Consider the following 143374-nt stretch of genomic DNA (forward strand, 5'->3'; position numbering starts at 1 on the left):
ATTTTACAAATTTTGAGAATTTTGGAATGGAACGAAATATTTAATTTTAGAATTTTCTTTCAATGATATGTGAGACCTATATAGTAGAGAAAAAAAATAACCAAAATTTCAATGAAATTTTACAAATTTCAATCTTTTCACTGGTGAAGAAAATAAATTATAAAACAAAATCGAAATCCTTTGCCCCGGAGCTCCCCGACACCGACGCGAGAGAGCGACCGCCGATTAAAAAAAAGAGCTGACGTTGTAGCGGCTGGAGAATTCAGCTTCAGCTGAGAAGCCAGCAAGCGATCCAACAAGTTAGCCTGTCACACCTCACGCTGCTGTCTACTCCACACTGAGATGAGTCGTTGGTCTTTTGTTTCGTGAACCAAAACAGATGGCACGCATCGATCTAGCCTAGGATTTGGCCGAGGCATGCAGAGACTGACGGACCCGATTCAGATGACAATTTTTGCATCACGGCATGTGGACTGCAGCTTTGTTTAGTACCGAAGTGAAACAAAAGATTTTTATTTTTTTTTATAAAAAAAAGTGAAACAAAAGATGGAAAAAAAAAGATGAAAGGGAAAGGGAAAACATGAAGCAGCAAGCACATATTCTCAATGTTCTGGCCGACCGGAACATAGATGCGGGAGATCCATGCAACCAGGTCCGCTCCAACAACGAAATCTGCGTCAAAAGAATGGAAGATCTGAATAACATGGACTGAAGCGGTGAAGCCTCAAGGAGATGCTGGAACAGCGGTGAAGAGATCGAAGCCGGACTGACAGCGAGTTCTCTTTGGATGCCAGGGGCGCACGCAGGTGGGGGTTGGGTGGTGGTGCTCACCTCAGGATGCAACAACGGCATGTGATTCCGTATGCTGTGCCCGGCTGCCTGCTTAGCCCCCTGCATCATTGCATGCAAACAAGTTGCCTCTCACAGGCGTGACATGTTTGGTCCTGACAGCAAGGACTTGCTACGGATTTTCTGTTCGTTGATGTTGAAAAATCTAAAATTAGATAATATATATTAGTGTAGGTGCTGAAATAGATAATATATTGTCTTATTTACAATTTTAGTATTCGTATTCGACACATCATTTATCGAAAATAGAATTTCGGTACGCCAAAAATCACGGACCCTGTCATATTCGGGACACCGTGTGCCTAATATCAACCGTATTCGACACACCGTGTGCCGAATACGGGCTACAGTACTATATTCAGCACACAGTGTATCGAATATAACATTTGCCTGTCGTGCGGTTACTAATTCAGCACAAAGTCATATTCGCCACACGGTGTGCTGAATATTGGTTTTCCGGCGTACGGTGTACTGAAAATCTATTTTCGGTAAATAATACGCTGAATACGGATGCTAAATTTATAAATACGACAACATATTATTTATTTTGGTAAATACGTTTATGTATATTATTTAATTTTAAATTTTTGTCTGCTCCTTCCTCTTTTGTTTTGTTTTCTGTTTCAGCTCAACACAAATACTTTACCATGAAAACTGCACCTAGGTCCGATTTAGCAAGGCTTCAACTTCTAACTTCACCTGCAGTCGACCACACAAAGTTGCAGGCATTCACACGCAACACTCAGGTTTCAAACAGTACGGCGGCCCAAGTCATCCCATACTATTTAACTACAGTCTCCTAGCATTTGGCGCCGTGTCATCCAACCCACGTCTTACGTGGTATATCACGACGCCAAAGATCAAAGTGTCATACAGTGGACAACAACACTATAGATGGTCTTGTGAGAAGGGTTTATTTCTAGACATTTTTTCTTCGAGAATATATTTGTAAAATAAGTTTTAAAAAAGGACTAAAACTAAAAAATTCCACTGAGCGAAGATTTGCCAAACACTCCAACTCTAAGTTTTTTTTAAGCAACCAACCAACTTCGTAAAGTTGAGAATATAATGGTGCGATTTTGTATTAATGCTCCACTGTGGTTTTATAGAGCTCTACCAAATAAAGCTCTAGTGACAAATATTTAGATGCATATGTATGCTCTTGGACTAGCAATGCGATGACTCGATGAACGATATGTTCTATTTGCTGGAATTAATAGCACTTTAGTAGTTATTTTAATTCCTACCAAGAATATACCATCAAGTATACTAGATCTAGACATCAGAACTAATACTAAGGTAAACAACAAAGATATAGACACTAGACCTATCGTATATGTAAACCATGGTACCAACATATATATGATAACATAGAACACCATATCTATAGCATGTGTAATCAAAACTAAATTCATATAAATAATAGACAAAGCTAACGTGCATGTAATCATTATATGAATTACCTAACCAGATGTAGACAATCTACTAGCATACATCTACTGGACTTACAGGGAAGCGCTCCAGTGACTTTTGGTGAGAGTCTGGTACGTCGACGAGAACAAGAAAACGTCAAAGAATACTATAACAACTGACTTAGTTCACTGTTTGTTTGTCTCTGCATTTTGTGCCAAAAGACAGAGGATACGGGTCCGCTTCAACTAGATGAGACAAACTTCACTACTTAAATTGGTCTCTACCTAGCTTAGCAATATAGGTCTAAAGCTTTTTTCCACCATACTATGCATAAATTGGCTATTGGGATTTAGTGAATTTTCCATTTAGGCCAAATCCAAACTAACACTTATGAGACAGCATCCAAAAGCATAGGGGGTATTGGTTTATTATGGTGACCAACAAATTAATAGTATTGAGTTTGCCACGTTGGCTTTGCCACTTTGTGCACTGCTTGCTGATGTGGGCAGTAACAGCTGGCTGTTGTCATTCGCGTATTCACCTTGGCCCAATCCAACACGTGATATTTTCCCTCCAACCCATCACCTCAACTCCTCTCTCCACTCCTGTTGTGGGACAGCAATCCTCTGCAGCCGAGAAGGACAATATATTTTACTGTAGCAGGTGGAAGAGTAAATGTGAGTACATAAACAGTGGGATGCAATGGTACTGTGGACAAATACTGTAGCAACAGTATTTCGGTATACTGTAGTGATGCTTCTACTGTCCATTGGTTACTGTAGCATATGATCCGATCAACGTGGCTGAGGAAGAGTCATAATGCATTTCACTGTAGCCCCTCTGTAGTTAGTTGTAACTGCAGAGGATCCCGATCGTTTGGAGTAGCCTCAGCAACTAACTAGCTAGCATTATCTCTAGCACCAACAAGCAGAGGGGAAGCCAGACTTGTATGATTACTATTTAAAAATTACTGTTTATTTATTGTTCAGCGTAATTATATTTAGTAATAATTTTGGATGGGAGGATGATTTCTATGCACCTGCCTCCCATAATATGGCCACACCACTGCCAACAAGCTTGTCCTCGTGCAGTCCTATTATTTCCTCATCTCTGGCAGCCAGTGGCCGCCCAACACTTTAATATTAGGTGTGTATAACTAAGAAAATTTATTAACAAAGGTATGTTGCACATTTAAACCATCAAAAGCTAAAGGTGAATGCGGAACAAATAGTTTCTAATTTACTCCATGCAAATACAGATACGAAATATGGTAAGTCTTTTTAGATATCCGTGTAAATGCCGATGTGGATATAGATAATTTCATACGGATACATATACATGTATGATATTGCAAAAAATCTGACAGTTACAAATTATCTGGTTTTTACATCAAATTATCTGCATTTTAGTTGGCTCATGGCATCCTATCGAGACCAATACTAAGGTACTATCTATGTAATATAATATTTTCAATTATACTACTAGCTAGTACCTACTATATTATGCTAGTTTGATAAAATATGTGCTATTTCTATGTATTAGTGGGCATACCTCTTAGTTTACAAGGAAAGAATAGAAATAACCATCGGTTTCTTTTCCTTTTAACCAACCATTTGATATGCATATCTTGCTTTCTTAATCTATTTGTCTATATATGCTTACACTTCTTTAGACCTTCATCGCTTTTTGAAAAAGTGGTGGCGACCGGTGACAATACTTTAAATGAGATTTTAGCTATACATGTGAATTTAGATACTCACTAAAATTTATCCCAGTGAAGATGATAGATGGCTTTGAAATAAAGACGAAACTCACACAGCCCTAACACTAACAAGCATGATAGACTGTTGCTTGCATAACCTTGCGTCCGACTCCACTCCATTTCCGATTCTGACTCTGAAACAATTTGTATTCGAGTCCATATCTGCAATATCCAATCCGATTCTAAATCCTACAGAAAGAAATTGATACAGATATGGTAAGAACATTATCCACTCGAATTCATCCATTTTCACCCTATAAGGAGCTAAATGGGTTTTGAGATGAGATGTGTGATAGTGAGAAAAGGTACAAGATAATATGAATAGTTTGTAGAGTCAGAATACGGTATATAACTATGAAATTTTAACAACTACTAATATCTATATGTATTACATATTATATATAGTCAACATTTCGCAAAAAAATATAGGTGCACATGTACACTCATACCCCAAGTTGTGCCCGCCATTGCCGGTAGCTACTGCTTCCTTAGGGTGTATTTGGTTGCTCGAACATGTTTTATAGAGCTACATCATATAAGTAGACTGAGGGGAAACAGACTGAGTTGAGTCATATATATTGAAAAAAAAGAGTATATGGTTGATTGTATCTGTCTGGACAGACTGAACTGATTTTCTGTTTGGTTGACTGAATCTGAGACCGCATGAGCGGATACAAGAGTTGAGTTTGTGATTGTTTTATTCGTATGAAGATAATTTTGTGACACTGACAATTAGACCCGCTTGCATGAGCGGATGGCTCTGCATCCGCTCAGGCAGGATGATGAGTGAAGCTTAATCAAGATGAGGCCGTATCTTTGTATCTAATCATACAAACAAGAGCAATAGATACAAATAATCAAACACACTTCTTTCTAAGATTATATACATCTAATAAACCAGACCAAATTTAGAAATTCAGACAATCAAATACACACTTATCGCCTCCAAACCTCTACCATCCTAGTCTTCGTCACCCCTGTCTCGCCACTGCCCCAGATTCCCCCGGTACCCTAATGAGCTCACAGGGAATAAAGAAGGGCGACTGCCGGAGAAACCCACGTGTTTCACTCTGCAGTCAAAGCTGGCCTTGCCACAAAATTTGCTTTGCATTTTCTCTCTCTCACACATATATACACACACATGTATATATGTGTATATATATATATATATATATATATATACATGTGTGTGTGTATATATGTATGTATGTATATATGCTCTTTATTTTTCTAGAGAGGTTTGCTTTGCATTATTAACGGATGATCTTGATATAATATTAGTACATCATATTTAAGGCTCACACCAAGTGTGTAGAAGCTACGTATTCCATAAGAAGATAAGGAAGTCTTCCGATGGACAATCCTGCACTCTACCAAAGCCTACAGACAGCATCCACAACTACTTCTTTTAGGTGATCAACAATTGGATATCAGATACATCCACTGCTATACAAACCGCCATCAATGATGAGGTTTCTATGGGTACGAATAATGATGATATCATGAACTCTGTTATTTATATTAAAAATATAGAAGTAGATCGTCTTACTATTGCTGCTAAAAAACTTAATTCAAAAGGCAATGCTAAATCTCTTCCTTGCCTTGATAATATTAATGATCAGGATGATATGGATGCCCTTGATGCGCATCTTACTCACATATATCGTGATTTAACTGAGGTCCTCAATGATGAGGGTTTAGATCAAATATGTTATGATCTAAATGCTGTACCAAGGAATAAAAAGTCTAATTCTATAAAAAGGCAGGGCAAAATCAAACACCCTAGCAAAAAGCCAATCACCCCTTCGAAATTAGTTATCTAATGAAAGGAATATTCTGGAATAGCAGAAGTCTGGGAGACTTAGCTAAACATAATTTTATCTCAGATATGGTAAAAGAACACCATCTAAATTTTCTTGCCATTATGGAGACACGAAGAAGTGTTTTTCATGATTCAACACTTCGATACGTATGTGGTGGGCTTGAGCTCTTGTGGCATACCATGCCTCCATGAGGACGATCTGGTGGAATTCTCATCGGAGTCAATACATCTGTATTTGATATTGGCTCCATTGTTGAAGGAGATTTCTACTATAAATTCCTTCTAAAAAATAAAGAGGATGGCTTCACATGGGATCTATACGCAGTCTATGGACCAGCCCAATATGAGTTCAAATCTGAACTCTTAGCAGAAATGGCTAATGTTTGTAGCGCTGAAACCCACCCAATTTTGATCGAGGGGGATTTCAATATTATGCGCAGACCGGAGGATAAAAATAATGACAACTTTGATCCACGCTGGCCCCGTTTGTTCAATGCTGTAATTGAAACATTGGACTTACGAGAGATTGAGATGAAAGGGCGCCATTATACATGGGCTAATGATCTTGATCCTCCAACCTTCGAGAAACTTGATAGGGTACTGATTAGTACTGAGTGGGAAGGTAAATATCCGATGGTCTCCGTTGAGACTATGGATAGGGCAAGATCAGACCATACTCCGTTATTGCTCAATACAGGAGCTTCCTCTCAATTCGGAAGTCAACCTCCATTCAAATTCGAATTGGGATGGTTAATTAGAGAGGGTTTCTATGAGATGGTTGCTAATATTTGGCAGAAGGACCATCGAGAAAACAACTCCATTGAGATATGGCAAAATAAAATTAGAGCCCTCAGGCAATATTTGAGGGGTTGGGCTAAGCACACTTCTGGAATCTTGAAGAAAGAAAAGAAGCAGCTGGCCAATAAAATTGATGAACTCGATAAGAAGGCGGAAATAACACCCTTATCACCAAATGAGGTGGCTTTCAAACATTACCTCAATGAGAGGCTCGCACATCTACTGCGAGAAGAAGAGCTCAAATGGTATTAGCGTGCCAAAGTGAAAGAGCTTCTTGAGGGTGACAATAATACCAAATATTTCCAATTGGTTGAGAGTGGTAAGCACCGGAAACAACGGATATACAAATTAGAGGATGAGAATGGCTCCCATATCAGGGAACCTGAACTCAAAATGTATATCACCAAATACTACAAGGGTTTATTTGGTAAGCCAGAGCTTAATACTTTTGCTTTGGATGAATCAATTACAAATGACATACCCCAAGTGAGTGAGCAAGAAAATGCAATACTCACTGCACCCTTCACTAAAGACGAGGTGCGACGAGCAATCTTCCAAATGGAGCATAATAAAGCTCTTGGGCCAGATGGCTTCCCGGCTAAATTTTACCAAGTTTTCTGGGAGGTGATCAAGGGTGAACTCATGAATTTGTTCGCTGATTTCCATCAAGGGCGATTAGCTATTTACAGCCTTAATTTCGGTGTTATAACGCTAATCTCGAAAAAAGGGAAGCGCCGAAAACTCAAGAGTACCGACCTATTTGTCTGTTAAATGTCAGCTTTAAAATATTCACTAAAGTTGGCACTAACAGAATAGGTACTGTTGCGGAGAAAATTATAAGGCCCACACAGACCGCTTTTATGCTGGGTCGCAACATAATGGAGGGAGTAATAATTTTACATGAAACCGTCCATGAATTGCACCAAAAGAAGCAAAATGGCATAATATTGAAAATTGACTTCGAAAAAGCATATGATAAGGTTAAATGGTCATTCTTACAACAATCTCTACGAATGAAGGGTTTCTCGACACAATGGTGTGAATGGATCCAGAGTTTTGTTTCAGGGGGTCATGTTGGAATCAAGATAAATGATGACATTGGCCCCTATTTCCAAACAAATAAAGGACTAGGATAGGGAGATCCCCTTTCCCCTATCCTTTTTAGTATTATAGCAGATATGCTTGCAATATTAATATCAAGAGTCAAAAGTGATGACCAAACAACAGGAGTGGTTCAACATTTGGTAGATGATGGACTGTCAAATTTACAATATACAGATGACACTATCATTTTTATGGACCATAATATGGAACATGCAAAGAATATAAAACTGCTTCTATGTGTTTTCGAACAACTCTCGGGGTTGAAAATAAACTTCCATAAAAGTGAGTTGTTTTGTTATGGAGAAGCAAAGGAATGCGAAGAATAATATGCATAGTTATTTGGGTGTGATATTGGTACACATCCATTTAAATATCTTGGCATTCCAATGCATCATAGAAAGCTTCGAAATAGCGACCGGAAGGGGGTGGAGGAAAGGTTTGAGCGTAAATTGAGCAGTTGGAAATGGAAGATTATGTCAGCTGGGGACAGATTAGTCCTCCTTAATTCAGTTTTAAGCAGCCTTCTAGTGTTTATGATGTCTGTGAGGAACCGTCCAAATAGTATTCTAATTAATCATCAGGAGGATCATTATTCATAATCACAACCTCGACGATTAACCAGAATACCATTCCGGTAGTCCCGGCACGTGTTTTGTGCCCAGGATCGGAGCACATGCCTTCCAACTCAAATATCACAACACAGTTTAATAGATAGCAAATAATTAAACTGGATTACCATTATTAAACATGCAACTGCTTCCACAATTTACAACAAAAGAGGAACAACAACAACTATGCAGCGGAAGAAAAACCTATACAACAAAAGAGTATGGAGCCGTATGCCCTTAGGCTCCATACCAAAAGCGCCGGAGTTCGGAGTAGAAGGTGCTACTCCTGCCTGCCACCCTGATCGGCAGGCACAAAGTAGCCGAACACTGCCTCTTCCTCGCCAACCTGCGAACCTGAAAGCAACTTAAGGGCAGCACCCCTTAGTACGAAGGTACTAGCAAGACTTACACAGTATGAGTATATATATTCTCGACTCCAAGGATCATGCATTTGAAGCTGTAGCAAGGATTAAGACATGTTTAAGTTCATTAAGCGGTAAGCAACCTAGACTCTAGGTGTAAGCAACTGACTTAACCAACCACCGACTCAAACCCTGCCAACCAACTGATCAGAACAGATATATGAACACCAAGTGTATAAAAGCAAACCATTCCCACCAAACCACCAACCACATACCGACCAAACCAACCCAATCCAACCATGCCACAACCCACATCGAAACTCTACGACCAAAACATGGTCGCTCGGTGGAGATAAGCGATAGCGATGCTCATGACCGAGAGCGCGGCAGCTCGAACTGATTATACACCCTGCAGGGGGATACTCCTGGACCCACACGACACAGGGACCATACAGCTTGTGCCACCCTCTAAGATGCACACAAGGGGGTACCCGTGACAACCTTTCCCAACCAGGCCCAACCATGTGGATCAACCATAGCTCGGCACGGCGGTATTAGAACTACTCCCCGAGCAAACTAATACCGCTAAAAGCCCGGACTCAAACCGGACTCACACCGTCTATGACGAGGCCCACATGACCACGTCTGCTAAGGTAATCGGCTCGCCTACCATTATATCAGCATGTGGTGAGTAAGGTATGTGCTAAAGCCGACTACACCGACGGTCGGTGCTTAACCGGTGCAAGCGGTCTACGGTGTCCGGGTTCCCTCCCCGAACTGCCTGAGGACTCCTCGTGAGCAGATGACACCCTTAACACCGCCCACACCTCGTCTCAACTCACCACTCACCAAACCGACTCATCATCAATACAACCATAAGTGTGAACAAGTAATAAGCCCTAGGCTCGCGACAATGGTGGACGCCGTCGTCGACTTCTACCGGAAAGCCTAAGTACCACTAAGCATAGCAAACTAAAATTAGACCGCGACGACACCACTAGGCTCCTAGGAACAACACATGACACGTGACCGAAATGGGATAATGCATCGGCATAGGTTCTACCCAACTCGGTATCCGACACATGCAATGTATACATAAGTGTAGATAACATATTAAATTTTCAAGTAGACACGGTCCAATATGAACGATGCTTGCCTTGCTGCCCTGGATCAGAAAGGTGGGACGCCTCACGATCGCCCACGGCCTCCGGGATCGACGGATCGACGTTCACTATAAAGAGCAACGCGTGCAATGTAATGAGCATGTATGAAATGCGACCATATAAGAAAAATATGCTCCACAATACATGACAATATTTTTCCCAGATCACACTATGCAAAATAAGAGTTTTCCCAGTGGCCTCACGACTTTCGAACATGGCATTGACTATTTGTGCTTTAACTAAGCTGAAACACATTTAATCGATAAATAAATTCTCAGAACGTATTTAATGAGTTTCAACATTTTTAACATGTAGTTCATATTCCTACGAAGCCAACGCAATTGGTCTCATGAAGTTTGGAGTTCGTACGAATTAACTATGAATTTTACAAGCTACCAGCTTCCAGGAAAGCCTGATAACCGCCCTGCGACCACTGCTACAGTGCTCGGGATACCGGGGTGATCAGTGCTCGGGTACCCGGAATGAACCGTGCTCGGGTGCTCGGGGTGAACAGTACCCAGGGGAGTACTCGGGATGAACAGTGCTCAGGTGCTCGTGAACAGTCCTCCCGGGAGTGCTCAGGGTGAACCGTGCTCGGGTGCTCGGTGAACAGTATCCGGGAGTGCTCGGGGTGGCTGTGCTCGGGTGCTCGGGGTGAACAGTACCGGGTGATGGGGTGAACAGTACTCTGGCGCTACAGTAAATCAGCCTCGTGCAGCTTCAGAACAGCAGCCATTACGAAGGGAAAAACTGGGCTAAATTAACCTGGGAGTCTCTCTAAATCAAAAGTAAAAATACCTAGAAAGATGTACATGGTCTATACTTTGCTCAACCGACTAGCAACATGATTCCTAACTCAAATCCACATAAATCCTCATTTGTTCCCAGACTGAAGAACTTTAAGAACTTTGCCACCCTAGTTCCAGATTCAAGATCTATCCAACCAAAAATGAGCATACTTGCCATGGGAGCCTAGCAGACTCACCCAAGGTCCTTTGCTGAGGTTGGTGACCGCCAGTTGAAGGAGGAAACGACGGAAAGTGGCTCGGAGAAGAGAGGAAAAACTGCTGCTTCCTTGCTTCTCCCAAAGAACACCAAACAAGTTCAGAACCAGCTCGAATTCCTTCGGGGAAACTGAAAACGAATTGGATGGACGAGTAATCCTTGAGCTGGTGGTCACGTGAGTACCACATACGTACCTTGATCTTGCTCCCAGAGGTAGGGATCCAAAGGGGAAAAAGGGAGCCTAAGAGAGAGAGAGTGAGAGACAGCCAACTCCAACTTACTTCCTCAAAAAGCCTTACCTGGTGGAGTGGGTGAGTAGTACGTATGGGCAAGTTTTAGAAGGGGAGAGAGAGTGTTGTTGCCCACCTATAGAGAGATATTTTCCACCCAAGTGGGCCCCATTTACCTAGAGGAAAGTCCAGACTTGCTTCTAGCTCTTTTATTTCTCTTAGTTTTTCCTTCTCCCACCTCATTGATTCAAAGTGAGGTGCTCCAGTGACCCAAACTGGAACATGAAGCTGAAATTGCATGTTTTAGGATTAAAACACACAATTACGGATTTCAGGACGTGACAATGTCCTTCTTCGAGATCCCTCGTGGTGTCCTAAAGAGACTGGATTATTTACGATCTAGATTCTTTTGGTAAGGGGATAATCACAAAAAGAAATATTGATTAACTCGTTGGGACATACTCTGCCAACCAAAGGACCTAGGTGGTTTGGGAATTACTAACCTCTCGGTCAAGAATATTTGCCTCCTCAGCAAATGGCTATTCAAGCTCCTTAATGAGGACGGTTTATGGCACAAACTGCTCAGAAACAAGTTTCTTGGTTCCAGGACACTCTCACAAGCGCAAGGCAAACCAGATGATTCCTATTTCCAGTCTGGCCTTATGAAGATTAAAAATGAGTTCCTAAAATGGGGTTCTTTTCAGCAGACTCGGTTTTGGAATGATATCTGGCTGGGCAATAGTCCATTAAGCATGCAATTCCTAACTCTTTATAATGTTGTGCGGCATAAACAGGCCACAGTCGCGGAAGTAATGCGTAGCACACCGCTCAACTTATCTTTCCGACGACCAATTGTGGGTGATAAACTAATTGAATGGCAAATGTTAACCTTACAATTAGTCCACATGAACCTCTCTAATGAGAAAGATACATTCAGGTGGGCTCTTAATGGAAGTGGATTATTTACAGTCCAATCCATGTATAAGCATATGTTGCATCAACCCATTACGAACTCACACAAGTGGTTATGGCAGCTGAAACTCCCTTTAAAAATAAAGATTTTCCTATGGTATATAGGTCGTGGTGTTATTTTGACCAAAGATAATTTGGCAAAAAAGAAATTGGGAGGGTAGCCTAAAGTGCTGTTTTTGCAATCACAATGAAAATATACAACACCTTTTTTTGGAATGTCCCATAGCTAATACCGTTTGGCACATTGTCACAATAGCCTTGGGAATAAAAAAAACCAAGAAACATACATCATATTATGGGCAATTGGTTACAGGAGTTGGGATCTAAGATAAAGAAAAGAATCTTGGTCGGGGTTGCCGCTATTTTTTGGGCTATCTGGCTTTGTCGTAATGATATTGTGTTTAATAAAAAAACAAATATGTCATTCATGCAGGCTATATTTAGGGGAACCTACTGGCTAAGATTCTGGAGATTACTACAAAAGGAGGACCAAAGGGAAGATGTTTTGAAGGTGTGCCACACTCTGGAGGTGGTGGCAATGGACATCTTCACAAAGCATGGGTGGCGTTGTAGTTATAGAATTCATGCATGATGTAATTTACCATGCTTTGCTTTCATTTGGTTGTGGGCTTTTAGCCAAAACTTTGTAATAATGATGTTGGTTGTATGCATCACAAATGCAAAAGGCCGGAATGATTTCCATTTTCTAAAAATACAAACCGCCATCAATGCCGATTTTCAAACCGACAAATTGGCACTACACAATCAGTAGTTATAGTCTAGGATTGTCACCCCCGGTTCCACAACTAGCAGTGGCATTGTCAGGACCCGGATCTCAGGTTTCCATGTGCCTCCTGTATCAGTCACTGGATCAAGTAGCTGATATGCACAGAATTCTCTAGAATTATATCAAATACATACTTTGAATAAAACAAAAAAAATATTACCTGAAAGGAGGTAAAAATGGTCTTGTGGACAATGATCCACGGAAGACAAGCTAGGCAGAAGTGTCTACAGCGGAGCGGAGCGAAACAAGCGAAACAACCTAATGCCACAAGCAACTCCGGAGCAGACACGACTTAGACTTATTCTCTTTAACTTCATCTGAGTCGAGGTTGATCTTCATTTCAACAATATGAAAGTAGCAAGACTGCTTCAAGGGGTTAAGTAGATGCATAAGAAAGGTAACCAAGGATAAAAACCATAGGGCTTTAGTTTGGGCACAAATCTAATTTTATATGCAATGTGAATTAAGGTGTAGCACTTAGATTAAACTAGTTGAACAAAAGTCCAATTTGATTGATAAATGTTGTTGGTCCCGGGGGAAACCTATTAGTTCCCTGCAGTTTCCATCTTTTAGATGGTTGACGCCTAATCCAACCAGATTCAATGGTACACCACCGGCTTTCTCCAAAATACGGGCACACTGCCCACTCACACGTCAAGGGGTACACACCACAAAACTAACCATTGTGAGTTTGTAACTTTCGCATATCCATGACCATGGACATAGCTATTTGAATAAATGTACACTTTGTGGAGATTATACACTATACCCACAGCTCAGCCTCCAACCGTTGCAAGAGGAGGAGCGAATCATACCGAGATCGTGTACCCATCAAGCATGTTGCTACGTGATCCACCAACGAGAAAAACAAGGGGGTTGAGCATTGGATTAATCACGGCCCATATCCAGCATTACAATGTCACCAGTCGGATCTCGTACTGCGCTCAGTCACGAGACTTTTCCTGAGTCCCCGCTGCGTCCCCTGCACTTTAGGGTGGTTATCGGGATCAACTAATAGTGTGTGAGATCAAGTCCTGCCCATATAGGATGTATGGTTGCACGGGGTGGCTTAGCACGTTCATAATTGATTCGGTCCTTACATGGACAGGGCAAGCATATTCAACATTAGCAATAAGTAACACGTGGTATCTTAAGTCCCAAGAGCATCCTTCCATGTCGAGGGTTAATCCCTGACAGTGATTCCGGAGTATGTTAGACAATGGGTGCGCGAACGGTGTTTTGGGAACACAGGGAGTTGATAAGTTATGTGTGTGACGAACTTTAAGACACGAAGAGTTATACAGGTTCGGGCCTCTTAGAGAATAACAACCCTATATCCTGTGTGTTGTGTTTATGGAGGATCTGAGTGGGTTACAGAGGGTGTTCTAGCTGGTAGGGGGTGCGTTTCATCGTTTCAACAAGTTCAAAGAAAATCAATCAGCTACCCATGGCTGAATCCACGGCAACCGCAGAGTCCCGTTCCGAGGACCCTGGCCGCTGCGAGGTATTCGTCAGAGGGTACCATCCGGATGAACCCAGTGTGCTCCAAACATGGGACACTGAGCCAGAATCCGAGAGCTCTGAGACCCAACGTGAGGTTTGCATAGCAGAACATGTAGCAGGGGACGCTGGAGGCCCTTATATCCCGAACGTCGGTGGTGAACCCCCGGCTATACGCCCAGAGGGAAACTAGCCCGGTGCTGGATAGGCAGGCCCCTGAGGACAGCCCCCGCATCCCCAACGTCATCCTGAGGAGCCCCTGCACATAGCGCGGTCTACGGTGGCATCGTCGCCTAGACCATCACGTCGCCTAGACGCTGGGGGCTCCCCTCCCCGTGACTTATCACCGCTCCAGGCCCAGCGTCTCGACTAAGAGACCATGACACCGGTGCAAAACCTGCAGTTCATGTGAGTGCTCCTCAGCCACCCACCGGTACATGTACTGGAGGGCTTACTGGTGGCTCCATAGCTGCGTGATCTTGCCCTCCTGGCCGAGACCACTGTACCATCTAGGCCCTTAGTTAAGTGGTAAGTATTTTGGTGATTAATGATAGCCATATCAATGTTTCTGTTGCGTATGTTTTGAAGGAATTCAAATTCTTTAATTCACAATGCTTGAATGGTTTTCTTGGTCCCTCATGGAATTCTATTGATCGATCAAAGGACTTTTATGTCAAGATTAAGGACCTTCTAGTTCGAAGTGTCACAAGGTGATGAAGGACACTTGGAGTAGTTATAGGTCATTTCTTTTGTCTTTTGACTGTACTATAAAAGGGGGCTAAGCATTATACCTTGACCTAGTTGAGTCTAGAAATAGTTGGATGCACACTTACGAAAATTTAGCACTAGGTAGCTCAAAATAAATCCATGGGTGAGAAGTCGAGAAGTTAGAACTCAAAATTGATTGAATTAGATGAGTTTCAGGAAGATTGCTCTCACCGGATTGTCCGGTGTTAGAAGGATTTTTACTCACCGGACTATCTATCATTTATGAGAAAACATCAAATTGAACTCACCAGATTCTCCGGTGATGGAAGGAAATACACCAGAGCATTTAACAGAAGAATTTTTTTTAGAGAAAAGTGAAGTTATATGCGCTGGATTGTCTGGTGATCTGAATGGTTCAAACACCGGACTATTTAACAAAAGCTTGGTATTTTTGGAAAAAATCAGAGTTGAACTGACTGGATTGTCCGGTGACTTAAATGAATCATCACCGGACAATTTAACAGAAGCTTTGTATTTTTGATGAAATAGAATATAACGCACCGGACTATCCGGTGATGTTACACGGAAGAACACCGGAGCATTTTGCAACAGCTACTGACAACTGTCAAATCAGCAGTCTGAAAAAGTTAAATCACTGGATTGTTTGGTGTAATAGAGATGTGTGCACCACCATCCAGTGTTCACAGAAAAAGTGAGTGGCTGGCAACGGGTAGATTTGGACCTCTAGCCTATATATACCTCCTCACTTGGTTTCATTCGTCTCTCTTGCAATCCAGAAGCATTCATACATATTGTGTATCATCTAAAGGCAATGGAGAGCACTTGAAGTAATTTGCAAGTTCTTAATTGAAGATTTGGGACTCCATTAGTGCTGACATGATAAAGCTGAGTTGGTATCAGGAGTGGGACAGTATGTTGAGGACTAGGTGAGAGTATTCTATGCCATCGTCTGGATTGCACCTGAGAGGAACTTCTTTCAGTTTATGTTCCAGGGTGAGAGTTTCAGACTCTATCGAAACAACATCTTAGAGGTGTTGGGTCTTCATGAGAGCTCCCGTTGGTTACACGAGGTTGTTCATCCTCATGCTCAGGCACCCCGCCGTCCTCTCTTTGGTGGAATCTTCCCGACAGATGATGAGATCCGACCGATTTTCAGGCAACCTTTTGCTCCAGGATCACCCAGAGTGCCAGATATGCTGACTCCTGAGGCAAAGGCTTTACATATGACATTGAGACGTAGTCTTCTTCCAAGGATTGGATATGGAGAGGCGATCACCAGTTTGCAGTAGTGGCTAATACTCTCCATCCTCACTCACCAAAGATTTGATGTGGTTGACTTGTTTCTTTGTGAGATTGAGGATGTATTGTTGACGGGATGACCACAGCAGCCTTATGCACATTTCATATCCCACATGATTGCACACTCGGTCAGGTTCCCTCAGTACCTTCAGGCCTATGAGCAGTCGCCTATACACTATAATATGTATGCTCCCACAGCACCTTCTGATAGGCGACGAGGCCAACGTGTGATGTTTCATGCTCAGGAGCGGATGCCCGCTGACGTCAGAGAGAGAGAGAGCAGCCGCAGAGGATCAGACCCTTGCAGTGGCTGAGGCAAAGCTTCCACACGCTTTCTTCTTGAGTGACAGCGACTCAGATTCTTCAGATATTGAGTTCTTCCCACCAGTCGCTAGGTCACATGATGCTGAGGCTGGAGGGTCTTCTCAGGTTGTTCCTACTTCCACAGTACCTTCAGTACCTGAGACATCGACCTCCGTGTCCCTGCTGCACCTCCATCAGAGTTCATTCTTATCCTTCAGCAAATACAGCAGCAGCAGGCAGCCCAAGCAGAGCAGCAGGCAAAGCTATAGGCAGACATCCTTCGGCAGTAGGAGCAGCAGGTCATGATGATGCAGTCACTCCAGCAGCAGTAGCAAGTTACCTTAGCAGCCCTTTAGGCCAATCGAGAGAACAGTGATCGTATGTTCACTTTTATATTTGGATGTCTTGGGTCTCTCTTTCAAGCTTCAAGTCTTCAGCTGCCAGTTGCTCCTAGGGCACCAGACCCAGCTCCTAGTCCTCTCCCGGGCAGTGTCAGTGGTCTTTTGGGAACACCAGTGTCTGCTTTCCCTTTGTCACCCCTCTTCAGCACTGGTGTATTTTCTCATCCTGCCGGGACTACGATGAGGCCTGTTCTACCCTCTTTGTCTACCCTTATGACTGGCGCTCTTTGTTTTGAGGACTCTCCACAGCCGACTGTGCCTTCTCAGCAGCCATCTGTTTAGACTCCTCCAGTTGTTCAGTCTGTTTTCAATGAGCTCAATGCAGCACTTCAAGAGATGGCTACTTAGCGCACCTCTACTGCTACCAGCTCAGCCCCAGCCACAGTCTCAGAGGCACCGTCAGACACAGCTCAACCTCCTCAGCTAGCTGTTGCCCCCGCAATTGTTGAGCTATCGAATTCAGATACAGACTCAGGCTCACGGTTCGAGATACGACCGTCACCAGTAGCGCTGACTGCCTGCACTCCTCCGGATGTTTAGGAGTGTGCTTTTTTTGGTGCTTTGATGCCAAAGGGGGAGAGTCTAGGTGATAGGTGGAGTCTTTTGGAGAGAGGTAGACGAGTGACTAGTGAGTTTTTTAGTTCATAGTCTTGGAGGGAGCTTGGGTAGTATAGGGTCAGACTGTTGGATTTTCATGGATTTTGATGTAATGACAAGCTATTTGTTTCTTAATCAATGTGTTTTTCTTGTCATCGCATTGTGCTTCCTTTCGTGCTTTATTTTAATTCTTATTTAGATTGTTTTTATTCTAGGCTTTCTCTTGCTTATTTGCTATGCCGTTCTATGCCTAGTTTGATAGGGTGTTCTTTATTTTCATATCCTTATTCATTTGTGTTGTCATCAATCATCAAAAAGGGGGATATTGTAGCATCTAGGCCTCTAGGTAAGTGTCGGTGTATCTGGAATGGGAGGTCCCTGAGTCCCGAGGCCAGGCCAGCCGTCCGCCATGTGTTACCATCCCGCGAGGTCCCTCCTGCGAGGTAAGGAAAGTCCAAGTTCCGGGAGAAGGTGCTCAGGGCCACAGTCCCTGGTCCCCGAGCACCCCAGTTCCCCGATGATTCGCAGCCTACAGCCCTCCAGGATGCTTTCGAGCTGGTTCGGCGCTGCAGGGCGTGCCAGTTCCACGCAAGCCAGATTCACCAGCCAGCTCAGGCTCTTCACACCATCCCCCTGTCATGGCCTTTGGCGGTCTGGGGGTTGGACATTCTGGGTCCATTCCCTCGAGCAATCGGGGGCTATGAGTACCTCTACGTCGCCATCGACAAGTTCACCAAGTGGTCGGAGGCGGTCCCAGTCATCAAGGTGACTAAGAACACAGCGCTCCAGTTTATCCGCGGCGTCACCAGTCGCTTCGGTGTCCCGAACAGGATCATCACCGACAACGGCACCTAGTTCATGAGTGCCCTGTTCGGGGACTACTGCGAAGACCTCGGCATCAAGCTCTGCTTCGCCTCCGTCGCCCATCCTCGGAGTAACGGGCAAGTTAAGCGCGCCAACGCGGAGATACTGAAGGGCCTCAAAACCCGGACCTATGACGTGCTCGCAAAGCACGGGAAGGGATGGGTGGACGAGCTGCCCGCCGTGCTATGGGCTAATCGGACCACACCAAGCCGCGCCACCGGGGAGACTCCATTCTTCCTCGTGTACGGCGCTGAGGCGGTCCTCCCCTCCGAGCTCACTCTAGGCTCCCCTCGGGTGCATGCATACTCTGAGGGTGAGCAAGAGCAGCAGAGGCGCGATGATGTTGACTATTTGGAAGAGCGCCGGCGGTGCGCCGCCGTCCGAGCGGCTCGGTACCAGCAAAGTTTGCGGCGCTACCATCAGCGCCACGTCCGGGCACGGTCCTTTGAAGTGGGGGATCTAGTTCTCCGACGCGTCCAGTAGCGCGAAGGAAAGAATAAGTTGTCCCCTATGTGGGAGGGTCCCTTCACCGTGATCGGGGTCTCGCGAGAGGGTTCTTTCAGGTTGGCGGCAGAAGATGGGCAGCTGCTTCCCAACCCGTGGAACATCGAGCACCTGCGCAGGTTCTACCCGTAGATGGCTATGCTCGCGGCTCAGGTCAACCAGGCCGGGGGCTTCCCCCCCCCCCCCCCCCCGCCCAAGTTGACCGGGGGCTACCACTAGCTGGGTAAGTCACCCAACCTTGTAAAATTTGTCAATTCAGTGTAAATATTGATGTGCAATCATATGTCAATTTCGCTTTTCTGGATTTTGTATGTTTAATCTGTCTGGTGAGATGCTCGATTGTGCGAGAAAAGTTCGCTATCTCATTTTCCCCATTGATAAAAGAATCCCGATCGGTATGCGCACGGGTAGCTGCCACTGACTTACGTCCGATGTGGTAGGCTGTGGCGTTCGGTGTCGTGGCGGATCTCCGGGCACTACCGAGTCCTTGGGTGCTCTGGGTAATCTTATCGCTCGAGCCGCTCGAGTAGTCCGGAGCTCAGGCCCCAGGGGCGGGCTGATGGTGCTCGGTCTGGTCTGTCATACCCGGGCGCCACCGAACCATAGGACCTCTGGGTTATGCCTCTACCCGCTTTTGTCCGCCGGTCTGGGTATTCGAGAGGTCTCAGGTCGAAAACGAGAGCAGTCTATAACAAGTACCGCACTAACAGAGCGCACCAAACAAGGAGTTTTTCCTCTCTCTCTCTCTTAAGTCACAGATCGACAATCAAAGCAAGGCAGCTCGACCGCGAGGGCCTCGATGCCTAGGTCGCTGCTCGGCCCCAAGGGTCCACGGGTGTTCCTACCGCTTAAGCATGAGTGGTCGAGATCAACCGACCCCGGGCTCCTCGCGTGCCCCTTGATGCTCGGGCGCCCTGGCTGCGGGAACCAAGTCCCCGGCCACCTCGAGCTCGGAGCGCACGCCCCTCCTGGATCGGTTGGCCGGAAGGCCGACAAGCTGTCCGGTGAGTGGTTAAATTCAGACGAATTTACATTCAATAGTATTTCGTTCCCGAGTCGTCCTCGGGGGCCCTCGCATTCTAATCTGCCCGGTGAGATGGTCTCCTCGCGTGCAGAACCCTACCGTGTGTCCGCTTTTTCCTAGAACAACAGAACGGTCCGCAGAAAGGTGCACCGTGTGTGCGGTAATGTCTGATCGAAGTCTTTAATGGTGGTCGTGGTGTTCGGCCCGCTTTTAAGGTCCCCGAGCACTACCGAGTCCCTGGGTGCCCTGGGTAATCCTATCACTTGAGCCGCTCGAGTAGTCCGGAGCCTAGGCCTCAGGGGCGGGCTGTCGGTGCTCGGTTCGGTCCGCCTTAAGCCCGGGCACCACCGAACCATGGGGACTCTTGGTCGTATTTCCACCCGCACGTGTCTCCGGTCTGCTGACTGAGTGGTCGCAAGGTGAAAAAGTGTTCACCGGTCATGGCGTGCTCCGTGCTGGATCGACCTATCTCCCGAGCAAGGAAGTTCGTGTCTTTGTCTTTCAACTTAGACAGTGTGGACTTGCGAGGGCTCGGGGGCTGAACGCGTTGAGAAGGATGATCGGGACGACTTCGTTCTCGGGGACGGAAAGGTCGGGGTCGGACCGACTAAGTACTCCCCGGGGTATCAAGGCAAAACATCAGAAAAGGCACTAAGTACTCGAGAATATCGGAGTTGTGAGCCCCAAGAAAAGCTTCCATTATATTCACAAGGGGAATACAAGAATTTCTAAGGGATCACTCCCGTATTTACATCAAGACAAAAATAAAAAAGAAGAAACTACTACAAAAGCCTAATCGGAGGCAGAGTCGGCGTCGGAGTCGTCTTGGCCATCCCCGGGGGCTGGCGGCGGCGGCACTTCCCACCTGAAGCCGGCCGCCACCTCGGCAGTGGTGCTCCGAACCGCTTCCCGGGCGGCCTCTCCCTCGGCTTCGACTACTCCTTCCTGTGCTGGTTCCAGTGGTAAGTTCGAGTCTCGGCTCCGGTAGCAGGCCAGAACGTGCTCGTCCTCCGCATGGGCCAAGCCGCGTCCTTCCCGGGCGGCAAGTTCTTGGACAGCCCAGGGCAGCGCCTCGAGGCGCTCGCAGACTTGCTGAAGTCCCACGACATGTCGTCCGGGGGCATCGCTCTTCTCGTCCGCGACAAGTCGCCCAAGGCCGGCCCTCGCCACGGACCGCCGCATCCGCTGGAGTATGTCCTCCAACATCTGCTGCAGGTTGACCCGCGTGACAAAGTCAGCCTCGAGCTTCTTCTTCGTGGCCCGTAGCTGCTCCTCGAGACCCTGGCCCCCGGCCGCACCAGAAGCGCCGGCGCCGGGTGCGAGGCCGGCGGCTTGCTTCGCCTGCGCCACCAGTTCGGACAGAGCCCGCTCACGGGCGGTCAGCTCCACCTCGTGCTTAGCGTTCTGCTCCTCCTTGGCAGCGACGGCGGCTGCCGCCTCAGCAGCCTCACCCTCCCGGTGGGACAGCAAGTCCTCCCGGGCTTCCAGGTCCGCCGCCGTGATTTCGGCGTCGAACTCCCGGAGGGCAATGTCCTCCTCCCAGCGTCGGAGGTCTCCTTCGATGCTCTGAAGCTCCGCTGCCCAACGCTGGAGGTCGGCATGAGCCCGGTCGGTCTCGCCCTCCCAGTAGGTCAAGTCGGCCTCAAGGGCCTCCGCCGCCATCTCGTGGCTCGTGACCGCCTCCTCCCGCTCCTGCGCCCGCCTCTGCCTAGCAAGGGCCTCGGCAGCCTGCTGCCGCGATGCCTCAGCCAGGCGGGCGGCGTCTTCTCGTTCCCGCAAGTTCTCCGCGCGGGTATCCTCCAAAAGTTTCTGCTCCCGCGCGGCCGCCGCGCGGGCCTCTTCCACGGCGTTCTGCTCCTCCTCGTTCGCGGCGCGCTGCGCGGCGAGGCGGGATTCGAAGGCACGCCAGGCGGCTGCAAGCTGCGCCCTCTCCGAGTCTAGCCTGGCGTGCTCCGCTTCAAGCTGCTCCTCCTTCACGTCCACCGCCACGCCCAGCCGCTCGACCGCCACCTAGACGCCCGCGATCGCGGCCAGGAAGGGGTCGGCAGGCCGACCGTGCGTCGGTGGAGCACTGGTTTCCCCGCGACCCTCCTCCGAGGGGTTCGGGATCCCCGAAGGTTGCAAGGCCATCATCCGCCCCGGGCTCGGCACGCCCGGGGTAGGTTCCACCGGCGCTGAGGGCTCGGGCGACGGCTGTGTCCCCGCCTCGGCCGCCGTGTCCGTTGGCCCTGCCACGGCCGCCACGCCCGCCATCCCCGCCTCGATCGCCACGCCCGCTGGCCCCACCACGGCCGCCACGTCCGCTGGCCCCGCCACGTCCGCTGGCCCCGCCACGGCCGCCGCGTCCGCTGGCCCCACCACCATCGCCGCGTCTGCCTGCTTCGGCTTCACCGGCCGGCTTGGCTCGGGTGCTGGCGCTGGCCCCGGCGCTCCTTCAACCTCGGCGGCGCCCGTGGGCGGCCTGCATGAGACAGACGAAGATCTAAACCGAAGCTTAGTTCAGGCGAAGCACGCCCAAGAAAGAACGAAGAATGAGACTTACGCGGTCCTAGTCCCCCGGTATTGCCATTTGGCCGCTGGGAGTCTGAACTTCGGGCCCGTCAATGCCAGCCCGGAGTCCACCCTTCTTCTCTTCTGTCGAGGGCTCGACGGGGCCGCCGCGCGTTCTTCGGGGCGCCGGATTGGGCCCCATCCGAACGAGGCGCGACTCCAGCACCGGGAACGCCGCCGCCGCCGATGGCGACGACGGGGACTCCGGCACGGGAATGTACAACCGGGGGCGCTTCCCCCGGTCCTCCGGCGCCGCCACCGCTCCGTCGTCGGCGGTGCCCCCTCCTTCGACGCGGCGGCTGCTGCCTGCAGCGGCCCCGCCGCTGGCCCACGGCTCGCCCACCAATCTGCACCGGGATGCTCGCGGCCCCCTCGCTGGCCGCCTCATCTAGCCCGCGGAGCTCGGGGGAATCGAGGCTCCGGCTCCTCGGCCGGTCAACAAGCCCCTGGGCGTCGAACTCCGGCAACCCAGCCTGGATCACCGTGCGCTCGGGATTGGCGTAAAGCGCCATTTCCGGCCATGGGAGCTCCGCCCGGCTCGCATCCTCCACGCCGGTCACCACCCGGATCATTTCCCTCAGCTCCGCTGGGTCCAGGTCCCAGCTTGCGCCGATTTGGGTCCGGGTGATGTCTTCGGGCCCGGTGTAGAGCCAGCACGGCTGGGCCCGCTCCCGCAGAGGCGCCAGGCGGCGGCGCAGGAAGTCCGCCACCACCATCACTGAGGTCAGCCCAGCATCACGGAGGAATCTGATGCGCTCGAACACTGGCTCCAACCTCGCGTCCTCCGGCAGTGGCGCCTCCCACGTCGACTTCTGGGGCTCCGCCACCACTTCCGGTAGTGCAAGACGGTCATGGGGGTCGACGTCGACGAAGAACCAGTCCTGTCGCCACTCCTCCCACTTCCTTCGTAGCACCTGGGGGATGTACCGCTCCCCCATGCCATCTCGCAGCCAAAGATTGCAGCACCCCGCGACGTCCACCGTGGAGTACCCCATCTTCTTCCCAGCCGGTCGCAGGATGAAGAAATGTCGAAGAAGCGTCACCGAAGGCGCCACTCCCACGAACATCTCGCACAGGTGCGCGAACACCGCCAACACCACGACGGAGTTGGGGCTCAGGTGCACCAACTGGACGCCGTAAGTGTCGAGGACTTGGAGAAGAAACGTCAAGAACGGCGGCACCAGTCCCGCCGCCATGAAAGACGTGAACAAGACGATGCGCCCGGGGATGGTCGTCGCCGGCGGGAAGTTCGCCGGCGTCACCACCGAGGCCCCCTGCTGGCCCTCGGGGACCAGCAGCTTCCTGATTTTCTCCGCCGCCTCCTCGTTCTTCAGGCGAGACTCCGGCAACACGCTGTCCGGAGTCCTGTCACGGTGGCTTCCTCCGGCTCTCGGCATCTCGTCAGGAGGGGAGGTTATCTGGTGGTGGAGAGGAAGGAGGAGAAGCGCTCTGATCGCCCAAGGGGTTCTAGGGGCTCAGGAGCGCGAAGGAAACGAAAGCAAGATCGCAAGATGGCGTAAAGAGGGGGACGGATCGATCCCCTCCCCCTTTTATATCTCAGAATTCAAACGTCTCCTGCCAATGGTACGCTCGGTGGGACGGTTTCCTCGGTCGACGCAACCGTCAGGCGAATCTCCCACTGTCGTGCGGCGTCAGCGGCTGCCAGGCGTATTTTCCTCGATCTGCGTGGCAGCCGCGCGTGCCGCCCGTCCCGTTGTCAGGCCCTTCGGGAGTTGTGTGGACGCGCGTCCGCCTATCTCCCCGTTGGGCCGTACCAGAGGCTCGGATCTGAAGGGCCACCTCTTGAAGGCTTGCCATGTGGCGTCCGCGCCAACCTCGGCCTCGTTCGCGACGAAGGGCCCATCCGCAGTCTCCGTACCATCGCCTGCCAATGGGCCCGGGGGCTACTGTCGGTGTATCTGGAACCTGGGGTCCTTGAGTCCCGAGGCCAGGCCAGCCGTCCGCCACGTGTTACCATCCTGCGAGGTCCCTCCTGCGGGGTAAGGAAAGTCCAAGTTCCGGGTGAAGGTGCTCGGGGCCACAGTCCCTGGTCCCCGAGCACCCCAGTTCCCCGATGATTCGCAGTCTAAGTACCGGGAAGAAAGTGCTCGGGGAGGTGCCCGGTCACCCCCGAGCACCTTAGTCCTCCGACGATCAGAAGAGCTAAGTTCCGGGAGAGAGTGCTCGGGGGCTGCATGCGGTAGCCCCCGAGCGCCCGGTTCCCCGAGGGTCAGTGTGAAAGTGCTCGGGAGAGAGTGCTCGGGAAGGTAAACAGTGCCCCCGAGCACTCGGTTCCCCGAAGGTTCGTGCAAGAGTGCTCGGGAGAGAGTGCTCGGGGAGGTAAACAGTGCCCCCGAGCACTCAGTTGCCCGAAGGTTCGTGCGAGAGTACTCGGGAGAGAGTGCTCGGGGAGGTAAACAGTGCCCCCGAGCACCCGGTACCCCGAGGGCAAGGATAGGCATTCTCGGGAGAGAGTGCTCGGGGAGGTGAACAGTACCCCCGAGCACTGGGTGCCCCGACGACCCAGAAGGGCCCCCGAGGGGCCCGCCGATGATGTGTCAACCAGTCAGAGGTCCGAGGCCGCATTTAATGAGCGTGCGCGGCCTGACATCCCCAACTGCTCCCGCCGCAGTGTCAGTCCCTGCCATGCTTTGGCAGAGAGGCGTGGGGCCATTAATTGCACGGGTCCTGTCCCGTATCATCCGGTGTGTCTCAGGATAACATCGCCGGGATCAAGGCGTTTCGTCCGCCACCCTGCCGTGTTAGAGGAACAAGACAGGGTGGGCACGTTGGGTTGCTCTGTGGCTGCCCGGTGGGCCCTCTCTACGGCGCCCGTTGCCAGGGCGTTTATGGCGATAGGTGACCGGGCGTGCGTCGCCTTTTTTCCACCCCTCGATCACTTCACCCAGAAGGAATGATGACGCTTTTCCCAGTCATGGTGTCTTGGAACTTGTGCCCCCTCCTACCCGTTCGGGGCATGCCTCAGCCGAGGGGTGCATAAAAGAGTCGGCACACAGAAGAGAACATGACACACGAATCAACCGCGCCCGAATCAACAAAGAAAAGACCGCAAGTATCGAACACAGAGGCACCAAGAGCCGAATCATAGTCCCAGCCCAAGAACAAGGAGCCTCAAGCTCTTAGTTAGAGACAATATTCTTGTAACTAGCACACCCTTGAGGGACTTTCTCAGGGCAGTTATTACATCCACACAGGAGTAGGGTATTACGCCCCCGTGCGGCCCGAACCTGTCTAAATTTCCGGTGCATTTACTTCTTTTTGCACTAGGTCATCATCCCCATCCACCGGCCGTTGCATTTACTCTCATTCATTTCTCCGGCGAACTTATTCAGGATCATCCCCCCGGCCGAATCTCTAAAAAGGGGTCTCTCGGGATCCCTGCGATAGGAGTTAATCCTCCGACAGTAAGTGGTAAGTGGTTCGGTGATTAATGATAACCATATCATTGTGACTAATGCGTATGTTTTGAAGGAATTCAAACTCTTTAATTCACAATGATTAAATAGTTTTCTTGGTCCCTCATGGAATTCTATTGATCGATCAAAGGACTTTTATGTCAAGATTAAGGACCTTCTAGTTCTAAGTGTCACAAGGTGATGAAGAACACTTGGAGTAGTTATATGTCATTTATTTTGTCTTTTGACCGTACTATAAAGGGGGCTAAATGTTGTACCTTGACCTAGTTGAGTCTAGAAATAGTTGGATGCACACTTGCGAAAATCTAGCACTAGGTAGCTCAAAATAAATTCATGGGTGAGAAGTCATGAAGTTAGAACTCAAAGTCGATTGAATTAGACGAGTTCCAAGAAGATTGCTCTCACCGGATTGTTTGGTGTCATAAGTATTTTTACTCACCGGACTATCTATCATTTCTGAGAAAACGTCAAATTGAATTCACCGGATTGTCCGGTGATGGAAGGAAATACATGAGAGCATTTAATAGAAGAATTATTTTTTCAGAGAAAAGTGAAGTTATATGCGCCGGATTGTCCGGTGATCTGAAGGGTTCAAACACCAGACTTTTTAACAGAAGCTCGGTATTTTTGGAACAAATCAGAGTTGAACTGACCGGATTGTCTGGTGACTTAAAGGAATCATCACCAGACCATTTAACAGAAGCTTCGTATTTTCAACGAAATAGAATATAACGTGGTGTGATCTGAAGGGGTGTGAGATCAAGTTTTGCCCATATAGGACGTATGGTTGCACGGGGTGGCTTAGCACGTTCACAATTGATTTGGTCCTTACATGGACAGGGCAAGCATATTCAACATTGGCAATAAATAACATGTGGTATCTTAAGCCCCCAAGAGCATCCTTCCATGTTGAGGGTTAATCCCTGACAGTGATTCTGGAGTATGTTAGACAGTGGGTGCGTGAACGGTGTTTTGGGAACACAGGGAGTTGATGAGTTATGTGTGTGACGAACTTTAAGACACGAAGAGTTATACAGGTTCGGGACTCTTAGAGAATAACAACCCTATATCCTGTGTGTTGTGTTTATGGAGGATCTGAGTGGGTTACAGAGGGTGTTCTAGCTGGTAGGGGGTGCGTTTCATCGTTTCAACAAGTTCAAAGAAAATCAATCAGCCCGGTGCCGAACTGGTAGGGGCCTGAGGACAGCCTCCGCATCCCCAACGGCATCCTGAGGAGCCCCAGCACAGAGCGCGGTCTACGATGGCATCGTCGCCTAGACTATCACATCGCCTAGACGCTGGGGACTCCCCTCCTCGTGACTTATCACCGCTCCAGGCCCAACATATCATTGTGACTAATGCGTATGTTTTGAAGGAATTCAAATTCTTTAATTCACAATGCTTGAATTGTTTTCTTGGTCCCTCATGGAATTTTGTTGATCGATCAAAGGACTTTCGTGTCAAGATTAAGGACCTTCTAGTTCTAAGTGTCATAAGATGATGGACAATTAGAGTAGCTATAGGTCATTTCTTTTGTCTTTTGACCGTACTATAAAGGGCGGCTAAGTGTTATACCTTAATCTAGTTGAGTCTAGAAATAGTTGGATGCACACTTATGAAAATTTAGCACTAGGTAGCTCAAAATAAATCCATGGGTGAGAAGTCGAGAAGTTAGAACTCAAAATCGATTGAATTATATGAGTGGACCCCCGCTACGGGATAGGGTGTAACACTGTATCCACCTGGTTACGAGAGGTACACTGGCCGGACAAGTTCCGACCAGTCCTAGCCGAGAAGTACGACGGCTTGACCAACCCGAAGGAGTTCCTGCAGATCTACACCACCATGTGTAGGCTATGTGAGGCCATAAGAAGGTCATGGCCAACTACTTCCCTACCGCCTTGACCGATTCGACCCGGTCTTGGCTGATGAACCTCCCATGTGGGTCGGTTCGCTCCTGGGAAGACCTGTGCAACCAGTTCGTCACTAACTTCCAGAGGACCTACGCCCGACCAGGGGTCAAGGATGACCTATATCAAGTCCGGTAGCGATAAGGATAGTCGTTGCGAGACTTCATCCGACGTTTCACTAAGTGCCAGAACACCATCCCAAGAATCACGGGAGAATCTGTGATCATAGCCTTTAAATGAGGGGTCAAAGACCAGAAAATAGTCAAGAAACTGGTCACCCAAGTAATCCAAAGCACCACTGATCTCTTCGAGCTCGTGGACAAGTGCGCGCAGGTCGCCGAGGCCTGAGAGTGGTAAATCGACACCAGACCATGTCCTGCCTCCAACTTGCCCGCCTCTTTCAAAGGGGTTGACCAGAAGGACAGGAAAAGCGTGGGCAAGGCTGGACCCCCCGAGGTCCTAATGGTCGTGCAGACCGGCCCGAAGCGCCGTCGCTTTGAAAAGAAAGAAGGGAAAAAGGGTCGGGGCTACTGCCCGATCCACCAAACAAATGCCCATGACCTGACCGAGTGCAAAGTCGTGCGAGACATCATCGACCGGGAGCTCGAGGAGCGCAAGCACAAGCGTGACAATGACGATGAGGACAAGGTGTTGTACTGGGCATTGCACGAGGCATCATCTCCCATGTGATACTTCGAAATAATAAGAAAAGTGGCAGGAATCAACTGTGATACTCTCAGATTATTGGATCACTCATGTACCTAGCTGGTCCTATAAAGCCTGACATCTCATTTGATATGAGAAAATTGAGTAACTTTACTTCTAACCTGGGTGATGAACATTGGCGTGCGCTTGAGCGAGTCATACGCTATTTGCTTGGTACTATGAGTTATGGTCTTCACTATTTCAGGTACCTATCGATACTGGAGTTTTATAGTGATTCAAACTGGATATTTGATGCTGGTGAGATATACGCCACAAGTGGATATGTATTCACTCTAGGTGGTGCTGCTGTGTCATGGAGGTCTTGCAAACATACCATCTTGATGAGGTCAACTATGGAAGTAGAACTCACTGCATTAGACATAGCCACTGTTAATGCAGAATAACTGTGTGAGTTGTTGATGGACTTACCTGTGGTTGAGAAATCGGTACTAGCTATCCTTATGAACTGTGATATCATATGGTTATTATCAAAGTAAACAGTTCTAAGGATAATGACAAGTCCTCAAGGCACATAAATACACGATTGAAGTCTGTCAGGAAATTAAGAAACTCTGAAGTAATAACCTTGGATTAATCCAAACAGCTAAGAACTTGGTAGATCCCTTTACAAAGGGACTATCATAGAGTGTGATAGATAATGCATTGAACTAGATGGGTATGAGACTAGTGTGAGTTATACCATAGTGGTAACCCAACCTATGTGATCGGAGATCCCGTGAATTAGGACTTACGAAGAACAAGCTATTGGTCTAACTAGAGGAGAATACCTTTGTTGTTTGACCCACTCGAGTGAAGATGTAATACTCTCAGAGATCTGTAAGGCAGGTTGGCTATTGCATTAATGTGTTTTGTCGGTTTTAAATAGCAAAGATGCTGACCTATAGGGCATTCTTGAAAGAACACACCTATATGAGTCTGACTGTTGGTCGCAGTCTATGAGATTTGAGTGATCTCTAGTAAACTCATGAAAGGATCAAGAAGTAGGACTTATATGCTCCACCCATGGGGTAGCCTACTGGCAGCCAAGTATCAATTATGACTTTGAGGAATTTGTTTGCACAAAACTTACAATTCAAGGTATAGCCTATTGTTCAAATTGTGAATGAGTGTAGCTTGATGTTCTAGGTGGATGTTCAACTTAACAGTCTCCATTGAAACACTGGTATATCAAATAACAGTGAGAAACTGATAATTCTCTATAGGACTTTGAGATCTGGTGGAGGATTGTTAGAATTATTAGGGCTGGTCCATATAATAATTCCTAATAAATCTCAAAGGCCCATGTTATGGAGAGGTGGGCCATGTTGAGGCCCACCCTCTATTAGTTACATATTGCTAATGAAGCCAGATGCGTGAGGTTTCTCTCTATATATATGCAAAGATCCCACCTCATTAGTTACACGTATAATGTAGACTGCTAATTGAGAGTATCCATAAAATTGGGAACGCTCTTATTACATGAGTCTATATAAGAATTAGAGTTTTGCCTATTTCTCTCTCGATTATGCTGTCGCTGTACTCTATTCCATCCCGGCATCGGTGTGCCCCGACGAACGAGAGAGCAGATCTCCGAAACCCTTGCTCTTGAGATCTTGCACTGGGAGAGGGTGAATAAGATTTTTAGGAAGCGCTCTGCGTCATTGCTCAAGTTCTTCACCATAGCTTGTCTTCCTAGTCGCTTGGGCGTTGCTCGCTGTCATCGTCAACAAACTCGGTGCATCATCAACAGGATCGATCGTGCCATCAATACAGTGCAACTAGCATATTCAGCAACCTCCACAACACAGGATTAGTATGTAAAAACCGTGTTACTCATATTTTATTTCATGCGATTCTTAATTTTGAGTATAGTAAATCTAGTCATATGTTGTGTTTTCGTACAAATATCTAGATTATACTGTGATGATATGATCATATCAGTTTATCAGTTTCTGTTCATGAATTATTTATGGATTAAATTAAACTTAAATATACCTTATTTTACAACATTAGTCACACTTGTGGCTTGCCTAACTTTGTAGCAAAAATATTAAGTTTGGTTTTTAGCCAAGACTAAGGTTAGATGTGGCAAATTTTATATAGTAGCTGTTTGGATGACTACTATAAATGTTTGGCAAAAGTTTATGGTGGGTGTTTGATTTGCCACCAAAAATGGTTATTATGATCACATAATTCTATTGAATGGTGAGATTACCCTCTCTCGGTTTAACAAATGATTTGTCACATCCCAAAATTCATGTATATCTCATTGAGCTTCATGAGCATCATATTTAGTTTTGTAAGCAATTGTGGAACACTTGTTAAATTGAATTAAATTAATAATTGGACATTCACAAGAAATGGTAATAATAGTGTGAAATGAAATATTATAAAGGAACTCATAAATTCACCATATAACTTGGGGATAGAGTTAATTTTAGAAATTAGTACATGACTTGTGACGAATATTAGTAATTTTTCCCAGATTATAGGGAACTAAATTAATAGTTTAAAAATTGTTACAAGTTACGAAAATAGACAATTTAGGGAAATTTTAATTCAAATTCTCCGACTTTTTAGGCGAAATCACTTCAAATGGGATCCCTGTGAATTATAGGAGTTGTCCAGAAATGTTTATAATTTTTGGAGGCCTAGAACCCCACTGTTCTAGCAGAGAAGGAATGGGATGCATTATTGCTTCCGTTCACTGTTCACCATGGGCCCACTGGTCATTGTCTCCTTCAGTCGTATCTCTCCCCTTCCTCCCGTTCGGCTGCGACGAAGCTTGCACAGAGAAGCAATGCCATGTCTCCAACAAATGTCGCCCTCTCCCTGCTGTGGACGAGTATGGCTCGGCATTATCTCCCATGTTGAAAGCCCGGCGTCAAAAAAAAAAAAAAAACTGCCGGATCAAGTACCGAGGCAGACCGCTGCGCGTCCGCGTGCGTTTGCTGTTCCGAGGAGAAAAAGGAAAAAATAAGGTTGCCGAGATTCCCTGCTGGTGCGACACCAAGAAGAAATTGAGTGTTTTGCTAAGCGCACACAAGGAAAGCGTACCAGAGTTGGTGTTGAATTGTTCTTTTAGCTGATTTGCTACACGCACCCACATGGTTTTACTAGGATTTCAGAACTGCGCACTGTTTCCGGCTGATATTGCTTCGCGCATACGACCATGTCTTCTACTCACCAAATATGATATTCCGTTGTTACAGTGAGACACTATGTTTTCTCTATTGCAAATTAAGATGCATGTAGTTTTGTGTATATTGATCTGGATAATATATTTGATAATTTTGGAATAAGGATAAAGTCTTGGTCTAATGAAAAAAAAAAGATCGTAAGACTTTTTCTTAAATTCATCTTTATTTATCAAATAATATTTTTTTAAAGAAAATTGTTGCTGCTTTATTGCTAAAATTGAAATCAATTGCATGTCCAAAGATCTGACTAGCAAAATACAATTGAAGATAAAGTTATTCACACATAAATTACAAAAGAGTGATTCAGTGTTGAATCATCTTTCGTCTTTAAGAGAACATTATTGATCTATAATCCATCAAAGTAAAATATGATGATGATGAGGAGGACTTGAGTCTTGTTCTTCTGTACTTATTCTTTAGTATTTTTTATAAATTTTGGAGATATCATATTATACTGTCATAATACACTAACTTTCAAAGAGTTTTATGTGGCTTTACATGTTAAGGAAAAGATAAAATAGATGATGTCTACCGATGGCTCGACATTCAATATAGAATGTTTGTTTGTGCATGGCAGGATAAAAGAAAAGAAATCGTATCATGACCAAAGAAGTTCTAACGGTTATAAGAGTTGTTTGAAGTTCAAAGGTAAGAAAAAATTCGACAGGTATTGCAAAAAAGATAATTATGATATATCTGAATGTTATAAGTTAAAGAACAAAGAAATCTTGCTTAAGTTTGTTTTGTTAATCTAAATTGAATAGCTTTTATACGCTGGTAGGTCAATTGCTATTAATCAAAGCTTTGAATATGTTGGATCAAAACTTAGAATATTTGTTTGATACTGTCACATTGATCGATAAATTTAGAATATTCTTTTGGCGTTAGATGATCATTAATTCGGCAATCAGCACCGAGATCATACAACTAAATTAACACTTATTGATATGTTTTTAGTGTTATCTCAACTCATTTTATCGATTGTAATACTTGATATCATATTGAATATGAGTAGCATTATTCTTGCTTTATATATATTTAAAATGCTCATGTTCATGTGCGATATTAATATATGGCTTTGATGTCTTGATTTACATATTTAAATTTGGAATCATGTTAATCAGAATGTAGCCAAAACATATTTTGAAACAAGAAGCACGTGGACTTGAGCCCCCATGCATTTTTATTCTGCTTTCGCCATTGATCAAGAGCAATGGTACTTGGCTGTTCAACACATCCATGTGCTTGGAGGCGATGGCGCATCGGAACTCAGGTGTCCCCCACAAGATGACGATGATGCCGGATGAACACATCCATCCGCGTGCTGTTTGACAGAGCTTTCTAATTCTAGCCAAAAAAAAAAACTATCCAGAACTCTGTCAAACACACCTTATTTCTTGACAAATTTTACGGTGGTCTCAGAGAAATTTGATCCATCTATTTTTTGGATCGAATGGTCTAGATTAGTTAGAATACTACCCGTTATTTAGAGGTAGTATGAGTAATATATGAGAGGAATATATGTAGTATAAGGGTATTTTAAGGAAAAAAGAAATAGCATGCTATTTATATCATGCAAATTCATAGGTTTAATATTTAGACCGATCTAAATGTTGATTATTTAGTTGAACGATTATTTAGGAATTAGATATAAAAAAAGATTGCAGTGCCCTTCAATGATATGGTGGGTAAATATTAATACTACTGTCGCAATTACAGAAATGTCCAATCATATGGACGGTCAGATTAAATTTATACTACCTTCTACCTATAGGTAGTATGGACCACCGTAAAAGAGCTCTATTTCTTCTCCTACTCCCTCTTCTCCTCTACCTCTCTTTCTAAAATAATAGCCCCCGGAGAACCGAGAGGCTGGAGAAAGAAAGGCGGAAAGAGGCAGCAAAATCTCACTTGTTGAGAATTCTTTCTTTTGCTTTCGAGTCCTTTGTTTTCTAGGAGGGGTTCTTGGTTGGTGGAGTGGAAGATCAGCTCCATTGGTGCCCGCGAGATCTTTGTTCCCCTCGTGTGTAGCTTTTGGTTGGTGAAACTGCGAGAAGAACATCGACAAAGGGAACCCAAGGTTTTTGGTCCAAATTTTTAGCTGTTCTTGTTCTCGGAGGAGAAATTCGGTTACTGTGTTTTGTTCGGACTGTTCTTCTCCTTTTAGGGTAAGAGCGAGCAAAGCACATGATCCGTGTCTGATCCTGGCTGCCTCGTCGCTCTCAGGGTTAAAAAAACCGTCGGTAACCGCCCAAAAATCACGGTTACCGACCTTCCCGGTCCGGTTCGGTTTCAGAGAACGAACGGTAACCGAAATTTAAATTCAAAAAATTCGAAAAAATAAAAAAAATAATACAAAAATCAAAAAAATCTTTTAAAAAAACTAGACACAATTCTAAGACCTTCTTTGAATTTTTTTTTCAAAAATAATATCGTTTGCATCATATTCTATAGGGAGAAAGTTTGAAAAAAATGAAAAAAATTGAAGCGTGCGGCTCAATTATTAACTCACGTTAAGGAAAAGTGTAACATGCAAACACATATTTTTATTGTATAAAACTTATTTTAAGAGGATCTTTAAAATTGATTTCACTTTATTTAAAGTTTTATTAAACTCTCTATGATTTTTACAAAGTTCACAAGCATAAAGTGAATATATTAAGAAACATCACTGTAATTAACTTTTTCATGTCTACTATTATTTTTTCTACGTAAATCATAATATAAATAAGCTAATGAAAGTGGTTTCACTAATTTTTGAGGTGTGATGGGTCAGTTATGAATTAATCTAGTCGCAACACATTTACACAATCATGCATGTTACAATAACTAATTCATGAGTTCATATATTTTTAAAAGATATAGGATCATGTAAGAAGACTAACAAAATTAGTTTCATGATTTTTGGATTAGCAAAGAGTAAACTATGCATTTAACTTGGTTTAACAAATAAAATTTCTCACAGAAAATTTTGAACTTTTTTATGAGTATAAATACTTTTATCATGTAGATCATGTTACAAGGAAGCCAACAAAATTTGTTTTACTTGATTTGAAGCTCAGATGAATTAGTTATTGATTTTACAAGATTGAACTTTTTTTTAGGTTTTTTGTTGAACTGCGCTGAAATTCGATAAAACCGCTCGATAAATCGAGAAAACTGAGCAGTTACTGACCCAAACCGCTCGGTAACCGACCAAATAAAAAATGCGAGAAAATCGCTCGGTAACCGACCCAAACCGCTCGGTAACCGACCAAAACCGAGCGGTTACCGAGAGGGCAAAAACACGATTTTTTTTCGCAAAAATTCAAAATTTGTCAAATAAATTTTTTCCAAATTTTTTTAAATTTTTAACCGATAATCGCGGTTACCGTAGTTTTTCAGTTACCGATCGGTAACGTGAACCCTGCGACTCGCGCTCTACTCCAATCCATCCACCTTGCTGCTGCTTCGCTTTTGGGGAGAGAAGAGGAAGCAATTATCAGGCATCGGAGACCTCGCCCATCCCAGTTCAAGTGCCAGTTGGAATTTCTTTCCTGCTTTTATTTTGTTCATGGGATTGCACCTTTTCTCTTGCATCTGCGCTCGAGTATTTTGATGAAGGCGGCTTGGATGGCATCGGAATTGCGTGTTTCAGAGCTGTTGGGGTTTGATGAGATCGTTTGGCATTGCAAAGCTCGCGTCTTGGTTTGGATTTTATTTTTCTCATTTAATTGTGAGTTATCTTCATTTCGCATAAAAAAATCGCTTCTTTGTGGAGTCATTTGCGGGAATTGAGTGCATGGTTGGGGAAAGTTTGCAGCTTAGTTTGCAATTTGCTTGCTTGAGCAGTGGATTGGATTCTCCATTTAGTACCAAACCGTACGATTTATGTTCTCGTAAATGAATTTACTGGTTTAACGGGTAAGGGTTGCAGTTTTTTTTTTTATCTCTTGAGCTCCTGTGTTTGTTTGTCCATGGAGCTTACTTGGTCCGTGTACTACTGCCCATATATCACTTTTCTTTCATGCTTTATGTTAGAGAATTTTTATAGTGGATAATAATTAATGTGAACCATCTAATTTTATTAATTTTTATCAGATGATTTAAATCAATCTAATAATATTATACCGTCTATAAGTATTATGGATATCATAAAAGTATTATTAAAAATAGATTGGGCGATAAACTTGTAAATAATAGAATTTAAATTAGATCACGGTAATAATCATATTTTTGAATTATTTTTTACGAATTCATATAGATTGGTTTATTGTGCGTTAGGATTCTTCATCGTGCTAGGGTTTTTCATTTAATCACTTGCCTCCCTCCAAGCTACCGCCCTCAACTCTGATCGGATCATCCGCCGTTGCCTCGCCACGATGAACGCGTCGCAGTTCATGGAGATCCTGCCGAGAGTCACGCCTCTACTCCCCCACTTGCTCCTCAGACTCGGCAGCAGCCTCTTCAGCCTACTCCTCAGACCAATCCTCTTCATCAGGTTGTGATGGCAGTCGACGCAGTTACGCCCACGTCTGGGCCTTTCGGTTCTGCTGCCTTGGACAAGGAGTATGGCAATTGGCAGGTTATTGTCTGACGTTGGTGTGCCATTGGAGGCAGTGAATTCTGTCTACTTCCAGCCAATGCTCGAAGCCATTGCTTAGACTATCTCTAACCATATTTTTTTTAATTTTATTCTTTTTCTGATTTCTTTTCTCGCTTTCGTTCCTTTTATTTTCTCTTATCTCTAACAGTTTCTCTTTGAGGAGAATTGTAAAGGGAAAATAGAGAGAATTCCGTTCTGAAAGTAATAATCCTGAGAATCCATTTGTGACGGGAACTACGAAGAAAAATCGTTGGAACGTTGAAGAGAACAAAAATCTCTTTACAACAGGATTTTCGCCCTGAAAAGGAAACCCTTAGACATAGCCTTACTGGAATATTGTTGACTGGAGATGGTCTGGTTTCTGATGTGAAAATCACAAAATCCAGAGAGAGCTCAACATGTACTGGAGTGAGGCAGCAGAGGATTTTTCGCAGGTAAATGGCTGTCCGATCTAGGCGTACTTTACCTCCTGGTTAGTATTACAATTTTTTTACGAACTAGTTTACCAGATTTGCCAATAATGATATCCTTAAAATATGAGTTACATTTGTCAGTTTTCTATCAGGTTCACAAATACGTTAAAATCATAGTAATCGAGCTTATCGCTCCGCACTGATAATAGAAATCGTTCGGTAATCGAATTTGAATTAAAAAAATTTAAGAAAATCAAAAAATAAAAAAAATCCTGAAAAAACTAGAGATAATTCTAAGACATTCAGAGAGATTTTTTTTAAAAATAATATTGTTTGCATTATATTCTATAGGGAGGAAGTTTTAAAAAAAAAAAGTTGAAACGCGCAGCTCATTTATTAACTTATGTTAAGAAAAAACTTAACATGTAAATACATTTTTTATGTGTAGAACATATCTTAAGAAAATCTTTAAAATTGGTTTCACTTTATAGAGTTGTATTAATTTCTCTATGATTTTTAAAAAATTCATAAACATAAAGTAAATATGTTAAAAAACATCACTGCAATTAACTTTTTCATGTCTACTATTATTTTTAATACATAAATCATATTATAAGTAAGCTAATAAAAGTGGTTTCATTAATTTTGGGTGTTATAGGTTAGTTATGAATTAATCTAGTTGTAACACATTTATACAATCCTGCATGTAACAATAACTATTTAATGAGTTCATGTATTTTTAAAAGATATGGGATCATGTAAAAAGACTAACAAAATTGGTTTCATGATTTTTGATTAGCAAAGAGTAAACTATGCATTTAACTTGGTTGAACAAATATATTTTCTCAAAGAAAATATTCAACTTTCTTATAAGTATAAATACTTTTGCCATGTAAATCATGTCACAAGGAAACCAACAAAATTTGTTTCATTTGATTTGAAGCTTAGATGAATTAGTTATTGATTTTACAAGGTTGAGCCTTTTTTTTAACTTCACTAAAATTCGAGGAAACCGCTCGATAAATCGCTAAAACCAAACGGTTACCGAAAAAATTGAACTGTTACTGATAATTCAGAAAATGCAGAAAAATCGGTCAATAAATTGCTAAATGCGGTCGGTAACCGTAGCAAACCGACCGGTTACCGTTTGGTCGATTCGGACCGAATTCTTGCCAAAATTTAAATTTGATCGAGTGAATTCTCGCTGAATTTTGCGCGGTTATCACCGACGAGCAATTTTTATTGCCGAAACGAATTTGTGAACCTTGTTTTCAATAAGCCAAATGAGAACTCTATATCTGTATTACTTTACTGGCAATCCTTGTTAGCCTTGTTTCAAGAATAGGAACCTTGTGTATCCTCTGATCTAGGTTGTTACAAGATGAACTTTGTTTGACCATGCTTGTTGATAGGTTTCATCTTTACTATTATTAATTGATCTTGCAGCTGAGTGGTGGTATACATATGGAGGAGCTTGCCCAAATTTGACACGTCTAGCAGTCCGTATTCTCAGTCAAACATGCAGTGCTAGAGGATGTGACCATTCATTCCTTTCGAACAAATTCATGACGAAAGACTGAATAGTTTTGAGCGTCAACGAATGCATCATCTCACTTTTGTTCAATACAGCCTTCGGCTACAGCAACGGTAACTAAATCATCTTGTTCCATATAATTTTACCATTGATTATTAGAAGAGAACATCTTCTGCTTGGTAATAAAACAAGGCTGGATTGAGTGATTTGATTAATAATTGCTCATAGACAACAACGCAAGGCGAAAGCATTTGATCCTGTCTCAGTGGACTACATAGAAATAGTTGATGACTGGGTTGTGGATAGAGCTGCACTGTTCCCCAGCCCAGCCGAGCAGCCAAACTGGATGGAGATTAATCAACCAGTCATCCGAATCACGTCCAGGGAACCAAATGAAGATGAATTCGAATCCTTCATTGAAGCTAGATCCATATATATTTCCTTTCTTCCACTTTATCTGCAGGTAATGATAAAAGCTGAATATTAAAATCTCTAAACTTCCTTCCAGGAGTCGATGACGAAATGATCCAAGGTGTAGCGCAGGGCATCCAGGAAGATGACGATGACGATGACCCTGCTTGTGCCTGAGGCTAGCTATAGATGAACTAGTCGGCTAACCTGTAAGCTGATGTTGTATGGACAAAATCCGGCGTTGCCTGTCATGATTTTCCAAGTAGCATAACAAGTATATGCTTCTTATTCTGTAATTTATACTTACTGTCTGTTTTGGTCCTTAAGATATTTAGAGTTCAGATATCTTCCGTATCTTTGGTCAAGTCCATTACTGGTCACAAAGCAGGCTTTATCGTAAAGTTTTAGGTTCTCGTGATCTTTTTCTCATGATAAGCAGGTTGCAATATCTTTCAGTTCCTTTTGAGCGAAGGTGATGCTTCACTTCTGCTTTTTCACAGAAATGATGTTACCGTATTCTTAGTTCTTTCGAGGCCGATTAACTGCAAATCTGAAGAAATTCACCTTCAATCGGTTAACATTCATGTGTTCACCTGACCTTTTATTGTCATGCGCTTGTCATTTGCAGAGTCGGTTCTTCTGAAAATTGTTAGCAACCAGAGATGCGCAGATAGAGGTATAGGTGTATTGATATCTATAGTATTGATACCACACAAGTCACCGGAGTATCGTCACCGGCGTCAGCCGGACCCCGCCGCCGCCTACCAAGGTCTACTTCCTCTCCAAGTTCCGCGCTCTCTCCACGCCTTCACCTTTTAGTTCTCGCGCACTCAATACAACCTGAATGGGTTTTTCTTACACAGCCCAGTTCTCTCCAACGTATCTCAGGTTGGACTTGCGGACTCGCTTGCTTCGGTCCATCGTCTCCTGGTCGAGCACGTCCTCCTCTGGATTGTCAGGTGCTCTGCTCGGCACCATCTTCCTCTGCTTGGCGTTGTACTGCACTCTGTCGCTGACAAAAATGCACCAGGCTAATATGATAAATATGCGAGAAATAATTAAAGCTGATTGGTGTATTACTTCCTCAGCTGTTAGGACTTGGAACATCAAACATTATCTTTGGTCATCCCCAAAAATGGCTGACGATATCCTATGTTTACTTTTAAAAAAAATTACACAACACCTAATCCTGTACCTATTCCATTTCCAACCCAATCAAACTATACACAACACTGAAACTCGGTAATTTGGTAACGAGAGGAGGTGGCACTACTCACTACTCAGCCAGAGATCAGCTGCTGCTGCTCATCGGAGTTTGAAGAAGACGGCTGTGTCGTGACGGTGGTGGTCTCGGACGTCGTTGGGAACATGGTGACGAACTCGTCAAACAACTCGTTGTACCCGAAGATCCTACCGCTGCTGCCTAGATCTTTCGGCAACGTCTTCGGCACCGGCGTAGCGCCTTCCAACATCTGTACCATCTGCCTCATGCTCGGCTGGCGCCGGGGATCAGGGTGTGAGCAGAGCAGCCGGAGCTTGAGCACCAGCTCGAGATCGTCCTCGTCACACTTGCCGATCCTTGGTCCCTGGCACCTTTGATCCTCCCGCCCTTTCAGCACTCGAGGACGAGGTCGACGAGCCCCGGCGAGTCGGCGTTATCGCTATTTTCTGTGGGCCTACGGCTGCAGCGAACACTGTTAGAATTATTAAAACCGCATATGTAATAATTCATAATAAATCTCAAATTCCATATTATGAAGAGATAATTCATATTGAGGCTCACCCTCTATTATTACTATATTGTTAACGAAGATAAAGGTGGAGGAGTTTTCTCTCTATATATGCAAGGATCCCACTCATTAGAACACGTACAATATAGACTGCTAATTGAGAGTAGCTCTAAAATTGAGAACGCTCTCATTACGTGAGTCTATATAAGATTTAGGGTTTTATCTCTTTCTCTCTTGGTTGTGCTGTCGCTGTAATCTATTCTATCCTAGCGTCGGCGTGCATCTGCGAACGGGAGAGCAGGTCTTCGAAACCCTCGCTATTGAGATCTTGCACCGGGAGAGTACGAATAAGGTTTTTGGAAAGCGTTTCACGTGACTGCTCAAGTTTTTCATCACGGCTCATCTTTCTAGTCGTTTGGGCGTTGTCCGTTGTCATCGTCAACAAATTCAGCATGTCATTAGCATGATCAATCGTGTCATTAACATAGTACAACCAGCATCTTCAGCAACCTCCACAAAGCAGGACCAGTACGTAAAACTATGTTACTCATACTTTATTTCCCGCGATTCCTAATTTTGAGTATAGTAGATCTAGTCATATATTATGTTTTCGTACACATGTCTAGATTATGCTCTGATGATATGATCATATCAGTTTATCAGTTTCTGCTCATGAATTATTTATAGATTAAATTAAATCTAAATATACCTTATTTTTTTTACAATATAAAAACCTTATTGTAGGCACTTAGATTTAATGGATGGTTTTATCGATACACTGAGGCCAAAAAAGTTTTCTGGTGTGCACTTTAAGAGATGGTAAGTCAATGTCACTATATAGCTGACGGCTATAAATATCTACTGGGTGGCTAATGGCAAGCCGGAAGGAATCCTTACTGTTGAGCAGAAAAATGCGTTCACAGATGCCAATACACTCTTTGTATGATGCATTTTTAGCGTTCTTGGTGACCGTCTTTGTGATGTGTACATGCGTATATAAAGCGCGAAGGAGCTATGGGATACACTGAATGCTAAATTTGGTGCATCAGATGCAGGAAGTGAATTGTATATCATGGAGCAGTATCATGACTACAAGATGATTGAAAATCGCTCTATAGTCGAGCTGGCTAATGAGGTTCAGTGCATCGTGAAGAAACTCGAACTCCTCAAGATCAATATACCCAACAAGTTTGTGGCTGGAGGTATCGTTGCCAAGTTACCTCCTTCATGGAGAAACTTTGCTACTGTTCTAAAGCACAAGAGACAATAGATTACTGTTGAGAGTTTAATTGTGTCTCTTGATATTGAGGAGAAAGCTCAGGATAAGGATGTGAGTCTAAAAGGAGGCGAGGGATAGATTAGCACAAATATGGTGCAAAAGCCCTTCCACAACAAGAAAAAAGGGAAATATAATAAGCCAAACAAAACTACCACCTTCAAGAAGAAGAAGATGAACACAGCAAAACTGCCTTTCTTTGTGTACTGTGAGATTAGATATTTCATCAAGAATTGTCTAGACCACAAGGGAAGAAAGGCTCCACAAAAGCAGAACTCAAAGACTACTAATATGGTGACCATTGGTGAAGCTGGAAATGGAGCTGCAGGGTATGAAAATTTACCTTTAGTGTTTTCAGTATTTCAGTCTACTAATCGGTGGATTGATACAGGGGCCAATGTTCATGTGTGTCCTGATATCTCAATGTTTTCTTCTTATCAGGTCGTCTATGATTCTTTCGTCCTAATGGGGAATGGGTCACATGCTTCTGTTCGTGGTGTTAGCACGGTAGATCTGAAGTTTACTTCGGAAAAGATCGTGCAGCTGAGGAACGTGCATCATGTCCCTACAATGAACAAGAATCTAGTTAGCGGCTCTCTTCTTTGTAGAAACGGATTTAAGGTGGTGTTAGAGTCAAATAAAGTAGTAGTGTCAAAGTATGGTCAATTTATTGGTGAAGGCTATGAGTGCGGAGGCCTGTTCCATTTTTCCCTTTCGGATTTCAGCAATAAATCTGTGAATCATATTTGTGGCAATATTAATGATGATGCTAGTGTTTGGCATTCGCGGTTATATCATTTGAATTTTGGTTATATGACTCGACTTTCCAGCATGAGTTTAATTCCAAAAAATTTCATGGTCAAAGGTTCTAAGTGCCATAGTTGTGTGGAATCAAAACAACCTCGTAAGCCCCACAAGGCAGCCGAGGAGAGAAATTTGGTATCTCTAGAACTCATTTATTCAGATCTGTGTGAAATGAATGGTGTGTTGATGAATGATGGAAAAAGATATTTCATGACTTTGATTGATGATGCAAATAGATATTGCTATGTTTATTTGTTGAAAATGAAAGATGAGGCTCTAGATCACTTTAAAATCTATAAGGCAGAAGTTGATAATTAACTAGAGAGAAAGATCAAAAAATTAGATCAGATTATGGTGGAGAGTATTTCTCTAGTGATTTTAACTTATTCTGTGAGAAATATGAGATTATTTATGAGAGGATGCCTCCCTATTCACCCCAATCAAACGGGGTTATTGAAAGGAAGAACTGCACATTGACTGACTTGGTTAATACCATGTTAGACACTGCGGGATTATCTAAGACATGATAGGGGAGGCCCTGTTGACTTCATGTCATGTCCTGAATAGAGTTCATCTCAAGGATAAGGAGAAAACCCCATTTGAAGAATGGAAATAGAGAAAGCCATCACTTTCTTATTTTCGCACTTGGGGATGCTTGGCTAAAGTCAATATACCAATAACTAAAAAGCGCAAGCTCGGATCTAAAACGGTGGATTGTGTCTTTCTGGGATATGCTCATCGGAGTATTGCTTATAGGTTTTTAGTGGTTAAATAAAAGGTATCTGACATGCATGTCGATACAATGATGGAGTCTCGTGATGCAATATTTTTTAGCACATATTTCCTATGAAAAATTTACATAGCATGTCTAGACTATCTTCTGGGATAATTTCTAAACGTACTCCACCTCTTGAGTTTATTGAACAAACACATGAGCAAGATCCTGAGGAGGATGATAGTAATGCTCCTAGGAGGAGTAAGAGACAAAAGACTGCAAAGTCTTTTGGTGATGATTTTACTGTGTACCTTGTGGATGACACTCCTAAGTCTATTTCAAAAGCGTTTGCATCTCCAGATGCAGACTACTGGAAGGAGGCTGTTCAGAGTGAAATAGTTTCCATCCTCGCAAATGAGACTTGGGAGGTCACAGAACGACCATATGGTTGCAAACCTGTAGGTTGCAAGTGGGTGTTCAAGAAGAAACTTAGGCCCGATGATACTATTAAAAAGTACAAGACTCGGCTTATGGCTAAGGGTTATATCCAAAAGGAAGGTAAAGAATCCTTTGACACTTATTCATTTGTTGCGAGATTAACTACTATTCGAGTGATACTTTTCTTGCCTACCTCACATGGTTTCATCGTTTATCAGATGGACGTTAAGACAGCTTTCCTTAATGGAGAGTTGGACGAGAAAATTTATATGGAACAACCTGATGGGTTTGTAGTAAAAGGTCAATAATGCATGTTGTGTAAGTTGTTAAAGTCCTTATATGGCCTTAAACAAGCTTCTAAACAATGACATGAGAAGTTCGACAGAACTTTAAAATCTGCAGGCTTTTCGGTCAATGAGGCAGATAAATGTATGTACTATCACCGTGGTGGGGATGAGGGAGTTATATTGTGCTTGTATATTGATGACATACTAATATTTGGGACAAACCTTGATGTGGTTAATGAGGTCAAGTCTTCCTTATCTCAAAGCTTTGATATGAAAGATCTAGTTGAGGCTGATATGATCTTAAACATCAAGTTAATCAAAGGAGAGAATGTGATTACTCTTACACAATCTTATTATGTTGAGAAGGTCTTGAGCCTCTTTGGCTACCAGGACAGCAAGTCTTCTCTAACACCTTATGATCCCAGTGTGATACTTCAAAAGAATAAGAAAAGTGACATGAACAAACTGAGATACTCTTAGATCGTTGGATCACTCATGTACCTAGCTGGTGCTACAAGGCCTGACATCTCATTTGCTGTGAGCAAATTGAGTCGCTTTACTTCTAACCCAGGTGATGAACATTGGCGTGCGCTTGAGTGATTCATGCGTTATTTGCTTGGTATTATGAGTTATGGTCTTCACTATTTTGGGTACCCATCGGTACTGGAGGGTTATAGTTTTTCAAACTGGATATCTGATGTTGATGATATTTACGCCACAAGTGGATATGTATTCACTCTAGGTGGTGCTGCTATGTCATGGAGGTCTTGCAAACAGACCATCTTGACGAGGTCAACTATGGAAGCAGAACTCACTGCATTAGACACATCCACTATTGAGGCAAAATGGCTGCATGAGTTGTTGATGAATTTACCTGTGGTTGAAAAACAGTACCGGCTATCCTTATGAACTGTGATAATCATACGATTATTATCAAAGTAAACAGTTCTAAGGATAATGACAAGTCCTCGAGCCACGTAAAGGGACGATTGAAGTCTGTCATGAAATTGAGAAACTCCGAAGTAATAACATTGAATTATATCCAAACAACTAAGAACCTGGCAGATCCTTTTACAACGGGACTATCACGGAGTGTGATAGATAATGCATCGAAGGAGATGGGTATGAGACCCATATGAGTTATACCATAGTGGTAACCCAACCTATGTGATCAGAGATCCCGTAAATTAGGACTTGGGAAGAACAAGCTATTGGTCTAACTGGAGGAGAGTACCTTTGTTGTTTGACCCACTTCAGTGACAATACTCTCAGAGATCTGTAAGGCAGGTTGACTACTTCTGTTGGCTTTAAGTAGCTAAGATACTGACCTACATGGCATTCTTGAAAGAACACACCTATATGAGTATGACTGTTGGTCACAATCTATGAGATTTGGGTGATCTCTAGTAAACTAATGAAGGGACTATGGAGTAGGACTTATATGCTCCACCTATGGGGTAGCCTACTGGTAGCCAAGTATTAGTTATGACTTTAAGTAAAACTTGTTTGCACAAAACTTGCAATTCAAGGCATGTTCTATTGTTCAAGTTGTGAATAAGTGTAGCTTGATATTCTATGTGGATGATAAACTTAACAGTCTCCACTAAAACACTAGTATATCAAACAATAGTGGAAAACTGGCAATTCTCTATGGGATTTTGAGATCTGGTGGAGGATTGTTAGAATTATTGGGGCCGGCCCATGTAATAATTCCTAATAAATCTCAAAGGTTCATATTATGGAGAAGTGATCCATATTGAGGCCCACCCTCTATTAGTATCATATTGCTAATGAAGGTAGAGGTGTATGAGTTTTTTCTCTCTATATATATGCAAGGACCCCCACCTCATTGGGAACACCTACAACATAGACTGCTAATTGAGAGTAGCTCTAAAATTGAAAACACTCTCATTACGTGAGTCTATATAAGAGTTAGGGTTTTGTCTATTTCTCTCTCGTTTGTGCTACCGCTGTAGTCTATTACATCCCAGTGTCAGTGTGCACCGATGAATGGGAGAGCAGGTCTCCGAAACCCTCGCTCTTGAGATCTTGCACCGGGAGACGACGAATAAGGTTTTTGGGAAGCGTTCCGTGCAACTGCTCAAGTTGTTTACCACGGCTCGTCTTCCTAGTTACTTGGGCGTTGTCCGCTATCATCTCAACAAATTCGGCATGTCATTAGCAGGATTAATCGTGCCGTCAATACAGTGCAAATGGCATCTTCAGCAACCTCCACAAAGCAGGACTAATACGTAGAAACCATGTTACTCGTACTTTATTTCCTACGATTCCTAATTTTGAGTATAGTAGATCTAGTCATATGTTGTGCTTTCGTAAATATGTCTAGATTATGCTCTGATGAAATGATCATATTAGTTTATCAGTTTTTGCTCATGAATTATTTATGAATTAAAATTAAACCTAAATGTACCTTATTTTTCAACAAACACGTCGATGCTCGTGGTGGCCTTGCCAGTCTTTCTCATCTCCAACGCGAGGTACCCGATCGTCCGAATAATGTGCGTTGTCTGCGGGTTGCTGTCGTGGTCGTACAGCAGCGCGAGGCTGAAGTCGCTGAGCTTGTCGTTCATCTCGTCGTCGAGGAGCACGTTACTGACCTTGATGTCGCGATGCACCACCACCTGCTCCAACCCCTCGTGCAGGTACAATAGTTCAACAGCGACACCCTAGACGATCTTGGCACGCTACTCCCAGCTCAGCGCCGGCTGGCCCGCGGTGAATAGGTGCTTCTCGACGCCGCCGTTGACCATATAGTCGTAGACGAGCACCAGCTCGCCCTGCCACCAGCAGTAGCCTAGGAGCTGCACCAAGTTGCGATGGTGCAATCGGTTCATGCTCGCGATCTCCGACATGAACTCGCGCAATCCATGCCGAGAGTCGTGGGAGATTTTCTTGACAGCGACATTGGCGCCCGACCTCGGCAGCACGCCCTGGTACGCGGCCGAAGCCACCTGCGCAGTGGGGCGTAATTTAATTATTTAAAAAAATAATTACAAAAATACTCTGTCTGATGATTAGATTTAATTTATGATACCTTAAGCTGTAGGTATCATTGTCCATCGTAAAGAAGCTTTTATGTTAAGAGAGGGCTGTAGGGTGTTCACTATCGAGCATCTGATGTTTCTTTTTGAAGTAAGAGCAGCCGGAAGTTTGGACAGGCCTAAGGTAGTATTCATGATACTTCATCAGTTAAGAGGTAGATTTCTTGCCGCATGGCCGGCACAAGCGACCACGGATCCCGCATGCCGTTCTCCCAGACCCCGTGTAGCGGCTCCTATTGGCCCAGATCAGCAGGCCGCGGCCGGATATCGCACTGGCGTGCCATTTGTACATCTCGGTATTCGTTCTTGAATCAGTGACTGGCGCTAAAGGTCATGATGGTGTACCATTGAACTACGGCGACTGGCCAACAAGTACTTTCCGTGTATATTTTATGTGGCACAGAACGACGTTAAATCTAGTGACATCGAATAATGATCTAACAACATCAAAGGTTATAATGCCGTAAAAAAGATCTATTTCTAAACTTTTTTTATGAGTCCGTTTGTAAAATTATTTTCTGAAAAGGTTAAAAAGTAAAAATGCGGATCCGGTGTGAGATCGTATACGCTATAACCTGCACGAATTGGCCGTATTTGATATCCTCCCACGTCTAATCGGGAGCACAGTATTACTGAACACTGGACTTCTAATCTCTAATGTCGTACTTACTTGTTAGGAGTTAGATGGAGCTGCACATGCGTTTGATTGGACTGGCCACGACCACCGGAAGACTATATGGTATATACTCTACACTCCAATATATTGTCATAATGCCATTCGTTCCTCTAGGGTTGACAAAACAGAAAGGGCAAAGTCCAACTCAACTAGACAAAAATAAAGCACAGAGCATATATATGTGCTGCAAAATACATTTTGTATGCAGTAGGATACTTTGGTCAACTAATTCTGCACTGTTCATCCTGGTTAAGATGAAGAAATGTTCTGCGACTGTGGTGCACGTTCTAACTAACGAGCCACAGCCTGCGCTACAGCTACGCGCCCACTTGCATCTCGTAGTCGCACGGACGCTGCGAGCTGAGCAGGGTTTGATTTAATTTTGATTTGATTTGGTCATTGCCATCTGTCAATTTCCATCGTACGTCCTGCTGGCGTGTTAACGGCAACGAGATGAATCCGATCCCTCCAGCGTTCTCTGAGATGAGAGTTGAATAGTTGACAGATACTGGCAGGCCGATTGGTCTCACGCTTCTGGCTTGAATGGTATATACATGTAGGACGTTTGGTGGTAGTCAGTACCTAGTTACAACACAACTTACAAGCATGCAGCCATAAACCGAGATCGAACTCACTGGGAAGAAACCAGAAATTCAGTTGGCTAGATTTGCGATCCTGTTAACATACAGATTACAAAGACCAACTGTTGCCTGTTGGCAACTTTTTTAGATGCCTCTTGGCGACTCATCAAAACTAAGCTGTTTGCCGTTAACACGCTAGCACGACGATGTAATTAAATTGATTGTACGCCGTAAATAAAACAAAGACCTGCTCCATTTGTTTATCATGTCAACCCCCTTATGAAATCAATCGTGGAAGAGTCGCAAAATTGTACTCCCATTTGTAGCGACCTAACCTTGAGTCGAGTCCGCAAGACTGCAAGTGTGCAACATCTATAAAACACATACAGATTGATCTATCTAGAGACGGAAGAATACCCACGCCTCCCAGCATCACCCTCTTCAGTCTTGTCTCTGCCGGAAGCAGGGAGGGGGCCGGAGAAGAATGGAAATAAAGATGAATAAGACGGTGATCATCGTGTCCGCGGTGGTCGGGTCTCTAGGGTTGTTGAGTGCCGTCCTGGGATTCGCGGCAGAGGGGGCAAACCCATATGTAAGCATTACGTACTCATCTATTACCTAGCTACTTTGTAGTTTGTACATATATATGCATGCATGGTTTTGCTGACCTGTGATCTTGGTGTGTTGCGCGCGCGCGCCGCTTGCTTACTTACGAGAGCATCTACCTGCAGAACCCCTCGCCTGGGCTGGGGATATGCGCCGCCATCTTCCTGCTGGCGGCCCAGATCACCGTCTCGGTGGCCGGCGGCTGCTGCGGCTGCTGCAAGCCCCGCGACATTCCTTCCGAGACCAACCCGACCGCCGGCATCGTCTGCGCCGTCGTCTCATGGTGAGTTACCACCACTGATCACCATGTATGAAGTTACGCGTGAACAGATGAGCAAACAAGTACGTACGTGTCGCATGCAGGATGCTGGCGGTGATCGCGTTGGCGCTGTTCTTTCGAGGCGCGGCGTTGAACGGCATCGGCTACTACCAGATCGGTGTCTTCGCCGGCGCGGGCGTGCTCACCCTCGCCGCCACGGCGCTAGGCATCACCTCCTTCATCATGCTGCGGCCGCCGCCGGCGGACGCGACGGCGACCGGGGCAGCGACGGGCGCAACCAACACGCCAGGCGCGCAGCCGTCTCCCGTCGTGATCATGGTGAGCCAACCAGTACAGTCCCAGCCGACAGTGGCAGCAGGCGCACAAAACAAACCGGGCGAGCAGCCGCCGCCCTCCAAGGTCACAGTGGTCCAACCGCAATTCCCGCCGGCAGAGGTTGCAGGTGCACATGACAAGCCAGTCGAGCCGCCGCAGCCCGCCGAGGTCGCGATAAGCCACTCACTGGCAGCAGCTGCAAGCGAACCAAAGAAGCCAGACGAGCAGCCGTTCGCCGGGGACACGATGGGCCAACCGCAGCTCCCGCTGCCTCAAGTATACGTCGTGCAGGTGCAACCGCAACCGCAACCGCAATCACTGTGCCCTGTTCAGCCTCAGGTATGCGTGGATATTCCGGCCCCTCCTACAACTCCTCCTCTGCAAGTGAACGGACAAGAAAAGCTTTCAACAGTTATTCGCAACGAAGCGACCAAAGCAGGAATTAAATTGGTTGGGCGCGCGGTAGATCAAGTCCTCTTTTCTGACAGTACATCTACTCCAACTACAATGGCTGCGGATATCCTTCTGTCTATGGTGACTGGCTCTACTGGAGGTGATGTTGGAGCTACAGGAAGTGGGGATGCTGCCTGTTAATCTGATGCTCTCTACGTTATGCTGACCGTCAACTTACTGCCCTTCCTTCAGTGTTGAATCGAACTATGATCGCAGGCGTGAAGCCAGGCCCTTACAATGTCAGGTTGTGTTTTTAGTTTTCTGTTTGCAACATGTATCTATCAACGCTTGGAGTGTCTTGTGTACTATTTGGAGAATCAATGCTGTCACATCCCAAAATTTCTATTTTGGGTTGTAAGCATTTTAAAATAATAAAATAATATTTTTTTCTTGAAATTTGGAAGTTTTTTCAAAATTTTATTTAGAGTTTAAAAAGGATTTGTTTTGTGTGATGAAAAATGTATTTATAAAACATTAGAATAGCTTAAGAAATTTTAAGGTTGGACAAATCCTTATTCCATTTTTCCCACATTATTCAAAAATCCTCCGTGGACAATCTTATTTTGCATCCTTTTGATCCAACTCAGCGTGCATTGCTTTTCCTCAATATTTTTCTTTCTAGCCTGTGGCTCCAAACGAGCATCAAGCCATCAACCTTGCATCACGTTAGATTGCTAGCATGACGGCCCATATGCGTGCTAAAGCCAGTCCAAACCAGCTCTCTTGCATGTGCATGTATCTGATCGTTTCCATCCAATTCAAAACAACGTCGTCCTTTCACCTGGCAGCCAAGGCCGGCCAACAAAGCTTGAGTTAGTGCTCAATCAAGACGCATTGATATCTATTTATCCTCTTTCAATTCCTAGCAATTCAGAGTGGAAACCACCGCTTTAATGGTCATAATGGCAATTGAAGCTGTCTGCCAGTTACTCCTCGTTATCAGTCTTGTCTTCTCACGCAGTTTTGTAGTTCAATACATCCTCAAATGCAAATCTTGACAATACGTCTCGTCGAGATCTTCGATTTGCACTTATGGAAATCCCCATTTGGATAATGGAGCTAGGAGTTATAGCCCCCGAAATCAGTGCTGCAAAGATTGGTCTAAGTTTAAATAGTTTTTTCTTGTGACGCGTTTTTGAACATTAAGATGGCATTTCCAGAAATTCCAATGAATACCAAGGTTGTAGATCTTTTCGAGTACTACAAGATAGGGTCTGGAAACGTCTAATTTGGTATTCGGAAGGTGGAGTTATCATCCTCAGAACACATTAGCATCGCGCAATCGGATCACAACTTGGACCTAGGCCATGGCCGGCTTGGATCCTACCTTAGCTCACCAGCCTGACCTTCCTAGCCCCATAAACAGGGACCAGCACATCCTCCTTTACCCATTTCCACACTCGTCCAAACCCTAGCAGCAGCCCCAACTAGGGTTCAAAAAACCGTCGGTAACCGCCCAAAAATCGCGGTTACCGACCTTCCAGGTCCGGTCCGGTTTCAGAAACCGAACGGTAACCGCAATTTGAATTCAAAAAATTCGAAAAAATAAAAAATTCCGAACAAATCTTAAAAAAAACTAGACACAATTCTAAGACCTTCTGTGAATTTTTTTTTCCAAAAATAATGTCGTTTGCATCATATTCTATAGGGAGAAAGTTTGAAAAAAATGAAAAAAATTGAAGCGTGCGGCTCAATTATTAACTCACATTAAGGAAAAGTGTAACATGCAAACACATATTTTTCTTGTATAAAACGTATTTTAAGATAATCTTTAAAATTGATTTCACTTTATTTAGAGTTTTATTAAATTCTCTATGATTTTTACAAAGTTCACATGCATAAAGTGAATATGTTAAGAAACAGCACTGTAATTAACTTTTTCATGTCTACTATTATTTTTTCTACGTAAATCATAATATAAATAAGCTAATGAAAGTAGTTTCACTAATTTTTGAGGTGTGATGGATCAGTTATGAATTAATCTAGTCGCAACACATTTACACAATCATGCATGTTACAATAACTAATTCATGAGTTCATATATTTTTAAAATATATAGGATCATGTAAGAAGACTAACAAAATTAGTTTCATGATTTTTGGATTAGCAAAGAGTAAACTATGCATTTAACTTGGTTTAACAAATAAAATTTCCCACAGAAAATTTTGAACTTTTTTATGAGTATAAATACTTTTATCATGTAGATCATGTTACAAGGAAGCCAACAAAATTTGTTTCACTTGATTTGAAGCTCAGATGAATTAGTTATTGATTTTACAAGATTGAACCCTTTTTTAGGTTTTTTGTTGAACTGCGCTGAAATTCGATAAAACCGCTCGATAAATCGACAAAACCGAGCGGTTACCGACCCAAACCGCTCGGTAACCGACCAAATCAAAAATGCGAGAAAATCGCTTGGTAACCGACCCAAACCGCTCGGTAACCAACCAAAACCGAGCGGTTACCGAGAGGTTAAAAACACGATTTTTTGGCAAAAATTCAAAATTTGCCAAATGAATTTTCTCTGTATTTTTTTGAATTTTTGACCGGTAATCGTGGTTACCGCGGTTTTTCGGTTACCGCCGGAGGTCGGTAACCGACCTCCGGTCGGTAACGTGAACCCTGCCCCCAACTTGCCAGGCACCGTTCGCCGTCGCGGACAGCCATGTCATCGCCGGTTGGCATCCACGTTCCCGGCGATCCGTCCAGCCAAATGCCTTCGTCTTTTGTCGAGATGTGCCCCTGGTCGGTGCACACAACTCCACGAAGAAGCATGGCAAGAGGAGCACAGAAGCCACCAGGATCTATGTTGCTGTGTGCACTGCTCCGTTTCTGGCCGTATTCAGGGCGCGAACTGAAGACTCCATCGGCATTCCTGGCGATTCATTGAAGATCCAACCGTGCCACCCATGCCACCATGTAGAATATCGAGGGAACCTCTGGATCCTAGAAGGGCTCATCCAGATCTTCGTCGACGCAGCGAGAACGCGAGCCTTAATTCCAACGCCGCCGCCATCGGTGTCGTCGTTGTCTCCGTAAATCCTTCTTCCCCTATCATCGCAGCAAGGTGAGGACCCCAGACTAGAACTTTCCCCTCATCCTTTACCCTGTGTTTTCGTCCGATGTGATGCCTAGTCAAACCCCCATCCCTTCAAATCCACCATCGCACAGCCACGGTCTTCGACGTCGCGGACAGGCGCGTCGTCGCGGATGGCATCGACGTTCCCTGGCTGATCAGAGGTCGGATCGCCATACCCTTTGACAAGCACGTGCTCCTAGATATTCCCCACACCCTCACAAATCTGATTGGCTATTAGAGCACTAACGCCACCGGAATCTGCGTTGGCGTTGCTGCTGCCTCGATCTGGATGAATTTTGTGCGTGCACTGCGGGTTTAGTCCGCGTTCCCCATTGATCTAGAGACCGAATGGGTGCACCGATTGTGTCACGGTGTGTCTCATAGAGTCTTCTATGTGACCCCAAGAGATCTTCAATAGTTGTGCAGCGACACAACCAGAACGCGGTTGCCAACCAAAGCATGCCGCAACCGTCACCCTTCTCATCTCCGTTGTTTGATCTCCTTTTCAGGTGAACTGCTATCCAAACCTCCACCCTAGAATTGCATTCCTAATCAATATGAAGCTCTGTGTTCTTTTGTTGAATTCATAACCTATCTCCGGGAACGCGAGCGTTTTTGTTGCTGCATCTGTTCGTCGCTGTTTTGCCACTATCTCAGAACCTCTCTACCAAAACAAACCATAAAACCGAGCTTGTATTCTCGCGTTCTACACCGTGCACTCCTTGATTTGTGAAACACCATTGCTTTCCAGCATCGACGTCAGTGATCGTTGTCGCCGTCTCCATCCAATCGTGTACCTCCCCACCTTCAGCTCACCGGTGTGCGTGTCTTTCTGTACCCTAGGTCAAGTTGAGCCCTCCATGTGTTCATAGCTGCGATGCGACCCCGTCTGCACCATCTTTGTCAACCCCGGGCCTTTTCCCTCACCGGCGATGCCGAGAACCCACCACCGGCCGACTCCTCCACGACGAACTCCTCTGCTCTGCTCTCTGATCTCTCTCTCTCTCTCTTGGTGAGAATCCCAAATAACCCCTCTAGAGATCCTTTATTTATGTCCTTCTCTCCTATTTAGGATGTTTACATGTTGGCCCCTACCTTCTATAGTTAATTCTGTTCCAACTCTTATTATTTAAATAGAATTCATCTATTCAAATCTTGTTCAGCGAATTTTATTCAAATCCAAGCAACACTCTATGAGTTCGCCTAAATCTCGTACCCTATCCAACCATAGTGTTTTTATGATGTATTGTCTCTATTTGGTGTGTTGTTTCTTAGTTGTTTTTGCTTTCTCTTTTGTTAGTAGATCTTGTGAGCAGAATATAGTATTTCTAGAGATTCGATGAGCTACAAAGTCGAGACTTTAAGATATGCCAGAACCGAGTTTACGAAGATAACTAAGCAGCAGTTAGGCAAGTGTCCTTGAACATCTTGCACCTATTTTTAGGAATTTATGTTAGTTTTTTATCCTTCATTGCATGCTTGTCTAAATTGGAAACCTATGAATAGGGTTTACTAGCTTTTGTCTGATTATCCTTGTCACCGTTGATCAAGTTATGGGAAATAAAGGGTAGATACGCTAGTCGCTGTCATGGTTGGGTTATGAGTTAAACTTGATTAATGTTTATGCAACATGAATCGGGTGTGATAATCTTTTATAGCAACATGGTATAGGGATCCTAACAGGATGGTTTGTTTGAGGATAGTGTAAGAAGGCGTATGTATTGTGCTGCACGGTGGGAATGTGCATGTTCCTATGTGGGGTCCTAAGAACCTGTTCTTGAAGCATGTAACCCGGCTAAACAACGCAACTACGAGGCTTATATGGGTATGATCTGGCCAATTAATTAGCCACCCCTCCGGTTCTGTGGGCACCAGTGGACGGTTGAGTGGCACAAGAGGGGACTTCTGCAGCGATGGAATCATCTGTTAGCGGTGAAACCTCAGTGGGTGCCTACGGATTAGCGGGAGCTTTGTAAAGGCTTTGTAGTGATCTCCTGACAGCACACCATAGGAAGTGTGCAAGTGCTTGATCAGCACAACAACATGAAGACTGTCACCTGGTAATGCGGGCGATGAAATCACGACTCGTGGGTAACATGTGCAAACTCTCCAGAGTATAAAACTGATCGATCAGCTATGCTCACGGTCAAGAGCAGGCTTGGATTTCTTCTTGATTAGTTGGGATCAGGGTTCTGGTATGGATGGTTGGGTAGCCATGTAATGGGATTACCTGGTAAGTTTTGGTAGCCGGATATAGGATATCTGGTGAGTTTGGTTGTCGAATGAAATCCGATAAGCTATTCCTCTTGCTTAAGTTGTGTCTTCACACTTAGTAAATAGGATGCCTGTTTTTTGAAATGATAAGTTAAGGTTACTTAGTGCAGTAAAACAGTGTTTAACCTTTTCTTGACTCTAGCCCTCATGTTATGCTTTCCTACACTTGCGGAGTACGATTTATACTCACACTTGCTATTTTCAATAATAAATGATGCTCAGTTGGAGAAGACTACAAGGAGATCAAGGAAGTCGAAGACCGTTGATTGGAGACGGAGTATCCTGGGTCGTGTTGCCCCCCCCCCCTGTCGATTGCCTGTGATGTGCCCAGAAGATCCATAGGAATCCTCTTGTGTTCTTCCGCCGATGTCTTGTAAACTCTAATATTTATTTTAATAAAGTTGTTTTGTTCGATATAGAACTGTATATCACTTATATGTCACCACATAAATAATAAAACTGATCTTGATATACATGTAGATTGCATCTGGTGATTCTTCTGAAAAAAGGGCATGACAAATGCTTCTCTTTGATATCTTCAATTTTAATTTTGAGTCAAGTAGCAGAGCCAGGGGTGAAAACTAGAACAAAAATATCGGGAGTGCACTACTTCAACTAAGTTACTATTTCATCATACATATAACAACGTATGCAAATACACGCTTCCAGAATCTAGGACGTCTGAAATCTCAAAGAATTTCAACTGTCCGGTGTGAACACACGTCAGCGTGCTCCGACAGCGGTTTCCAGTGGGGGGATTGATTGGGGGAGGGTCTTCATCATTGGCTTTAGAAGAAGCTATTAGGCAGGCTGGTCTGACGGAGGAAGTGAGCACAGGGATGGGGCAGCGAGCGGCTGTGGTGTCATCGGCTGCGAGTGGCGAAGGCCGACCGATGGGCAAAGTGTGACGAGGGAGCGTGAAAATGAAGAGATTAGTATGATGAGGGTGGCAGTCGGAAGTAAGGTTCACGTTACCGATCGAAGCTCGGTAATCGAACTGTAGCGGTAACTGAAAAACTGCGGTAACTGTGATAACCACTTGAATTTTCAAAAAAAATTAGACAAAATTCATTTGATAAAATTTAAAATATGGGAAAAAATTCATGAAATTGACCTCTCGGTAACCGGTCGAATTGTACCGGTTACCGAGCGATTTTCTCGATCTATCGAGCGGTTTTCTTGAATTTTCCGTATTGTCGGTAACCGCTCGGTTTTGTCGGTAACAGCTTTGTTTTATCGATTTATCGAGCTTTTCTCGATTTTCAGTGAAGTTCAACAAAAAACCCAAAAATTATCTCAATCTTGTAAAATCAATAACTAATTCATCTGAGCTTTAAATCAAGTGAAACAAATTTTTTTTTCCTTGTAGCATGATCTACATGATAAAAGTATTTATACTCATAAAAAGTTCAAAATTTGCTGTGAGAAAATATATTTGTTAAACCAAGTTAAATGCATAGTTTATTCTTTACTCATCCAAAAATCATGAAACTAATTTTGTTAGTCTTCTTACATGATCCTATCTCTTTTAAAAATACATGAGCTCATTAATTAGTTATTGTAACAAGCAGGATTGTGTAAATGTGTTACGACTAGATTAATTCATAACTGACCCATCACACCTTAAAAATTAGTGAAACCACTTTTATTAGTTTATTTATACTATTATTTACGTAGAAAAAATAATAGTAGACATAAAAAAGTTAATTAAAATGATGTTTCTTAACATATTCACTTTATGCTTATGAACTTTGTAAAAATTATAGAGAAATTAACTAAATAAAGTTAAATTAATTTTAAAGATCCTCTTAAGATATATTCTACACAAGAAAAATATGTGTTTGCATGTTAAACTTTTACTTAACGTGAGTTAATAACTAAGCCGCACGCTTCAAATTTTTTTCATTTTTTTCAAACTTCCTCCCTATAAAATATGATGCAAACGATATTATTATTGAAATTGTTTTTCACAGTAGGTCTTAAAATTGTGTCTAGTTTGTTTAGGATGTTTTTGAATTCTTTTAATTTTTTTTAATTTTTTTAATTTTTGAATTCAAATTCGGTTACCATTCGGTTTCTGAAACCGAGATGACCGGTTATCCCGTATTTTGGTCGGTTACCGACAAATTTTTGAATCTTGGTCGTAAGGCGGTGAAGCCAACACAACACACGTGATCAGGCGAGAGGTTGAAGACAACACGCCTGAAAGAAATTTCAATTTAAAGAATAGGATCCACCATACAAATAAGTTGTTTCAGGGTGTATAATTTTGGATTTAAGGGTTCAGTTTTCACTTAAATTTTGCTTTTAAGTTTCATGTTGGAGGATAGAAAGGGTGAAAAAAAAAAGTACCGTAGCTTGGTTCGGCGCTAGAGAGTAGAGACATTGCCCATCCCACGCTTGATGGGCCCATCACGTGATCGTCGTCACATCTCTTTCCCATCTCTCTCCTTCTTGCTGCTACTGGCACGCACAGGCCAAGCGGCAAAACACCCATCGCCGACGGTGGGGACCGGCGGACGGCCGCGCGGGTGGGACATGACATCGGCGACGCACGGCTTGGATCTGGACAACAGGGGAGGGCAACAAGGAGGTGACAACGGAGGTCCGCCTTCCCGCGCGGCCTGGCATGCCGAGGTGCCGGAGGCCCCCGTTGACGAGCCTGGCGTGACAGCACGCGAAGAGGACGCCGAGGATCTTGCCGGCGGCCGTTTCCATAGGGCAAGCTCGCGGCAAACGGGATCCCGCTGACAGCGGCGTCGGGAGGGTGCGTGTCCACGCGCGCCGCGGCAGAGCCCTCCTCTGCGTCGGCCTCTGTGCGCCACGGGCTCCAATCGGGCGTGCGGACGGTGTTTTAGAGGCAGCGGGCGCCGAGACAAGCAATAGGATGGCGGCGGTGTCGAGGCAAGCAACGGAGATGACAACGACCGTTGTAAAGCTTCAAAGGGACGACGGCAGCAGGGACAGGATCCCGCCGGATCCGACTGTCGACGACTCAATCTCGTCGGATCTGGTCGCCGGCGAAATCGATAGGGCGGGAGGGGCAGACGAGGCGGGCAGGTGGGGCAGAGGATGAGGATGAGAGAGGTGACCGTAGGCGGAGGGAGTAAAAAAAAATCTTACATGCCGGATCCACAGTAGAATGTTAAAGTTAGATGGTTGGACGGTGACAACGATTTAATATTAATAATTAAGGATTTAATAGAAATACACTATATTATAAAGATACATCATCATAGTATATGGATTCTTTATATGATATGGCAGGTTAGATAATCACTATAAGGTAAATAAAATATATGTCGATATTTTACACGGTTTATCATGTTCTACACAAAAATAATCTTCAAATTAGAAAAGAGTCATCTAAATATTTAAAAGTAATATAATCCGAAAAGATTACAGTCTGAGTAAGCAAGATGGGAAATCAGAAGCTGAACAAGCAATATGAATCAAACATAGTTAGATAAAAGTATAAACAATCCATTGATATTCACTGCAGATTCAGGTAAAAGTATAAACAATCCATTGATATTCACAGCAGATTTGATCCACAATTAGATTCATTCTACAATAATTAAATGATAGAACACAATAGAGTTCCCTGAGATCTTTAGAATTAGATTTAAACACGTATTAATTGTTTTCTCTTAAGATTAATCATGTAGAATGAGATGTATAACTATAATTTTAAAGGAGGTATGAATATATATAAATTTTATATCATTTTCTTCGATATACACAGTTGATAATCATATATCTTTATTTTAAATAAATACTTATATAATCGATTTTATGAATTACCCACGTATGGATAAACTTTTTCTATATATTAGATGAGATAGCGGTGAGATGGCATGTGACAACACCGCGACCGTAGCTAGGCCAACATGTGACATAGGTTGCACCCAACCACGCCATGCAGTCTAATATAAGGGTTGTGCAGCGCTCACCGCATCTCACAGAAATGTGTGTAGCACAAATTGATTTGAAAAAAATTGTATACGTAGGTTATCGCTGCTCGTTCAACGGGCGAGATCTTGATCTCACCCATTGAACGGATGAGGAACTTATGGGTCTCGGCGCTTAATGCATTAAATTATCGGAGAGAAGAAGTTCTCACCTGTTTATTGAGTGAGATTCACCCAAAAGGTCTCGCCTGGTAAATGAGTGAGATTTTTTGGGTATTTAATCTGGTCACAGTGGTCCTGCCAACGTCAGCCGCTCATTTCATTCCCACACAACCGAGAGGAGAGGAGAGGAGGGGAGGGGAGGGGAGGGGAGAAGGAAAAATTGTGCAGCCAAGCCGTATCAGAGGAAACATGTATGCTTTTTTTTTTGCTTTGATTTATTTATAAACTCGGTAGGATAGCCACTAGTACTAGGTTTTGATATAAGTTAGATACTAGATATAAATTTTTTTTACAAACCTGGTAGGATAACCAGTAGACATAGGTTAGAATATAGATCTAGTTTTAGAATTAGGGTTAGATATAGTTTAGCCATTATATCCTTTTTATATGCATTTTTTAGCAATTAGATGTAGTATTTAGACATATGTTAGGTATTAGATGTAGTATTTAGACATATTGTAGGCATAAATGATGTAGTAGATGTATGATTTAGATGTGATTGATATAGCGACTTGGGGATATTTTGTTGCAATATAGATTATTTGTTGGGCTATGTTTGTAATCAATTTTTCATTGTAGATATATTTTTACATAATTATTTCTGTTCTGTCGTAATAATATTAGTGTTTTCATCGATGGTTGCTAGGTATGTCAGATCTATGACAATTTAGGATTTTTTTATGGGGACACTAAAATATTATATGGTCCAAAAGGGGTAGTATTGTCCGTATTTCACTCAATGGACAAGGGTATCTCGAGACCTATGCATAGAAATGTCAGACACTTGTACATCTGATTGATACGGGGTTTCAATATAGACATCGAGGGTCAAGAGGTGACAATTAGCATCGTTGGCAAACAAGTGAGAGATAGTGTATACTCGGAGCTATACCTACTCTGGAAAGATTCAGTGTGGAAGAGGTACCTGCAGGATATTGTGCACAGAGATTGGCCTCCTATATTGCTTGTGTAATGAAAGAATAAGGAGGTTGTGGGGGAGATGCAGGGTGGGGGGTACTCGGAGGAGGAGGGTACGAGAAAGAGTATGAGGATGATGTCGATCCGGATGGTGAACATTCATTGGAGTATCCGACTGAACCAACCGGTGAGGTAGACAAGGGGGAATAAATCCCTTCTCTAATTGAATATATGGAGCAGGATGATCTTCAAGCTGACGAATCCTCTAAGTATGATATCTTGAATGATGAGGATGATGCTCGTGTTCTCGCGGACTGGAATAATCCCAACTTCAACAATCTTATGGTGAATGAGAAGAATTAGGTGGCATGAGAGTATACGCAAAATAAGGTAACCCAGAGTGCTAGGTATTATACCAGTCAGGCCATGAAGGATGCAGTGACTCAATGAGCGACATCACTTCGACAATAGTTTTATGTTGTGAAGTCAAGCAAGAAAGAATATGATGTCAAGTGCGTGAAGGTGGGTTGCCCGTGGCGGGTGCACGATTTCAAGGAAAAGTGGGTTGACTATTGGGATGTGCCGATTCTGGTTGACCAAACTTGCAAGATGGATGAACTTGAGCACAACCACATGAACATCACCTCAACCTTTGTCGCCAATGTAATGTACGTCCAGATTGTGAACAACTTGAACTACGAAACCAGGGTCCATAATCAGGCAAATTAAGGAGGAGTATAAATACATTATCAACTACAACAAGGCATGGAGGGCGAAGAGAAAGGCAATTGAGACGAGGTTTGGGACCTACGAAGTGTGATATGATAATCTGCAACATTTGTTGCAGACCATTACTCGAAGGAACCTGATAACGTATTACGATATTGATAAGTACTCATTGTTATCCAAATCTGGCAAGTACATCCCGAAGCGATCTTTCTTCGCATTAGGAGTATGTATTGAAGCTTTCAAGCATGGCCAACCTATCTTGTGCATTGATGGTACTTTTCTTACCGACAAGTACATAGGATAGATCCTAACTGCTATTGGGGTTGATGGGAACAACCAAGTTCTAACGTTGGCCTTTTTATTTGTGGAGAGTGAGAACATCAACAGTTGGTATTGGTTCTTGTACCATGTGAGGATGATAATTGTTGATGCTTGGTCGAAGTGTGCTTTATACATGATTGGCTTGTTGGGATGCTTGCTGCAATTAAGGATTTGCAAAATGGAACAGATGATGGCTTGATTGGACCTGTGTGGCTAGATCTGCAGAGTAGGTGGTGCATGAGGCATTTGGGTATAAACTTCTTCATCAAATTCAAGAACAAGAACCTCATCTCCAATATAGTTCAACACAATCCCTTCCATGGCTACCGGTTCAGGGTCCAGATCCAACAAGGGTAAGGGCAAGATGGGCCATTACAAGCTATGATGCGACATCCTTGATAGACTCAAGCATGAGGATGAAGAGCGAAAGAGAAATGAAGACCCACAACAGAAGAATAGGGAGATTGAGCTCCAGATAGAAGGGCACGAGTCACGCATGCCACTGTGCGACTGTAGTAAAATAGCACGTTAGAAATTGTTCCTTCTCGCCACAGTTGCTTGGTACTGATGTGGAGTAAGTGTGCATGACATGCTACCATGCTATGAATTTTATCTAATTCACGTGTTTCCCTCTAATAGTACGACAAGCCTAGGTACAAGTATGAATGGTACATGAACATCAACTACGACTATGATGTGGTTGAGGCAATGAGACGCACGTATGTTGAACGGCTGAAGATGAGACTACGGGAGCTCAATAAAGAGTGGTGAGATAAGTACCTCACTATACGCGGTAACATGTAGGTTCATTCACAATGTGTGTGCGGTCTATCGGCTGTACCGAGGCCTGTGGCGCGTGGACTCACACAATGGTACGTGTGTAGCAAGCCATACCCCTATGGATACAACTTTCAAGAGATCTGTTGGGAATATCTAGATGAGAAGCCTCCATCTTTTCTACCAACCTAGTAGATGCTTTCTTGCACCCAACAATATGTCTTTCCATATGTCATGCTTCATTTAACGATAGAGTACTACATGCTATTGTAACTTGTCATAGATTATGTACTACATGTGATGTACTTTACTTTCATCAATGCAATAGTAGGGATTTATCATTCTATCAATACGCTTTTTCTAAGCCCAATGTTTGCATAGGATTCCCTGCCTTCCATACTGAGTCAACAATAACTCCTTGTTGAACTTTTTCATAATGAAATGATCACACCAAGCAACAGCTTTCACAAAGAATCTCTTACACGCATCAATGACACAACTTTTCTATATTTCACAGAGAATCCCATGTCATTTGTCCTTGTGCATAATACTCACATGCTCCAGCATCCAATCATGCCCATACACTCAGCCTACACACCAGCCCCCAGCCATTGTAAATAACTCCACCCTCAGCCATAGATAGACCACTCCTTCCTCAGCTCTTTCAACTGCAATGTCTTTCTCAACTCCACCAAGCCCACTCAAGAAACATTGAGGGATTTCTATCCCTGAGGGGGTTGAACCACCAATATGCTTCTATGGTGACCCTTGTAGGCTTCACGAGTCCTAGGACATCTCCTACACCTATGGCAGACGCTTCTTCATATATGCCAATTACCAGTACGACCCGCCTCGACATGAACCGTACGAGTATCCACCGGTATAGTGACATAGATAACTCATGTGACACTTTCCATACGATTGCAAGCACTGTCTTACTAATGTCCACTATTGTTTTATTTCTCCAGTTTCCTCCAACTATCTGTGACTTCATGGGATGGCTAGACATGAAGCAAACTGAGGATCAGAAGTGGTGGTCAACATGAGCATGCTGTGGAGAAGGCTAGCTTACGAACGCCTGGAGTACGAGCAACACCAAGAGAAACTACGCCTCAAGCATCATGAGGAGTAGAGCAGGAGGAAGGAAGCGAAGGAGCACACCGCGGCTGAGGAACATGAAGTAGAGAGGGAAAGGAAGCTTGAGAGGGCTCGTCGCACTAAGGCACAGGGCCCCGATGCCCTGCGAAAGGGAAAATATCCTAGGTGCACTCAATAGAGAATATCTATTGTAACCCGATCTATTTTTATTCCCTGAGGTATTTTAGGTTTAACAGCGGTACACTATTAGGTTAGTCTTTAGACGTATTGTACATACCAACGTTTGTTGTCACCATCTCTATATGGTTAGGGTCCTTTTGCACTACGAAGGAAAACCCTATGTCCCAAATAATATTCATCAGCGTATGTAACCTCCATCCGGGTTTTACGGTAATTATGCTTCACAACTACTATTGTTCAAAAAATTGTATTTTACACCCTCCCATGGTTAGTTCACTAAAAAAATTAACTCACACACTTTACATAAACTAAATAAAGAAATGTCGATAAAATGATATCAAACCAAAATTAAGGATAGAATGAACCACTCTGTAATGCCGTTTGGACAACTATTTGCACAACTAGCATTTTTTACCGAATAAATGTGCAATATTTTTCAAATTGCCGTATACATAAATTATATTAGAAAAACAATTATATTGAGTGACTGAAAAAAATAATTGCCATATCTCCCATTCACTGGGCGAGACGAAGGTCTCACCCGTTCAGCGGGCGAGACCAAGTTCTCGCCCCTTGAACGGGTGAGAACTTCCTCTCTTCGGTTATTTAATGCACTGAGCGATGGGGTCCACAAGTTCTCATCCGTTCAACGGGCGAGATCTTGTTCTTGCCAGTTCAACCGGCGATGGTAGCCTACACATGTAATCTTTTCAAACAGGCATGTATTCTTCAAAATATTAAACGAAAAAAATAAAAAATCGGTCACCAACCTAGTTTCGATTGCTCCGCCCCGCAGATTGTAGTTCGCATTGTGAAGTTCGCACAAGAGGGCCACTCGATTTACTTGAACTAAAGCTGTTCAAATGGGCGGCCCGGCACGGTATGGCCTGGAGCCGTCTAGGCATGCCCTGGGCCCGTCTAGGCACGAGCCGTTTTAGGAATGGCCCGGTTAGGCCTGTTAGCTAAGCGGGCGATACCATGCCGCCTCACATGTCGAGCCTTCGGCCTAGGCACAACCCACTCAAGGTCGGGCTAGGCTGGGCTAGCCCGTGGTACGATAGGCTCGATGGACTTTTTTGGCCCGTTAAGCTCGTTAGCCCGTTAATAAGTGAAAAATTAGGAAAATTAAAAAATCAGAAAAACTCAAGAATAATTAGAAAAATTAAACGGGTCGTGCCACGGCTCCAACCCAGGCACGACCCAGGCCGTCGTGCCATGCCTAGGTCGTGCCTATAGTGGTGGGCCTCGGGTTGACCCAGTAGTCACGATCCATCTGGACAGCACTAGCTTAAACTATCGAACGGAGGATTTTTTAAATTTTTAATTTTAAAAATTGCATAAATATACGCCTACTTTGGAAATTTAAAAAATATGAGCTTCTCACCTGTTCACTGGGCGAGCTATATGGATCTCCATTTCAATGGGCAAGAAATGATGTGGCATACCAATGTGTCTTCGCAGAAGTTCTTCTCTCCCTCTAAGTGGGAGAGAAATACCGATCTCCCACCCAGAGTGAGATCCATATTTCTCTCCGACCCAGGCATGAGGAACGCTGGGAGAGAAGTATGAACCTCCCACCCAGAGGGAGAGAAATATGGATCACTCGCTGAAATGGCGATCCATATATTACACCCGTAAAATCCTTGAAAAATTAATAAATAAAATAAAATTATCCCCTTCACCTTTTCTCTAATTTCTCTCTCACCGACCTGTTACCATCGTTGTCGTTCATGGAAAAATTCCCCACCACCATTTTTCCCAATCCATCGCCACAGTGTGTTGTTGCCAAGCAACATAGTGGTTGCCGCCCTTCTCACATCGCGCAATGTGCGCCACCCGCGAATCGTGCCATCGCCACCCCACACTGTGGCCATCCCTAGCCACGGCGGTCGTCGCCTCCCTCCCATTTCCAGCCACCAATAAAGGAGCCAAGCTCTCTCTCTCTCTCTCTCTCTCTCTCTCTCTCTCTCTCTCTCTCTCTCTCTCTCTCTCTCTCCCTCCTCACCTCACCACTACACGCTCACCCTCCTCACTCCTCTCCCTGTCGCACCACCACACCCGAGTGCCATCATCAACGGTGAGCTCCTCTTTTCCACCCCTCCCCCAATTCTTATTCCTCTCTCACTCGAGAGCCAAACCCTAGCTGGACTGAGCATATATGTCGTTGTTGCTGAAGATCCTCCACCATCGCCTAGATCTAGATCCGGTCACTGTCCCACCGCCCCTCTTGCCGCCGGTAGCCACCACCGCCTCTATCTCCCCCACTCTATCTTTTCTCTCTCTCACTCGATCTGTCTGAGCCACCTAACTGGTGCCGCCTCCTTATCTCCTCCCTCACGCGCTGATAGTGAGCCCAGCTGAAAAAATGAGCTGAGCTGAGGTGAGCCGCCAGTGGGCCAAACTGAAAACTGAGGCTAGCTGTGAGCCAAACCGACACCATTCTATGGACCCGGTCCACCGTAAACCTACACAATAAAATTCATTGTTCCCATGGATCTAGTCCACAATAATCATCCGAAATATATTTTCAGCCAAAATAATCTCCGAAATCTATTTTACAGATTATTCCAGGAATATTCCCCCTTTAAATTTCCTGATTAATTGCTTGGCAAATCTTCCGAATATTATTTCTCTTCCTTCTAGATTCGATTTCAATGATTCTTCCATCGATATTTATCTAAATTCGAGATCTATCCAACCATGTGAGTGTGCTAGATGCACGTGCAATGTCTGTGCACCATGCCCAATCATCGAAGTGATTTGTACAACATAACTAGTACATTGTTAATGAACTATGTACATAGAAGGAGTGCTTGCTTTCTGGTGTTCACAACATGAGTTATATATATGGAGAAAGAGAGAGAACCATGAGTTTCAACTAGTGCTGGGACTTGGGTCGTACCGTGCCAACACAGTCCGGTCTCATCGTGTCTCATACCACGTCGTGCCATGCTCACTAGGTACAATTGGCCCATCTTGTCGTGTCGTGCCGGCACGAGTCAACTTAGGAAGGCCCAAGAATGGCCCTTGGCACGTCATGCCGTCGTTGTCCCGTGCCGGTCCCGCTCTATGTCGCCTAACAATATTTACAAATTTATCTTTTATCATCTCATACTTGTGTCTCTCATGCTCACACATGGTCCATATCGCTTGAAAATACTTACATATTTATCTCTTACCATCTCACACTTGTGTTTCTCATACTCACACATCTCTCTTAATGTCTTAAGCTTTGTATCAGAGAGATTAGAGGAAAGCACATGAAAATAATCATGCAGATTTTGTCTTGCCCATTTCATGGCGGCACGACACGTGCACAACCCAAGCCATCATGCCGTGTCAGCACGCCCACCGTGCCAAGGTCCTAGGCACGCAATGACCCTCGTGTTCGTGCCTGCTGGTCCAGCCGAAGATATTTTGTGCTGTGTCATGTTTTGGACCATGCCAAAACTCGTGTCATGGGCGACCCAGTAATGGCACAGCTCAAGTCCAAGCTCTTGTTTCAACTGTATGTCGTGTAGATAAGTTGTTTCAGGCTTTCAATCGGGGCTTGCGTTACGCGGAATATCGCACCGATTTGATGGGCCACCTGCCCAGTGACCTCATCTACTCCACACAACTCTTTGTTGCACACGGTTGCGTGAAGGATTTTTTATACTTAGAGCATTTCTAACCCACTCCCTATTTCAGGCTCCCTGTTCCGTCAAATAGAGAGCTCCCTACTCAAATTTGCCTATCTATTTTTCAGCGCGCTCCAACCTACTCCCTAAATATGGCTCTCTATACACCATTTTGTCGCATGTCCCACATGTCGGCCCTCTCTCTCCCTCTCATCTCCTCATTTTCCCCTGAGCAGCAGCTCTCTCTCCCCTCATTTTCCCCCTCCACCACGCCCCTCCTCCAGCACCAGGCCACCGCCTCCTCCTCCCTAGGGTGTTGCCTCCGCCAAGCTCTGCCCGCCTCCCCCTCCCCAGGCTACCACCTTCGCCAAGCGCCATGTGGCTCGAAGGAGGGCCCGAACGGTTGCAGCAATGGCGCCCTCGGCCTCTCTGCCGATCAGAGCTTGGAGGACCTTGTTTGCACTGGCTAGAGGACCTCGCGGCCATGCCTGAGTTGGGAGCTCTGGATCCAGCCCGTCGCCGTGCTTCAAATCTAGTTCACCGCCACGCTCGTCGGGCACAAATCAATGGCGCGAAGACTTCCTGTGCACTACCCCCGACCTCCTCCCGCGTCTGATAGCGAGTGGGCATGGCTCACCAGATGTGGCGAGCGATGGGGGGAAAGTAGCGAGGCGGTAAAAGTAGCAAGGGGAGTAGGGAGTGGGTTGGAGCTCGATTTTTTTGATTGGATCGCTAAAAGTAGCGATGGTGAATGAGATAGGGAGGCCGTTAGAGTTGCTCTTAGCGTCGCTTTGATGTTGGTGCGAAGAAGATCCCATGGTTGATAGGTGAGCAGATGGGTTCATTAGCACATGTGGAGGGACATGTGGCAGTCTGATAGGAGGTGGGATAGGTGGATTGAGACATGATTTGATTTTTTATCTTTAAATGCACTTTCTCTCAAACTGTAAGTCTATTTTCAAATCCGTTTAAATCAGTGTGTTATTTAGAATTAATGCAATAAAATAAGATCTAATATAAATATATTTTTTAAAATTGTGAATTCTTTAAATCCAATATTTTGAATGTACTCTAGACATGCTTAAGCTTTCGATCACAAGGGCCTCCATTCGCGGATGATCTTTTCTTCTCTTTTTGCAAAGGCTAAATAAATTATCTGCCACAGAATGCTGGTGATGGAGATGGACGCATTGTACTTCCTTGTGCTGTCTGCTGTTGGAGCTGTTCATGCAGGCAGGCAAAAGACTAACCCGCATGCCAATAAGGCAGACGTGATGAGCACGAAGACGAACGAGGTGGTGAGAGCGCTTAGGGATAGAAACGGATCGATTACGTATGGAATCGAATTCGGATAGTACGATTTATTATATTTTAATCTGAATGTGAATATGGATTCGGATATCATCGAATACGAATACGACTCGGATAGTTCGAATACGAATCCGCATTCGGATATCTACTCGATCTTCGAAATTCAGATCGGAAATTTAAATTTTTGAAATTTTTTGACTGAAATTTGATAAAATTTGACTGAAATTTGTTCTAATTTGATTGGGCCGGAATTTTAGAATTTTTTTTCAAAATTTATGTTGGAAATTTAAATTTTTGATCAAATTTAACTAAAATTTGATCAAATTTGACTGAAATTTGTTCCAATTTAATTGGGTTGGAATTTCGTTCATATCTGAAATTTTTAAAACTTTAGCAAAATTTGGTTCCCTGGTTGGTAGATACAGATACGAATCGGATATATCTCGAATTCGGATATCCACATTTGAATCCGAATCTTCAAAACGAATTTGGATATATTTATTTTAATATCTATTTCAGAAACGAATACGAATACGAATATTTATCTGATAATTCAGATTTTTACCGTCTATTTCCACCCTAGGAGCGCTGACTGACTCGATGATTGGCTCAAGGCATCCGCCGGCTAATCATGTTTCGCTTCTGGGATACCCAATGAATCATTGGGCAGTTCATCCTTAAATTTGACAAGATGTATGCCCAGCATCTTGCAAGTTGACTTCCAAGGGACTACTCGACAGCAAGCCGCATTAATTCTGTCACTCGTCATCCGCGTCAAGATTCCTACAATAGTAATTAGCGGCGGAAGGGCTGTCAAATCGTCGGCAGTACGTAGACTGTTTGGATCGCGGAAGAAAATTATATGAGACCTTCTGTAGAAAGATCTTCGTGAGATCCTGATCCACGCCATTCGTTCTGTATCCAACGGTCTGATTGAACACATGTGAGAGAAGTAGAGGATACGTGTCACACGCAGTGGCGGACCCACAGGGTGGTCCTGGTAGGTCCAGGACTACCCTACTCCAGCCCAATCTTTAGCTCGGTTCGGAAAAAAAATAAAAAGCCCAAACGTCAGCGTCAAGCCGCAAATCGACGCTTCAGTTGCCTCTCGCCTCCTCGCCTGGCGAGCGGAACCCATCTGGCATCTACCCGATCCGCGGATCCAGCGATCCCGACTAGAGCGCAGACGGCCGAAGCGGCGGAGCCGGACGCGGGACTCCTCACGCCTGCGCCTGCTGTCTAGCCGCCTACGCCAGTCGCCAGACGTCAGTACCGTAGACTCGCAGAGGCGCAGCGTAGACTCCAGCACTCCGCAGTACGCACACCGCCCACGCGCCTACGCGACTACGCCTGCGCCCTGCGGCCCTGCGTTGCGCGGCTACGCCAGGAGCCCAGGACTACCAAGTACCAAGCGTGACGCGGTGATGGCTAATCGCTGAGCCGACAGAACCATCAGAGTGCAGCTGCGCAGGATTATCAGCAGGAGCGTGAGAACTGAGACGTGAGTGTGTGACCGCTTACCAGAGAAGCTGGACTAGTTGATTTGACCACTGAGTACTGAGTGCTGACTACATTGGGAAGAGGTGATTAGGTGAGCTAGCGTCAGTTGTTTGCCTGTTTCACTTTTCATGTCAATATGTCATGGTCTATGATTCCCATGTTTCCATATTGTGCATCAGACATCAGTGCATTGCAATATTGATTATCGCATGCCTGCTAGCGCCCAGCTGAGCTCTTGTCTTGTGTATCGATCAGGTTCAGGTGACGATCTTGCAGAGATGAAAAGGCACGGAGATATTGCCTCGCTTTTCCGGAAACATGAAGCAAAGACAAAGAAGATTGCGACTGAAAAGCATGCTCAAACTCAAGAAGAAGAACCATCTCGTGTTCCGGTTATGGCTGAAGAGCAATCTCAAGAACAACTACATCATGTTCTGATTTCGGTTGTGTCCGAAGAGCGACCTCAAGAACAAGAACCACCATCAATTTGTGATGTTGATCATCTCAAACATGATCCTGGCTTAAGAGTGCCTATTGCAAGCTATAATGTCAATGATCAAAATGCGATTCGGAGAGGATATATTCTAAAAGGTCCATGCCAACCTTATGCCCATGATTACCCAACAAGGAACATATACGGTAAAGATCGTCGCTTCAGTATTATTTGGTTTCATAAATATCCTTGGCTTGAATATAGTATTGAGAAGGATGCAGCATTTTGCATGATATGTTATTTGTTTAGCAAGGGAGGCAGTAAATTTGTTTAAGGGTGGTTGGAGAAATTGAAACATAGGTAATGATGCACTTGAGAAACATGTGGGAGGTATAGATAGTGCTCACAAAGCTGCGCAAGAGAGATATGATTTATTTGTGCAAGGTAAACCAATTGATGATGTTATTCTTGAGGTGTCACAACATGATCTAAGTCTCTACAAGGTTAGGTTAACCTATTCACTTAGATGTTTGAGGTTTCTTTTGCGTCAAGGTTTGCCATGCTGTGGACATGATGAAAGTGAGGAATCTAGCAATAAAGGAAATTTTCTTAAACTTTTGGACTGGCTTGCAGGAAATAATGAAGAGGTTAATAAGGTTGTTCTGAAAAATGCTCCAAGAAATTGCATTTTGACTTCCCCTAAAATACAAAAGCAAATTATTAAATGTTGTGCAGGGGAAACCACTAGACACATAATTGAAGAACTTGGTGATGACCACTATGCAATTCTAGCTGACGAGTCTAGTGATATATCACATAAAGAACAACTAGCTCTTTGTTTACGTTATGTTGATAAACTTGGAAGGGTATGTGAGAGGTTTCTTGGAGTAATTCATGTAGCCAATACTAGTTCTTTGTCACTTAAGACAGCAATTCAGTCTTTACTTGTTAGTCACCACTTGACTCTTACTCAAATTCGTGGGTAAGCATATGATGGAGCTAGTAACATGAAAGGAGAGATTAATGGGCTGAAAACATTGATCATGAAAGAGTCTCCTTCTGCTTATTACATCCACTGTTTTGCACATCAACTCCAATTAGTTCTTGTTGCTGTTGCCAAGGGAAATATCGGTTGTGCTACTTTCTTTGGACAAGTTTCTCGCTTGCTGAATATTTTTGGAGTTTCTTGTAAGCGACATGACATGCTTCGAGATGTTAGAGCTCAAAAACTTAAGACTGCACTAGAGTTGGGTGAAATAGACAGTGGGAGTGGATTAAATCAAGATATGGTAATAACTAGGCCTGGTGACACTCGATGGGGTTCTTATTACAAAACTATTTTGCATATTATTGATATGTATTCTATAATTCGAGAAGTACTTATAACTCTTGGAAAGGATCCCAAACAAAGAGATGATTGGCCAAACATACATGCTATGGTTGATGTTTTGGAGTCATTTGAGTTTGTTTTCAATGCACACTTGATGCTTATCATTCTTGGATACACAAATGAGTTGTCTCAATCTTTGCAAAAGAGGGACCAAGATATTGTTAATGCAATGTCACTTGTGACTTTGGCGAAGGGAAGACTGCAACAAATGAGGTCTCATGGGTGGAAAGAATTCTTTGAAGAAAATGTTAAATTATTTTGCATTAAACATGGCATTGATATTCCTGCATTGGATGGTAGATATGTGCCTCATGCAAGATCCCCACGGTTTTATCCGGTTCAAACAATTGATGGTCATTATAGAAGAGAAGTATATATTGGTGTCATTGATCAAATTCGGCAAGAGCTTGATAATCGGTTTGATGAGGTAAATATGGAGTTGCTTATTTGCATATCAGCCTTGAGTCCCTTCAATTCTTTTGATTCTTATGATGCACATAAAATCCTTAGGCTTGCCAAGTTTTATCCTAAGGACTTTTCAAGTGTGGAATTGATAAGACTTGAACTCCAACTTGATAACTTCATTGATGACATGAGGAAAGATGATAGATTCAAAAGCCTAAACAATCTTGGTGAGCTCTCTATTGGGCTTGTTGAAACGAATAAGCATGTTATTTATAACTTAGTGTATTTGCTTCTTAAGTTGGTATTGATCCTACCAGTGGCGACTGCAAGTGTTGAAAGAGTATTTTCGGCATTGAGTTTAGTGAAGGGTAAATTGAGAAATAGAATGGGTGATGAGTTATTGAATGACTGTTTAGTCACATATATCGAGCGAGATATCTTCTCCAAGGTAAGTGAGGATGACATAATCAAGTCTTTCATGACCATGCGAAAGCGCAAAGTGAAGAATCTAGAATAGTATCGCAATATGATGTAATCTTCATTTATGTAAGACCTTATGTCATGTTGAGACTATTTATATTACGGTTTTATAAATTTAGAATTTATTGTTGAATTTATGATATTATACCGAATTACCGAATTTATATTATCTTTTGTCCAATTTTATACTCTTTTACCAAATTTATGGTTTTAAAAATTTAGATGCCTACCCTATGAAAAAATCCTAGGTCCGCCATTGCGACTCGTGTTGTGTGTTTGCCTCATGCTGCTCATGGTACATTCCTCCTCCTGGTGACCTAGTGGCCTGGTAAAAGAAAATATCTCAAGTTGCAACAGGTGTTTGTTCTTTGGTTAACTCCATAATGCTGATCGATATGCTTGAGTGCTTGACTCTGATCTGTTGCTGTGTTTGATAGACCGAAAGGAAGCTAGTTAGCATGCGCATTTGATAGTTTGAGGCTGTATTGTGTTCTATATATGTATGTGTTCTATATACGAAAGGAATTATACCTTGAACTCAAGACATCATGGACAAATAATCATTAGACATGCCCTACTAATCAACTCACGCTCACATCACTACTTGCATGTATTCAGAGTATTATTCTTACGAGTTGTTTATAAGATGCATCAAATGTAAAAAAAAAAAAATGCCTCTAGAGAACAAAAATGCCTCAAACAACGTCTCTATACAAGATATTGTCAATTACAAAATGTCATAAAAAAATATCTCTATCTCCATACCATTTTTGTATTGACAATTTAAAAAATGCCTTGAAGAATGCCGGTACAGTCCATTACATATAATCTTTATCCACAATTCTTAAATAGTATCTCTATGTTTGAAACACGTTCTAAAGTGCCACTACTACATAAATAGTTATCAGTGCCGGCTCAAAAATGCTGTGAATGGCAATTTTTGAACCGATACTAATTACTCGGCATTGTGTGAACCAACATTGATAATGAGTGTCAATACCGGTCTATAACACGGAACCGGCACTGATACGATGACTATTAGTGCCGGCTTTTTGCATGAATCAGCATTGATATGCATCTGTCAACATACTTAAATAAGCATTCATACATGTGTTGTCATAAAATTATACTAGTAGACTGGTTGTCATAAAAGATAACATAATATATCACTGCATTTATAACTGAACAATTCTCAATTATACTTAGATAAGCATTCATACATATGTTCCTTTACAAACAATTTGTAAGTCAAATGTCCTACACCTATACAATGACATAAAAAAGAATGTCAACACAGATCCACATGCCCAAATAGTGTCCAATCTACATTTAGATTGATAGTCCGCAAATCCTGAAAAGTGCAATGGAAAAATTCACTCTACATAAGTTTGTGAAGATATTAGCAATTATATATGCTGCATATATATGAAAAAACATAATGAAATTCTGAAAAAGAGCAAGGCAAAACATAATAATGTCTGATTCAAGATATATATAGACTTGTTATCTACATATAAAATGAGACATGTCACATGCTCATTTTCTGTTAAATATAATTTTCAGAGTAAAGCTAGTTTAAGCAAACAAAGATGCCAATTGCAATAGCTTCAAGTGATCTTCTCCTAAGTCATATTTCAGAATTGAGCATTAGTATCAGAATAACTTGAGAACATATAAGTCAAAAACTGAAATGAGGTCATTATCCTAACCAGAGTTCTAGTTCAAAAATAAAACTAGAGATCACAACATAGTGAAGTCCAGCTCTTACCCCTCTCCAATACAATCAAAGATAATTTTTCCTCTTACACGAACTTGTTCATTTCTAGAGATGAAATCACTTATAATACTAATGTAGTCAGGACAACAAGAAAAACAAAATGAAATTTTACTACTAAATTTTCACACACGTGTATGCAGAGCACCAAATCCTAAGCAAGTAGGCTACTACTAAACTAAAAAACAGTAGTGGATGTATACGATTTGTACTCACGGCCTCGATCCCGTGCTGGAAAGCCAGCTTCAGAGCCTTGTCGTCTCTGGATAGACCCTGACCCACCTGTGTAAAGCTCACAAACACAACAACTTCAAGAAACAAAGGAGAAATACAGAACATAACAAGCTTTCTTGAGGTAGCAATTGAGATCTTGGATGCAATGAGGCTGACGCGGTTCTAGCGTGAGGCGGCTGTCTCCGGCTTGGGTTCGTCGAAGAAGGAGATGGTGCTGTGGCTGAGCAGCGAGAAGTCCTGCGCTTGCCACCTTCATTCATCCACATCAAACCTTTATCAGTTTAGTTAAAAAAATTCCCCACAATCAAGCCTCAGCTAGAACCATCAACAAGAACCAAATTAGGCATTTATTTGGGAGGACAAAATCTCCAAGAAAGAAGCACCTTTACATGGAATCCAACTCATTGTACAGCAAGAACCAAGGGTTTAAAAAGCAAGATGTAATTGGGGAGATCTTCAAGAAAGGGACAGCTCTTCTTTACCAAATTAAACAGTGCAATCGGGAAGAAATCAGAGCCAAAAAGATTCGAGAGTAGGATCTAAAAACCAGAGCTCCTCTACAACGACAGCGGAGTCGGCGAGCTTCCACCTAGTCCGGTAGAGAGAGATAAGGCTGAGAGCTCCATCGGTGAAAAGATAAGGCTAAGCTACTTGTACGCGGATTTATTCATGAATATATTTTACCTCCGTAAAATTTTGAGTCTAGCTCCTGCTATTCACTGTAGATCCTAATAATGAACCGACACTAATAACTTTTATCAGTGCCGGTTCAATCTGGTTCAATCATTGATTGAGTTTAGAATGTTAGGAACTGGTACCGATACTTCAACAATACCGGTTTGTGCCTAACCGGTACTGATAGAGCGACACGGATGATCTATTCTGTTGTAGTGTGCCACAAAATATCTCCAATATAATATGTCAATATATAGAGACAAATTAGAAATTCTTTTAACAAAGTGCCTCTAATTAGCCAGTTGTCAGCTGTCATCAATGTCAACTCCAGTTAGCAAATGTAACCACCTTTGCCGTTGAGCTTTAGCAGATTATGTAATCATCTGTCTTGGCGTGAGCTGATCTTTTGGCAATAGTATAGTTTGCTCGTGTTCTTCGTACGCTACTTGCAAGAAAACTACATTTAGTCTTATAAAATAGATGAGTTATAGTAGATTTGAACAATCTTTCTCGTACTTTTCACATGATCAAACAATCTATAATCAAAATTGATCTCCCGCCTCCTCCCTCTCAATTGTTTGAAAACCTCCAACCAATTTGAAAACCTGCAATTAATAAGCGTTATCCATATTAAAAAATATAATACACTATTATTTCATTACATGTATATCTAATACCTAGAATCAATCTATATCTTCTATAATAATTAGATATAGAATGCAAGAGTTATACATGAGATTTTGATATCTACCGTCCATAAGTCTTAATACACAGCTCAAATTCGTACTTGGATCCTACTAATTACGAAACATAATCAAATTACTTGATCCCCTCACCTGCAACAATCAATCACCTCCAATACCTTACTTGATCACATCTAGCTCCGAGCTCCCTTCACCATGTTATGTGTTGGAGATTAGCTTGACCTCCTGCCATTTCCTTTCATTTTCGTATCATTTGCTTTCCCTGTGTAAAGATGAGTATGTTTTTGTTATCTTAAATTGAGAAGCTCGTCTTTTTGTTTTTTAATTATTTTTTCTATATTTTTTTTCTGTGTTATAATATTATTGATTTTACGTGTAACATGTACCCAGTAATGATCAAGGATTACACAAACGAACATAGCAAACTGACTCGGATAAATATTACATTATGATGATGGACTGATTAATCTCATCTGTCGTGACGTAACCAGGCACTGTCTACATTCTCTCTGTATAACATGGGCATGTATAGTTGATCACAACCAGGAAAGTCAGCCGTCTCATCGATCGTCTCCATATCCGAGAGAGGAAGCGAGGCACATAGGATTGATTGACATGGATATTGGCGTGATCGTCCTTCCCGTCGTGATGGGGTTGTTCGGGGTGGCGAGCGCCGTGCTGGGGTTCATCGCCGATGCCAAAAGGCTCACCGTAAGCACAACACCGTCTTTTCTTCCACTCTTCAGTTCCCGTGCATTTCAAACGGCATTTGCGGTGATGGATGACTGACTGTTCTTGCAGTGGGATGACATCGACATCAACGTGTATGGCGCTGATCGCGGTCCCCCTGCTGGCGGTGGCCCAGATCATCGCCTCGCTAGCCGGCGGCTGCTGCAGGCCACGACACGGCGCTTCCGAGTCCAAGCGGGTCACTGGCATCATCTCCGCTGTCCTCTCATGGTGTCCGCACTGGTCTGTGCTCCGGGTCACTGGCATCATAGCGGCGCTGCTCGCGGGGTCGTTCTACTTGAACGGCGCTGTGTGGAACGCGCCCGTGACAAGGGACATCGAGGCGTGGTGCAGATTACTCAGGGCCGGTTACTTCAGGCTTCCGGCCTTGCTGAGCCTCGCCGCCACCGCGCTGGCGATCTTGTCTTACATCACGCTCCGCGCGCAGGCGCCGGCACCTGCACCGGCAGCAGGGGGGGCCGAGCCCAAGCCCGATGTCCCGCAGGAGCCGCCGACCGCCGAAGCGATCGCGGTCGCGGAGCCGCGGGGGTACGGGCAACGGCAAGAGCCGCTCCCAGTCCCAGAGGTTCCCGGCACCCTGTGGGAGGATACGGTCAGGCATGGAACCCACAGCGCTCTCGTCCTCGGCGTCAAGCACAGCCGGCATTCGAAGTGATGATGGCCTGAGAAAGACAACCTCCCAGCTCGCGTTGAATCGGATGTGTGTGTAGAGTTGATTCCGGGTTAGTGTTTTATTAGCGTCTTTGTCTATGTGCCCAATCTGTACGTGCAATGTGTGTGTCAATCTGTTATGTCCTAGGTCCTGTTTCAAACGTAGGAATTTCACAAAAAACTGTATGGCTCGTGTACGAATTTTGTAAACTTCCCGCGTTCCAAACCGAGTTCGGGTGCTCCAGAGTCCAGAGTTGTTCATATTTTTTTCAGCAAGCGCTCATTGTTCATGACTTTAGCTACTGGGTAAGTCGCACCAGGAACAAGCGATTCAGGACTTAAAGCTGCTGCAATGATTCTCGCTCTTGTTTACCAATACTTAAACTTATGGATAAATTTCTCTTATGCCACTGAAAATTTTGGCATATAATGTCGTTGAGACATTAGTAGCATATAAGAAAACTGTAAAAATTCGCAGTGACGGAGGAATTCTCCCTAAACTTATTTGTAATCGGGGACGCAGCCTATGGGCAATGCACGAATGATGGATGCCGGTATGCAGCTTGAGATTCTGAAACACTAATCACTAAGCATTGTGATGATGATGTTGATGGCACGAGTACTAAACTATGAACATGATGTGATGTTTTTTTCCTTTATTTCTTGTGATTACATACAAAGTCTTCACAGACACACACAAAACCTCAGTAGAAACTGCAAACGAAAACCAAGTGGCACAAGGCGTCATCACCTCTGCTCCCGGCCATTCCGTTCAGAGCGCGGAGCCGCAGAAGGGGCAGAACCGGAATTGCGGGTCGACGGCGCGGCTGCATGCGCCACACCGCGCGTCGCGGGGCAGGAGCGGTGGCGGCGGCGGCCCTGGTTCTGCGCCGAGGGGGGACCCGGGCGCGAGGAGGCCGCACTCGCGGCAGAGGTAGGCGGGGTCCTTCCCGGGCCACCGCCGGACGGGGACGAAGAAGAGCTTGAGCACCTTCTCCGTCTCCACCAGGTCCGCCGCGCCGCCGCACCGCAGGCACCGCCCCGCCGCCTCCTTGAGCACCCGCCCGGCGCCCTGCTCCACGCCGCCCACGAAGAAAAAGAACATCTCGCGCGCCGGACCCTGCTTCCTACCCTTCTCGGAACTCGGTGGCGATGGCTCCGCTTCCTCTCTCGATCTCGATGGATCTCGGTTCGATTCGAGGCGGTGGGGGTTTTGTAAGGCTTGATCTGGGCTTGAGCGAATTAGCTATCGGGACTCGGGAGAAGGGGGGGGGGGGGAATTATCTCGAGAGCACGGATTGGGATCAAATTACAACTCGCAAGAGCTCGATCGAGCCTTCGAGATGCTTCATGCTTGTCTTGCGAGGCAAGATGGTGGGTGCTCGGCTTTTGTTGGAGCGACGGACCATGGGCCGGGACAAGCTTGCGGCGCTGGTAGCCTATTTGTACGTGGACTCGAGACGGGCCGAAGAGGAAGGAACTTCATGGGGATATAGTCTTCAACGTTGTTTGGAAATAATGACTCTTAGGTATATTCTTACTATCAAATAAATCTCCTTAAAAAGGTTTTAGAACTAAAGCGCTTCCTATTTTATTTTAAAAAAATCATATGAAACCACAGTTCATCTATAAATATTGTTTCCAAAAGATCGAACAATCAGAACATGCATGGCTTAGAAGGAGGCTTTTAAAGCACTCCTAAATCTTTCCACCACTAAGATGAGTCTCTTCATTTTCTTCTCCCCCCACCGTGCCACTTGGTCTATCGAAGAATTGTGCACAACTGCAAATATTTATAATGTAAATAAAGGGATACCGGATACCTATGTGATCGTCTAAGGATATCGCAAAGAGGGACACGGTATTTATATAGGTTCGGACCTCTGAGTGGATAATATACATATGTCTTGTCTTTCTTTGATTAATCTTAAGATCGGAGTTTACAACATGTAGTGCGCATGGATTTAGTACTAAAAAACTAGACAGATTTCTCCATGTTCCTACTACTAAAGCCCTAGTGAGATGAGGATTGCTTCTGCCGTGGATCTTTGATGGGTGTTGATGGTTCTACGTCACTAGGATTGATCTGGAGTCTCATGACTTCGTAGATTTGAATGCGCGAGTTCCTATGAGGCTTGTGCTTATAGAAAGGCTTCTCTCCTGGACGTAGCCCTCCCCTCCTTTTATAGTTGGGGGAACTCTGGCGTACTCTATCCGGACTCCTCCGGGTGCAATCTTTCTAAACAAATGATCTTCTGGATATCTAGGAAACCTTCTCTGAATAGAGGATGACATCCCTATTCGGTACGATTAGTTTTCTTATACTTTAGCTCCATACCCTACTCTGTGGTGATTACAATACACACTAGATCGAATAAGATATACAAGATCATCATATACCCCTTATAGATATATGGTATTTATAGAATATATAATAATAATTATATATCATCATCACGATCACACTTGTCTTCCCTACCTGCACCAAATGCAACTATCGTGTGCCTCCATGTTTCATCATCATCCTACCCTTACTACAGTACATATCCCATTGTAGAAGTCGTCTCCATTGATCGCCCCTCCTAACCTGGAACGCCTTCCCCGCCCACTACCCTCTTCTCCCATGGTCCAAATGGTGCTTTTCATCGTCCAACACCATGCTTCTACCAACCACCCTTCTCCTTTGTGCCTAAGGATGGAGTGAACCTCTAAACCCTAAAATCCCTCCATTACAGCTCTCCTCTTGTTGAATATCTAATTATAGGGTATATACGTATAAAGAGTACACCGTATATTGACTGGGTATATCGTACATATGTTTAACAACTTTGGATATTGCGGATCCGAATCTGCGGGACTCGGTATACTCGGGGATTTCAAAAACCTATACTAGGAAGGTTTCGATCGGGTTAGCCGACTCGAGTACGACTGGTATCCAAGTTTGATTCGGTTTTGCCTTGATCGACAAGGCAAAGGATTCCCTATCGACTACGGCTGGACTCAGGGCAGCGCCAGGACCCTATATAAGGTGGGGACCCAAACCCCCAGGAGGGGGGACATATGCAACTCGACGCAAGCGACAACAAGAACCTAGCAATTGGAGAGACTCGACGACTTCAACCTTAGATTAGTTTAGATCCAATCTACTCCATTGTAATAGGTCTAGCCACATTGCTTGTACTCGAGATAGCCATATATACTGCATCATCCACACAGGACGTAGGGTATCACTCCAATCGAAGCCCAAACCTGTATACATCGCGTATCTTATTTCCTGCTCGATCCCTGATCTCGAAGGTACCCATGTTTAATTACGGATATATTGTTGGGCAGTAATCTTCGACAGTTGGCGCGCCAGGTAGGAGCCTTCATCTATTTTTAGGACCAATCATGTCTCAAGTGCGCGTCCGTGTCGGATTCTCCGACATTAGCTTCTATGATCACTTTGAGTCGGCAACAGTCATCTTCGCATCGCCCCCCTGTCAGCTTTGAGATCACCTTCGGAACTATGGCATACCACTGGGACAATCAGGGTGGATTAATCCACACCAACATCATTGAGTCCAGCTCATTGGACACATACCGCGAGGTGGGATACCTCAACTGGGATCCCAAGAAGCCTAACGTTCTTCAGTTCATGGACAGCGACAGCGACGGTGAAAGTCACGAGAGCGGCGATGACGGCTCCATCGATGGCTAGACCAGCCGAACAGATCAATTTGTGTTCATGGCCGAAGTCGACGGTACACCCTTTGAGCAGAACACGGAAGATCTAGATGCTGTGGTAAATGATGGTGTAGGAATCTCTGAGGATCCAGCAATGGCGGTCGCCGCCCAAGATACCGACACCGCTGGAGGGTTCCCGCTAGGGACCACCGCAACAGGAGCCTTGTCTGTCCCCAGTACCACCCATCATTGACAGACAACAGAGAGTCAGGTGAACCCTGATATTCGACGTCTACTTACCATGGGAATGCCTATTGGTCAGGTGATGCCTCCACCAGCAACAGTTCCAAGATCGAGGAACGAACTCCCTCAAAATACCAATCATGTAGCAACATCGGCTTGACCATAGCCGAGCCTTGGTAGCGGTGTTTTTAGTACTCCAGAAGCCAATGTCCAGGGTGCTCATATGATTCTAAGATCCTTTCCCGAGTTTGATCCGACAAATCCTTTAACCCCGATGGTCAATCAACTCAAGACCCTGCTCGATGCGGCTCAGATCCAGGGTGCTCGAGTAAACAACCCTAGCGACTCTAGGCACCCCAGCCGGCGAGGCGCTGGTTTGAGGAGCCACAGACGTGGACATCCCCGAGTTGAGGGATCGCAAACGAGAAGCTTAGGTGGCCGAGCTCAAGCACAGCCTTGCAGGCCAAATTGTAACTGCCCTATTGTCGGAGGATTAACTCCTGTCGCAGGGATCCCAAGTGACCCCTTTTTAGAGATTCGGCCGGGGGGGATGACCCTGAATAAGTTCGTCAGAGAAATAAATGGAAGCGGAAATAAATGCAACGGCCGGTGGTGGGGGAGGATCGACCTAGTGCAAAGGGAAGTAAATGCACCAGAGTTTAGACAGATTCGGGCCGCACAGGGGCGTAATACCCTACTCCTGTATGGATGCAATAACTTTCCCTGAGGGGGATCCCTCAAGGAATATGTCTGGTTACAAGAGTGTATTGTCTAGCTAAGAGCTTGAGGCTCCTTGTTCTTCGGCCGGAGCACTGCTCAGGCTTGCTTGTGATGACTTCGTCTGTTGGCTTGGTTGACTCTCTTCTTCTGTTAACTTCGTCCTTTTTTCTCCTCTGGTGTGTCCATCCTTTTATGCACTCGCCGGCCACGATATACCCCGAACGGGAAAGAAGGGGCACAAGTTCCCAGACGCCACGACTGAGAAAGGCATCATCATTTCCTCTGGGCGAAGTGACAGGGGCAGTGGAAAAACGCGGCGCGCGTCCGGTCACTCGTCACTGTGGACGCCCTGGCGCCGGGCGTCGTTGAGAGGGCCCACCGAGCAGCCACAGAGGCACCCGGTGCGCCCACCCTGTCTTGTTCCTCTGCCACGGGCAGGGTCGCAGGCGGAACGCCTTGATCCTGGCAACGTTATCCCGAGATACACCGGATGATACGGGACGGGACCCGTGCAATTAATGGCCCCACGCCTCTCTGCCAAAGCATGGCAGGGACTGACACTGCGGTGGGAGCAGTTGGGGATATCAGGATGTCAGGCCGCGCACGCCCATTAAATGCGGCCTCGGACCTCTGACTGGTTGACACCTCGTTGACGGGCCCCTCGGGGGCCCTTCTGGGTCGTCGGGGCACCGAGTGCTCGGGGGTACTGTTCACCTCCCCGAGCACTCTCTCCCGGGCACTTTCGCATGAACCTTCGGGGAACCGAGTGCTCAGGGGCTGCCACGTGCAGCCCCGAGCACTCTCTCCTGATCGCTTTTGCACTGACCTTTCGGGGAACCAAGTGCTCGGGGGCTGCCACGTGCAAACCCGGGCACTCTCTCCCGAGCGCTTTCGCTCGAACCTTCGGGGAACCAAGTGCTCGGGGGCTGCCACGTGCAACCCCGGGCACTCTCTCCCGAGCACTTTTGCACTGACCCTCGGGGAACCGAGCGCTCAGGGGCTACCGCACGCAGCCCCCCGAGCGCTCTCTCCCGAAACTTAACTCTTCTGATCATCGGGGGACTGGGGTGCTCGGGGGCGATCGGGAACCTCCCCGAGCACTTTCTTCCCGGAACTTTAGATTTTCCTCATCCCGCAGGAGGGACCTCGCAGGATGGTGACACGTGGCGGACGGCTGGCCTGGCCTCGGGACTCAGGGATCCCCAGTTCCTGATACACCGACAGTAGCCCCCGGGCCCATTGGCAGGTGATGGTACGGAGACTGCGGATGGGCCCTTCGTCGCGGACGAGGCCGAGGCTGGCGGAAGCGGCAGCCGAGGGGAGGACGGAGCCGTCGCCCGAACCTACGGCGCCGGTGGAACCTACCCCGGGCATGCAGAGCCCGGGGTGGATGGTGGCGGAAGCAGCAGCCTTGCCGGGGCCGGCGGATGCGGCGGCCGAGGCGGGAACGCGGCCGTCGCCCGAGCGCCCGGCGCCGGTCCAACCTACCCCGGGCGTGCCGAGCCCGGGGCAGATGATCGTGTGGCAACCCTTGGGGACTTCGAACCCCCCGGAGGCGAATCACGGGGAGACCGGCGCTCCACCGGCCCCCGGCCGGCCTGCCGACCCCTTCCTGGCCGCGATCGAGGGCGTCCAGGTGGCGGTCGGGCGGCTGGGCGCGGCAGTGGACGCGAAGGAGGGGCAGCTCAAAGCAGAGCGCGCCCGGCTGATCTTGGAGAGGGCGCAGTTTGCGAGCGCCCAGGATGAGGCCCGCGCGGCGGCTGCGTGGGAGCAGAAACTCCTGGAAGATACCCGCGCGGAGGTCACGCGGGAACGGGAGATTTTGAAGGCCGCCCGCGTAGAAGCCGCGCGGGAGCGAGAAGACACTGCCCGCCTGGTTGAGGCGTCGCGGCAGCAGGCTGCCGAGGCCCTTGCCAGGGCGGGGCAGGCGCAGGAGAGGGAGGAAGCGGTCGCGGTCCGCGAGAAGGCGGCGGAGGAGCTTCGGGCTGAACTGACCCGCCGAGAGGGCGAGGCTGATCAGACGCGCGCCGGCCTCCAACGTTGGGAAAAAGACCTCCGGAAGATTGAAGAAGATATCCGCCAGTGGGAGGAGGACCTTTACCTCCGGGTGGTCGACAATGAGATCACGGCAGCGGATCTGGGCGCCCGGGAGGACTCGCTGGCCCAACAGGAGGGCGTGCTGACCCGCCAGGAGGGGGAGCTGACCCGTCGAGAAGGGGAGGCTACCGCGGCGACAGTGGCCGTTGCCACCAGGGAGGAGGAGAATGCAAAACACGAGGCGGAGCTAACCGCCCGTGAGCGCGCCTTGTCCGAACTGGTGGCGCAGACAAAGCAAGCCGTCGGCTCCGCAACCGACGGCGGTTCTTCTGGCCCGGCCAGGGGCCAGGGACTCGAGGTGCAGCTGCAGGCTGTGAAGGAGAAGCTCGAGACTGCCTTTGTCTCACGGGTCAACCTGCAGCAAATGTTGGAGGACATACTCCGGTGGATGCGACGGGCCGTGGAGAGGGCCGGCCTTGGGCGACTCGTCACGGACGAGAAGAGTGATAGCCCCGCACGACAAGTCCTAGGGCTTCAACAAGTCTGCGAGCGCCTCGAGGCGCTGCCCTGGGCCGTCCAAGAACTCACCGCCCGGGAAGGACGTGGCTTGGCCCACGCGGTGGCCGAGCACGTCCTGGCCTGCTACCGGAGCAGAGACCCGAACTTCCCGCTGGAGCTGGCGCGGGAAGGAGTGGTCGAAGCCGAGGGAGAGGCCGCCCGGGAAGCGGTTCGGAGCACCGCTGCCGAGGTGGCGGCTGGCTTCAGGCGGGAAGTGCCGCCGCCGTCGGCCCCCGGGGATGGCCCAGACGACTCCGATGCCGACTCTGCCGCTGATTAGGTTTTTTGTAGTAGTTTCCTTTTCTTTTGTTTTTGTCTTGGATGGATGTAAGTATGGGAGCGATCCCTCAGAAATGCTTGTATTTTCCTTGCGAATATAATGGGAGCTTTTCTTTGGGCTTGCAACTCCAGTTTTCTTGAGTACTTAGTGTTTCTTCCACTGTTTTGCCTTGAAGCCCCGGGGAGTACTCAGTCGGACCATTCCCAACCTTTTCGTCCCCGAGAACGAAGTCGTCTCGATCATCGTTCTTAGCGCGTTCAGCCCCCGAGCCCTCGCGAGTCCGCATCGTCTAAGTCAAAAGACAAAGACACGAACTTCCTTGCTCGAGAGATGGATCGATCCAGCACGGAACACGCCATGACCGGTGAATACTTTTTCACCTCGCGACCACTCAGTCAGTAGACCGGAGACGCGCACGGGCGGAAATGTGACCAAGAGTCCTCATGGTTCGGTGGTGCCCGTGCTTAAGACGGACCGAACCGAGCACCGAACGGACCGAACCGAGCACCGACAGCCCGCCCCCAAGGCCTGTGCTCCGGACTACTCGAGCAGCTCGAGTGATAGGATTACCCAGGGCACCCGGGGACTCGGTAGTGCTCGGGGCCCTTAAAAGCGGACCGAACACCACGACCACCACGAAGAACTTCGGTCGGACATTACCGCACGTGCGGCACACCTTTCTACGAACCGTTCTGTCGTTCCAGGAAAAAGTAGACACACGGTAGGGTTTTGTGCGCGAGGAGATCATCTCACCGGGCAGATTAGAATACGAGGGCCTCCGAGGATGACTCGGGAACAGAGTAATATTGGATGTAAACTCCTCTGAATTTAACCACTCACCGGACAGCTGTCGGCCGAAAATCCAGGAGGGGCGTGTGCTTCCGAGCTCGGGGTGCCCGGGGGCTTGGTTCCTTTAGCCGGAGGGCCCGAGCGTCAAGGGGCACGCAAGGATCCCGGGGTCGGCTGATCTCGACCACTCATGCCTAAGCGGTAGGACCACCCGAGGACCCTTGGAGCTAATTAGCGACCTGGGCATTGAGGCCCTCGCGGTCGAGCTACTCTTGATTGTCGACCTGTGACTTAAGAGAGAATAGGGAATTTCTTTGCTTGGTGCGCTCTGTTAGTGCGGTACTTGTTATAGACTGCTCTCGTTTTCGACCTGAGACCTCTTGAATACCCAGACCGGCGGACAAGAGTAGGCAGAGGGCATAACCCATAGGTCCTATGGTTCGGTGGCGCCCAGGTATGACAGACCAGACCGAGCACCGACAGCCCGCCCCTGGGGCCTGAGCTCCGGACTACTCGAGCAGCTCGAGTGATAGCATTACCCAGAGCACCCAGGAACTCGGTAGTGCCCGGGAGCCTGTCACGACACCGAACACCACAGCCTACCACATCAGACGTAAGTCAGCGGCAACTGCCCGCGTGCATACCGATTGGGATTCTTTTATCAGCGGGGAAAATGAGAGAGCAAACTTTTTTCTCGCACAATCGAGCATCTCACCAGACAGATTAAACATATGGAATCCAGAAAAAAGAAATTGACATGCGACTGCACATTGAGATTTACATTGAATTGACAAATTTTACAAGGTTGGGCGACTTACCCAATGAGTGATAGCCCCCGGTCAACTTGGGCGGGGGGAAGCCGCACGCGTGGATAGTGGCTGCTGCTGGTACGCAGCAGCGACTGGGGCCTCCTGGACGTCGGGCAGCACTCCCCTACCTGGCGCGCCAGCTGTCGGAGGATTAACTCCTGTCGCAGGGATCTCGAGTGACCCCTTTTTAGAGATTCGGCCGGGGGAATGACCCTGAATAAGTTCGTCGAAGAAATAAATGGAAGCGGAAATAAATGCAACGGCCGGTGGTGGGGGAGGATCGACCTAGTGCAAAGGGAAGTAAATGCACCAGAGTTTAGCCAGGTTCGGGCCGCACAGGGGCGTAAAACCCTACTCCTGTATGGATGCAATAACTTTCCCTGAGGGGGATCCCTCAAGGAATATGTCTGGTTACAAGAGTGTATTGTCTAGCTAAGAGCTTGAGGCTCCTTGTTCTTCGGTCGGAGCTCTGCTCAGGCTTGCTTGTGATGACTTCGTCTGTTGGCTTGGTTGACTCTCTTCTTCTGTTAACTTCGTCCTTTTTTCTCCTCTGGTGTGTCCATCCTTTTATGCACTCGCCGGCCACGACATACCCCGAACGGGAAAGAAGGGGCACAAGTTCCCAGACGCCACGACTGAGAAAGGCATCATCATTTCCTCTGGGCGAAGTGACAGGGGCGGTGGAAAAACGCGGCGCGCGTCCGGTCACTCGTCACTGTGGACGCCCTGGCGCCGGGCGTCGTTGAGAGGGCCCACCGAGCAGAAACAGAGGCACCCGGTGCGCCCACCCTGTCTTGTTCCTCTGCCACGGCAGGGTGGCAGGCGGAACGCCTTGATCCTGGCAACGTTATCCCGAGATACACCGGATGATACGGGATGGGAGCCGTGCAATTAATGGCCCCACGCCTCTCTGCCAAAGCATGGCAGGGACTGACACTGCGGCGGGAGCAGTTGGGGATATCAGGATGTCAGGCCGCGCACGCCCATTAAATGCGGCCTCGGACCTCTGACTGGTTGACACCTCATCGACGGGCCCCTCGGGGGCCCTTCTGGGTCGTCGGGGCACCGAGTGCTCGGGGGTACTGTTCACCTCCCCGAGCACTCTCTCCCGGGTACTTTCGCACGAACCTTCGGGGAACCGAGTGCTCGGGGGCTGCCACGTGCAGCCCTGAGCACTCTCTCCTGATCGCTTTTGCACTGACCTTTCGGGGAACCAAGTGCTCGGGGGCTGCCACGTGCAAACCCGGGCACTCTCTCCCGAGCGCTTTCGCTCGAACCTTCGGGGAACCAAGTGCTCGGGGGCTGCCACGTGCAACCCCGGGCACTCTCTCCGGAGCACTTTTGCACTGACCCTCGGGGAACCGAGCGCTCGGGGGCTGCCGCACGCAGCCCCCCGAGCGCTCTCTCCCGGAACTTAGCTCTTCTGATCATCGGGGGACTGGGGTGCTCGGGGGCGACCGGGAACCTCCCCGAGCACTTTCTTTCTGGAACTTTAGATTTTCCTCATCCTGCAGGAGGGGCCTCGCAGGATGGTGACACGTGGCGGACGGCTGGCCTGGCCTCGGGACTCAGGGATCCCCGGTTCCTGATACACCGACACCTATCCATAGGTGCAAAAGCCAGGAAGACTTGAGGGACCACATCCCTCATGATAGGCGCGGCCTACGGAAAGTGATAGACAACCACCATGAGGAACATCATGAGGATAATCGTCGTTATAACGACTGTAGATCTCTGGGACGAGACGATCGATGTGACTCCCCTGTCCGAAGGAATAGGCATGACAGTCGTCCCCTATCTCCTCCTGAAGAATTCGACGAAGACTGCGAAGCCTTCACACCTGAGCTTCGGTCAATATAGTGGCCCGAGAAGTTCAAAGCGGGTCCGATCCAGAAGTACGATGGGAAGCTCAACCCCAACGAGTGGTTACAGATCTACACCACTATTATTTGAGCAGCTGGCGACGATAATAAGGTGATAACTAATTACCTACTAACTGCCCTCGATGGACCTATCAGGTTCTGGTTGATGAACCTGCCACCCAGTTTGATCCAGTCGTGGGCCGAGTTGAAGGCTCAGTTCATCACCAACTTCCAGGGTACGTTCGAGCGCTTGGGAATAGAAGACGATCTCCATCAACTGAACCAAGACAATGATGATTCTCTTCGGGACTTCATCTAGAGGTTCAGTGACAGGCGTAATATGGTCCCGAACATCTCCGATGGGTCATTCATCATCTCCTTCAAGATAGGCGTCAAGGATAGAGATCTAGTCGGAAAGCTGGCTACCCGAAAGATTCATACGGTCAAAGAACTCTTCAAGCTGGCTGACAAGTGTGCAAAGCATGCTGAAACCCAGGCACACGCCAAAAACCCTTAGTTGGGCAAGGACAAGCCCGAATCTTCGAAGAATGATGGGAATAAGAACAAACCTAGTAACAAGCATAAAGGTCCAGAAACGACCATAGCCGTGATTGATAGGAGCAAGTCGCAAAACACTAGAGATAACAAGGGCCTGAGCCGTGGTGGCGGAAAGTAGTGTCCCATCCATCGGACCAACCAGCACGACTTTGACGAGTGTCACATTATCAACAAGAAGCTCGAAGGTAAGCTTAAGGCTACTATTGCAGATTATCATAGCAAACATGCCAAAATAGGCTGCTATTGCAGATTATCATACCAACATGCAGCGGTCAAGTGCGACAAACAGAGCCTAGATATGTTCAAACAGTTTTGCCGGACGGTGACAACCTCTAGGGGTACTCAGTCTAAGGATCAAAAGCATCAAGCCGCCACCAAGGCCAAGGACTCTAAACTTGTGAACCTCGCTGATGTCTCCAAGTCCAATGCTGCCACCAAAGGTGAGACCAACGACGGTGCTAAGGATAAAAAGGCCAGTGGTGGTGTCAAGGTAGTGCCCCTCGATCCATCTGAACCAACCAAGGCAGTCAATATAGGGGTCGACCTTGATACGAAATATGAACTCAAGTTCATCATTTTCCTTTGGGCAAACCAAGATCGGTTTGCATGGCAAACGTTCGATATGCCCGGGGCCCCTAAGAAGGTGATCGAGCATCGACTAGCTGTGAAACCCGGTGCCAAACCTATGGTGTAGAAGTAGCGAAAATTCATTTGAGAGGTCCATCATCCAGGAGGAAGTTGGCAAACTCCTAAAGGTAGACTTCATTCGAGAGGTCCGTCATCCCACATAGCTTGCGAATCTTGTCCTCGTGAAAAAAAACGAATAAAAAAGTGGAGAATATGTGTCAACTTCACTGACCTTAACAAAGCTTGTCCCAACGATCCTTTTCCTCTTCCTCGCATCAACCATATTGTCAACTCTACGGCAGGTTATGCATTGGTGTGTTTTCTAGATGCCTATCCGGGGTGTCACCAAATTAGTATGGGGATAGAGGACGAAGAAAAAACCACTTTTACTACTCTCTTTGGTGTATTTTGTTATGTAAAGGTGTCTTTCGGTTTGAAGAGTGTTGGTGCTACGTATCAACAGTGTATTCAAAATTGTTTGCAGCCCCATATCGAGCGCAACGTTGAAGCTTATGTCGATGATATTGTAGTCAAATCTAGAACTGAAGATGTATTGATTGATGACCTAAAGGAAAATTCTACAACCTTAGGAAGCATCATATGATGCTTAACCCCGAGAAGTACACGTTTGGTGTCCCGTCCGTCAAGCTTCTCGGTTTCCTAGTGTCAAGTCGGGGCATTGAGGTCAACCGGGCAAAATCGAGGCTCTCAACCAGATGCGGTCACCTTGAACACTTAAGGAAGTTCAAAAACTAACAGGATGCATAACAGCCCTTAGTTGATTCATCTCCAAGATGGGCAAGAGAGGGATGTCTTTCTTTAAGTTGCTGAAGAAACAAGACTAGTTTGAGTGGAAGGAAGATGCGGAGAACGCCTTTCATGACTTAAAAAGGTATTTATCATCTCTGTTAATTCTAACCCCGCCTAACAAAATAGATGAGCTCTTTTTGTACATTGTAGCTACCCCGCAAGTTATAAGCACAATCTTGGTGGTCGAACAAGAATGTCCCCAGAAGAAGGCCAAGATCCAGAAGCCAGTTTACTAAGTGAGAAAAGTCCTACATGATGCTAAGCTACAATACCCGCAAGTGCATAAGTTATTGTATGCAGTCTTGATGTCTTCTTGGAAGCTATGACATTATTTCCAAGCGCACAAGGTCACCATTGTGATGATGTATCCATTGAAGGATGATATACGCAATAGGGAGGTTATTGGACGAATCGCGCAATGGGCTGTCGAGCTCAACGAGTTCGACGTGGACTATGCACCGCACATAAGCGCTAAGTCGGGGGTACTAGCAGAATTCATCGTTGAGTGGACAAATGTTGAAGAAACCAAGCCAATCGTGGCTGAGGACCACTGGATGCTCTTCTTTGATGAATCGCTCACGCTTCAAGGCTCAGGGGCTGGCATCGTGCTCAAATCTCCAACAGGTGATGAAGTCAGGTACATCATTCAATTAGAATTTAAAGCTTCCAATAATGTTACAGAATATGAATAATTGGTAAATGGGCTCCGCATAGCTGCGTCACCTGGAATCAGGCCACTACTCGTGAAAGGGAACTCACAGCTGGTCGTAAACCAAGTCCAAAATCAGTATCAGTGCTAAGATGATAACATGGATGCTAATTTGAACAAGGTACGTAAGCATGACCAAAAGTTCGAAGGGCTAAAAGTCACGCACATTCGGAGAGGTGACAATCCACTGCCAATGAACTTGCCAGGCTCATTTCATGTCGTTCTCCAACACCTATGGGAGTCTTCATCAAGAAACTCCTCAAACCATCTATCTCGACAGCCTCGAGTACAGATGTTGCCCAACTCGGCTAGCAGTCTGGTCAGGTCAGTAAGGCAGAATCCACAAACACGGAAGCTACACTACTCGAACGTGAACCGACTTGGATGACCCCATTTTGAGCCTATCTTGAAGGTTGAGAGATCCCTGATAATGATGCGTCTGTATTGAAAATTGCTTGTAAGTCCAAGCTATACACTTTGGTAAATGACAAGCTTTACCGAAAGGGGAGTAACGGGATCTTAATGAAGTGCATCACTAAGGAAGAGGGCAATAAGATATTGCTCGATATCCATGGAGGAATGTGTGCTAATCATGCGTCTTACCATACCTTGGTTGGAAAGGTTTTCTATCATGGATTTTATTGGCCGATTGCCATCCAAAATGCTTCCGAGCTGGTCAAAAAGTGTGAAAACTACCAATTTTTCGGAAGGCAAGCCACTTGACCAGTCCAAGCTCTGCAAATAATTATTCTTTCTTGGCCTTTCTCCGTCAGGGGCTTGGATATCCTGGTACCATTCCCAAGGGTCCAAGGTGGTTATAATTTCCTATTCGTGGCTATCAACACGTTCACTAAGTGGATCGAGGCTAAACCCGTGGAAAAAATATCGGCAAAAGTGGCTAAGAGGTTCAAGAGGAGAATAATTACTTGATACGGTATTCCACATCGGATTATAGACAATGGTAGCTAGTTCAGAAGCAGAACCTTTACTGCGTTCAATGAAGAATTCAACATCAAAACTTGTTTCGCTTCAGTAGCTCAACCTCAAAGTAACAGTCATGTTGAGCACGCTAATGGTATAGTATTGCAGAGTATTAAGACTCAGGTCTTTGATAGGTTGAAAGCCTACTCAAAACGCTGGACAAAGGAACTTCCCTCAGTACTATGTGCCGTTTGTGCCTCGACTAACAGGGTCACCAGTGAAACTCCTTTCTTCTTAGTCTATAGAGCAGGCACAATGCTCCCGACTGAGTTGCAGTTCGGATTGCCTCAAGTGGAAAGTTACTCGGAAGAGGGACAGGAGTAGTTGCGAGTGGACGATATCAATCTACTCAAGGAGTATCATGATCGAGTATCCATATGAGCGGCTAAGTATCAACAAGCGTTGCGCAGATATCACAGCCAGAAAATTCAGCCCAGGAAACTCACTGCTGGGGATCTCGTCCTACGCAAGGTGCAAAAACAGGCTTACACCACAAGTTATCACCGAAGTGGGAAGGACCCTACATAGTAGTTGAAGTTACTCGACTTGGATCCGTGCGATTATCTACTCCAAATGGTGAAGAACTCGAAAATTCGTGGAATATCGACCAACTCCGGCAGTTTCATTCATAGATAAGGTAACTTGAAAGTAAGTCAATTACATTCGGTTAGATTAGTTATCTATTACATACCTTTTCTGCTCCTTTCGACGTGCATGGCTAGTGCAGAGTTAACAGAAAGGATTCGCCTAGCTCTTGCACACAACGAAGGCCCTACTTGCCCTCGAATGAGTTGAGGAGCCTCTTCTGCTCCTCTTTGGGGCGGCAGCTAATCACCCTGGGAACCAACCGCTGATCATCATAAGGGCCAGGGAGAGTGGCCAAGGTCAAGACCCTGCCCGCACTGGAACTGTTGACTGGTGCTGGTGATGCCTAAGGACCCTCTGCGGGACGCAAAGATGATCTGGCAGTTGTCAACAAAGATGATGGTTGTACTCTCTTCACCATCGGAGGATTGAGGGCTCCATCGCTGAAGACCTCATCGATGATCTCATCGAGATCACCACCATCTTCATCTCCCTCTTGCATAGCCCGCGTTGCCGGCTCCCGCGCCACTCGCTCCGCAGCATCAGCGTCAAGGAAGTGCCGGGTGAAGGGTCGACAACCTTCGATGGACATTTTATTCTCTCTTCTATTAGGCTTCTCACTCGATTCCTCCTCGTTGGAGGAAACGTTGATGACTCCCGGTGGGACCATGGCGAGAGGTCTTAGGGTGAGAGATCATACTTCTTCGGTTTCTGGACATTGCTCAGGAGACAACGGTGGTGTGGAGGCCATGGCTTCAAGTTCTACGAGTGCTACTGAGCAATGCGCATGGAAGAACGGAAGGAGACTGGGGTGAAAATGAACGGCTTCGGATCCCCCCTATTTATAGTTGCGGGAACGGGTTGAACAAAAAAGTTTGGAGCCATCAAGATCTAATAATGACGGTTGAAACTCTGAGGTCACCTCGGGTGCGCGGCATTCACATGCTGACACGTTGGGAAAAAGCTGAGACATCACCAAGGCATTGGCGCGTCCAATCTCTGTGTAGAGGGATGTTGCATCATTATGGCACATCAAATCAAAAGTTGCAATGAAAACAAGCACAACTGGGAGTGGGTTTTTAATGATCACCTACCCGACCGTTTGAGTTCATTCGATGACCATTACATATTCACAAACATACGCTCGTAGGTTTATGCCTTCGAGCAAGTGGTCGAGAATATTGAGTCGATGCTAACGCTCTACTCTCCACTCGATCTAGTCGTCAAGTAGAGAGCCAGGGGCTACATCATATATTTTTTATGCTTAGTCTCACTCTCTGTTTTAATTATTATGTTAACCAGAGAGTTAGGAGTTACATTGTTTAATGTAAGCGCTTAGGCTCTACTTTTTACTCGATCCAGTAATTGAGCAAAGAGTCAGGGGCCACGTCTTGTATTTTTTTTTATGCTACAGATCTATTCTATGTCTAGATTATCACATCAAATAGAGAGTCAGGGGCTATATCGCATATCTTTGATGCTGCAACTTTACTCTCCACTAGATCTAATCATCGAGCAGAGAGTCGGGTATGTTCTATCTTACTCTCCGATCGGGAAATCTTCTCCTCGACCAGAGAATCGGGGGCTACATAGAGCCATATTTTTTTGTAAATACATATTTTTTTCCAAAATTCTACCTAGCTATACATCGACTGCATTGGATAGAACCAAAAGGGGCATGTGTTGGGTCGATGCCGAACAATTACACCTCATAAGGCATAACGGCATTAGAGATTGTCAAACATCTCATGCCTAACGATCCACAAGGTTCCGAAGTTCTAGTCGGTCCCATGTGTACTCTCTATCGAGTTCATGTTTGCATGCTGGTTAAATATTCAAGTCGGCTAAAAGTTTGCAAAAAAACATCACGTTGTCTGTTTTTCTTAGTTTCATACTAGTCTTCTATTCCTTATTCTTCAGCTACTTTGAGTGCTTACTCGAGGTTCGATGCATCTAATAGTATGTCTAGTTGAGCTTTCAGGTATCAACAGATATTCAGTCAGCAAGTTTCGAGGATGGATATAACACATACTAATTAGTATGGCATCTACTTATGCTAACTCTACTTCATCAACAAGGGAATAGTGGCAAAAGCAAATTACATAAGCAAAATAACAGTAGTGTTTACAGACATACCCAAACCACGGATCAAGATTCCAATGTTTCGAGTCAAGAACCATAGAAAATAAGCTAGAAAGACTACCCTTACTTTCATCTTCAGGTAGCCTGAGTGCTAAGGACTCGACGAAGGTAGGGATTAGAGGTTTGATGCTTTGAATGATGTTTGTTGCCTCCTCTGCAGGACACTTGAACCCCTCTGTCACCACCGAAGTGTTGAGTTTGGGGTTGTAGCTCTTGAGAAGACCAAGAACTGTCTCGGTGTTGATGGAAGCCGATTGGTTCATACGGTCGAGGGTCTGGTCCCTCATCTTCTGAAGCGTTGTAATCGTAGTTTTCAGCAGTCATGGTGTCTTGATCACTTTTTGCTTTCTTCAAAGCGCTTCTGAGGTTTTCCAGATACTTGTCCTTCTCGATAACTTTCATTGCCTCATCAAGAACAACATTTTTGTCCTTTAAGTAGGATTCAAGAACTGGGAAAGCAAACAAAAACAATTATCATCAGTTGCCTGATGTTCGAATCACATACTATTGATTTGTGAGTAGGCAAACTGTCAATTCTTTCTTGGCTAGAGGCAAGCAGCGCGCACATCCTTTTCCTTCTGGCAGCAGGTGTGGTTGATCTACGAATACCGAGCTTTGGCAACTACTACATGGGCACCTGTAGTCTTAATGAGAGCCTCTATCATCGCCCAAGGATCATCAGTTGGGCTGCAATTTTTTTTGGGTGCTTCCATAGGAGGATTTTCCACTCTGAAGGGATCGGTGACGCTCTAAGAGGGGGGGTGAATTATGGCATTTAAAATCCTAACCTAAACTAATTAGCTCTAAAAACTTTACAAGATAAATCTATATCAATTTCTATATAAATGTACTCTAAGTTTATCTAATGTGTCTACTCTACTGAACAAAGAGATTTACAACCTATAGCCAATCTTAGCAAACTACTTAGGAAGGTAAATACGTAAAGGTAAATTACAAGTATGTAAATACGGAAGCGTAGAGAGAGTAGAAAGAGAAAACTCGACACAAAAGATTTTTATCCTGTGGTATCGATGGTATGAATGCCACCCCTAGTCCACGTTGGAGCTCCACCAAGGATATGCTCTCAGTCAGCACCCAGTCATGGCTCTTGAACCACTAAGCCACCAAGGCATAGTCTCAAGCCGGATGAGCCATCAAGCCACCAAGACAAGATCTCACCTCTAGCTTCTCTTCCGGTCTCTTGCCTCCGTGATCACTTCGGAGCTTGAGCCACCAAGGCAAGTGTCTCCGCGTCCCCGTACACATGTCTTGCCGCTGCTTCACACCAAGTCGGATGGTCAACAAGATTGAGAAACTCCAGCTCAAGTTGTCGGTGAGTCACCAAGACTCCAAGGCACCGGTGTACCTCTTGGTACAAGATATGATCACTCCTTGATCCCCTCTCAAAGCCACAACACCTAGCTACAACTCTCTCTAGACCTATAAGTACTTATCACTCTCTAATCTTATGCTTAATTATCTTGGATGATCACTTTAAGCACTTTTGTGGCTTGGATGTCTTCTCAAGTGTCCAAGGGCTCTCCTGGACTCCAGCACACTCAGACTTCATCAAATGGTCGAGTGGAGGTGTATTTATAGCCTCAACCTCGCAAACTAGCCATTGCTCCAACGGTCGCATTTTGTTGTACTCACCGGCTGATCCGGCATATGCAACATTACAAGCGTCGGAACATCTGGCGTGTACTGTCTAAAAACTAGCCGTTGGAACTCCACATTTTTTGTGAACACCGGGAGGTCTAACGTAATATCCTCTTTGAATGCTAGAACATCCGACATGTTCATTTTTGTGAATGCTGAAGTATTTTTGTGAATGCCGGAGTATTTTAATTGTGAACGTCGGAAGGTCCGACGTGTACAATTTTCAACCGATAAGCGCTTCGTATTTTGGTTATAATTTTCCGCTCCAAACTTCGATTTTGATGATCTTGGGCTCTTTGAAAAGCTTGTGAAGTGCTTTACATGATTGTACAGAAATCCATCCCATTTGATCATGTCAAAAATCCTAAGACAAATCTAGTTCATTTCTCTCTTTGTCCCAGCTTCGGTGGCTTCTCTTTTGTTGCATCCATGAGATCTACTAAAGCATATACTTGATAAACATGTTAGTCCCATTGACTATGCTGTCATTAATCACCAAAATCACATACATGCCCTAACGATGTTCCGCTACAATCCCCTTAAGAGCATGTGTGCTACAATCTTCCTATTTTTTGTGATTTATGACAACACAACCAAAGCAATAGGCAAATCGAAAATGATACCAATTGTATATAGTCGAAGGCCTTATCTATTTGCTTGCATGCTTGTTCTTACCACTTAGTCCCCCTATTGTTGTGGCTATAATAGAGATAATTATCCCCCTTTCTTCATCACCACTATCTCCCGTGATTGACCATGCAAAAGTTACAGTTCTCCCCATTTGTCAACAATCATGCCTCTTTGCTTTGGTCAACAAAAATCCCCTCCTTTATTGAAAATCTCAAAAAGGGCTACAATCACATATTGAACTCAAGGGAAAATGTTAAATATTTGGGAGAGAGTTTCATAAACCATGATCCAATAAAAATGATATCACTTGTAGAAATCCAAATGGTTATGTGGATACCAATTGAAGTAAAACAACATGGATCATAATTCATAAAACACATAATATAATCTAAACTCTTCCTATATGTGTGCATACATATGATGAGAACAAAACATATGCACAATTAAACAAAATGTAGAGATGATAAGTTTACGCCATATTATACATGAAGGTAGCTTAAATGTATGAATAAATTAACAATGATATCAATTGAATCCAATAAGCATCGCATACCTCCAGGGACTTGTAGATTACTCTATAAGACTACAAAAGATATCACTTACAATGCATGTTAGTCTCAAAATCACAACTCATAGGATATGCTCCCTCTAAATGAGTGCATACAATTTTCGAGTACTTGTGAGAGATATGCACTTGTCATTGATGACAATAGGGAATTTATTCTATAGATTGGACTCATGGCACACAAATAAATATTACTTGTAGGAAAATACTATGAAAAAGTCTACCACTAATAAACCATGTAGCTTGATCATTGATTAGAGAGAAACTTAAGCCACCTACCATATGAAAAACTTACACTAGGCATTGCAATAAATTGAAATATGCATATGTAATCCTAGACAAGACAAATGAGCTATATGCAAAACAAAATTCATGAACATAAATCTAGCTACCTTTACCTCATTTGCCTTCGAATGGGGGATGTTGGGTATATGATGATCATAAATCGCCCAAACTTGTATACTTGGCTTGCTTGTTTGAATCTTCACTTCATCTTGTAAGCCAAGTCTCCAACTCCCCCTAGCCGATCCATAGGCTTCAAATCTTATTTGGAACCCAAATCCATTGGGGCCCTGTCGATGTTAAGAATAGTGGGGTCCCCTCACGGGCGGTTCCACGTCGGTAAGATATCAGTAGGTATTGTATGCAACGTTTGTCCGGAACCATGGTAATCCCGCGCGACCAGTCAGCAACCGCACGACCAGCCAGTGACCGTGCAACCAGGATCTCCGACCAAGCTCCGCAACCAGTCCCCAGTCGCAGGAGCAAACCCTGCAACCCGTCTCCTCTGGTCACGGGGCATGTATGTATCTAAATGGTCTAATCACAATAAATGCTTTTTCACTTGAGTATTTTCCTTCCCCAGGTCCTCTTTCTGGTCATCCACAGCGTGGTCGGCGTAGAGCTGTCGCGTCCCATCCCATAGCATTAAATGCTACGGGACGGCCTGACAGGTGTGCCAGGAGATCTTTTGCAGGTGCGCAGGCGACGCGTGGGGACGGGACAGGGCGGTCCGGGCGACTGGGATGACGCAGACGGTGGAGCGATGGGACATGCTCTATAGCACCGTAGAGCAAATGGGATACGTCTGCTCTTAGTAATGATGAACCTAGGTGGGAAGCTCTAGCTAGGCCTGAGTCTATGTTTTGACTCGCGTGTAAATCCTCTCTCCCTCTGATATATAAAGGGAGGAGTACCAAGCTTGTAAAAAAAGAGAAAAAGGGGGGAAAGGGAGGCTCGGAGCTGAGAAGAAGTCTTGGCAAGAACATCATCTGTAACCAACTTAGACCAAAGAAGAGAATACACAGGATGTAGGGCTATTACCCCAATGGGGGCCTAAACCTGGATAATCCCCAGTGTTTTTGAGTTGCACATACACAAACAGATTCAGCAGACACATCCCAAACAAAGATCACGCACCCACTGTCAAACATACCCTAGAATCACTGTCAGTGATTTACCCTCGACATTTGGCGCGCCAGATAGGGGGGTGTATTTCCGAGTTCGGGATTCGAGTTGCTGTAAGGTGTTCTTCGTTGGGTATGACCCAGATGGAGCCAATATGTCCCAAACTCGGGACATCGAATCAGGATCCAAGGGCTCCAGGAGGCGATGGGAGGCAGCAGCGGCATCTAGGCTCCCAACGCCAAAGAGAGCTCATGGACCGCAAGCTCTAGGGGGAATGGGCTTTTTTGGTGGCAGCCCCACCCGAAGGATTGCTCACCGCACCGGGACTGCCACCTCCAGCCCTGTGATGCGAACCGAAACCATCGGGCAGGTTTGATTCGATCTGGCAAAAGAATATTGGGGAACTAATCGCGTGTGTCGTTTCTCCGAGCAGGTTCAACCCAAGGACGAACAGAAGGGTCTACACCTCGAACTTTGGGCATGAGTAACGACCACTCCCTGTAGGGTACTAGTAAGGAAGGCAGCTTACCAGAGTCTCAGAAAGGTAACCCTCTCCCTTTCCCGGCACTGACCACCCTTTGATCAGAAGGGGGAATCCTTGTCCTACCATGCAGGATTTCAAAGGGTCACAAACGCGGTATTGGTCGCTAAGCGGGGCATGCTTCCTCCTGACCAGGCAGGAGCAAGCACAGGACCATGCATCATTAGGTACATGGTTCAATTCTGTTTTTTCAGTTATTAAATACAAAGTGGAGTATGAGGGCCTCTTAACCGGAACACGAGCATCACCCGCACGGGGAAAAACACCTACTAGCGATGAGGGACTCGCTACTAGGTGTAACCCCATCGCCAAGGGGTTTTCAGTACTCGGACCGGACAATGGCGACATACCTCTCCGAAGTGAGAAAGCTAGAGCAACGCTCCATCGGCCGAGAAGTTACACACGTCCCTCGCAAGGACTTCTTCCTAGGCCGATGGGATAGCACGTCTAGCCTCTTCTTGCGAATATGTCCCAGTCGGAGTCTTTGAGAAAAAGACTCACACGGCCACCCGTTGCGGTCTCGGACCGAAGCGGAAGGGATGCTCCACTTGGAAACGGAACACTAGAGGCAATACCTTTGGAGGCAACGCCTCCCTCAGTGCTGTCGACCTCGGGTGGCCATTATGTGGTCACCCTGCTCGATTCGGGTACAACCTGGATGGATCAAATCTAGGACTACCTTCAGAATCAAGCAACCCCTAACGACGATGTGTCAGCAGAAAAGGTCATGTGGGCTAACCGTGAGAATCCTCCTTGGTAGAGGGGCGCCTCTACCACCAAGGGAGTAATGACCCTTTACTGAAATACATCGCTCAGGATGGGGAGAGCACAGCGCTACCTAACATCCTCGGAGGCAGACATGGAGGCTGGACCTCCCACCGCCCCCTAGGATACTCGTGAGCAGGTGAAAAGATGCGAGTCGTGCCAGCACCACGACCGGAATACCAACCTACCAGCCCGAGCACTGCAAACCATACCCCTCTCTCGGTTTTTTTCTATCTCGGGGCCGGACGTCGTGGGACCGTTCTCTAAAGCCCCAAGTAGCACTAAAGTTCCTAACCTTGGGCACGATCGTAACCACCACGCGGGAAACTGATCGTAGGTCACTAGCGACCTCTAGTTTCCCGGCCTCGTGCGGTCACGTTTGCCGGGGTGGTCAACCGCCGATCATATAGCTCGCGAAGCACCAGCTCTATGTATGAGACTGCTCAGAGACGATCATGTTTGTCTATTTTGCAGGACCTTCCGGACGAACAATGGACATGACTTGTAAGTTTTTCCAAATTAAAGTAATCAAATTCTTTATGTTGCAAGACTCCATGGACAAACGCGGTCTCCCACCAAATTCCAAGATCTGTTTAGCCCGCTCGCTCGTATTGATGGGATGAGATTCAAAGCTAACCCGCTCGCACGATGACAGGGTAAAGGCGCCCGAGGGTTAACGACCACAAGGTCGTAAGTCCTAAATCGGGTCGAGCGTTGGTCACCACAGAAAGGCTCGTCGTGCTAAGGGTCTCCCTCGGCACCAGGAATATTGCTCGCAAGCGGCTTGATACAATCCTCCCTAAGTGATACAGGCACTCCGAGGGCTATTCATCATCCAAACACGGAGAAGACCTACATAAAGGCCAATGCCTATCGTTACAAAGCCCGAGGGCTAGTTCCAGACAAACCTACAACATTCCTCTAGGACCCAAAAATACCCCTAAGAGGGTTGAACTGGATGGTACAAAGATAGAAACGAACGACATCCAAAAAAGAATCAGCCCAAATGCCGAGTTCCTACGCAGTCATCCGAGTACCCTCAAAACTGGCGCTGACTGCTGACAAGAGGTCCAGGTCAGGGAAGTGATCATAGACGTAGGCAAGGGCCAGGCAGGCACCAGAGATTTCGACCTCAAAAAGATGGTCTCCGACGGTCTCGCGAATCCTCTGCTCGAGGCCACCTATCTTCGCAGAGGCTGCCAGGAACCACTCGATGTGATTGGTCACGGTGTTCCCATGGGTCGGACGAACTTGGACACCGACGGACTGAAGAAACGCGTCAAAAGGGGTAAAAGCTCAGCTGATTTGGTCGTAGAATGCCACTCGTCGCTCGTCGCTCTCCTTGGTCAGCAGCTTGACTTCTTTTCGCACCGCATGGAGATCTTCCCGGTAGTGGTGAAGGCGATCGTAGAACTCCTTCCTCTGCTGGGCGCTTTCCCTGATCACCTATTCCAGATCCCTCTGCGCCTTGAGTAACTCCTCCCGGTAGGCTAGTCAAAAAACAGAGCGTAAGGCACACCAGTGTCAGCCAGTCGAATCCTACAGATGTAACCTAGGACCATCACGTGATGTGAGTGGTCGATGCAACGCACCTTGATGGTCGCTCGACGCACTCGCCCGCTCAACCGCAGACCTCCGCACACATCTGACCGCCGCCTCCAAGGATTGTCGGTCGGAAGGGTGATCGACGGATATGGTCAGGGATTCGATAAGGGCCGGGGAACCTATCGGCAAGGGTGGGGGAACAGTTCGGGTGGAAGGCTCGGACACTCCAGGAACTCTATGACCATAATGATAGAATCTTGTCAGGAAACAAGGTGTCAGGACTCCATTCAAAAAAATTTACATAACAAAAGTTACAATCGAGTTTTTTTACTCCTCGGTGGCCTCCACCCGGAAGATGGACGTCACGTAGTCCTCCGCCCCTTGGCACTCCCGTTGAAGTCTCTCCTCGACTTCTGGTCCAGCAACTGCGGCCCCTTCCCGGACCAAGTCCAGGTTGAAGTTGGGGTCACGGCTGTGGTAGCACCGGAAGATATACTCCGCAATCGCCCTCACCGCCTGTGAGACGTCCTCCGCGCCCCTCAATGCCAGTGTGGCAGGGAGCTCAGAGAAGTGCTCTGCAAGGACCCAGAGGGCGTAGGCCTCAGGCTCGGGCGGTGCGGTCATCCTTCGGATCAAACACCCCCAGCCTGAGGCTACCCAGGGGATCCGCCAGCTCTCCAAAGGCTTTCTGGAGAATGTTGAGGGTACTGCGCTCATCCTCCTTGAGCTGGGAGCGCTCGGCGGCTAGTGCGGCTTTCTCTTGGGAGAACTTGCCGCTCCCCCTCTGCATCTCAGTCAGTTGCTTCTCCAGCTCGGCGCATCTGCTGGTCGCCGTCTCCTTCTCTTCAACCAGCTTGTGGACGGCGGCCGGGAAATGGCCGACCCACGAGAGCAAGTCAGGAGCCGAATCAGACTCCTCGACCGAGCCCGTGGGGCCTGGAGCCATCGTTAATACGCTGAGGGGCAAAGCCAACATTGGCAGAGGCACCGAGGTATCAAGCTGGGGCACTGTTGGGGAGGCGGCTGTGGCGATCGCGACGGCGCGGCGTGAGGTGGTTGTGCCATAGCCGAGAGTGGGGGCCGTTTCTGCATCGCCGATAAGGGCATGTGTCGATCACTCTGAAATCGAAATCACGGGAAAGAAATAGATGGATAGTTAACAAGCTCGTTAAATTGCATAAGCAATCCTTGAACGGAAGACTACCTGTTTGTGATGGAAGAAAGGGTCTGTTCACAGCTGGTCCACTTTCGTTCAAAGAGAAAGAGGGAATGAGACCCGCCAAGAAAAATAAAGTGAAGATTGCGATCTCCCCCTGGTGGGGAGTAGGAACATCTCCCCCAGGGCGGTATCTGGAGGACAGACGACACGAAAGCAGTCAATTCTCATACATTTGCTTCAGCTTCAAGGTAGCGCATTTGGACTTGAGGAAGTCGGCCTCCTTTCCGGTGCGTGGTGCCATGGGGATGCAGTGGTGGTTGTTTGAAAGACTCTAGTGGGGGTTGGAGGCGGAGGTCTCTAGCACAAGAGCTTGGGTGGCTGAGAGATTTTTGGAGTTTTCTGTCCTCACATTTATAGGATCGCCTCGGTTCCACTGCCCCGACTCCCGATGATCCATCTGGGGAACCAAAATTCCCTCGAAATCCAGCGCTTATTAAGGTTTCTCTCTTCCACTATCCTTTTTCTATAGATGATTAACCTCCCCTCGGGATGCGGTTTTTTGAGCTAAACCACGAAAGTGGACCGTGTCACTGACCACTCCCCCGGTGAACTCATGTTCACATGGGGCCCAAGTGGTTCGACTGGGTCCGGCCACGACCATTTGACAAACCGCTCGGACTACCGCATCCGCGGGGGAGCTTGGGGGCTATTGTCGGTGTTAAGAATAGTGGGGTCCCCTCGCGGGCGATCCCAAGCCAGTAAGATATCAGCAGGTATTGTATGCCACATTTGTCCGAAACTATGGTCACCCCGCGCGACCAATCAGCAACCGCGCGACTAGCCAGCGACCGCACAACCAGGCTCTCTGACCAAGCTCCGCGACCAGTCCCCAATCGCAGGAGCAAACCCCGCGACCAGTCTCCTCTGGTTGCATGGTAGGTATGTGTCTAAACAATCTAATCATAATAAATACTTTTTCACTTGAGTATTTCCCTTCCCCAGGTCCTCTTTCTGGTCGTCCATGATGTGGTCGGCGTAGAGCTGCCATGTCCCATCTCATAGCATTAAATGCTACTGGACGGCCTGATAGATGTGGTAGGAGATCTTTTGTAGGTGCGCGGGCGGCGCATGGGGACGGGATAGGGCGGTCTGAGTGATCGGGATGACACAGGTGGTGGAGCGATGGGACATACTCTGTAGTGCCGTAGAGCAAATGGAATATGTCTACTCTTAGTAATGATAGGCCTAGGTGGAAAGCTCTAGCTAGGCCTAAATATTTGTCTTGACTCACGTGTAAATCCTCTCTCCCTCTGATATATAAAGGGAGGAGTACCAGGCTCTTAAAAGAGGAGAAAAGGGGGGGAAATGAGGCTCGGAGGGCGGAAGAGGCCAAGAAGAAGGCTTGGCAAGAACATCATCTGTAACCAACTTAGACCAAAGAAGAGAATACATAAGATGTAGGGCTATTACCCTAATGGGGGCATGAACCTGGATAATCCTCGGTATTCTTGTGTTGCATATACACAAATAGATTCAGCAGACACATCGCGAGCAAAGATCTCGCACCCACTGTCCAACATACCCGGAATCATTGTCAGGGGTTTACCCTTGATAGGCCCCTTCATGTTGGTGATGACGTTCTTGGGCACCCAAATGAGTTGGTTCCACCCTCAATCCTTTTTCCCAACCTTGTGTGCAACTAACTTATCATTATTTTTTTTCTTGAGCTTGTAGTGGTTGCTCTTGGCATTGATCTTGTAGTTAGGCTTAGTGTAGAGGTTGGAGATCTTGTTAGAGAGGTGCATTACCTTCTTCTTCTTCTTGGTCTCCTCTTGAATTGCTTGCATTGGAAGGACCTGTGACCTTCTTGATGACATTTGAAGTATGTCACGGTGTACCCCTCCACAAGCTTGTTCACCATAGTAGCATGGTTATCTTAAGTAGGTTGGATATGTTCTTTGCCCTTTGATCTTACTAAGTCCTTCTTGAACCTATCCACTTCTTGCTGAACTCATCATTCTCTTTTGCAATGAAGTCATTAGATGGTTCTACAAAAATATTCTCGACACATATCTCATTGCAAAGGGGTGAGCACGATATATCAATTAAATCATCACAAGAAGTGCAAGCATCTACCTTATGATTGAAATTAAATAGAGATGTAGATTGCTTTAAATGGACCTTAGGTTGAGATTCAATGCACTTAAATTTTGCTTTAAGCTCTTCATGCTCCTTATTTAGCAATTCAAATTTTCTCAATAATTGTTCATAATTGGAAACAAAGGTAGCATGAATGTCATTGAGAGCATTGAATTTCTTAAGTTCTTTAGATTGTTTCTTTAAGACCCTTTGTTTCTCATTGATCAAATCAAGAAGTTCTTCATAGGAGGGATAATCCTCATCGGATTCATCATCACTTACATCGCTTTTCATATCTTTGGACATGAGGCACTTGTGTGATAACTTGCGCGATGATGACCTTGAGGAAGAGAATCTCTTGGAAGAGTGAGTGGTGAAGTTTTCATCACTTGAGCTTGGATCTTCATCTTCACTCACCCATCTTCCCATGCTTGCAAATACTTTGGCTCTACTCCTTGCCTCCCTCTTGTTCTTGATCTTTTTCTTCTCCTTCTTGATATGATCAATTGTTTTGACCAAGTTTTTCATGGAGATTAGATGATGAATCTTGGTATTGATCTTCTTGATGTTCTTCTCCACTTGAGAGATGAGCTTGACTACTTCGGGATCCATCTCTTCATCACTCGAGGTGCTTTTCTCATCTTCATCGTCTTCGCTTGAGCTTAACTCTTGCTCTTGCCTTCTCATCTTCACCTTCATATGTGGGTATAATGCTTGCTTGTTTGTGAGAGCAAGGTTCTTTGTATCGGATGAGGAAGAAGCTTCTACCCCCATGCTCATGTTCATCTCATGGGCGACAATCTTGCCGAGCACTTGATTTGGAGTCATCCTCTTAACGTTGTTGTTGTCGTAGATGATAGAGACTATTAACTTGTACTTCAGAAGAAGAGCTTGAAATATTCTTCTCACCGCTTGATCATCTTCAATTGGCATCAAACCTAACCCATTGATCTCATTGACAAGAGTATTCAAACATGCGTATATGTCATTAGCATTTTCATGGGCAAATTGTTTGATATTATTAAGTTTAGATACTAGCACATGATATTTGTCATTGCACACATCCTTTGTGCCTTCATGTATTTCAATGAGATTGGTCCAAATATCATATGCATTGGTGAGATAATAAACACGATTAAATGCATCAACACAAAGAGATGATAAAAGGATAAGTTTCACCACGGCATCGAATTATCTTTCTTTGTTTGTGACTCGAGCTCTCATCCCCTCCTCAGTGACTCTCCAAACATCTAAACCTTTAGTTTGCAAATAACATTGCATTATAATTTTGTAACGGGGGAACTTTGTGCCGTCAAAATGTGGAGCACTATCGATATCCATCCCAACTCTGGACGTCACAACTCACTAGGCGGTGAAGCCTAACCGATCAAAACAAGACGGGGTCTCAAAATGCCACAAGAATGGTGTGTCCTTGTGAAATGTGTGAGCTCTGGCTCTGATACCAATTGAAGGGATCGGTAACTTTCTAAGGAGGGGGTGAATTAGGACACTTAAAAAACTAACCTAAACTAATTGGCTTCAAAAACTTTACAAGATAAACCTATATCAATTTATATCTAAATATGCTCTAAGTTTATCTAGTATGTCTACTCTACCGAACAAAGAGATTTACAGCCTATAGTCAATCCTAACAAACTACTCTAGGAAGGTAAATGCTCAAAGATAAATTACAAGTATGTAAATGTAGAAACATAAAGACGGTAGAAAGTGCAAACTCGGCACAAGGGATTTTTATCCCGTGGTATCGATGGAAGGAATACCACTTATAGTCCACATTGGAGCTCTACCAAGGATATGCTCCTGGTCGGCACCTGGTCACTGCTCTTGAACCACCAAGCCACAAAGATAAGGTCTCAAGCCGGATGAGCCACCAAGCCACGAAGGCAAGGTTTCACTTCTAGCCTCTCTTCCGGTCTCTTGACGCCGTGATCACTTCAGAGCTTAAGCCACCAAGGCAAGAGTCTCTACGTCCCCGTACACGTGCCTTGCCGCCGCTCCACACCAAGTCGGAGGGTCAACAAGCTTGAGCATCTCGGGCTCATGTTGCCGATGAGTCACCAAGACTCCAAGGCGCCGGCGTACCTCTTGATACAAGCTAGTATCACACCTTGATCCTCTCTCAAAGCCGTAGCACATAGCTACAACTTTCTCTAGGCCTATTAGCACTTATCGTTGTCTAATATTATGCTTAATTGCCTTGAATGATCACTTTAAGAACTTCTGTGGCTTGGATGTCTTCTCAAGTGTCCAAGGGCTCTCCTGGACTCTAGCATACTGACTTCATCAAATGATCGAGTGGAGTGTATTTATAGCCTCAACCTCACTGACTAGTCATTGCTCTAACGGTCATATTTTGTTGTACTCATCGGATGATCCAGCATATGCAACATTACAAGCGCCGGACCATCCGGCATGTACTCCCTAAAAACTAGCCATTGGAACTCCACATTTTTTGTGAACACCGGAAGGTTCGGCGTAATGTCCTCTTTAAACGCCGGAACATCTGGCGTGCATACGATGCCAACCGAGCCATCTGCAACGTCTCTGCACAAAATAGTTCAGCATGTTCATTTTGTGAACACTGGAACATTCGGTGTGTTCATTTTTTCAAACATCGGAGTATTTTAATTGTGAACACCGGAAGGTCCGACGTGTACAACTTTTAGCTGATAAGCGATTCGTATTTCGGGCATAACTTTCTGCTCCGAACTCCGATTTTGATGATATTGGGCTCTTTAGAAAGCTTGTGAAGTGCTCTACATGCTTGTATAGAAATCCATCCCATTTGATCGTGTCAAAAATCCTAAGACAAATCCAATTCATTCTTTTCTTTGTTCCAGCTTCGGTGGCTTCTCTTTTGTTGCATCCATGAGAGCTACTAAAGCATATACTTAACAAACATGTTAGTCTCATTGACTATGCTATCATTAATAATCAAAATCATATACATGCACTAAAGATGTTCCGCTACAATCTCCCTAAGGGCATGTTCGCTACACACTCGAGGAAGCGGAGGCGGTATGACAGGAGAGGCCGGAACCAGGTGACTGGCTGATCTGCTTGCAGTCTGTTCCTTCATCATCTCCGGGTGTGACGGTCTACAATCAGCAGGATGAGAAAGGGAAAGGAAGGCCGCAAGTCAAGACAAATATTCAAGTCAAACCTTTTAGCGATCGGAATGTGTGAAAGGATGTTCGACCTCTTCCTCTTGATTGCTATTTTCTTTTTCATCATACCAGCAGCTGGGACTGGTTGTGTCGAAGAGATGATCAGGGAGTCCGATGAAGTTAAGGAAGCTATTGCCTGCAAGAAACCCGTCCACAATGACTCGTCATCATTCTGGACTTATCGAGAAAATCCTCAAAAGAATGACCAACGTGAGGGGGACAACTTGATACAAGTTACCTCTCCTATTGAGTCATCAAGCGCGGCGGTCACTTGAGGATGCGATCGAGGGGGAGCTCTAGTTATTCCCTATAGGCAGGCCACCCATACCGACCGGGCTTCAGTTAACATATGCTCAATAATCATAATAGCAGCTAGATAAGTGATCATTTAAGGACTCAATTTCAGTACTAGTTGACTTTTTCCCCGCGTGCGCTTGAGGGGTGGCGGGTCGGATGGCGAGGATGATCTCTTGGATCAAGGAGACCCTTCATCCTCTTGATCGGTCAGCGTTTCCCCCTTGTCACTGGCGCCATATGAGGAGGTATCTCGAGAACAAGGACCCTAGTCATGGCGATGTTGTCCTCTTGGTCGAAGGCTAGAACCTAGAATCAAAAATACGAATCAGGTCGAACAAGTGATAATCAATACTACTTTCTTAATCCAAGCAAATTCTCACTAGTGGTCGAGGATTCATGAGAGAGTAGAGCTAAACAGAGCATGGTTGTGCCTCTTTAGCAAACAATTTGCTCAATCGAGCAACAGTGTCCTCCAAGGACAGGGCTAAAGAAAGAAGGAGTCACTCAAAAGAGTTCAACAGCAGCTACAGAAGTAGTAAAATGCTAACTAAATCTTACATCCGGCCACGTCCCGGGAGTTATCATTGTCTCCAGCATAGTCCCAGGCAAAGTGATCCCGCGCTTTCAAGGGTCCCGACCTTCGAGTGATGAAGTATTTGGTCACGTGTCACCCGGTTAAACCACTCTGTCTAAGTTCACCAATCTTCTTGATGTAGTGTGCAGTGTGGTCGGGCTCGTAGTGTTTCTTCGACCAGGACAGATTTGGACTGGGATGAATGCCTTTATAAACTAAGGGAGAGTTGACTGGGACGGGGATGGAAACGTAATATTAATTTTTCTTCCAATCTTTTTGCCATGAGGAGGTTAGCGCAACCGGGATATATGAACTCGTCATCTCATTCTGCAGTTGGAAACCACATGCTCCAACACATTTATTTTCAGTATTCCTTTTCAAATGATAGAAATGCTAGAATAAATTCAAGCTCGGCGTGATACCGAGGAAGGTTTCACACAGATGGACAAACACGCTAAGCATGGTGATTGAGTTCGGGTTCAGATGGTGAAACTTGATTTGGTAGCAGTGAAGTATGGTGAAAAGAGATTTGGAAGGGGGAACATTGAAACTACGGCGGAAAAACGACTCAAATATCACAATCTCATGATCAAATTGGTAGGATGAGAATTCCTCACCCGACTCCGGCCTCCAGTTGGCCAGGTCACGATGAGGAACGATTGCTTCGCCTTTAAGTTCTTGGAGCTTCGACTCTTGCATCATCAAGATCGCCCAGACATCGGTTAGGAGCTTCATCTCGTCCAGTTGCTTGGGAGAAGCGTCGGCAGCCTTCAAGTCAGATTCCTTCTTAGGCAAGGAAGGAGAGGCGGTGTTTGCAGAAGGGTTGGAGATAGAGCGAGATTTTTGTACGGCGGTGCGCTTGGGCGAAAAAAGGTGAAGGCTTGTGCGGGAAGATTAATGGCAAGAGGATGAAAAATAGCTACAGTCCAGGTTTGTATGGATAAATAGTCAGAATTTAACGTCTCTTTGGTAACCACTCATGTTACTGTTGTGCCTCGTTTGGCATGAAAGGCAGGGTGGTGGTGTCGTGCGAATCTTTGCACGTCCATTTGAGTGCATTAAATGCACATATACCCAACGATTCAAATTTCAAAGATTTTTTTCTTAACTTTACTCAGAGTCGGGTGTCGATAAGTCAAATTTTTAAGCCTTTCTTGAGGCTCGAGGTGCGAACAACGGCAGGACGCTCGACCTAATTGTGTTTCCACTTGATACTCGGAATAGGACTTCCCTTGCTTGATTCTTTCAACTACAAACTTGATCCACCTTTACTCGACAAGCTTAGACTTGACGGTACTCGAGTGGGCGTTTGTGGAAATCCTCCCTGCTGAGTAAAGTTATTGGGCTACTGTCGAATATCTAACTATAGGGTATATATATATAAGGAGTACATCATACATTGACAGGGTACATCGTATACATGTTTAACAACTCTGGATATTACGAACTCGAATCTACGAGACCCAGTATACTCGGGGATTTCAAAAATCTATACTAGGAAGGTTTCGATTGGGCTAACTGACTCGAGTACGACTAGTATCCAAGTTGAATTTGGTTGCCTTATCTTGGCCGACAAGACAAAGGACTCTCTATCGACTATAGCTGGACCCAAGCAGTGCTAGGACCCCTATATAAGGCGGAGACCCGGACCCCTAGGAGGGGGACATATGGAACTCGACGCAAGCGACAACAAGACCCTAGCAATTGGAGAGACTCGACGATTTCAACCCTAAATTAGTTTAGATCCAATCTACTCTATTGTAATAGGTCTAGTCACATTACTTGTACTTGAGATAGCCATATATATAGTATCATCCATAATGATATAGGGTATTACTCCAATTAGAGGTCCGAACCTGTATACATCGTGTGTCTTATTTTCTGCTTGATCCCTTATCTTGAAGATACTCATATTTAATTACGGATATATTATCGGACACTATCTGCGACACTAATCTACGACACATGTATCATAACCGAGGAGGTAACAGTGCCGCCTTGGTCGTCCCTCTTCTAGGTTTGAAACAAGGGTGAACTCTTATGATATGTTTGGAAATGGTGTTTTGGAATAAAAAAATCTAGGAAATTAGCATAAACTTGAACTAAATCGGTAAATCCTAAAAACTAATAGAGTAATCCACTCTTCCAAACGGACCCTTAGATCCAATCCCTTTCCTACATATCAGGATTTAAAATCGCCTTAAATCTAGCAAATCCAAGAGAAAAGTTATTGTCCATGAAAAGAAAATGGTCGGCAAAATCCAAACTGGGCCGAGTTTCCAAAGCCCGGCTTGAAACCCTCTTCCCATCTTGCCACCTCGTACGCATCGCGCTGCTCCCCTGCTCCCGTTCAAAGCAACGCACGCTTCGACTCTCCTCCGCCTCCCCACCGATGGAACCCGCAGCCATGTCGAGATTTCCGTGCTCCGCCATCTCCCCGGTCTGCCAATCATCCGCTCCGCTTCTCCCCGCCCGATTCGCCGTACAACCCCGCCGCGCGCCGGCCGTCTGGACCCTCTCTGCCGCCAGGCCGCTCGTCGCGCGGTGCGCCGCCGGAGACAAGATCGAGGCCGAGACGCCCATCGAGAAAAGTCGGTGCCTTTGCTTCTGCTTTTCCTCTCTGTGCTTGTCTTTTCGCTTGTATTTATGAGTTTCATTATACTGAAGCATGTGCTCTGGGATGGTGATCGCCGCTCCAGGGTTTCCTGCCTTCCCGACTGTCATGGACATCAACCAGATCCGCGATATCCTGCCCCACAGGTGAGTTCTTGGTGGTAATATTTGTTCGTTTGTTCCTAGAATTTGTGTTCAAGGATTTCTGTGTGCATAAATTTGCTAAGCAGATGTTCAAATTGTGCTAAATGAAGGATGGTATCGAGAAAACTGAAACTTTTCAGGTTGATTGTCTGCCTCTAATTTCAGAAGAAAACTGTGTGATGATACATTCACCGAAACGAAATTGATATCAGGGATTTCAGGATCTTGTTAGTCCTTAGTAAAGCAATGCATGACTTCTATCGTGTCAACTTGTGGAGTTAGACATGATGAACTAAGAATGGATGGTGTTACGTTCTGAGAGGTGATCTCCTAGTGCATATAGGTTGTTCTGAGTTTCTGTCCAACTTTCTAATCATTAAGCTGATTTCTGTCCTCCTTTATTGGGTAATCGTGTAACTTGTCGATTATTATGCAGTTAAATAAATAAAAGTTCCCATCACGGTCATAAAAAAAGACATAAAGTTTTATTAATTTCATAAAAAATAGCTAGATGGTTGATAAGCAAACGGCGTGCTTTATTCATTTCTGGTCCTGGGTAAGTGTGTTATTGGCCATTGTTCTAAATAAATGCCTCCAGAGCCGGGCATATGCATTCTGAAGTGTTTGAGATAGCCTTCCGCTGTGCATGTTGAGGCTGTTAGCTGCTTATTAACATTGAATGCTGCTAACCCATGTAATAATAAGTGCTAAAAGGTAGGGTGATTTGCTTGCTAATTGCTATGTAGTGCACTGTGGTTGACTACGTCAACCAGGTGGAAGACACTACTTTGTTGTTGATTTCGTATGCATGGTGAAGATGCTTGATAGCTGATACTCAATTTCCATGCAAGGTTTGTGTGCTAACTACTTTTTTGTTGACGTGCAAGCTAGGTTCCCTTTCCTTCTAGTTGACAGAGTGATCGATTACAAACCAGGCGAATATGCTGTTGCGATCAAGAATGTGACAATAAATGATAACTTCTTCCCAGGACATTTCCCGGACCGACCCATAATGCCTGGTGTTCTCATGGTTGAGGTATGTACCTTTTTTCTCCCTTTTTTGATGTCCACCTTGACTTGCTTACTGAGATACATGTGTTTCTTCATTAAATTGCTGTTTCCTTGTCCTCAAACTGTACCAATTGGAGTCTTGGAGCACTGCTCCTTATGGTTTGATTGAGTACATATTTACTTCAATTCAGCGCGACCAAGTGTATGGTGAATTTGTGGCTACTAGATAATTGGTGCTGGATATTGCCATATTTTAGTGGATATATTCCAGCATGTTTCATGCCTTTGTAAAAGCAAAGCTGTGTACATCGTTAAGCACATTGTTTGCATTACATGTGCTGCAGATTTCTAAGAAAAGCAAAATTTCTGAGTGTTTTTATTCTTTATATGCCTACCCTAACTTGCTTGGAACAAAGGCTTTGTTGTTGTTGTTGTTATTGTTGTTGTTGTTGTTTTTATTCTTTATACTTAACCTAATCCTTATTTTATTGCTTTCATTATGCTACTCACATAGGACCATTGCAACTGAACTTGTAATATGGGCCTGCTTTTTTTTTCGAAAGACGGGCAGGAGCTCTGCCGAAATATATTGATAGAGAAGAAAAAAAAAGAGTTTGGGAACAGAAAAAGGAAGGTGCTAGCACCAGACCGGGGAGGCTAGCACACAGCTAAAACAGGCGCTGCACACAGGCAAGAAACACACACAGGCAAAGCGAACAAGCGCTGCACACAGGCAGAAACGCACACAGAAGATTAAGACACAAGCATAGATTGATCTAAATCTTTAGCACCAGCCAAGCACTAAGCCTGAGCTTCCTCCTTGATTTTTGCAAGCAAAGATGAGACAGACTTTTCTTGCCGTTGGAAAACCCTTGTGTTGTGCTCTTTCCAAATTTCCCAAGAGACTAGGATTAGAGCCGTGCGATACGCTTTGACTTTGACGGGGACGCCCTTCACCATTGTTGCCGCCCGCCACCACTTTGCAATCGGCATGGATGCGCTCAAATTGGCCGGTGTAGGCAAAGGAGTAGTGAACCCCTCTCTGAAGCTTTCCCAAATGCGTCGAGTGTATCTACAATGGACGAAAAGATGGGCTGCCGTCTCTGGCTCAGCACGGCAGAGAGGACAAACTCGCTGATTGGGCCATCCACGTCTCTGCAGTCTGTCAGCTGTCCATAGCCGATTGTGAACTACCAAGCGAAAAATTTACATTTCGGAGGCGCCCAAGCCTTCCAGATCATGGTATCCAGATCAGTGGTAATGGAGCCCAGAAATTGGGCCTGATAAGCGGATTTCGCTGAATATTCCCCATGTGCATCCATCTTCCATGTAATTTGGTCATGAATACCAGGCTGAAGGGATATGTGCTGGATGCGCTCCCATAAGTGTACAAATTCGGTGAAATGGCCTGGAGTGGTGATTGATAAAATATTTATGTCTTTAATCCAAGTGTTATTCTCCAATGCCTGATTAACCGATCTCTTCTTCCGTTTTGAAATCTGGAAGATACGAGGGGCAATGTCCTTCGGCATTTGGCCTTGCAGCCATGCATAATGCCAGAAAAAAACCTTCCGGCCATCTCCCAAGGTAATCACCGTTGCTGCAGCGAATAAACGTCTGTCAACGGAGGTGCATGGGATCTCCATCCCAACCCATGGCTTGTGGGCCTGTTTTTCAACAAACTTTTTTCCTTCTGAATCACTAAAGTTGATTGAATACCTAAAAAATTAACAAACTGACAATACAATCAACTGAGAACTATTTGTAATAGATTGACAGCTACTGGCAACTCACATTTTTTTTTCCATAAAGTATAAGCTAGCAACTGTGGTCAATGCTACTTCTTGATTCATTTTGGAACAACTGTGCCACTGGCATAAAAGCTAAAAAGTTTATTAACTTCTATACAATTGTCTGTGTGTAGTATGTGTTCTCCATTTTTGTTTAAGACATTACGCGACCATATGTAATTATAAGCTACTTACTTTCTGACATCAAGTAGACAACTTTCTATATTGCTTGTGTGAAACAAGTTTTTACCTTGATTTGCAGGCAATGGCCCAGGTTGGAGGTATTGTGATGTTGCAACCTGAAGTAGGTGGATCTCGAGAGAACTTCTTTTTTGCAGGGATTGATAAAGTGAGGTTCCGGAAGCCTGTAATTGCTGGAGACACCTTGATTATGAGAATGACTCTGATCAAGTTACAGAAGAGATTTGGAATCGCGAAGATGGAAGGAAAAGCTTATGTTGGTGCCGACTTAGTATGCGAAGGGGAGTTCTTGATGGCTACTGGATCAGAGTAAAGGCAGGAGATATATTTATACATAAATTTTCAATTTAGTGTGAAGTCATATTTAGTGCCCCCCTCAATCTAAGTTTTGAACTGGGCCTGTAATAGCGATATGATGTCTTCGCCTTTCCAGTATCTTGGTCGAATGTTGCTGCTTAATGCAGGAGTATCAGGACTGTAGGGTTACAAGTTACAACTGCTGTTGATGGAACAAATCAATACTTATCCGTTGGTGTTACCATTTCCATGCATGAATAGTCGGCTCCATCTCATTTCCATCTCAAGCTGACAGGTAACAAAGGTTATTCAAATCCATATTGTTGTTCTTGACAGCTTGAGCCGTAGTAAGAATGGCATGCCGTAAACCCCTGTATAATATATATAGTTCGATTGCCGTTTGAGGATTAAATGGGCGTCAAAATTATCATATGTGTCGATAATTGCGGCGTCGTACTGTCCTTAGTGTCAGAGTAATCTCCACTTGTATCGGGTGGTCACTACTTGTATCGGCATTAACTGCTGATTACTTCGTGTCAAATCAATTACTTTTGGTGTTTTTTTTTCCGATATTCTCTTTGAAAGTTAGCTTCTTCCTCTGTCTTCTGTAAGAGTTCAGAGCCTGATAGTTTCGGAGAAGTTTTTGACGATGTTCTTTAGTATTATCCGTAGGTTGAGATATTTTTCTCGACAATTACCGTTTTAGAGGATTAAATGGGCGTCAAAATTATCATCTGCCGTCTGGATGAGCTACAGCAAGGTCATTTGAGTTGTTTCATTTTTTTTGTTTGTTTGGACGAAACGTTTCGATACTGAAAACAATTCGTTATGGTCAGTTGTTGACAAGCTTTACTTGCTTTATTTGCTTACACTGGCTTCAACAAATACAGGGACAATGTGCTATTAAAACTGATCTGAGCTCGCGGTGGTTGCGACGATCGGACTTCTCACCCTGTATTTGCCAGCGTCGTCCACCCACGTCAACGACCCCTGCCGCACCTCGTCGGTCCTGTTCTTCATCTGCCCCCGGATCACGAGCGTGTACTTCTGCTTCTCGTTCTTGCAACCGAACACCAGCCTGTCCGGTGTGACCGTCACCGTCAACCCGTTCAGGCCTATCACCTTGGCGCTGTAGCTCGCGGGTGCGTCGCCCACATTGGTCACGGTCCTGGTGAACGTCCTTTCACCTGCACCGCCGTTCGGGTCGAAGAACGCGATGAACGATGGGTAGTTGAGGTCGAGGGACGCACCAGCGCAGTCCACGGCGACAGGCAGCGACTGCGCGACGGTCCTGATCTGCTGCGCGGTGTAGTTCATGGCGCACATGAGCTTGACGTAGTCCTCCTGTCCGGCGTCGTATACCAGTCCCGGGTCCACGGCGCGGCTCGGGTCGATGTGGCCGGAGCCCATCGCCAGCGGCGTCGCGGGGTGGTTGCGCCGGCCCATGTCCTTGATGGACGCCCCGGTGTTGTCCATCGCGCTGGCCGTCGTCATCATCGCCGACCGGACTGCGGCGGGGCTCCACTCCGGGTGCACGGCCCTGAGCAGCGCGGCCACCCCGGCCGCGTGCGGGCACGCCATGGAAGTGCCGGAGATGATGTTGAACCGGTTGTACAGCGACCGCGACCCGACGGTGGCGACGCTGACGTTCTCTGCCCACGAGGCCAGTATAAGCGAGCCCGGCGCCAGCACGTCGGGCTTGAGCACCGTCGGGCAGCTCCTTGACGGGCCACGCGACGAGTACGACGCCACCATCGGTGCGGGCTTCGTGCCCAGGATGGTCACCTCGAACTTTATCGCGGCCCTGGGCACGCGGCTGCTTCGTATGTACTGGAGCAGCAGGGGGCCGTCTTGCGGGCTCAGTATCACGCCCGGGAACGTGAAGTGCTCATATATCACCTTGAACGAGTCGTTGGACAGGAAGAGGCCCGCGCGCACCTTGGCTTTCTGCAGAGCGAAAATGGCGGAGCCCAGCGAGTCGCTGGCGTCGCACTCGCAGAGGACGACCTTGTCGCGGTTCTTGGCGAGCATGGTGGAGTTGTCGCACGCGTCGAGGAAGACGAGGCCGCTGGCGGCGAGCGCGGTCGGGCTGCCCGGGTACAGTGATTCGCCGATGACGGTCGTGCCGTCGCCGAGCGTGACGACGCCGGAGAACTCCCGGTCTACCGTACCAGACGCGACGGTGAGCGTCCACGGCGTGCCGTTGTGGAGGAAGCCGAGGTCGGGGCCGTCGTTGCCCGCCGAGGTTGACACGAACACGCCGCGCTGCATCGCCGCGAATGCGCCGATGGCAATGGGGTCCTTGTAGAGCGGGACGCGGTTCAGGCCGAGTGAGAGGGAGAGGACGTCGACGCCGTCAGCGATGGCCTGGTCCATGGCAGCGAGTACGTCGGACGCGTACCCGCCCTCGTCCCACAGGGCCTTGTACATGGCCACCCTGGCGCGGGGCGCCATGCCGCGCGCGGTGCCTGGAGCGTAGCCAAAGAACGACGCGCCCGGCACGGGCGAGCCGGCGGCCGTAGACGAGGTATGCGTGCCGTGGCCGTCGGTGTCCCGCGGGGAGTTGACGGCGATGGTCACGTTCAGGTTGGCTATGAGGCCCTTGTTGAACTTGCGCGCACCAATGAGCTTCCGGTTGCACACCTTGGCGGCATCGAACGCCGTGCCTGACTCGCAGAAGCCCTTCCACCGCGCCGGCACCGGCGGGAGCCCGTCGTCGCGGAAGCTCGCGCTCTCGGGCCACACGCCCGTGTCCACCACTCCGACGATAACGTCCTCTCCGTAGTCAGCCGCGTCCCACAGGCCCCCGGCCCCGCTGACGCCAAGGAACTCGGGTGTGTGCGTCGTGTCGCGGCGCACCACCTTGGCGTCGTCGCGGTAGCACGACACGAACCCCCGTGACCGCCTGAGCCCTTCCAGCTCCTCGGTGCGAAGCCGCGCAGCGAACCCATGCATCGCGTTGTCGTAGACATAGAACATGTCGGCGTCCGGGGAGGCCGCGGCGAGCGTGGACTCGTACCACTTCAGGGGGCTCGAGAACGCCCTCGGCATGGCGGATTTGTCCATGTGCACAATAAACGCCGCCGTCTCGGCCAATGCGGCCGGCAGAAGTAACAACATTGCAAACCACACCAACGCCGGCCACGGCCACGCCATGCGACGAAGCGCAACTACGACGACGGCTGCCATTGCCCGCACGGCTGTGTGTGTGAGTCGACGCCGCAACGGCGCGCACCGGCTATTTAACCCGTATGGTGCTACAGGGGATCGGGCAATGGATGTTGGACGGTTTGAACGACCCGTTCGACCCGGTTCGATCGGTGGTTGCCTAGTCCCTGTTGGGGACAAGCCGATGCAGGCCAATCCAGCGGGATGGACACCTTCGTCTGCATCGGCTTTGTGCGAATTGCGATTTGCGAACCGAAACCATGCGTGGTGCTGGACGATGTGCGAAGTGTATGGTAGCGTATCATGCATCTACCGTCGTGCTATCTCTTTGGCTCGTTCCTATGATCAGAAGGCAACAATCTAGCTAATTTAGTGTGATTCTGCTGGAGAGATTGTCTAGTATAGACAGCACAAGGCAAAGAAAACAAGTATTTTTCAAGAGATGTAGAATGTAGAATGTGCCGATAGAACATGAAAGTTCGTAATTGCGAAGTGTGTTCCCATATGCGACTGCAAAAAAAGGGGACAATAATCAATCCAATGGATAACTTAGAGCAACTCGATCATATGCAGCTTGATGCATCCCCCCATTGCCATGTACTCGTGTTCTGCTGAAACGGTTCTCCATTTTGGCTCCATTCTGGATGTGACAGTCCTACAGGCAAGGGTGGATCCACCGCTAGGATGAGCATGGGTGGCCGTCCGAGCTCCCCGTCGTCCAAACCTGTGAGGCCCACACGATCACATCACAGGCACAACCCACAAATAAAACTTTAAGCTGCAGCCCGCAAACGCAATCCTAGTCCCTAGTCCTTCTCCAATCTCCAGTTCTCCCGACTCCCGAGTCCCGACAGCGGCTTGCGGCAGCGGCGGGCGGGAAGGCGCCAGGCGAGCAGTAGGTCAGTGGCGACGGCCTGCGAGCCGATGGGCGCTGGGCAGCACCGCAGCGGCGATGGCCTGCGCCCTGCGGGCTGCAACGGCGGCAGGCGCCATGCGGGCAGGGTAGCGGGCCAGGCGGTCAGCGACGGTGCCGGATTGCTGGGCGCCCAGGCGGGTCAAGCCGTGTGCTGTGAAGCGCAACGCAGAACGGCAAAAGCGGTGAAGGAGAGCCGGAGAGGGGAGGCGGGATGCGGGATGCGGACTGGTGGAGTCGTGGAGGCCGGAGCGCTTCTCATCATCTCATGAGCAGGTCACAAGCTTGGTGCTCCCCAGTTCGGGTCCGGTAGTTGGCAGTCCCCATCGTGGCACTCGACAGCTCGGCCACTCGCAGTGCAACACTGCGTTAGACCGTCAGCGTGTCTGCGTCGGCACGTCCGCGCATGGCTATGTCAGCGGACGGCCCTGTGTCACTAGGCGGCAGGCGGCAGCACGCAGCCAGCGGCGGCACCAACACTGTGGCAGGCCGCAGCGGGTTGCGCGTGCACGTGCGTCATTGCGGCAGGCCGACAGGGGCTTATGCTTGCGCCGTTGCGCCAGGAAGGCAGGCGGCAGCCCTGCATCTGCGACTCTACGTGGCAAGTGGGCCAATGTTTGGTGAATTGAGATTTTGAGATTGAGCCATTGAGGTAAATTGACTTGAGTAATTGAGGTGAATTTCATTTTGTCCCGCATCTTGCAAGCATAAAAAAAACCTCCAATAACATCAGCATTTTTTTCGCAGAATATCAATTATTAGATTATCAAGACATTAATAATGAAGAGATTTTTCAAACCAACATCTTTGAATATCCAAAGTACGAGAGAGAGTAGAGTTGGTGAAGGCTGTGATACAGAAAATGAAATAGTAGTTCTCACTCTTGCTCCTGCAACTAATCGGATAGAGTACAAAGGTATTAAGGAATTTAGGCAAGAGTTTATTATTGCCAATCTGGGACTTCGTATCCTAATAGATGGATTTGATCATGATATTAGAGATGAAGTTAGAAGAGCTTATGTGTTGAAGGGTCCGACTCAATCAATTGGACATACTTTTCTAAATAACAGTTTGGTAAAAATTTAAGAATTTTTTGTGCAGCATGGTTTACTAAATATGATTGGCTAGAATATAGTGTGGAGAAGGATGCACCTTATTCTTTTTATTGCTATCTTTTTATATATGATCCCTCAGAGTCTCATTTTGGGTATGATGTATTTTCAAAAGTAGGATTTAGAAATTAGAAGAATGCATATAAATCATTATCCGAATATATTGGTGGGCTTAATAGTGCCCACAATAAAGCAAGAATAGCATGCGAAGATTTAAAAAATTAAAAGGCTAGTGTGTCATATAAGGTAACGACTCATAGCAAGGAATCAAAAGCCAAATATGAAATCCGTTTGATTGCATCTTTAGATTGTGCAAGCTATCTCCTAAAGCAAGGTCATGCATTCCATGGACACGATGAATCTTCTTCTTTATCGAACAAGTGCAATTTTCTAGAGATGATTGATTGATAAAAAAAATGAGGAAGTGAGGATTGCATTTGAGGAGTTGTGTCCTAAAAATGTTTGTATGCTTGCACCATCAGGTCAAAAGGATCTTGCAAAGAGTTGTGCACAGGAGATAACCAAAGAGATTGGTGATGATTTTTTCTCTATTTTTATCGATAAATCTCGCGATATATCAATCCAGGAGAAGATGGCCGTGATTGTGAGGTTAGTGCTCTTATTTATTTGTTAAATTGTGATATTGTGAGGTGTGTGATGTTGTAGTAATTGTTTGTGGTGTTGCGCAGGTTCGTAAATAAGGAATGAAAGGTTATGAAAAGATTTTTGGGTCTTAAGCATGTCATAGAAACAACATCAGATGCATTGAAAGGAGCTTTGTTTGAGTTACTTTCTACACACGGTTTGGACATTGCTTGAGTTCGAGAGCAGGGGTATGATGGAGCTTCGAATATGAGAGGTGAATTCAATGGTCTTGAGAAACTCATTAGAGATGAGAACCCATATGCTTTCTATGTCCATTGTTTTGCACATAAATGGTAATTGGTAATCATTTCTGTCGTAGGTAGTTGCACATCTATTCATGAGTTCTTTGAATATGGTAATATGATTGTGACCACCATTAGTACATCTTGCAAGAGGAATGATTTATTATCAAGTAAGCACCGTGAGAACTTATTGGCCAAATTAGATAGCGGTGATATTTTTTCTGGAAGAGGGAAACATCAAGAAACTAACTTGGCGAGACCTGGAGATAAACATCATCAAGACTGATTTGCGTAACAGGATATGCTATGATTGGCTCAATAACTTGATGTTGTGTTATATTGAGCGAGATTTATTCAGAGGACTAGATTCTAATACTATTAAAAACCGGTTTCAAGACATAAAAACAATGCAGATGAGCCTAAGTCTTCTAGTTTTAGATATAATTAGTGGTTGTGGTTTCGTAAGTCTCTTTAGTTAATTACTTCTTTTATTTTTAGTTACATTTGGTTACTTTGCTTAATTGCATATTTACGTAATTGCATATATGTTTACCTTTGATTCTTTCCTATTTTATAAGTTTATATGATTTTATCGACTTATGTTAGAGACCTATTCACTTTGCTTAATTATTATCTTAATTAAAATATTTTTTTAATTTCATCTTAAAGTTTACCTACCTAATTAAAATATTTTTTTTAATTTCATCTTAAAATTTGCCCTACCTCCTTTTGTCTATCTGGATCCGTCACTGCCTACGGGAATTACAAGAAAAACAGCACTGGCATCGTGGACTGCCGGTTCAGATACGTGAAGTTATGCTCTACTGTTTTCAGATTTCTGAATCAGACAGTGATGGCTATCTGATAGAAATGGATGCACGTTTGGTCGTTGATGTCCCGCGATTTCCTGATCGGCATGTTACCTCGCACACGCCCTGTCGTCCAAGCATCACCTGCATTTACTGACCAAGCCGTAGTCCATGAGGAGATTCGAAGCAGAGGACCCATGATCAGCTCACGACGTCGATAAATTGGGCACTAAGTATTAGACAAAGATCGGATCGCAGGTACAAAATCCAAGGACGGACGGACGGACGGACGGACGGACGGACAGACACAGTGACGCGCCACCTGATCGAGATTTTATTTGGAAATGCGACAAGCCACTGGCTCTGCCCTGCACTGCAGGTCGCCTGTGCTGCTAGTGGGCTATTTGAGTGCGTGACGTGTGACCTGTAACGCTCACGTAACAGGGGCGCGCGGATTCACCGGCTGCGCGCGCGAGCGGGCGGGCGGGCGTGTGATTTCTCGCTGAAAACCAAGGATCCCCTGTCGTTTGACCAGCGTTCCGAGCGCCTCGCACACTCGAACGCGCGGTGCCTAAGCCAATGTCTAGAAGGTATTTTAAAAATGTATTCTTTATAGTACTTTTCTTTTTTTATTTTCAGTAAAAATTCTATTTCTTAACTTTCACTACTCTTCCTCCTTTTAAGCTCACATGCATCCTCTATAAACAGTATTACAGTCTCATCTTTTCATCCGCAAATTTGCTGCCGCTGTGGTCTGTCCGCAACATTGTGTCAATGGTTGCCGATCCCGCTGGAGTGCTCGTGATCCTGCTGGAACTGCTCTAAAGATGGCAACACACAGAGATTATCCGTGTGTCCGCGGGTAAAAAACCCGACCGGTGTATATTTGTGTTTTAGTGTTTACCTGCGGGTGCGGGTTTTATCCTAAACCCGATGGACAAAAGGTCATAGGCAAAAAAAAAAAAGCATACACGTGCGTATGAACTCATAAAACTGCTCCAATTACCTTACATATTGGTACAAGTTATCACTAGATATATAAACTAGGAGTTTAGGTATATAAATCCGCCCTAATTACCTGCAAACCCGTACTGTGAGCGGGCATATGGAAGCACCCGCGAGTAGAAGATGCCCGTGGGTGACGAGTGTGGGTAGCATTTCTTACACGTGGTGGGTAATAGGTACGGGTGCGGGTTTGAATATAAGCTCGCAGGTACAGGTTTAGGCAGTCTCTACCCGCGGCTATTTTACCTGTTTGTCATCTTTAGCGGTGCCATGTGGTGACTGACGTATCTAGATCCCTGCCTGCAGTCAGGCGTGAAGTTAGGGGAGCGTAGTAAACTTTGAGTTGCTACAGTAACATAACATAAAATACAGTAGCAACGGTGCTGTTTATGAATATATTGTACTAGGTACTGTAGCAATAGTGTTGTATCACTGGCCCATCTATTTCCGATCTAATGGCTCACAACAGAGTGAAGTCAGTGAAGTTAGAGGATCTCCGTTCGTGACTGGTGCGTGGTGTCGATCGGCGTGGGTGCGCATCGCAATTCGCAACGCAGGTCACGGTGACTTGGTGCACCTCGTATATGGCAATCGTGCATTGCGGATACGAATAGTGCTCTCCTATACTCGTACCCGTCAATTTTTACCCGCCCGTGGGTATACCCGCGAATGCCCGCAAGCGAACAGCAGGCACCAAACTTGCCACCCGCGGGTATACCCATTTACCCGACGGCAAGGTGCGCTGTGCGCGACAAGGCGGCGCTGGCAGAGGTTGGGCCGGTGGCGGCATGGACTAGCATCGTCGGGGCAGGGCGGGGCCGACAAAGGCATGGACCAGAGGCGTGGGGCGGGGCGTGGCAGGGCCAGCGGTAGGGTAGGGTTGGCGGCTTCTATGGATTGGGATAAAGGGATGGGCTGATGGCTGACGGCTCTTGCGCATCGAATGGATAAGAAAGAGAGGTTAGAGCTATTACGCTTGATCTATTGCTTCACGGGTTGTTGGTTGGATCCACTTGTCAAATATATCATACGGTATACGGGTTTAAGTATACTTAATCTATATCTGTTAGGTAATATTTTTCACCCATAAACATACCTGTAGGTACTAAATTTGAACCATATCTGATTTTATTAGAGTTTTTACCTATAAACAAACGGATAATCAAGTTAAATTAACATTCCTAGTGCGCCTCAGCGTCCCATCGCGATGCAGCCACTGCTACGGCCGCTATAGGAGTATATAGGTTCCGATCATTTGGGGCTGTTGGCCTCTATGCCGCGGCCGTGAAATTAGAGCTAGTCGGCATCTACGGTTCTCCTCGTGGTGAGAACCAACGGCTCGCTGCCCTGCCGGACGGACACGGCATGGTATTTTCTGCACGTACTTGTGTCCCGGCCGCGCGTGTCGTACTGCGTTCCGATCAAGAGGCCACGCATACGGTAGTCTGGACGCCGGATGTCCAACTAGCGAGGTAGCCCGCACTATATTAACGTGATTAGACTCGTTATAATATTTCTTTTCATTATAACCCCTTAGATGGAAATATAGGTGCCTATAGATTTTGTATGTGAGGTTAGTATCCTTCGGTTACGAGAGATACAAAATTAGTAAGAAAGAGAATAATTTATGTTCCAAACTTAACACAAGATTCTAGAGAGTTGAAACATAATAGTAATTCTAATACATTGTATTAGAATGTTTAGTTTAAAGCATATCAAGAGGAGCTGTCAGCACCTCTGTACCTGGTATGACAAGTAGCGACGACAACAGGCAAAGCCAGGCGCAGAGCAAGCACCGGAGCGCAAGGGCCAAGCGACCTAGTGTTAAGCGATCTGTGCCCGAATTGCTCTGTAATGTTGGTGTGGGCTCGGCCCGTGAGTGAGTGAAAGGCGTGTGTGTGTTTGATTAGGCACGCTTAAGGTCCTGTTGGTTCAGCTCTTCCTGGCTTTGTCTACTTAAAAGCCGAAAGTTGAATCAAATATTTCGTTTTTAAAAATGACTTTTGAAAAGTAAAAGCTAGAAAAAAATTATCATTATTAGCAGAAACCAGAAATTGGTTTGGAGGAGCTTTAATAGCTTCTGAGTGATGATATTCTAGGGGTATTATATATATTATATATTTCATCCGCATCAAAAAGCCAATTCAACTATAACTTTTTAAAATGATAAGTTACGTGTACGTACGTTGCAACAGGAGCCGAATATTTTCACACTATAATATGTGTTGCCATCGTAATTTACAAAAGGGTACTGTGCATATGGGTTGATCTGAGCTCGTTTTCTCTCTTTTTCTCTATTTGAGTCGGCTGCCTTTTCTTTCTTTCTTTTTTCCTTTTCTCTTAGTCCAGCCGGCCACATGGGCCTTAGCCCATTTTTTTCCTTTGAGCTGGCTGTCCCTCTCCTCTCCCCTCAGGTCGATCGGTTAGTTGGGCCACGGCCCAACTCCCTCCTCCTCCTCTCTCTCTCCCCCTCACCCACCGGCCTCTCTCTCACTTGCTCATCTCCCCTCTCTCTCTCTCTCTCTCTCTCTCTCTCTCAGAGGTGGCGGCGGTGGCGCGGTGCAGATCAGCGGCGGCTAGGGTCATGTGAGGTGGCAGTCGGGGAAAAAGGTCAGTGGTTAGGTGGCTAGTTGGTGGGAAGGAGGAAGAGGTCGGGCTCACCTCGGGTGGCGACGACAACGATGGTGGTGGACTCGAGCAGTGGCGGCTCTCCCCGGGGCTGGCTCAGCCTCCACAGGCAGCGGCGACGCAAAGGTGGCCCGATCTGGGCAGTGACGGCGCGAGAGGAAGGAGGAGGCGCCGGTGCAGGGTGGCGGTTGAACAGGTGACGACGAGCGGATGGGGTGGCAGAGAGATTCGACAGCGCAGGTAGCGGCGAGTGCGCGGAGTCAGCCTGGTTGAGCGTAGCGCATGTGCGATGAGCGCATGGCGAGCCTCGGTTTGGGGGCTGGTCTTCAGGACAAGGACTTGTGGTTGGGTGCGATGATGATGCTGCGGGGGCCTAGGGCCGAACGGATTCGGAAACCGCCCTACGATGGCGGTGGCGGTGGCGATGGCGGTAGCGATGCAGTTGGGCGGGGGCAGCAGGGCGGTGCGATGTAGGGGGAGAAAGGGTGATCGAAATAGGGGGTGGGACTCGGTAGGAGCGGAAGCGAGAACACAAGGAAGACCAACCTGTCAGTGCCGAACAGAGGGAGTCGACGCGGGGAAGCAAGACGTTCTGGCTTGGTGCGAGAATCACTACATATTTTCTAAGCAGTAGAGATTTTGGAAAAGCTTCGAGTCAACCAAACAAACATGCCCTAAGTTGGGGAATAGATCATCTGACTTGACAAACAGTAATTTGCGAGATGAGACATAGTGATTCACAGGGAAAAACTGTATCATGGATACTATTCATAGGAGTACGATTACTGTAGCATTACACTCGACCATCCATTCTACCAATCCAATGGCTCACAGCCTGGCTAAAGTCAATGTTTCTTAGAGGATCCATTTCCCTAAGTTGAGGGGAGTTAGCGGTAAGAACATCTCTAATCTTTTTCTCTTCATTTTGTTTTTTTTTTTCTGATTCCTCTTTTTATTTTCATTCTTTTTATTTTTTCTCATCTTCAACAGTTTTACTTCGAAAAGATTCACGAAGAGATAGAAGAGAGAATTCTATGTTGAAAGGAATAACCTTAGGAATAATTTTTGAAAAAAACTATAAAGAAAAACCGTTAAAACACTGAAATAAAAAAATCCCTTCAATAATAGAATATAACTTGCGAAAGTAATCCGTTAAAGATGCTCTAAGAGAACAAACCATCTTCTTCCTCACAGCTTCGGCGGAATCGGGCAGCCGGAGAACCAATCTCCCATCCCCATCCATTCTTCTAGTTGCGGTGTGCTAACAGGAGCCAGCCCAAGGCAGTCTAGTGGAGATTTCTTATCTTTTCCTCTCTTTTTTTTTTTTGGATTTTCTCCTCAGAGCTTGCAGGCTTGCAACAGCATCCGAGGTTCCCTGCTGCCGACTGCTGCCTCCTCTTGGAGCTGTGGCGCCTTCCTCTCGTGCGCAGGAGGCGTGGTGTCGAGCCATGCATGCACGCAAGGTTTTTTTTTTATGTATGGTAAATTTATGTAACAGCTGAATGCTTTCAAGTGGAATTATTGTTCAACGTAACAGTTGAATTTAACTCGGAGTCTGCGTCCTAAATGGCGGATGTTTTAGGTTTAGTCACCTCAAAGATGCATTTAGCATTTAGTGATGTAACATTAAAGAAGGTACTTCTGGAAAAAAAAAACCCCGGGTTTTGTTCTTATGGGAAAAAACCGGGTTTAGTTCTTATGAAAAAAAACCTGATTTTTTTCTGAACTGCATTAGACGGATGACAAATGTTTATTTAAACACTGTTATTTATATTAGTACAAACAAGATAATTAAACATGTTTAAGCACATATAGTTTTTTAGTTACATTAAAAATTATAATTTTTATATAGGTATTTAACATTATGTTTCCTTAAACATCTAGTATTGTTCATACCCTTCACACCAAAATGGAGCTGTGTTAGAGCTAGCGAATATCCTTGTGCCGTTGCAGCTTTGCGAATACAAGAGTGGTAATCCTTCAAGTCAACGGCATTCGTTGTCTGTCCTTAATCTAGCCCAGCAGTTCAGATATCCCAATGACCATTGTGATTCTCAGACGAGATGAGGAATCCACTGCAGGCATTCGCTAGCTGCCTGACTTTTTACAGTAGACAACCACCATACATTCTAGCAGTAATGCAGTACTCCTACTTCATATTGGGTTGAGACCGGAGAGCACGCCCGGGCACCCAGCGCTGCTGAAGAATCATAGCAGCAGGGGCAGCGAACGGTGCACAGTTGAAGGCACTGGGGAGCAGGCCTACTCATGTGGCGTGGCCCGTGGCCGTGGCGTGGGTGCTCGAGAGAGTGCCTGGTCTCCATTGCCCAAAGACGGGATCTCGATCGATCTCAAGCGCAGGCTGCCTCTTTCGGAGGTCAGTGCGGAGCAGTAGCAGGGGAGAGTTGCTGCTGCGTACAGACTGGATCACAGCACGGGCTCGATCAGTGAGGAGTGCGAGCAAGGGTAGAAAGGCGTTTCTTGTCCCCTCCTTCCATTCCATTTCAGGAGCAAGAACTCAAATTCCTCAGCAGCACTTGGGTCAGATGCCTTTTCCTCGGCTGATCACTGCGATGGCACTCGTCAAGTGGCCGTGGCTTGCGCGTCGAGTATTCGAGGGAAGTCTGCGCGCTTTGGCAGCTGAGGGACTTTGTGTCCCCTCTAGTGCGATTTGTTGCAACGTGCAAGCAGATAAACATTGCAGAGCAAATTTTGTGCTGCCGTCTGGACATCCACCCCGATCGGATGGCCACGCTGTAAACTAAAAAACTTTTCTGCTTCTCTTAATATGAAACAGCAGAACTCCTGCCTAATTCCGAAAATTGCCCGGGCAAAGTTTAGCAATTCAGATACGGGATAGGAGCCAGCGAGAACAGGTGAGATGCAGCATAGTCCTTGAACACACGCTTCTTTACACCAGCTTATACATGAACATACGACCTGAGATAGGATCATAAGAACGTTCACTATACAACGGTTCGGCGAGCTACGTCAATCACGGGAGTGGAGTTGGAAACCTAGGAAGGCAACAACCACGCTTCCACAAAAGATTACGCATCAGAGTCACATGTCCTGGACTAATCTGGAGGGCGTGCTGGCGGTGGTTGCGTTGCCCTCGTAGCAGCTGCTGTCGCATGATCGTGCCACCGGCTTCCCGGGAGTTCTCGCCTTCTCCAGGGGGCTGCCCTGGCCCGGCCGAAGAGTTTGACGATCCTGCCACCAGACGTGCACAAAAACAGGACTTAAACCACCGGTCTCTGAAACCTTTTGTTCAGAAATGCAAGATGACAGACAGTAGATAGAGTAGAAACACGAAAATCACCTATTGTTATATCAGCAAGATGCATCTCTGCATCTGAGTACGTAGCACTAGTTTAGGGGCCTAAATTCACTAACATGAGAGACACAATAAAACATGGACGACACGGTGATTTCGTTTTTAAAAAAAATAGTTCTTCGAGATGACGGATTAATTGACATCCCAACGGGCAGTTCAGACAGTCATCAGGGCAGTATTTAATGCTGTACTTATTTGGAAATATCAATGTAGTTTTGCTTCTGTGGGCCGAATCTTTGCTTTGGCTGGGCCGTCTTCTGGTTGGGCCCATGTGGTTGTGCCCTAAAGAGCTTCGGCCAAGCAGATGAGGGGAAAAACAGAAAAAGGAAATAAAATCCCCTCCGAGGGAGGCGGCTGCGGCGGCTGAAACCCTATCTCCGCCATTCTCGCTGTGCAGCTCGGCGAGGGGGTGTTCTGGGCGTGTGCTGGCCGTCTGATGGTGGGGATGGAGAGGGTCTCGCATAGGATTCGGAGGCAGTTGCTCTGCGCCGTGAGTTCCTCGTCGCCTTCTTCTCTTTTTATCTCCCGAGCCTTGACTTGGATTTGGAGAAGCAGAGAACAAAAGGCATCTCTCACTTTGGTTTCCCCTTTTCCTCTCGGTGATTTGTGCTTTGCGGTTGAGAGCTTGGACTCCAATCGTGGCCTTGGCCTAAGCACTTGCAGCACGGGAGGTCTCTTGTTGGTGCTCGGAGCTACGCTGCCGAGGTTCGTCCGCACTACAGAGGTGGTGCGGCTGAGGTATTGTATCTCCGTCTTCCTCCATCCGACGATATAGCCGGGTGATTGGATTTCTGGGACTGCAGCTCTTGCTGTGCCTTGCCTCACTCTTCAGCCCTTCCAGCATACTCACTGTGAGTTTCTTTTCACTGATCTGAATAGATAGATGCTTGATTCTATTGCTCTGTGATGACGAATTCATTGAAATTAAGCTAGAGTTTGAGTACAAAAGATGCAACCTGATTCTCTGTATGCAATTTGTTTGAGCAGTGATAAGATCACCATGTTCTGATTAGGAGAAGTCTGAACTCATGTGTGCTGATTTAGATTGAGAAATCTATCACTGCTTATTACATCTTATTCCTGGTTCTGAGCAGCAAGTACTTTTGAATTCAGCAAATTGTGGAGTTTTTCATCACTTAGTTGCCTGATATAGAATCCAGTGTATGTTCTGTCCCTTGTGCAGAAAGATTTTAACCTTCCGGGATTAGTTCTGTGAAGGTTCTGTGTTGGCCATGTTCTGAATTCTGAGTTTCAGTAAAGATCCTTTTGGAGGCCATGTGCTGAATTATGATTTTCAGTAGAATTATACTTGCTGTTATAGCCAGGAATTTGAGGAATACAGAGAATTGTAAATTAAGGTTGTCATCTATTTGAGATCTCATAATTTAGCTTAATTAGTGATATGATTTAAAGATCAGCTTGGGAGCAAATTTTTATAGATTTGGAGCCAGCTGATATGATTAGTCTGAGAGCCATATGATTATATTCTCTAGTTTAATTCAGATATATATTATGATTCATCTTCTCAGTGTTCATCATATGAAAGACATGTATTTCATTTTCTTGTCTTTGTTATTTTTGATCTACTATTTTTATTATCTTCTTAGAGGGATATGTATATATATGCTATTTATATCGCACATATTTCAACATTTAACACTTGGTCTAGGGTCAGACACAGAGCTAGTAATCAGATTCAGAGCTAACAGCGTGCTATTTTAATCCTGATGAGCCTGCTGCCTATCGCCATTTTAATATTGACAAGCATTTACTTACATAGGTTAGTCGGCACACCCTTTTGTTATGATGGTTACCGACAATGGCGTGGATTTCACCATATGTAATTTGGGATCGACTTCAACATGCATATATAGTATGTTCTTGAGAGCAAATCAGCATTACGATTGACTTCGTAAAGCTGAAAAGAAGCAACGAGGCTCACCTCTCGATACGGGAAGTCGTCGACTTCGAGCATATGGATTACATGTCCCATCTTTGGCCGTTTCTGCGAGTCCGGATCCACACACCTCAGTGCAACCAGGAGAGCCTTCTTCAGTGCCTTGGAGGAAGGCTTCTCCGGCAGTTTTGGGTCCAGAATTGCTTCGTAGTCCCTGTTGGTCACCATGTTCTTGAGCCATTCTACAAGGTTAACCTGAAATAATACAGCGACAGAAACTTGGGCAAATTAAGAAGCAACATTTTGCAGCACATAGCATGATTTCGTAATTCGTTAAACCGCAAGCGCATTGCAAACCTCTCCGGTGGGTCTCGCATAGTCGACCGGGCTTCGACCGGAGATGATCTCCATTATAAGGATCCCGAAGCTGTACACGTCGCTCCTCTCATTCAACATGCCAGTGCTTGCGTACTCTGGTGCCACATAACTAGCAAAACAGCAGCAATTCCAAAATTCGCATCATACATTTTACCAGGAAGAAGATCCATGTAATTCAGGAGCCTAAAGGCAACAACTCACCCAAACGTTCCCATCACTCTGGTGGTGACATAGTTGCTGTCCGAACCCAGGAGCTTGGCGAGGCCGAAATCCGAGACCTTGGGGTTCCAACTCCTATCCAGGAGTATGTTGCTCGACTTGATGTCCCTGTGCACCACCTTCGGCTCCAGCCCCTCGTGCAAGTACGTGATCCTGATTCATCCCAAAGCTCAGAGATACATACATCACCAATTCAAGAACCAAGATACAAGAGCAAAACGAAAAGATTGGTAGATCAGGCACCCTTTTGCCATTCCGAGTACGATGTTCATCCGGATGTCCCAGGTGAGGGGGCTCACAGGCCCAACGTCACCGTGAAGCCACTGCTCTAGGTTGCCATTGTCGACGTACTCGTAGACAAGCACCCTGAGATCACAAGCAAGAGTGGTAGGTACGATGTGCACGAACAGGTTACCACAAGAAGCAACGTGCTACGGTGAAAGGAAGGTATCATCAATGCGCGAGGGTTCTGTACCGGTGAGCGCCCTCGGCGCAGTAGCCCAGCAGCCGGACCAGGTTCTTGTGGCGGACGCGCCCGATCGCCTCGACCTCCACCCTGAACTCCCTCTCGGCTTGTCCCCTGCGGCGAACAATGCACAGGTCAAATTGTTTTTATTTTTCAAGAACGCACCGAACAAAGAGGCGCACGCGAAAAGATGCGGGTTTGGCAGTGCGCGCCTGTTGTTGAGGAGGTTCTTGACGGCGACTTGGTAGCCGTCGGCGAGGACGCCGCGGTAGACGATGCCGTAGCCGCCCTCGCCGACGACGTGCTCGGGGGCGAAGTTGGCGGTGGCCTCCTCCAGCTCCCGGAGCGTGTACCAGTGGCCCCAGCCGAGGTGCGACACCTCGGGACCCACGGCCGTCGCCACGTCGAACGCCACCTGGCCGATCTCCCCATCGCCGTACGCGACCATGCGGCGACCCTTGCCGGCCTCGATGTGCACGCGCTGCGACCCGTGCGCGGTCGCGCCCCCTACGGACTCGCCGTCTTCGCCATGCTGCTGCGCGCCGTCCTTGGGGAACGCGTGCCCCATCTCGAGGTAGTGGCGGAGCGAGCCGACGTGGACGGCCACCTCCTGGATCTCCTTGGACACGGGCGGGATGTTGGACGGGGACAGCGGCGCCCCCGGCGCGTGGGCGACCCCCTTCCTGGGCCGCCTCCGTCGCGCCGCCGTGAGGTGGAAGGAGATGAGCGCGAGGAGCAGAAGGAAGGCGGCACCGACGGCGATGCCGACGAGCACCCACAGGCGAAGCCCCAGCACCGCCGTCCTGCGCGACAGCTCGTCACTCAGCCTCGGCGGCGGCGGCGGCGACATTGCCGGCCGGCGGGCGGCTCGTTCGCTCTCGCAGCCTGCCTGGACGTGGCCGCGCGAGCCCGGCCGCACACTTGGCGCTACTCCTACCTACCAAGCTACTCCAGCTACTGCTGCATGGTACAGTCAGTCACTAGATCACTAGCAAGTCACTGGCTCACTGGTGTGGTGTGCTGCCTATAGTGGGAGGAGCCAGTGCGCAGTGAGCAGAGTAGCGAGAGCACGAGATGACACGAGAGAGGTTAGCTCAGCTTAGGTAGTTTCTGCGGGCCCAAGGGAGTCCGTGGGGGCACGCATGGCACGAAAGATTGGCCGTTTCTGTGCGTGTGGGCACGACTGGCAGGTGAAGCTTGGGTTAAACTGGCATGGCTCCGGCACGGATCCACACTGGAGCGGATTCAGGTGAAGCTGAAGTTGGGCAGAGGGGGGAGGGCGGCGGAAGATGTGGCAAACGACGGAGCGGCGGGCAAACAACTGAGGGGTGTTATCCTAGTGGTAACAATGATGAATAATATTCTCCTAACTTAACGGATCAGATTTTTATGAATAATTTTCTCCTAACTTAACGAATCAGATTTTTATAGAGCATCCTTTTACTTACTCTATAAATTTATATTGCGACAAGATAAACCTTATCTTACAAATCAAAATTTAAGAAAATATAGAGTAACCCTGTTTAGCGGGACCTTAGATCCAACGTAATTTCATGAATCTAGAGCCCAGTCAAATACCTTCCTGCCCTACTGCCTAGCCAGGGGTTCCACTTTACCAAAAGTTTCACTGCGACACAACAAAAGTGTCAACTATTCGCTACCTTTTTGTAGAAGTGACTACTGGTCGTGTGAGTACATATTTCCATTACTATTTTCCGTGTGTAATTATATGGATTCCTCTCATTAATCTACTTGTAAGGAAGTGTAGAAAGGGATTACCAGAAGGGGACCAATGACATTGAGGCATTCAAAATACCGATGTTTTTCTATTTGAGCACATTTAGCCCGGTGTTTCCAAATCTGAGCACGTCAAACCAGCAATTTCATATTTAATTCGGAGCAACCCTCCCAAAGAAGCAAAATTACATAAACGTCCAAAACTTGTTGCTTTCTTCCCTTGCCCATTTGGGGCTACTCAGCTGGCGCCGGTGGATATGGTTGAAAACGGTCGGGAGAAATCCCATCCGTCACGCTCCATTTTCTATTTTTATCCTGACCATTTTTGGATTTTTGGGACGTAGAAATAGGACAAAAATAGGAACAATTTTGCTATTTTCTAGACCATATTTTTGAAATCCCATTTTTAGTCGAGATATTCTCGCATCAATCCCGTGTTCATATGAGCCCACATGCGACATGCTAGTCCAACTGCACTTGAGTCACGAGTCACGACAGCCTAGCCCACCCAATTGATCGGCCTAAACCTCAAACATGGCCACCACGACCGCACAGGGAACCTCCAGGTCACTCTACCCTAGCCGCCTCCACCTTGCCCTCGAACCCTAACCATCGAGTGCCGACTGCCGCTCACCTGGTCCCGGCCTGCGTGACGTCACCCTCGGCCCTTGCCCTGCATGTCGTCGCCCTCGGCTTGTCGGTCCCTGCCCTGCAATCCAGTTAGACGCAGGGATGCAGTCATGCAGACAACCGCCCACGAGCCACGTTGTTGCCGACCAGATAAGTGCCTTCCAGATCCAAGTCCCATCGCTTTCTCCTGGAGCCGCCACAAAGTGTTGCTGTTAATGCCAACACAGGTGCTATTTTTTGTTTGCATCTAATGTAAGTTAGACTGCAATATAATAGTGAAACCGCTAAATCAAAAACATGCAACTCATATGAGATGGATATTCTGCAGTTGTCGGAGGATGAACTTCTCAAGCGGGGATCCTGAGGGACCCCCTTTGAGATTCGGCCGGGGGGATGATTCTGAATCTACCTCGTACGTGGATTTAATGCGAATATATGAGAACTAGGCGGGGCGGATGATCGTCTGCTAATGGGAGTAAATGCTCGGGGGATTTTAAATAGGTTCACGCCGCACGGAGCGTAATACCCTACTCCTGTGTGTATGCTATTAATGCTCTGGAAATGCCTTTCTTTGGATCTCGTGTGTTACAAGGTTTTTTTTTCTAAGTCTAGAGCTTCGGTCTTCAAGTGCCGACCTCTAACTGTGTGCTAGAGCTTCTTCTTCTTCGATCCGTCAAAGCTTGTCTTCAGCTTGTCCAAACTTGTCCTTCTCCGAGGTGCATACCCCCCCCCTTTTATCCTGCCGGGGGAGGCTTGGCGTGCCCAGAAAGGAGGGCACGAGTTCCCATGAGCCATAAATGGAAAGCAACCATCATGGGGTTGCAGCTTGATGTTACGGGAGGTTGAAAATGCGCCCTCGACCGGTCCTGTCGCCCATTACGCCACCTTTTAGCGGGTGCAGCAGGGGGGCCCACCGGGTAGCCACCGAGTAACCCCCGCGTGCCCGCCCGGTCAGAGCAGGTCTGACACAGCAGGGCAGCAAGCGATATGCCTCAAGCCCAGCGACGATATCTCCAAGCCGCGCAGGGTGATGTGCGATGGGACCCATCGCATTAAATGTCCTCACACCTTCCTGCCAGACGGTGGCAGGGACTGACGTACTCAGTACGACAGGTGTGGGGGGAGTGGTTGAAAGTGACAGGCCACACTCCCTCTTAAATGCAGCATCAGGCCTCTCACTAATTGACACCTCATCGCTGAGCACTTGTGGGGTCCACCGGCAAGGGGCTTCTCAGGTCCTCGGGGAACTCTGGGTGCTCGGGGACTACTGTTCATAGCCTCGAGCGTCCTCTCCCGGATATGTCTCTTCTCGGGTCCTCGAAGAACTCCGGGTACTCGGGGATCACTGTTCATGGCCCCGAGCACCCCTCCCGGAACTGGTTCTTCTCGGGTCCTCGGGGAACTACGGGTACTCGGGGACTACTATTCATGGCCCCAAGCACCCCTCTCAGAACTGGGTCTTCTCGGGCCTCAGGAAGATGGTCCCCGAGGGGAGGCGCCACGTGGCATTCTGCTGTCCTGGCCTTGGGACTCGGGGACCCCTGGTTCCCATGTCACCGACATCAGTACTTTTATGAATTCTTCTGCTACCTTTCATTTTGTATTTGTTTATGAACATCCTCGGTGCTGACCAGAACCATGGAAGTGTTTGTTTTTCCCTTGTCATTACATAAATTTCATTGGAAGGGGTAGTTGGCACCTGGCGTCATGATTTTTTCCCTTTTTATTACATACATATCATTGGAATTCTCTAGATGATCCCTGACAATAAATCCGAGGTATACCGGATGACAGGCGTGTGATCTGTGTTTCTTATGGGTAAGTTTATGTGTGTGGAATTGACTCAAGAACACCAAGATTTATCCAGGTTCAAATCTCCTGAAGGATAATAGCCCTACGTCTTATGTATTCTTTAGAGAGTATGAACTAGTTATAGAATGCCCCCCCTCCTTCTCTTCTACTTCGGACCTCTCCTCTTTATATGCCAGAGGAAAGACATACAAACAAACGGACCGTGCCAAAATAGGAGTCAGGCTTACATCTGACGATGCCTAGCCAGCCATAGCTCATCATCACGGTGGACGTGCACGCCCGCTCGACCCTGGTCATCCTGCATGCTCCGTCTCATCACCGAACACTGTCGTCATCACCTGTCAGGCCATCTCGTAGCATTGAATGCTACGGGACGAGTCACTGTGACACCACACCGCTCCACGATCGAGCTTGTAAAAAAGGAGTACCTTGGGAAGGAAAACACACTTGAGTGGATTGCATTAAATGAAACTTGACTGGATAGGTGTGTACCTACCATGCAACCAGGTCACAGGGTTTCCTACCGCGACGAAGAGACTGGTCGCACGAGCCCCGCCTTGGTCACGTGGTGGGGCCGCACTCTTGGAAATATCTACTACTAGCCATTGACTGGTGGCATGGGCCTTCTTGGCGGGGCACCCCTACCCATTACATTGGCTAGGTTCGTTTGCACCACTTGGGCCCGAGGCAAACATAAGTTCACCCTGGGAGTGGTCGTCGATGTCGCCCGCTTTAATGGTTAACTCAGAACACCACGTCACGAGGGGAGGTTAAATGTCTAGAGAGAGAGAAACATGGGAGAGAGAACATGGAAGGGAGAAACATTGATTGCTGCCGGACACTAGGGAATTCTGGTTCCCCATGCACGCCCTGTCGAATTTCATGCAGTTTGAACTCTATGATGGTTGAGATGCCACAACCTTCCTTTAAATTGGAGCGTCATGGATACCCCATGAATCTTTTTCGTCACCTCCCTCAGCCTCCAAGCTTTCACGCTCAGAGTCCTTTGTCTCTACCACCATTCTTGCCCTTGCTGCATCTTTTTCTGTCATCCGATGGTGCGCACCAGCTGTGAGCCCACCTTTCCCAAGTCCAGGTGCGACGTGGACAAGCTACGAGAGGTGCACGACGATGGCCTAATCACCCACCGCCTATCCTCCTGGTATCAGGCCAGAGAAAGCATCTCTGCTCCCAGTAAGAAGGAGATCATGATGTTTGCGTTTTTTTCTTGGTTGGCCTCATGCTGCCCTTCTCCGAGATCGTCACCACTGTCATCTCCTTCTATGATATCTGCCACCTCTATTTCAACCCCAACTATATTCTCATGTTGATCATCTTTGCTTATCTGTGTGAGAATTTTGTTGGGATTACGTCGTGCCTTGACCTTTTTCCATTTCTTTTACACTTGTCGGTCACTGACCAAGGCGGCCACCAGAAGCTGCGAATTTCACCTCCAACATCAATGTGGGCATCAAGTCATCGTGCTCAGGCTGGAGGGATGAGTTGTTCTACCTTTTGTCGGATGACTCCTTGGACAACCTCCATGTGTTGAACACACCGGCGCAGCTCATGAAGAACTGGGCAAGTTCACCCATGTCCACCACGGAGCTATAGACCCTGGCTAAGCGGGTTGGCCAGCTTCGAGAGGTCAGGCTAATGGGGTCAGATGTCATCAAAGATTTTATCAAATGCTGGTTGTGTCCCCTTCGGAGGTGCACACACCCGACGTTTCTGTACTCCAGGCCAAATGATGCCACCTGGGAGAGCCTCACATGTAATACCACCGCCATTTCCCTAGTGTCGCTTCTTTTGACAAGTGAGCGACCTCTCCCTTCCTCTAATTTGTCTAGATCTGAACGACGAGGCCATCAACTTGTGGGTTCAAAACCTGATGTCAGATGCCCCAAGAAAGGGCGGTCCTTTGACTAACGCGCTTCCATTGTGTGATCTCACCCCGGTGGAGAGAGCGCGGCTCATATGGGTAAGTTCGCCATTTCCAAAATCCCTGCCCTCGCACCCCTTCATAAGTTTAGATTTTCTTGATTGGCATTATTGCATGGCCTCCCTTAGGTCAATGTCTTGCGCCCGATCACACTCGACTGTCTGGTCAGTAGAAGGGCTATCGAGTAGGCGGTCTGACCCTTAAACTAGAAAAACTTACAAGCCGAGAGCAATTCGATCTTGTTCGGGAGATCCTGTAAAACAGAGCATTTGGTCTTTAAATAAAAAAAAACTTATAAGCCATATTCCATGATCGTCTGGAAGATTCTGCAAAAAAAAGGAGAAAAATGGCTTATTTTCTAACAGCCTCATACATAGAACTTGCACAACTGAGCTATGTTATATGAATTGTGCAATTCATGGCTATACTACATGGCCAACTTGACCGTAACAGGTCGGGTAACATTGACCACCTTGTAGAGCCCCATCCGCTTGGGGGAGAGTTTGTTTTGTCATGTTTTATTCTGAATCTATCTAAGGATGAGGTCACCAATGACTAGTGTTCGCTCCCGCACCTTACAGTTGTGGTAGCACCTAAGGCTCTGTTGGATCTGGCTGATCAAATTAGTGCACGATTGAGAAACTCTTTGATTAGATTTATGTCATCCTTCTGTTGCCTCACATGGTCGTTGTCTGAGTAGTTAGTCACTCGAGGAGATTGGAGGACGATCTCAGAGGGGAGCATTGCCTTAGCGCCAAAAACTAGATAGATGGGAGTTTTGGCCGTAGCCTTGCTAGGAGTCGTTCGTAGCGACTAGAGTATTGTGGGGGAGTTCGTCCACCCAGCGTCTCGAATAGCTATTAAGTCGATCAAAGACCCGGGTTTTGACCCCCTACAGTATCATCTCGTTTGCACTTTCAACCTGTTCGTTGATTAAGGGTGTGAAATCGACATGTAGCAAACATTGGTCCCGATCCCTTCGCAGTAGTCTCTGAAAGCGCTATTGGTGAACTGAGTCCTGTTGTCTATAATATGTGATTTGTACTACCAAACTGCACTACCAACCATCGTATGAACTTTATCGCCACTGCGACAGTGATTTTCCTAATAGGCTCGGCTTCGATCCACGTAGTAAACTTATCAACTGTCATAAACAAGAATTCAAGGCCACCAGAGACCTTAGAGAATGGTCCCACGATATAAAGCCTCCAGATAGCGAAAGGCCAAGAGAGTGGTATGATTTTCAATGCTTGGGCTGGTATTGGTCTGTCGGCCATTATACTAACACGCCTTGCACCGTTTTACCAGCTTGTAAGCATCCTTGAGGTTTGTGGACCAATAGAATCCTTGTCGGAACGATTTTTTGACCAGAGTGCAGTATGAAGCGTAGCTACCATATATGCCTTTGTGGATATCAGAGATCATTGTGCTCCCCTCTACAGTAAAGGTGTCCCTCTACCAGAGAGTATTTGCGGGCTTGCCGCATGACCCTTTCTGCTAACGCATCATCATCAGGGATTGCTCGATTATGAAAGTATGTCAAGATTTGATCCATCCAGGTCGTACCCGAATCAAGTTGGGCGACCACATGGCCGCTCGAGGACTACATCAAAGGAGACATTGCCTCCAAATGTGTTATCTCGGGTGCTCCATTTCCAAGCGGAGTATCCCTTCACGTGACCAAGACCGTGATGGATGGCCGTGTAAGTCTTTCTTCAAATACTCTGACCGGGACATGTGCATGAAAAGAAGCTCGATAGGGTAGGTCTTCGGCGAGGAAGTTGTCCCTACGCAGAATATGCTTGATCTCGAAACTGATGAAGCGTTGCTCCGACCTTCTCACTTCGGTGAGGTATGCTATCATTGTAAGGTTAGAGCACTGAAGCTCTTTTTGTACTTGGTTTATGACCAGTAGCGAGTTCCCTATCACCAGCAAGCGTCTTATACAAAGTGTAGAGGCTGCTCTCATTCCAAACAAGATGCCCTCATATTTTGTAATATTTTAGTAGCAGGAAAACATAATTGAACTACATACCTGAGTGTGTCATCGGTAGGTGATGTCAAGACCACTACATCCATGCTCCCTTCAGCGTGAATGACCCATCAAAGTGCATGGTCCAGTGCTCATTTCGTTTCCGGTTGTTGTTCCTACTCAGACTCAACGAATGACCACTTGGTCACAAAATCGACTAGCATTTGGGACTTGATAACCATTCAGAGGATGAACTAAATATCGAACTCCCCGAAATCTATTATCCACTTCGGTGTTCTCCCTACTGTATCTATGTTGTGTAGGATTTCCCCAAGTGAGAGTGAGGAGATTACCTTGACTTTGTGGGTCTGAAAGTAGTGCCTGAGCTTGCGAGAGGCTATCAGCATGATGTACAATAGCTTATGTGCCTATGGGTACTGAGCTTTGCATCATATAGGACTTCACTGATGTAGTACATATGTCGCTGAAGCCCCTCACACTCAATGACCAGGACCGCGCTCGCGACTTGTGATTGGCTGCAACATGAAGCAAAAGCTCCTCGCCTGGTCGAGGAGCAGTCAGTACATGAAGGGAAGAGAAGTACCTTTTGAAATCTTAGAAGACCACCTCTACTTCTAATGTCCACATGAAGTGGTCGCTTTTCTTCAGGATCTTGAGGAGTGGCAGCCTCATCTCCCCTATCCTCGAGATGAACCTGCTCAAAACTGTCACGCACCCCATTATATCTGGACCTCCTTTAACCTGGTCAGGGATCTCATCTAGTTGATGGCTCTGATCTTGTCTGGATTTGTCTCTATTCCCTGACTTGACACGAGGAAACTGACCAGTTTTCCTGACAGGACTCCGAACGTGCACTTCTTTGTGTTCAGCTTCATGTAGTATTTTTGAAGGTTGTCAAACGTTTCCCGGAGGTCTGCGACCAGGTTGTTCTTGGTCCTGTTCATTACGACCATGTCATCAGCATATGCCTCGATATTTCTACCGAGTTGTGGTCAAAGAATGAGCTGAATACGTCGCTGGTAAGTGGCACCGACACTTTTCAGGCCAAAAAGTATTTTTTTTACATAACAAAAGACCCTGAAGGGTGTTACAAAAGCGGTTTTCTCCTCATCTGCCCTATTCATACTAATATGATGGTACCCCAAATGGGCATCTAGAAAGCACAGCAGATCGCTACCGGTAGTTGAGTCAACAAGCTGGTCGATCCGGGGTAGAGGGAAGAGATCCTTCGGGCACGCCTTGTTGAGGTCGATGAAGTCGACGCATATTCTCCACTTACTGTTAGGCTCTTGGACCATGGTAGGGTTAGCTAGTCATTCCAGGTATTGTACCTCTTGTATGAAACCTGCTTCAAGGAGCTTTTCGATCTCCTCAGGAAGTGCTTTCTTTCTATTGGGTGTGTACCGACGTGCTCTTTGTTTTACTGGTTGCGTGTTAGGTCGTACTGATAACTTGTGCTCAACCATCTCCCTAGGGACTCCAGGCATCTCAAACGGACTCGAAAAAAAGAAGTACACATTCACCCAGAGGAAAGTCATGAACGCGAGTTCCTATTTTGGTCCAATGTGGCCCCTATTTGGACCATCCTAGATGGGTTGGTATCGTCTAGGCATACTGCTTTGAGCCTATCGACAGGGTTGGTGATGATGCGGAGCTTTTCCGGGCAACCACTTGGCCCCGCGTCCCTGGATCAAAACCCGGGAGTCAGATCGACCATGTCGAGACTCCTATTGTTGCAGTGCAGGGCCATCTTTTGGTTGCGCATTATGGCGATGGCCCCTTAGCGCTCGAGATCTTGATTGCCTGGTATGCATAGTAGGCGACAACTATGAACTTGGTCATCGCTGGTTGACCCAGGATTGCATTATACACGATCCCAAAGTCAGCCACATAAAACATGGCCATTTGAGTCCTAAAGTTGCTCGGTGAACCAAACATGATGGGTAGCTCGATCCACCCCAATGGCTTAGGCTGAAAAGTCAGGGGTGATCCCAAAGAAGGGAGGAGATGGCTTTAATGCACTCCTCAAGATATGCAGGGCATATAGTACGTCAGTGAAGAGGATGTTGATGGAACTCCTTCATCGACCAGTACGCGGTCCATTTTCACATTGTGCACCGTGGGCTTTACCACGATGGGGTATTGTCCGGGGCGTTTGACGCATGCAGGGTGGTTGGACTGGCTGAAGGTGAGGGGGACCTCCGACCACTTCAGACACGGACTTAGACCCGGCATAGTCGCACATGCCTCACGGATCACTGACTTGTACTCCCTATTCGAGGAGTACGTCATGGCACCCCCAAAGACATGGTGAACCATGTGCTCAGCCTGTCGAAATCCTAGAGTCGACAGGTCGGGATTGGCCCCGTCGTCACCATCGTTATTGCACCTAGGCTTGCGCTCCCCGAGCTCCTAGTCGATAATCCCTCGCACGACCTTGCATTCGGTCAAGTCGTGGGCATCAGTATGGTGGATCGGGCAGTAGAATCTTCCCTTCCCCTTTTCCTTCTTCTCAGAGCGTCGGTGTGATTGGCTGGTTTGCTCCACAGCCATGATGTCGGGTGGTCAGACCTTGTGCTTGTTTTTCTTTTTCTCCTTCCAACCGACTCCTTTGGAAAAAGCGGGATGGTCGGAGGTTGGCTAAAGCTTCACGTCGACCTAGCGCTCTCAAGCCTCAATGGCTTGCGCACATTTGTTTGTGAGCTTAATGAGCTCAGTGGTGCTCCAGAGCACCTTAGTGCCTACCTCCGGTGTGTACACTTGAGCTAGATCGAGCCACTTCTTCTCTATACAAAATACTGCGACGTGTTGATCTTCAGGGCATTGGAACATCCGGCATGTTGATCTTCACTCTTCTCTATATAGAATACTCCGGCGTGTTTACTTTAAGAGCGCCAGACCATTTGGCGTGTTGATCTTCACTCTTCAACACATGCAGCCTTGTTTGCAAGAAATACTCTGGCGTATTAAACTTCATCTCACCGGACCTTCCGGCGTGTTCTTCTGTTTTCTTCCCTCTGACAGAAATACTCCAGCTTTG

At 46.3% G+C, this 143374-nt stretch overlaps 7 protein-coding genes and 3 long non-coding RNA genes across 10 annotated transcripts; 4 read left to right on the plus strand and 6 right to left on the minus strand.

The window, feature by feature from the left end:
* Positions 1-4073: 4073 nt before the first annotated feature.
* LOC133928105 (uncharacterized) lies at positions 4074-23034 on the minus strand. The gene is made up of 5 exons (XM_062374376.1): positions 22871-23034; positions 22302-22557; positions 21933-22106; positions 21470-21788; positions 4074-4213 (listed from the first exon to the last, which is right to left on the minus strand). Exons 1-5 carry the CDS (start codon positions 23032-23034, stop codon positions 4074-4076), a joined length of 1053 nt encoding a protein of 350 aa, XP_062230360.1.
* Positions 23035-36858: 13824 nt separating this feature from the next.
* On the plus strand, positions 36859-39268 carry LOC133929809 (uncharacterized). The gene is made up of 3 exons (XR_009911660.1): positions 36859-36955; positions 38343-38543; positions 38659-39268. It is a non-coding gene; the product is annotated as an uncharacterized LOC133929809 (long non-coding RNA).
* Positions 39269-46523: 7255 nt separating this feature from the next.
* Positions 46524-47445, minus strand: LOC133928106 (L-type lectin-domain containing receptor kinase SIT2-like). Its single transcript, XM_062374378.1, has 3 exons — positions 47359-47445; positions 46815-47063; positions 46524-46733 (listed from the first exon to the last, which is right to left on the minus strand). Exons 1-3 carry the CDS (start codon positions 47443-47445, stop codon positions 46524-46526), a joined length of 546 nt encoding a protein of 181 aa, XP_062230362.1.
* Positions 47446-48832: 1387 nt separating this feature from the next.
* On the plus strand, positions 48833-50370 carry LOC133929896 (uncharacterized). The gene is made up of 3 exons (XM_062376650.1): positions 48833-49002; positions 49142-49299; positions 49380-50370. Exons 1-3 carry the CDS (start codon positions 48895-48897, stop codon positions 50203-50205), a joined length of 1092 nt encoding a protein of 363 aa, XP_062232634.1. The 5' UTR covers positions 48833-48894; the 3' UTR covers positions 50206-50370.
* A 23496-nt stretch (positions 50371-73866) lies between these two features.
* On the minus strand, positions 73867-75315 carry LOC133929810 (uncharacterized). The gene is made up of 2 exons (XR_009911661.1): positions 74703-75315; positions 73867-74063 (listed from the first exon to the last, which is right to left on the minus strand). It is a non-coding gene; the product is annotated as an uncharacterized LOC133929810 (long non-coding RNA).
* A 2780-nt stretch (positions 75316-78095) lies between these two features.
* On the minus strand, positions 78096-78897 carry LOC133929811 (uncharacterized). The gene has a single exon (XM_062376578.1). The coding sequence runs from the start codon at positions 78603-78605 to the stop codon at positions 78273-78275; it is 333 nt and encodes a 110-aa protein (XP_062232562.1). The 5' UTR covers positions 78606-78897; the 3' UTR covers positions 78096-78272.
* Positions 78898-111642: 32745 nt separating this feature from the next.
* On the plus strand, positions 111643-115659 carry LOC133928942 (uncharacterized). Its single transcript, XM_062375481.1, has 4 exons — positions 111643-111936; positions 112045-112105; positions 112994-113138; positions 115166-115659. Exons 1-4 carry the CDS (start codon positions 111738-111740, stop codon positions 115415-115417), a joined length of 657 nt encoding a protein of 218 aa, XP_062231465.1. The 5' UTR covers positions 111643-111737; the 3' UTR covers positions 115418-115659.
* Positions 115660-116205: 546 nt separating this feature from the next.
* LOC133928943 (subtilisin-like protease SBT3) lies at positions 116206-118630 on the minus strand. The gene has a single exon (XM_062375482.1). The coding sequence runs from the start codon at positions 118588-118590 to the stop codon at positions 116305-116307; it is 2286 nt and encodes a 761-aa protein (XP_062231466.1). The 5' UTR covers positions 118591-118630; the 3' UTR covers positions 116206-116304.
* A 10118-nt stretch (positions 118631-128748) lies between these two features.
* On the minus strand, positions 128749-133388 carry LOC133928944 (probable serine/threonine-protein kinase At1g01540). The gene is made up of 7 exons (XM_062375483.1): positions 132433-133388; positions 132230-132334; positions 131998-132120; positions 131737-131907; positions 131515-131644; positions 131203-131412; positions 128749-129136 (listed from the first exon to the last, which is right to left on the minus strand). The coding sequence occupies exons 1-7, from the start codon at positions 133068-133070 to the stop codon at positions 128987-128989; spliced, it is 1527 nt and encodes a 508-aa protein (XP_062231467.1). The 5' UTR covers positions 133071-133388; the 3' UTR covers positions 128749-128986.
* Positions 129492-130545, plus strand: LOC133928945 (uncharacterized). Its single transcript, XR_009911547.1, has 2 exons — positions 129492-130111; positions 130248-130545. It is a non-coding gene; the product is annotated as an uncharacterized LOC133928945 (long non-coding RNA).
* Positions 133389-143374: the final 9986 nt, after the last annotated feature.

Source organism: Phragmites australis, chromosome 9 (assembly GCF_958298935.1).
Source record: "Phragmites australis chromosome 9, lpPhrAust1.1, whole genome shotgun sequence".
NCBI lineage: Eukaryota > Viridiplantae > Streptophyta > Magnoliopsida > Poales > Poaceae > Phragmites > Phragmites australis.

What these genes read in the sequence shown, in the direction of transcription:
- LOC133929811 (XM_062376578.1), bottom strand. Translation starts at nt 78,605, where the DNA reads ATGTTCTTTTTCTTCGTGGGCGGCGTGGAGCAGGGCGCCGGGCGGGTG.
- LOC133929896 (XM_062376650.1), top strand. Translation starts at nt 48,895, where the DNA reads ATGGAAATAAAGATGAATAAGACGGTGATCATCGTGTCCGCGGTGGTC. An exon ending in CAGAGGGGGCAAACCCATAT is followed by an intron (nt 49,003 to 49,141) that starts GTAAGCATTACG and finishes ATCTACCTGCAG; the next exon opens with AACCCCTCGCCTGGGCTGGG. An exon ending in GTCTGCGCCGTCGTCTCATG is followed by an intron (nt 49,300 to 49,379) that starts GTGAGTTACCAC and finishes TGTCGCATGCAG; the next exon opens with GATGCTGGCGGTGATCGCGT.
- LOC133928942 (XM_062375481.1), top strand. Translation starts at nt 111,738, where the DNA reads ATGGAACCCGCAGCCATGTCGAGATTTCCGTGCTCCGCCATCTCCCCG. An exon ending in CGCGATATCCTGCCCCACAG is followed by an intron (nt 112,106 to 112,993) that starts GTGAGTTCTTGG and finishes CGTGCAAGCTAG; the next exon opens with GTTCCCTTTCCTTCTAGTTG. An exon ending in CTGGTGTTCTCATGGTTGAG is followed by an intron (nt 113,139 to 115,165) that starts GTATGTACCTTT and finishes CTTGATTTGCAG; the next exon opens with GCAATGGCCCAGGTTGGAGG.
- LOC133928105 (XM_062374376.1), bottom strand. Translation starts at nt 23,034, where the DNA reads ATGAGGCGGCCAGCGAGGGGGCCGCGAGCATCCCGGTGCAGATTGGTG. An exon ending in CAACGGACACGGCGGCCGAG is followed by an intron (nt 22,107 to 22,301) that starts GCGGGGACACAG and finishes GCGGGCGTCTAG; the next exon opens with GTGGCGGTCGAGCGGCTGGG. An exon ending in CGAGGTGGAGCTGACCGCCC is followed by an intron (nt 4,214 to 21,469) that starts GTGAGCGGGCTC and finishes TTCTTTCTGTAG; the next exon opens with GATTTAGAATCGGATTGGAT.
- LOC133928943 (XM_062375482.1), bottom strand. Translation starts at nt 118,590, where the DNA reads ATGGCAGCCGTCGTCGTAGTTGCGCTTCGTCGCATGGCGTGGCCGTGG.
- LOC133928944 (XM_062375483.1), bottom strand. Translation starts at nt 133,070, where the DNA reads ATGTCGCCGCCGCCGCCGCCGAGGCTGAGTGACGAGCTGTCGCGCAGG. An exon ending in AAGAACCTCCTCAACAACAG is followed by an intron (nt 132,335 to 132,432) that starts GCGCGCACTGCC and finishes TGTTCGCCGCAG; the next exon opens with GGGACAAGCCGAGAGGGAGT. An exon ending in ACGACTTCCCGTATCGAGAG is followed by an intron (nt 129,137 to 131,202) that starts GTGAGCCTCGTT and finishes GTCTGGTGGCAG; the next exon opens with GATCGTCAAACTCTTCGGCC.
- LOC133928106 (XM_062374378.1), bottom strand. Translation starts at nt 47,445, where the DNA reads ATGTACAAATGGCACGCCAGTGCGATATCCGGCCGCGGCCTGCTGATC. An exon ending in ACACGGGGTCTGGGAGAACG is followed by an intron (nt 47,064 to 47,358) that starts GCATGCGGGATC and finishes CCCACTGCGCAG; the next exon opens with GTGGCTTCGGCCGCGTACCA. An exon ending in TATTCACCGCGGGCCAGCCG is followed by an intron (nt 46,734 to 46,814) that starts GCGCTGAGCTGG and finishes GGGTTGGAGCAG; the next exon opens with GTGGTGGTGCATCGCGACAT.